The sequence below is a fragment of the Lytechinus pictus genome, chromosome 16 (assembly GCF_037042905.1).
Source record: "Lytechinus pictus isolate F3 Inbred chromosome 16, Lp3.0, whole genome shotgun sequence".
NCBI classification, from domain to species: Eukaryota; Metazoa; Echinodermata; class Echinoidea; order Temnopleuroida; family Toxopneustidae; genus Lytechinus; species Lytechinus pictus.
In genome coordinates, this window is record NC_087260.1 from 29,140,811 (window position 1) to 29,284,989 (window position 144,179).

The 144,179-nt window shown below is 36.4% G+C and overlaps 2 protein-coding genes across 4 annotated transcripts; one reads left to right on the forward strand and one right to left on the reverse strand.

Moving 5' to 3' along the window:
• The first annotated feature begins 8,027 nt into the window (after positions 1-8,027).
• On the forward strand, positions 8,028-65,553 carry LOC129279323 (ubiquitin-associated domain-containing protein 2-like). Of its 2 annotated transcripts, none has more exons than XM_064111362.1 (9): positions 8,028-8,453; positions 46,354-46,481; positions 49,654-49,773; positions 53,824-53,930; positions 55,793-55,916; positions 56,446-56,760; positions 59,025-59,103; positions 59,587-59,723; positions 63,279-65,553. In XM_064111362.1, the coding sequence occupies exons 1-9, from the start codon at positions 8,423-8,425 to the stop codon at positions 63,384-63,386; spliced, it is 1,149 nt and encodes a 382-aa protein (XP_063967432.1). In that variant the 5' UTR covers positions 8,028-8,422; the 3' UTR covers positions 63,387-65,553. The 2 variants fall into 2 exon arrangements, with proteins under 2 accessions (XP_063967432.1, XP_054771387.2); XM_054915412.2 differs by having other exon boundaries at positions 8,334-8,459; positions 63,279-64,910.
• Positions 65,554-69,258: 3,705 nt separating this feature from the next.
• On the reverse strand, positions 69,259-104,389 carry LOC129279619 (phosphatidylinositol transfer protein beta isoform-like). Of its 2 annotated transcripts, XM_054915719.2 has the most exons (10): positions 104,127-104,389; positions 94,824-94,857; positions 90,789-90,958; positions 81,103-81,202; positions 80,548-80,631; positions 74,331-74,423; positions 73,034-73,111; positions 72,777-72,872; positions 71,006-71,128; positions 69,259-70,549 (listed from the first exon to the last, which is right to left on the reverse strand). In XM_054915719.2, the coding sequence occupies exons 1-10, from the start codon at positions 104,159-104,161 to the stop codon at positions 70,508-70,510; spliced, it is 855 nt and encodes a 284-aa protein (XP_054771694.2). In that variant the 5' UTR covers positions 104,162-104,389; the 3' UTR covers positions 69,259-70,507. The 2 variants fall into 2 exon arrangements, with proteins under 2 accessions (XP_054771694.2, XP_063967433.1); XM_064111363.1 differs by lacking the exon at positions 72,777-72,872 and having other exon boundaries at positions 104,127-104,364.
• Between the last annotated feature and the right edge of the window lie 39,790 nt (positions 104,390-144,179).

A 144,179-nucleotide genomic window follows, 5' to 3' on the forward strand; every position in this document is an offset into this window, starting at 1 on the left:
GCGGCGAATGTAATTCAAATTCAAATTCATTTATTTTACTTCCATCAAACAAAAACAAATTGTATACCATATATAAAACATAAATATTTGTATCCGTTGCAAACAAAATTAATTATACATATGTAGTGAAAAAAAAAAAACACTTAGACGATTTGGGCAACACATTGTAGGTTTTAAATATATATACTATTTTTCAATAGAAATTAAATTAAGATGGAAATGGAGGGACCCACTAAAAAGCAATGCTTGTACAATGTGGGCCCCTCATGTATTACCAGACCAAAGAGGATTTGTTGGAATACACGTATATAATACATAATTATATAACACGCGCTCTATTTTCGTCCATGCACCCCCTACCTTTCGGGGCATCGTAGACCCCGTCCCCCTTTTCTGTGCACCAATGTTCACCCCTAAATCGATGAAGTGATTAATAAAGATCAATTTGGTTGATTTTCAAGACATAAAATGGTGATTTCGATTAGCGGCGAATGTATTACCAGACCAAAGTGGAATTGTTGGAATACACGTATATAATACATAATTATATAACACGCGCTATATTTTCGTCCATGCACCCCCTACCTTTCGGGGCATCGTAGACCCCGTCCCCCTTTTCTGTGCACCAATGTTCACCCCTAAATCGATGAAGTGATTAATAAAGATCAATTTGGTTGATTTTCAAGACATAAAATGGTGATTTCGATTAGCGGCGAATGTATTACCAGACCAAAGTGGAATTGTTGGAATACACGTATATAATACATAATTATATAACACGCGCTATATTTTCGTCCATGCACCCCCTACCTTTCGGGGCATCGTAGACCCCGTCCCCCTTTTCTGTGCACCAATGTTCACCCCTAAATCGATGAAGTGATTAATAAAGATCAATTTGGTTGATTTTCAAGACATAAAATGGTGATTTCGATTAGCGGCGAATGTATTACCAGACCAAAGTGGAATTGTTGGAATACACGTATATAATACATAATTATATAACACGCGCTATATTTTCGTCCATGCACCCCCTACCTTTCGGGGCATCGTAGACCCCGTCCCCCTTTTCTGTGCACCAATGTTCACCCCTAAATCGATGAAGTGATTAATAAAGATCAATTTGGTTGATTTTCAAGACATAAAATGGTGATTTCGATTAGCGGCGAATGTATTACCAGACCAAAGTGGAATTGTTGGAATACAACTATCAAATTCGTCAATTGAAACAGTAAAATAGCCCTAATTCTTCCGCCACAGTAAAAAAAAATAATTCCAAAGTCATTGATATATCTTCCCAATTCGGGCAAAGGAAGTTCAGTAGTTACCATTATTAGAATCAGTGTTATATTTTTAATCATATTCATGCACTTTTGTTAACCATCAATATATATTATAGAAAAATCGAATGGGTTGGGTCGAACGAATATCTTTTGCATTCTTGCTGTAATTAGTCTAATGGCATCCGTAGTGCGCTTAACACACTGAACTAGAAATACGTATTTCTAGTTCAGTGGCTTAACATCGTTTCGATGTATGAATCGCTATATAAATTGCATTATTGAATTTTAATAATTGTTACTATTATTATCATTTTTATAGATTTCCCTCCAATTTCGTCAATATATCAACCGACTAAATGATGTAATAATACACTTCAACTAATTTAAGTGACCTATGAGATTAGCATTTCAATAGCCAAATTCAATTCAATTTTCTTGTGGTTATCTCATTTAAACATGTATAAAGAATTAATGATCAAATTGAAATAGCTGAAGAATTTTTTTCAAATTAGCACCTGTACCCTCCTTGCACACGTGTATGAATTTAAAAAAAATAACTTATAAGATATGGACAATGTTTCGTGTTTTTTTTTGTTACTTCTTTTGAATAGTTATGGAAATGGGTTTCACTTTGATATTGATCAATGTGTACAATTTTATTGATCAATTGATCATCCATCAATATTGATATACTGATCAATTGATCATCCATCTGACAAACCTTTATCGGACAAACTCCGTTTTGTTCAAATTTCATAACTATAGAATCGACTGTGGTCAATACCATGTTTCTTATAATGACAATTATGAAAAAAAGAAAGAAAAAGAAGAAGATGTTGATAAATAATGCGTTGCATCGACATAATATTGCACGTGCTATGTTATATGTATTCCAAGTATTTTACTTTGGTGGGGGCTCGTAATAAATTCGCCGCTAAATCGAAGTCAACTTTTTATGTCTTGAAAATCAAGCAAATTGATCTTTATTAATTTCTTCATCGATCTAGGGGTGAACATTGATTCATCGGTGCATCGACGTATAAAGCACGTGCTCTATGTATATAAATGCCATGAAACTATTTTACTTTGGTGGGGGCTGGTAATAAATTCGCCGCCAATAGAAATCAACTTTTACGTCTTAAAGTAAATTGATCTTCATTTATCTCTTTATCGATCTAGGGATGAACATTGGTGCACACTGCACAGGAAAGGGGGGACAGGGTCTATAAGATGCCCCCAAAAGTAGGGATTGCATCTAACTACATAGCACGTGCTATGTATATGTCAGTGGCGCACCGTGGGTCACGGCACTAGGGGGGGGCACCCGTAAAAATTTCGAGTCACATAGTGAGCGCGCAAAGCGCGCTCAGTTGCCACATATACTGACCTAATCCGGATATATATCTCACTGATCAAATAATCCAAGCGCGAAGCGCGAGCTGATTTTTTTTTATATTCAGACCTAAAAAGGGACATAATAAGCCAATTTTTGGAATCATGATACGTACCTGTCTCGCTAAACAAATCAATGCGAGCTGAAAGTTTTGTATATATTAACCCCAAACAGAGATATTTCAAAAACTACATTTTAGTAATTCATTAAGGGTATGCATGTCTTACCATAGTCATCTAATGCGAGTGCCAAGTGCTTGCTGATTTTGTTAAAATTACATCCAAACACAGAAGCACTTGTAGTCATTGTAATCATGACAAACGCATTTCACTAATCAAATATTGCGAGCGCGAAGCACGACCTGAAAATTTAGGAAATTCAGACCTGCAGAGGAGCATTTAAGGCTTGTTTGCAGGAATTCACGAAGATCATACGTATTTCACTAACCAAAGAATGAGAGCACGAAGCGCGAGCTAAAAATGTTTGATATTCAGATCAGAAAAAGGGACATTTTAAGGACTGATTCGCGGAATTCATGAAGAGCAGACATATTTCACTAATCCACTAATGCGAACGTAAGCACGGACAGGAAATGTTTTATATGAAGAACTTATAATGAGACAATCACCTCGAAGTGCGAGGAAATATATTTGGTGTATATTGCAGAGGACTTGAACACGGGAGGTTTAAGTGCAACAAGATTATATATCTCGTTAAACAGACGATGGGAGCACCAGGAACAATAAAGACATAAAGTTATGAAAAAATGTTTCTTATGTAATATACCATAATTATGACATAATTAAACTTATAATGAACAAGAATTTCTTATTTCCAACTGAGTTCCTCTTCATTTTTTCCTCTTTTTTTTTGGGGGGGGGGGCAGCCGATGGGGGGCACATGCAAACCCCGCCCCCTTCCCATAGTTACGGCACTGATTCCAACTATTTTACTTTGGTGGCGGCCGCTGGTAATAAATTCGCCGCTAATCGAAATCACCTTTTCATGTCTTGAAAATCATTTGATTTGATCTTCATTAATCTTTTCATCGATCTAGGGGTGAACATCGGTGCACAGAAAAGGGGGACGGGGTCTAAGAAGCCCCCAAAGCTAGGGCGGTGCATCTACCTACAAAGCACGTGCTATGTACATATATTCCAACTATTTCACTTTGGTGGGGGCTGGTAATAAATTTGCTGCTAATCGAAATAAACATTTCATGTCATGAAAATCAACCAGATTGATCTTCATTAATCACTTCATCGATTTAGGGGTGAACATTGGTGCACAGAAAAGAGGGACGGGGTCTAAAATGCTCCGAAACATAGGGGGTGCATCGACGAATATGTATCGCGTGCTATGTGTTATGTACGTGTATTCCAACAATTCCACTTTGGTCTGGTAATAAATTCGCCGCTAATCGAAATCACCTTTTTATGTCATGAAGATCAACCAAATTGATCTTTATTAATTATTTAATCGATCTAGGGGTGAACTTTGGTGGACAGAAAAGGAGAACGGGGTCTAAGATGCCCCGAAACATTGGGCGTGCATCGACATACGTTATAATCCGATTAGTTAACTTCGTATGGGCTCGTAATAAATTCGCCAAAAATCAAAATCAGCCCATATCTCTTGTGACTCCATAATTTATGATATATCTTTATCCATTCATTTGGCGATTTAAGGTTGAAAAATAATGCACCAAAAAGGGAGACGGTGTGTAGGAAGCCCGTAAACTGAAGGCAGTGTATATTGACATATCCGATTAGTTTAATTTCTGTAGGCCTGGAATCGTATTCAATTCGCCAAAAATCGAAATAAACTTTATATCTCTTTTAAACTCAACAAACTTGAACTTTATTAATCTCTGCATCTTATATAGGGGTGAACAGTGATTTATAGAAAAGAGGGATGGGTTTAAAGGTCAAGTCCACCTCAATAAAATGTTGATTTGAATCAAAAGAGAAAAATCAGACAAGCATAATGCTGAAAATTTTCATCTAAACCGGATGTAAAATGAGAAAGTTATGACATTTTAAATTTTCGCTTATTTTATACAAAATAGTACAAATTAGTCACATGCTAATGAGAGAATCGATGATGTCCCTCACTCACTATTTCTTTTGTTTTTTGTTTTTGTTTGAATTATGCAATATTTCAATTTTTACAGATTTGACAATAATAAGGACCAACTCGACTGAAACATATAATGTTAAACAGTGGTAATTCCACATGTTCAGTGAGAAATGAAACTTTGTTTCACAGGACAATGAGGAGAAAATTAGATTATTTCATATTTCTTATAATTAAATACAAAAGAAAAAGTGAGTGATGTCATCAGTTCTCTCAATTGCACACCGACCGGGATGTGCATATAACTATTATGTGAAAATAAGCAAAACTTTAAAATTTCATAGCTTTCTTCTTTTACATCCGATTTTGATCAAAATTTCAGTGTTATATGTTCAATAGGATTTTCCTGTTTTCAAATCAACTTTTTATTGGGGTGGACTAATTGTCCTTTAAGATACCCCGAAAGTGAGGTCAAATAAGTGGGGCGTACTTTGCTTCGCCGGATTTTATTTTCAAGTTTTTAGACACATTCAACTCTTTTTTAAGATGCTTTATTCTTGGCGATAAAACTGGTGATTTGCAGTTTATATTTCAACATTGCTTCAAGTGGCCATGTGGCAGATCCAGGATTTTGTCACATCTTCCTGAAAATTCAACAGCGAAAAAACAGGTCCTTACCATTTAAACATTATATACTCTGTCTTTTAAGGTGAGTGCACAAGTTTTCATTATACTTCTCAAAAATGGAACCGGCCGGATGTTCTCGATCCCCCTTTTAAGATCCATCAGTGATATCAACAAACATGGAGACACAGACAATATTTACGTAATCATGAATAATTGTATAGACTTACATGTAGAAATGCACACAAAATACAACGTTCGGATTAATTCGAATTATATTCAGGTTTTTGTAAAAAAAAATACTTAAATAAGATGTAAAATCAACCAAGAAAACTTAATATGTTTGAATATATATGATTGGAAGAGTTATGGCAAGATAAAAGATGCAGGATGCATGATGAAGTAAAATATAATCTATTTTAGACATTTGAGAGAGAGAAGGAAAGCGAGGAACAAAAGATAAAAAGGGGAGAGAGGGAAGAGATAGAGAATGAGGATAGAAGATATCCACTATCATATAGCATTTATTTCCAAGCGAGACATATGAAATTGGTATAACATGAATGAAAATAACTGTACATGTATATTATATAAAAGTACGGTAAAGATAGATAGATGAACGGTATTTACCATGATAACGTTCAATTCGCAGCCAATTAAAGCTGAATAAGATAGATTTGCACATGCGGAGTAAAATGGCAGTATAAAAACAAATAGTAAAACAATATCAACAAAAACAACGTATATCAATGCATAATATAAGGAAAGGGATGCAAAGATAAATGCATACAAAGGAAGAAAGAATTAAGGGAATTAGAGATCAAGCACTGACTGTGAAGAATTACATTTTATACGGAAAGTTTCCTTCGTTTCACTCCTAATTATTTGTTATTTCGTGTTAAGAAAGGTACCATTTCATACAATCCGCTCTTAACATAGTGAAAAATAACACGGATATGTTATTCTTTCAGTATTGCCCAAAATCATATATAATCATGTTAAAAATATTACTTGTGTTAAAATGCTTTAACTTGAGGCTACTCATATTCCAACAATTCCACTTTGGTTAAATTCGCCGCTAATCGAAATCACCTTTTTATGTCTTGAAAATCAACCAAATTGATCTTAATTAATCATTTCATCGATTTAAGGGGAACAGTGGTGCATAGAAAAGGGGGACGGGGTCTACGATGGCCCGAAAGGTGGGGGTGCATTAATATTGACGAAAATACGGCGCCTGCTATTATGGCGTGCTATATGTCCGTGTATATTCCAACAATTCCACTTTGGTCTGGTAATAAATTCGCCGCTAATCGAAATCACCATTTTATGTCTTAAAAATCACCCAAATTGATCTTTATTAATCACTTCATCGATTTAGGGGTGAACATTGGTGCACAGAAAAGAGAGACGGGGTCTACGATTCCCCGAAAGGTAGGGGGTGCATGGACGAAAATATAGCGCGTGCTATGTATTATATCCGTGTATCCCAACAATTCCACTTTAGTCTGGTAATAAATTCGCCGCTAATCGAAATCACCTTTTTATGTCTTGATAATCAACCAAATTGATTTTTATTAATCACATCATCGATCTAGGGGTGAACATTGGTGCACAGAAAAGGGGGACGGTGTCTACGATGCCCCGAAAGGAGGGGGTGCATTGACGAAAATACGGCGTCTGCTATTATGGCGTGCTATATTATGTACGTGTATTCCAACAATTCCACTTTGGTCTGGTAATAAATTCGCCGCTAATCAAAATCACCTTTTTATGTCTTGATTTGACGAAGTACGCCCTCTAGCGTTATTAGTATACATCTCTATGGCTGGCTTGCTTCAATCAACGAATTGTTAATTAACTAGGGCCCATTTCTCAACACATGGACAAGTTAGTCATATCTTTATCCACCAACCACGGAGTTAGTTCCAATCTTACTAAACATGTTTCTCGAAAGGTTTCCTAACTAGAATACCTTGATATCGATACTATCGGTAGAACGAGCAGACGAGACGTAGCCTTAGTCACAAAATAGCATAATATTAAAAAAGAAAAATTATTACAAAATTGCAAATATTGTGATAAATTGGGAAATAAATCTTTTCAAAATAATAGCACAGGTGAATTATGCATCATACATACTTAGACCATGAAGACTTGAGCATTCAATTGCAGAGAAAATTAAATTATGAATAATTCATTTCATGACTAAAAAATCACTTGTGGACGTTGAGATTGGGTACCCCCGGGATATCCAATTTTAATAGTTTACGAAAGTAAACCATAACGGTTTTCTTTGTAAAATGATGATAATTATGCGGTCTTTTACGATTCCGAACGTCATCAAAATATAGTTTAACGAAACATTTTTAACCATTGATACCGAAACATACGATATTTGACAAATTATATGCATAAATTAGAGATTAGAATTTATCCAACTGTTAATAGGGGTCTGAAAACAACAAATACGAGTTCAGTTATGGATGGCCTGACGTGGTAGAATATTTATCGATTAAATCATTTTACTATTTCAAAATGAATGGTTTTGTGGCGTTTTACCAATAGTTTTTATAGTTTCTTTGTATTACAATTATCATTGAATGCATTAACCCACTTGTTTTGTGATGTAATTTCAACCTCTATGATTGATTACGTAAGATTATAATTTTAAAATTTATATGCGCTTTTGCATGTCATAGTCTACCCACGTGATGCCACTACGTCATTAAGAAAGAAGTTATGACAGGTTCGGAGGTGTCATAAATATTTAGTGAGGTTGTTGTACCCGATCTTGGTAAAGAGGGCTTCGTGAAACGGTTAGCGGACAAGTAGCTCACTATCTCCGATTTAGTCAAGAAGTTAGACTTATGACGGTGTTGAGAAACGGGCCCCAGTGTCTGTACTGTAGCTGTGCGCAGCTGGGTTTGTGCGCTGGCGCTGGCTTCAGCTAGCCTGGCATGCGTGAAACACGGATCTTGAAGTTCGGATTGTAAATCAACCCAGGAATCCAACTGAGATTTTTTAGCTTGTCTAAATCGATTTAAAGATGTCACAGCCATACAGTTCATCAGGGTTTTGTGAGTGTAAATCTTCTTCTTGAAATATTTATATTTTGAATGTTCACGACTATTTCCCGCAAAATAAGCGCAATTATGTCACCGTTGCTTTTCATGAAAATGAAAAATCACAGTCCCATACATTGAATACCTTGTATTATGATTTATGTTAGACCAAAAGCTTCGGTCTCTGTTATTGTTAATATGTTGGTTGTTCAGCTGAACTCCGTTGGCTTCACTCACCAAATACAGAGACCGAAGTTCTAGCGCGATCTGTACAGGGGACTCAATGGCCATATGTTTATGTACTTAAGATTGGATAAAACGGGGAAGTGAATTTACGCGACAGCTGAGGTAAGTCTGTTTTTGTTCCTTTTAACTTGATTTTTCTCAGTTTTTTGGCAATTAATGCCAAGAGGGAATATTAATTTGCATTTTGGTCGCGTTAATTTTCAAAAACTTTATTCATATTTAAAGACAAGAATTGAAGAGCCCAGACGGGGGGATTTTGCATTGCAAGTCCCCTAATGGTGGCTGCACGCTAGCTAACCTAGCCAGGCGGCTTCTAGAGAGTAAAAATCATTTACTAACGTAAGGTCACTCTCATGAAGCCAGGGCTTCCGTCATATACTTTTGTGTGTACCACCAAAAAACCTGAAACTTTCGCCCCCGAGATTTCTACTTTCTTTCTAAAAGATCTAGCCCTAAATCATGTACATGGGATAAAACTTCATTTCCGACATTTCTACGCTCTCGTTTTTATTTTTGAACAAGAATTCATCAAAAAAATGAGAGAAATATTGTGTAAAGACGGAAGAGACTTGCCCAATGTTTACGCCGCCATCTTGTTTCCTATTGTTCTTCGCCAACGTTACAGACGCGTGACACAATATTTCTCTCATTTTTTTGATGAATTCTTGTTCAAAAATAACAACGAGAGCGTAGAAATGTCGGAAATGAAGTTTTATCCCATGTACATGATTTAGGGCTAGATCTTTTAGAAATAAAAGTAGAAATCTCGGGGGCGAAAGTTTCAGGTTTTTTGGTGGTACACACAAAAGTATATGACGGAAGCCCTGGCTTCATGAGAGTGACCTTACGTTAGTAAATGATTTTTACTCTCTAGAAGCCGCCTGGCTAAGCTAACCCAGAGAGCTCCCGCCCGCGCAGCGGGCGGGAGCCCAGAAGCTTACCGTGTATTTTACCATTGTCACCGGACTAGGGTGATTTACGGTCTAAATATTTCTCCAAATGAATTGTGAAAACAGAAAGTATACAATTACCACGATTATATGGATGAAGGTCTAACGAGTGGCAGATTCCTGACATCTGGGCACAGTCTGGAACCTAAAAAAAACGAAAAGTTCTCTCCTTCTACCCCGTCTCGATCGGCCATTTTTGTTAAAAATCGTAACAAAATGGCCGAGTTTTTTGGTGGTACACACAAAAGTATATGACGGAAGCCCTGGCTTCATGAGAGTGACCTTACGTTAGTAAATGATTTTTACTCTCTAGAAGCCGCCTGGCTAAGCTAACCCAGAGAGCCGGTAAGCTTCTAAGCTTCTGAGCCGGTAAGCTTCTGAGCCGGTAAGCTTCTAGGCCGGTAAGCTTCTGGGCTCCCGCCCGCTGCGCGGGCGGGAGCTCTCTGGGTTACACGCTAGCGAGCCGTCTGTGTATGAGGAGAAATAAAAAAAATAAAAAAATGTTAAAAAACTCCTCGAAACAGACGGCTGCCAGCTGTCTAGATTTATGTAGGCCCTAGTCATGCTAGTACGGTAAATTCCTCACACCCACTCTAGACTAGGCACCATGCCTATCAATTCCTGTGTTAAAATAGTGAGTGCACGCGAATCAGAAGTTGGACTTAAATTACTAGATATTACCATGGAGCTCTATGACGAAATCTATTTTTAAATTAGACCCTAGATACTACTTATGGAAAATAATGTATAAATAGTACTCGCCTGGTCTTTTCTTCACTCTAAGCACCAAGGCTATTAATTCCTGTGTTAAAAAAATGAGTGCACGCGAATTAAATGTTGGACTTAAATTACTAGATCTTACCATGGAGCTCCATGACGAAATCTATTCTTAAATTAGACTCTAGATATTACTAAATTGAAAAAAATGTATAAATAGTACTCGCCTGGTCTTTTCTTGGGGTATTGAAGCCTTTTTGTCCAGAACTTGCTCAACTTTTGCGGCAAATTTTGTCGCCATAGGGTTGTGCACATTCTGGTTTAATACTGGTTGTCACGTGACACGGCAATGTCGTTAGGCTGTTTGGCCTGTATTCAAGGCGTTCTATCCGTTATGATTTTATATTGAATGAAGCAATTTCCATCAGGTATAGGCCCCTATCAAGTCAAAATAAATTAAGAGGCTTTTATAGGAGGAAATTATAATTTGTTAACAAATTTTCGGCATTACTCCTATTTCAAGGCTCCACATTAACTTTTTTTGGTGGTGGCCCGTTCGGGCCACCAAAACCATCAAATAATTTTTTTTGGTGGCCCGATATTAAAGTTTGGTGGCCCGAAAAATATAAAGAAAAACATTAAAAATGAATAAAACAAACTTCTGAAATATTAATTCTGCAGCCACTACCACTAAGTTACTTTCACTTTATACATCTTGTATGTAAACCTTGCTTGCTGTTATTTTACTTTGCTAGTTGATAATTGTTTCTATCGTTGTAAAAATGAAATGATTGAAAGTGAATAAATGAATTGTATTGTTCGCAGGTTGTGTGGACTTTTTTTAAATCTCTGTGTAGAGATAATGGTAAAGTAAATAAATAGTGCATAGCAAACTCAGATAGCTGTACAAAACAATGGTTTTTCCTTTCTTCCTCTTTGAATCCTAAAACCTAGATTATGCATGCCCCAAATCCAGTTTATTTCTGTTTTCTCTTTTGCAATTTGCAGCATATTATAGAAGGCGAAAATCACAGAAAAATATGCTGCAAAATTAGAATAATGCATGAAAGGGGGAAACAAACGAAAATAATTTTCAAAAAGTATATAACAAAAAGAAAACAAAAATAATAAAAGAAATTAGTAAAATAAAACAAAAGAAAGAAAATGAAGAAAGAAAAAAACAAAGAACAGGGAAAAAAAGAAAAAAAGAAAAGAAAAAAATCAGAGAGAAAAAAGAAAAGAAAATGAAAGAAAAATTAATAAAACAAAGTTAATATAAAAATGGGGAAAAGGGGAAAATTAAGAAGCCATTACATATATTTTTTAACAGCTGTGGCAACAGTCTATTCTGACTGGAATATAATTAAAAGCCAAGCAAATAATTTTCACTTGCCTTTTGGGAATGGCACATTTCTATTTTTATATCCTTTAGTTTGTATTATTTTATTTTCAGTAGAAAAATATTTTTTAATCAGGCATATTCAATAGGAAGGGGTATAAATGGTTTAACCACTGTCAAAAAAAAAAGGAAAAAAAAAAAAAGAAAACGGCAAAAACTATATCTGGAAAAAAAGTGTGAGAAAAGTCCTTCCCTATATTTGCCAAAATGTTGGGAAAAAAAATCACATTTCATATCAATGAAATGCCTTCCCAAAGTATTTACTTTTTCAAGAGTGGTTTTAGAAGTCATTTATAAACAAGAAAGAGAGAAACTGTCTGTTTGTTTAAGGCTAGAAAATACACAGCTTCGAAAGAAACCAAGTATCAACATACATACAAATGCACACGTGGGACTGTGATGTACTTGCCTATGTGTTTTTATGTGTATTAATTCATGTGGAAATCGGTCTTTTTGAGTCAAAAGAGAGGTCATAATTCCTCTTCTTAATACTTGCAAATAATCAGGGTACACCAGATTTTCGTAATATAGACTGTAGAATTGCATTTCATTGGTGTAAAAGGTGACTTTGACTTAGATTTTCAAAGTTCTGTGGAAGATTTCTCAGCAGCAACATTTTTTATCGCAGCTCCGGTCCCTGAGTCTAAATAGGCCGAGCTAGATCTAGAGCACAGCTGTATGCAGTGGCTTCATGCAAAGCTCACGCCAGCCGGCCGGCGCGGCTGGCTGGATAATAGCTACTGTATGCTATAGCTGTAGGCCTAATATGCAAACTTTGTGTGTGTGTATTTGTGTGTAGATCAACAAAAAGGGCGCATGACGAACTGGCTTGCAATTTGAGCTGTAGAAAGTTGATAAATGCGTGCAAAATTGGAAGAAAAATTGCGCTACTTTGAAAATTATTGGTTGCCCGATTCGGGCCACCAAAACTTAACATTTTATCAATAATGGTTGCCCGAGGTGATTTTTTGGTGGCCCCGGGCCACCGGGCCACCGCTAATGTCGAGCCTTGCCTATTTGTTTAAGTCAGACTGACTTATGATCATATGATTTTCATTACAGATCGAAGTCAGACTGACTTATGATCATATGATTTTCATTACAGATCGAGCATACTGATCTTATGATTTTCATTTACAGATCGAGCATACTGATCTTAAACAAATAGGAGTAATGCCGAAAATTTGTTAACAAATTATAATTTCCTCCTATAAAAGCCTCTTAATTTACTATCTATTGTCCACGGCGGACGGTATTTGAATATTAATGAGTCAGAAAGAAGAGGATCGAGGGTATTTGAATTCCAGTTCATCGTGGCTTAGCCGTGAACCAGAATAGCCTGGTGGTTGAGTCTTAGATTTTGACATAACATTCGGAATTATTCTCGCATGCATTTTTCTTTCCTTTTGCTTTTTTATGGCCTTTTATTTCTCTTCCCTTTCTCTTTCTTTCTTTCTTTCTTTCTTTCTTTCTTTCTTTCTTTCTTTCTTTCTTTCTTTCTTTCTTTCTTTCTTTCTTTCTTTCTTTCTTTCTTTCTTTCTTTCTTTCTTTCTTTCTTTCTTTCTTTCTTTCTTTCTTTCTTTCTTTCTTTCTTTCTTTCTTTCTTTCTTTCTTTCTTTTCCTTCCTTCATTCCTTTTCTCTTATCCCGTTTTTTTTTGGGTGAAATCCACTGGACCGGGGATCAAGGGCCAGCCTGCATGCCCCCGGCGGTTTACGCCTCTGCCGTGGATGTAAGCTATATATACGCATGATCTTAATCTTCATTATGATTCAAACTATATAGAGGCGCATCCAAGATTTTCCAAATTAAGTAGGGGGGGGGGGGCGGGGTGAATTTTCTCAAGTAAAATTTGACAACTCCCAAAAAAGGTTCTTACTAAAAAAAAAAAACGGTCATTATATTGTCTCGCGTAAAGTTTGACAAGTTAAAAAAAAATGGTCACTCAAAATGAAAGTCATTTTGTCCGCGTAATATTCGGCAAGCCCCCCCCCCCACAAAAATAAGAAAAGGGAAAGTCATTTTGTCCACGTGATATTTGGCAACCCCCCCCCCCCAAAAAAAAAAAACTATAGCAATGATCGAAGGTCATTTTGTCTCGCGTAAAATTTGACAATTTTTTTATAAAGTTGTCACTAAAAAGAAGGTCATTTTTTCCACCATTGATTATATTTGGCAAGCCCCCAACCCCCACCCCCATAAAAAAGTTTGTCCCTAAAAGTGATGTATAGAAAGTCATATTGTTAATTTGTTTCCAGTAAAATTTTGAATTTGGCAATAAAAAAAAAAGGCCAAAAAGAGAAAAGAATATGAACGAAATATCCCCATTACAAATTATGCTGTACGTGATTCTCATGAGGGGGGGGGGGGCACATAACTAGTATTAACAACATATTTAATTCCAAAATTTTTACTATAAATCTCAAAAGGGGGAACGGGCAGAAATGCTCACCCCAACCCCCCCCCCTCCCCCCCCCCCCGCCACTGATTCCAATCAATAATGACTTCTCTCTGCAATACTAATGCTTCGAAATCAAGATACTGAAGATTGATACGCTTAACATAAATTATGAACGTCTGACAAAAAGATAACCAACCGATCACCTGACCGATCAGCTGACCAGTACGCGTATCACTTCGGAGTTGATCACTCGTCGCAGGTGTGTGGAACGCTCACCGAAAATCAACAAAAAGGGCCTGAAATGTAAGTTTAACAATAATCCATTTTAATTTCAACTATATTTAGAACTTACTCAATTAAATGCGACCAAATAAAAGTTATATCTTAACACTGCAACTTGTATTAATGCGTACATTTACCAAAGTCTTGGGTTTGAAATCAGAACAGCATTGTCCAACCCATAATTTGGGTAATGTCGCCTATGAGGTCCATACGAGGTCCATACATGTTAATGTTTGGACCTCATTGGTACTAGGAGTGCTTTTCTTGGGGGTACTGAAGCCTTTTTGTCCAGAACTTGCTCAACTTTTGCGGCTAACCTTGTCGCCATAGGGTTGTGTACATTCTCGTTTAATACTAGTTGTCACGTGACACAGCAATGTCGTTAGGCTGTTTGGCCTGTATTCAAGGCGTTCTTTCCGTTATGATTTTATATTGAAGCATATTAAATCAGGTATAGGCCCCTATCAAGTCAAAATCGAAAGCAGGGATCGAGAGGGGGGGGGGGGGGGTGGAGCCAAAAATTTCCCAGTCACATGGTATGAAAATTATATCTTTTATGATTGTCCACGATCATTAGGGCAAACCCCTGTGTGGCAGTATAGTGTGATGAGTAAAAGAAAGAAAGAGGGCCAATGTAGGCCTACATGGCGGGTGGGAATAAAGTTGCTTTATATGTTCCAAGCGAGTGAAGCAAGCGAGAAAAAACCTTTTCGTGCAAATCTTACCTTACACTTTTCCTTTTCTTTTCATTAATTCCCTTAATTCCCTTAATTTCTCTTTTATCTTGATTGGATAACATTCGGGGGCCATCACTGGGCCTAACCATTCCATCGTGTACCCCCAGTGCAATATCAGCAGGTGGATCTCGATACCTCTGGATATTTAGCAATTAGACCTAATTATAGAAAAACATTTTGTTCAGGTTAATTGTTTTGACCCCCCCCCCAAAAAAAAAAGAAAAAAGGAAAAGCACATCATAGTTATACACCCCCCTTTTCTCATTTCACTTTTTCTTTTATCTTTTCCCTCCTTCTTTTTTTGGGGGGGATGGACCTTTTCGGGGGGCACCGCCCCTAGCTACGCGCCTACCAGATAAAGAGGCGAGCGAGCAAAGCTTTTGTCACTTTTATTACAAATATCAATTTTGCGATCATAGATTTTAACATAAAATTCTTGCATGCATTTTTCTTTCCTTTTGCTTTTTTATGACCTTTTATTTCTCTTCCCTTTCCCTTTTTCTCTCTATTTCTTTCTTTCTGTCTTTCTTTCTGTTTATCTTTCTTTCTTTTCCTTCCTTCATTCCTTTACTCTTATACCGTTTTTTTTTCCGGTGAAATCCACTGGGGATCAAGGGCCAGCCTGCATGCCCCCGGCGGCTTACGCCTCTTCCGTGGATGTAGGCCTAAGCTATACGCATGATCTTAATCTTCATTATGATTCAAACTAGAGGCGCATCCAAGATTTTCCAAAGTGGGGGGGGGGGGGGGGGGGGGAGGGGTGAATTTTCTCAAGTAAAATTTGACAATTCTAAAAAAAGGTTCTTACCAAAAAACCCCGGTCATTTTGTCTCGCGTAAAGTTTGACAAGTTAAAAAAAAAATGGTCACTCAAAATGAAAGTCATTTTGTCCGCGTAATATTCGACCCCCCACAAAAAAATAGAATAAGAAAAGGGAAAGTCATTTTGTCCACGTGATATTTGGCACCCCCCGCCCCCCCCCCCAAAAAAGGTTTTAACTATAGTACCGGGCTAAAGTAATGATCGAAGGTAATTTTGTCTCGTGTAGAATTTGACAAATGAAAAAAAGGTTGTCACTAAAAAAATGAATTTCATTTTGTCCCGCGTAAAATTTGGCAAGCCCCCCCCCAAAAAAAGTTTCTAACTATTATAAGGCTCGCAGGTCATTTTGTCTAGCATAAAATTTGGCAAATAAAAAAAGGTTGTCACTGAAAAATAATAATAATAATAACAAATAGAGGTATATTTATTACCCAGAGTAACCACTTCAGTTCCGAAAACTGTTCTCCCAGCGGGCCCTGCTATTATTACCCGAGCTTTAGCTGGGCTAAAAATGAAGGTCATTTTGTCCCATGTAAAATTTGGCAAGCCCCCCCCCAAAAAAAAACAAAAAAAAAAAAAAGAAAAGGAAAATGGTTTTTAACTAATAGTGATCGAAGGTCATTTTGTCTCGCGTAAAATTTGACAATTTTTTTTTAAAGTTGTCACTAAAAAAGAAGGTCACTTTTTCCACCGTTATATTTGGCAAGCCCCCACTCCCATAAAAAGTTTGTCCCTAAAAGTGATGTATAGAAAGTCATATTGTTAATTTGTTCCCAGTAAAATTTGACAAGCAAAAAAAAGGCAAAAAAGAGAAAAGAATATGAACGAAATATCCCCATTACAAATAATGCTGTGATTCTCATAAGGGAGGGGGGGGGGGGGCACATAACTAGTATTAACAAAATGTTTAATTCCAAAATGTTTACTATAAATCTCAAAAGGGGAACGGGCAGAAATGCTCACCCCCAACCCCTCCCCCCCCCCCCCGATCCGCCACTGATTCCAATCAATAATGACTTTTCTCTGCAATACTGATTTTTTGAAATCAAGATACTGAAGATTGATACGCTTAACATAAATTATGAACGTCTGACAAAAAGATAACCAACCGATTACCTGACCGATCAGCTGACCAGTACGCGTATCACTTCGGAGTTGATCACTCGTCGCAGCTGTGTGGAACGCTCACCGAAAATCAACAAAAAGGGCCTGAAATGTAAGTTTAACAATAATCAAGTTTAATTTCAACTATTTTTACAACTAAATAAATGTTTACCGACCGAATGAAAGGTATATCGGATAACTCTAACTTGTATTAAGGTGTACATTTACCAAAGTCTTGGGTTGGAAATCAGAACAGCATTGTCCAACCCATAATTTGGGTAATGTCGCCTATGAGGTCCATACATGTTAATGTTTGGACCTCATTGGTACTAGGAGTGCTCACACCCACTCCGTAGTACCAATGAGGTCCAAACATTACATGTATGGACCTCATAGGCGACATCAGTAGTATTTTGTGTTAGAAATCTTTGAGAACAGGATATTTCTATATTTATATCACAAGTAGAAGCTATAATTTATTGAAATTTAAATTTTAGTGTGTAAATGCATTGTTACAATGTTAGTAACAACAAAAAATGAAAGAAATTAAGGGAAACTTACATTTTGTCTTTTGACGACCTTTTCTTGATTTTCTTGGCAGTTGCTCTTCACTTCTGACTCGCGATCGGAGCTGATATGCAGATCACGTGATACGCGTTCTCGTCAGGTGATCGGTTGGTTATTCTTTTCGCCAGACGTTGATAGTTATATATTTCATAATGCTAGCATTCATCGTAAATTTGGGTGAAAGAGATTGAAGTTAAACAGCGCAAGCTTTAATTTTTTTAAAAAATAACGTTTAATTGATTGCACAAGTTTCGCCTTGGACATGTAGGATCATTTGGTCCAATATTGGCGTAACGCATAACTACGGGGGGGGGGGGGGGTGTCCCTACCACTACCGTCCACAAGCCAGCAATTATCTTTTTTTAAACCAAAATACTCCCCCCAGAAAAAAAGGAACCAGGGTTAAAGAGAAAGAGAATAATGATGGAATAAAAAATAATTCATTTTTTCAGCTTTTACTGTTTTATTCGACTTATAATCAAATATTAAATGGGGCTTAGAACAGCCTTTTTAAAAGTCAATTAATAAAAAATATTCCTCCTCGGGATTCGAGCTTTCATGAAATATCAATCTTTTTCATAACTACGAAAATATTTTAAATGTCCAAACTTTGTATTGGTATATAAAGCTTTAGCTCATGCGTTGCGCCCGTCTTATTTTAATGTTGTGATACAATTTTATGTTTCTAATGAATTCCTAAAAACACTAAATTCTCAGATCCTTTCGCAATCGAATGATTCGATTAAGCTAATGAATGATTATTATGTTTCATGAATTGTTTAAAAGGTGTCTCTCTATCAGTTTTGAATATTAAAAAAATGCTAGCTCGTGCGTTTTGCTCGCAACATTTTGATTAGTAAGAAGTTCTTGTAAATGCGAGTTTGATAGATAAATAACTAGAGAGAGGGTGGGGGGGGGGGTCCCTCAGCGTCTTGTCCTTGCTTATTCCAAATTTTTTTATTATGCTCGTGTTGTGAGTGTTTCAAAGTCTTTTCTTATTTTTTTACCCTTTTTTATTGTCTCGGAGCTTCCCTCTATTTCTTTTAACTATGATGTAGCCCTTTTACTTGTTTCAATTCTTTTATGTTCTCATTTCATTGAAAAAATAATTATTAAACTGACGTAGAAGACTTTATTACGAAATTTTGATATTGTTTTTTCTTGTTTGTTTGGCTTTCTGTTTTTCTTCTCCTCATCCTTCTTTTTCTTCTTACTTTTTTCCAATTCCTTATTTTCTCTGTTATTTTCAATTCATGAGGCATCCGCCAACTTATATACAACATCAAACACATTTAGAGGCGGATATCCAGTGAGGGGTTGTGGTGGTGTGCCCCTCTAAAAAAAGGAGGAAAATATGAAGGGAAAAAAAGAACTGGAAGGGGAAAAAATAAGAAAAAAAGAAAGACGATGATGGCAAAGATTATGATGATGAAAATTATCTTGGTAGAGATGATGGTGGTGGTGATGGTGGCGATGATGATGGTGGTAGTGGTGATGAAGATGAGAATGAAGTTGGTGATGATGATGATGACTAGATGTACTTTGTCTTTGAAAAAATTAAGTAGTGCAAAGGTGAATTCACTTAAAGTTTATTATGAAAATAGCAGAAAAAAATAATTTGAAAAATTGGTATGCGTTCGAGGAAAATCCATCCCCCACCCCAAAAAAAAAATTAAAGGTGAGATTTAAAAAAAAAATTATTTGTGACGGCGTAGGCCTATGCGAGCAGCTTTAGGATATAATTATGGTAAAAAAAGTAAATGAAATGTCAAGAAATACATGATAATGACTTTTATTGTACATTCAGTATTTCAATAGATAACTTTATACCCCTACTCGTTCCAAAAAGAAAAAAGTGGGTCATTACGGACCATTAAAAATGGGAAATTTTGGCATTTTATATTACATAGAATATAGAGCAACTGCTTGTTTATGGCGTCACAAATCAAGCATTCGAAATTCTATTAACTCCAATTAAAAAAAAAATAATAACACCTTCACGGATATTTTGAAATTATTTTTCTTATTATCACAATATTTTTATCAAGGTGAAATTCCCCTTTAATTTACAAAACAGTATCAGCATGATCAGTGTGAAGCGGTAAAGCATTCACCTGATAAGTATAGACCTGTCTATAATTCATGCGGCGCGCAGCGCGTGCGGCAATGTTTAATAATATATTGCTGTGAATAGAATGAATGTCATTAAAAACATAATCTCACAGATCAAATAATGCCAGCTCGACGCTCGAGCTGAAAAAATATATTTTGTGCCCTGATAATTTTTAACCCTAACCTAACCCAATTTCTAAGTATTTTTTTATCATAAACGGGATAACTATAGACAATTGATTGAAAACTTTATATTCTTTTGCGAAAATGAATATGAAGGACAACTTTTAAGAACACAGCCCGGAACACAGTTTTAGAGCGTTAGAGCGCGATTTATACGGATTTATACCTACAACCGCTAAATCCTCATGAAGCAGCTAGTTGGAACATTTCCTGATTCAATCAGCTTAATAATTTTTGCAACAGGCGCCAGTCCAACAAACAGACAAACATTTGCCCAAACGGACAACATCTCAACCTCTGCTCATTTCTTTTTGCACGGGCACATAAAATCTCTTTTCTCACTATTTTCTCCTGCCTTTTATTTTCCATTAATTTATCTTTCGTTCACTTTATTTCTGTCCTCTTTTCCCTTCTATTTTTTTCTCGTCTCACCGCTTTTCCTCATCCCCCAGCCCCCGACGCCCACGCAGATTCGCAAACAATATCAAGTGTACTGTTAGGCAAGGGCGGAAATCTCTCCCCAAAGGTAGCCGGGACCAGGGGCTGGAAAATTTGACAAGCAAAAAACAAACAAACAAAAACAAAAAAGAAGGTTTATCACCCCAAAAAGAAGGTCATCTTGACCAAAAGAAATTTGATAAGCAAACAAGCAAAAAAAAGGGCACCCCAAAAGTAAGATCGTCTCTTCCAAAATACATATTTCATTTCGATTTTGAATGAAAAGACCAAAAATAGTAGGGGGATGACATTTCATAATGTGCCCCCCCTACTATTTTAGGTGAGGGGGACATGTCCTAGAGTGCCTAGAGTGCTCACACCCACTCTAGGCGACACCGCAATACTTACCCGTGTTAATAAACTGGGACTCCACTCACGCGCATTTGGGCCGCCCTAGCTTAGAACTAAAGTTTATTATCTAGAAATTGTTAAACTATACTGATAAAATATGTTTCATTAAATAGCTTGATACTGTTTAATCGGTACTCACCGGTTCTTTTGTCATTTTCAGCCCGATTCTCACAATTCTTGGGAAATATTCGCGACAAATCTTGTCGCCATAGACAGCTACATGTCCATCTTTATTTATAAATGGAGAGCCCTTTACGATAGTTGTTAATGCCGCGGAGAAATCGTTAGGCATTTTGGCCTGTGTTCAAGGCGTAGCTGTTCTATTTTTTTTTTATAGGTATGAGATCGAAATCACAGCGAGTATTTACACTATTCCATAATGATTCCGAAAGGGAGGCGCAACACCCCCCACCCACATGGGCGCAAATTCCAGGGGGACATGTCCCCCTCACCTAAAATAGTAGGGGGGGCACATTATGAAATGTCATCCCCCTACTATTTTTGGTCTTTTCATTCAAAATCGAAATAAAATATGTATTTTGGAAGAGACGATCTTACTTTTGGGGTGCCCTTTTTTTTGCTTGTTTGCTTATCAAATTTCTTTTGGTCAAGATGACCTTCTTTTTGGGGTGATAAACCTTCTTTTTTGTTTTTGTTTGTTTGTTTTTTGCTTGTCAAATTTTCCAGCCCCTGGTCCCGGCTACCTTTGGGGAGAGATTTCCGCCCTTGCCTAACAGTACACTTGATATTGTTTGCGAATCTGCGTGGGCGTCGGGGGCTGGGGGATGAGGAAAAGCGGTGAGACGAGAAAAAAAAATAGAAGGAAAAAGAGGACAGAAAAAAAGTGAACGAAAGAAAAATTAATGGAAAATAAAAGGGAGGAGAAAATAGTGAGAAAAGTGATGGGTAGGTCGAGATTTTAGGTGTCCGTGCAAAAAGAAATGAGCAGAGGTTGAGATGTTGTCCGTTTGGGCAAATGTCTGTCTGTTTGTTGGACTGTCGCCTGTTGCAAAAATTATTAAGCTGATGGAATCAGAAAGTTCCAACTGCTTCATGTCATACCGACAGTGACAGGATTAAGCGGTTGTAGGTATAAATCACGCTCTAAAACTGTGTTCTTTATTAAAAAGTTGTCCTTCATATTCATTTTCGCAAAAGAATATCAAGTTTTCAATTAATTGTCTATAGTAACCCTGTTTATGATAAAAATACTTAGAAATTGGGTTAGGTTAGGGTTATCAAATTATCGGGGCAGAAAATATATTTTTTCAGTTCGCGCGTCGAGCTGGCATTAGTGATCAGTGAGATTATGTTTTTAATGACATTCATTCTATTCACAGCAATATATTATTAAACATAGCCGCATGAATTATAGACAGGTCTATAGTTATCAGGTGAATAATTTACCGCTACACACTGATCATGCGGATACTGTTTTGTAAAGGGGAATTTCACCTTGATAAAAAGATTGTGAAAATATAGGCCAAAGAAAAATAATTTCAAAATATCGGTGAAGGTGTTATTTAAAAAAAATGGAGTTAGTAGAATTTCGAATGCTTGATTTGTGACGTCATAAACGAGCAGTTGCTCTATATTCTATGTAATATAAAATGCCAAAATTTCCCAAATATTAATGGTCCGTAATGACCCACTTTTTTCTTTTTGGAGAGAGTATGAAGTTATCTATTGATATACTGAATGTACAATAAAAGTCATTATCACGTATTTCTTGACATTTCATTTACTTTTTACCATAATTATATCCGATATAGCTGCTCACAAAGGCCTACGCCGTCACAAATAATTATTAAAAAAATCTCACCTTTAATTTTTTTTTGGTGGAGGATGGATTTTTCCTGAACGCATACCAATTTTTCAAATTATTTTTTCTGCTATTTTCATAATTAACTTTAAATAAATTCACCTATAAACTTAATTTTTTCAAAGACAAAATAACAAAATTACATCTAGTCATCATCATCACCATCATCACCAACTTCATTCTCATCATCATCATCACCACTACCACCATCATTATCATCATCATCATCATCACCAAGATAATTTTCATCATCATCATCTTTCTTTTTTTTCTTATTTTTTCCCCTTCCCTTCTTCTTTTTTCCTTCCTATTTTCCTCCCGTTTTAGAGAGGCACATCACCAAATAAATATGTTTGTTGTTGTATATGCGGATGCCTCATGAAATGAAATGAAAGAGAAAATAAGGAAAGGGAAAAAGTAAGAAGAAGGATAAGAAGAAAAAAAGAAAGCCAAACAAACAAGACAAAATGATATCAAAATTTTGTAATAAAGTCAGTCAGTTTAATAATTATGTTTTCAATGAAATGAGACATAAAAGAATTGAAACAAGTAAAAAGGGCTACATCATACATGTAGTTACAAGAAATAGAGGGAAGCTCCGAGACAATAAAAAGTGTAAAAAAATTCAGAAAAGACTTTGAAACACTCTGAACACGAGTATAATATTAAAAAAAAATTGGGAATAAGCGAGGACAAGTAGCTGAGGGACCCCCCCCCTCTCTCTAGTTATTTACTCAAACTCGCATGTACAAGAGAAGAAATTCTTACTAATCAAAATATTGCGAGCAAAAAGCATGAGCTGACATTTTTTTAAAAATTCAAAACTGATAGAGAGACACATTTTGAACAATTCATGAAACATAATAATCATTCATTATAGCTACCAATCGGATTGCGACAAGATCTGAGAATTAGAAATTCATTAAAAGCATAAAATTGTATAACATTAAAATAAGACGGGCGCAACGCATGAGCTAAAGCTTTATATACCAATTAAACGATAATTGCTGGCTAGTGGGTGTAGTGGTAGGGACACCCCGCCCCCACCCCCCGTAGTTACGCAAACATGGGACCAAATGATCCTACTTGTTCCAAGGCGAAACTTGTGCAATCAATTAAATGTTATTTTTGAGAAAATTAAAGCTTGCGCTGTTTAAATTCAATCTCTTTCACCTAAATTTGCGATGATTGCTAGCATTATGAAATATATAATTATCAACGTCTGGCGAAAAGAATAACCAACCGATCAGCTGACGAGAACGCGTATCACGTGATCTGCATATCAGCTTCGATCGCGAGTCAGAAGTGAAGAGCAACTGGCAATAAAATCTGGAAAAACTCGTCAAAATGTAAGTTCCCCTTAATTTCTTTCAATTTTTTTGTATTGCTAACAATGCTTTAACTTTCTTAAACAAAAAATTAATGAATAGACAGTACGATAGCTCGTACTTGTCTTATAATACACAAATAATCATCTTCACAAAGATTTCTAACACAAAATACTACTGATGTCGCCTATGAGGTCCATACATGTAATGTTTGGACCTCATTGGTACTAGGAGTGAGCAGTAGCACCTAACTAGTCCTAGACAGCCGGCAGCTGGCAGCCGTCTGTTTCGAGGAGTTTAAAAAAAAAGATTTTATAATTTTTTTAATTTCTCCTCGTACACATATGGCTCGCGATGTGCAGCCGCTATTAAAAGTATACTATGAATATGATAAGGTGGTTAACAATGCAAAATCCCCCTGACGGGGCTCATCGATTTTTGTCTCTCCCATTCCCAGGCAAGACCCAAACGCTGCTGTAGTGTAACCACATTCAATGAACAAGGTTATGATATAACCCACCCATGGGTTCATATCGTCTCGCGTGCGAAGGAATATCAGTCATAATATATTCACACGACACACACGACACACTGAAAATAGATTGGGCTTTTGCCCACATAAAATATCACGCATAATCTGGTATTTCACATTCTGCTATGACACTTACCGAATCATTTAGATCCTTCCGTGACTTCTCCTTGAATTTTCTTTAAAAAAATATGTATATTTTCTTGATCTTTAGTGAAGATTTCACGGAGATAAAAATTGGTTGGCGTGGATATCAATTTTCTCCTATAGAGGGCGCGCGATTTATATTCATATCAAAGACACGACAAGGGAAAGACTAGGCACCTACACTATTTTACACGCAAATCCACGCAAGGCATTACGCGAAGTCCGTGAAGTGTCCAATCTTTTCATTGTATAGACTTTGGTATACCGTATTATTGATGTTCGTTAAAGCTTGTACTGCTGGTTTCGTTCCAGGCATGTGTATTTTTTTCAATTTTATTTTATTAGTCATCGTTTTAAATTAATTGCAAAAAAGTGTTATCATTGCCAATAGTAATCTTGAATTATATTTTTTAAGGTATTTCATTTATTGGTGCCCATAATTAGTAAATTAATCATAAGAATTGCACATTCAAAGAATTTAGACACAGTTATAAAATTATCGAGGAGCTGAATCAAGGTTGTGAAATTTATTAGCGCCACCAACGGGCTTCCTTGTATTTCCGTAGAAGAGACAAACGAAGTCACTTGCTAGGCCGAGGTAAGCGAAATTTGCTCTTTTTATCATGAAATCATTTCAAAATCATATGTATATTTTTTATGTATTGCTACTTACCGGAAAGAGCCCCGATGCGTAGCGAGAAGGAGTTTCGGCAAATATTACTTCAGCAATGAAGCAATGTTTGCCGACTACTTCAAATCCAGGGTCAAACACGGTCCCTTGTACGAGGTTAGTATACCGTATATATACTAACCTCGTATTAGTGTGAGTGGATATAACCTAACCCAGGGGCCGGCGCCCAGGAGCTCACCGTGTATTTACCCATACTCACAGGACAAGGGTAGATTATGGTCAAAATATCTAGCAGGGGCCAGTAGGCAGTAGCAAGATAAATTGTGAAAACAGAAATTATGCACTTACCACAATTATATGGATGAAGGTCTATCGAGTGGTAGAATCCTGACATCGAGGCACAGACTGGAACCTCAAAAAACCGAAAAGTTCTCTCCTACCCCAGTCTCGATCGGCCATTTTGTTATGATTCATAACAAAAATGGCCGATCGAGACTGGGGTAGAAGGAGAGAAATTTTTGTTTTTTGAGGTTCCAGTCTGTGCCTCGATGTCCGGATTCTACCACTCGATAGACCTTCATCCATATAATTGTGGTAAGTGCATAATTTCTGTTTTCACAATTTATCTTGCTAGATATTTTGACCATAATCTGCCCTTGTCCCGTGAGTATGGGTAAATACACGGTGAGCTCCTGAGCTGGGCGCCGGCCCGCTTCGCGGGTCGGCGCTCCCTGGGTTAGATATAACCTTGTTCTCAGTTACATCTCCCATGTGTGGCAAAATAAGGATGGCAATGTTTGGCTTATTTTCTCTTTTTCTTTTTGACAAATGCTTGATTTTTTTACACTGACAGTTTCCATCACACATATTCGTCATACAACTTGGCCCTTAAGTAAATTTGATTCCTTAAAATTATTTTTTTCTAAATTAAAAATAGAGATAAAAAAATGAAAATTTTCTTGCCATATTATTTTCCACCAATAGAGGGCGTACACAAAAATATGCCCCAAATTCAAGTATTTGAGCGCTCTAGTGAATACAAAACTTATTCCCAAGTTACTTATGAAAAATAAATTGCAACTGTATGGAAATTAGTAATTTTGGTCACAAAATTTATATTTTAATGATTTTTTAAAGTGTGTGCTCTGTACAGCATTGGCATGCCAAAGTCCTACCTGTAGATTCCCCACAGGCAGGGTGGTTGCAGTGAACAAGTGGCTATAACCACTCCTAGTACCAATGAGACTATATAGCTCATTAGCTGGCTTCCGGGGAGCAACCATTCAGCAAATTTTGCCTCCCCTTCCCCTTAAGATAATAATAATAATAATAATAGATGCAATTTATAAGGCGCCAAATCCATTAAAAATATAATGCTCAAGGCGCACAGGTGAAAAAGTGAAAAGAGTGAGAAAAAATAGCATATATAGAGGTGAAAAATAATATTGATTAATCATGTGTATGCAGCATTGTACAAGTATGTTTTCATTTTAAAAAAAAATAATTCTACAGACTTGGTGTCACGGATAACAAGAGGGAGAGAGTTCCAGAGTGAAGGACCCGCATGTATGAAAGCCCTATCCCCCCATTTTGATGTACATTTGGGAACAAACAGAAATCCTGAGTTTTGGGACCGTAAAGATCGAGAAGGGGTATATCTATTAATGAGAGTGATATTGTACTGTGGAGCGGTGCCGTGAACACAGTGATAAACAAGCAAAAGAATTTTGAATATTACACGATCACTAATTTGCAACCAGTGCAGATCTTTAAGTACAGGGGTGATGTGGCTTGATTTGGTACTCAATGATATTATACGAGCAGCAGCATTCTGAAGTTTCTGTAAACATGTTAATTGAGATTTGGGAAGGTTGAACAGTAGGGCATTGCCAAAATCAAGTCTAGATGATATTAAAGCATGTACAATCTTCTCTGTGGCACTACGGGTCAGGTATTTACGTATGAAACCAAAGTTACGTAACTGGTAACGGACAGATTTGCAAACATGTTGAATATGAGAAGACATAGTCATGCTTCCAAGCATCCTCGTGTAAAAGCAGCATGGAGTAGTGACGGTCGAGTGATCGCCAAAGTCAAAACCAACAATGGCAAGACCATAAACAGAGTGATTCATAGTGATTCCGACTTGTCATCCCTCTGAACAAAACATGCGACATATCCTTCGCGTTTGTGCCTGTATTTTATTGTACTACTTCAGACTTTTTTAGACTTTTTGTCCCATATTAGATACCCCCGTCCTTTTTAGTCCTCCCCCCTTATATCACCCTATAGCATGCCAGTAAGATACCCTTGCTGTACCTGTAGTAAGTCAGTGAGAAAAAATCAAAATGCAATGAAATGTACGGGATGTAACATGTGGGCGCATTTGAAATGTACTGATGCTACTTTAGACTTTTTTAGATCCTCAAGGGAATGGTTGTGCAATAAATGTATATTGGAGAAATTACCTTTCGTTGACTCTTTTGATCTACACATAGAAGAAAATGTGCCTGATTCTATAACAAACGATGATGTTATACATGATAGCGTGATTACAAATTCAACTGAAATAATGAAAACCAATCTGAAAAACACAAAAGGTTTGAAAGTAGCTCATCTGAACTGTATATCACTTTTGAAATATTTTGATGAGATAAAACAGTTTGTTATTGATGCAGATCTAGATGTAATGACACTCAGTGAGACTCACTTATGTTCTTATGTGGATGATAGTGAAATCGCTATCGCAGATTACTCCCTCGTAAGACGTGATAGAGATCGCTTTGGAGGAGGAATAGCAACCTACGTGAAAAATAGTATTCAATTTATGATAAGGGACGATCTAATCATGAGTGATAAACTGGAAATGTCAATACTAGAGATTAGACAAAAGAAACAAAAATCTTTCCTCATTGTAAACTGGTATCGTCCACCAAAATCTCGTGTTGATGTATTTATTGACTATGAACTCGTCATGAATAGAATAGATAATCTTTGTATTGATTACTTCATACTAGGTGATTTTAACTGTGACGTTTTGAGTCAGAGTAGATCATGGCAAACTGTGAAGTTATTGGATATCATGGATTCATTCAATTCTAAACAGTTAATAAGTGAATATACACGTGTAACTCCAACTTCGTCTACAGCAGTCGACCTTATTTTTACCAACAATATAGATAAATGCACTCAAAGTGGAGTTATTTATATTTCACTTTCAGATCACTATATGATTTTCTGTGTAATTGGAAAAAATTTTCATGACCCTCAAGAAACACACAGATATAAAGTAAATCGTAATTTTAAGGATTTTTCAGAAGAACTGTTTACTCGTGATATGAGCCGGATATGCTGGGATCCTGTCTATCAGAGTGAATGCCCACAAGAATCCTACGATAAATTTAGCTCTTTGTTACTAAGAGTCATTGATCAGCATGCCCCCATACGCAAAAAGAGAATCAAACAAAAAGAATCCCCCTGGATGAATAAAGAAATTATCAATCGGAGACGTAGTAGAGATCGCTTAAAGGCCAAAGCCAGAAAAACGGGCGCTGAAGCAGATTGGATCTCGTACAAACGAGAGCGTAATGAGGTCACATCACTTATCCGATTAGCAAAGCGTAATTTTCTTACTAAAAACATTGATCAAAATAATTCTAAGGGAATTTGGAACTCTCTAAAATACTTGACTCCCAACAAGAAAAATAGATCTCCTATTTCAGGCATATCGATAAATGAAGAAAGACTTGAAAAAGAATCACTGGCAAATGCCTTCAATGACTTTTTTAGTGATAGGTATCAAAATTCAGAGTGAAATCACTAATCCTAATGCATGTACTCTCTCGGATTTTAGGAAAGCCGAGTCACGGTTTTGTTTTGAAACTGTTACTGTGTCAAGTGTTATGAAGATCATCAAGTCGATGTCAGGTGATAAAGCGACTGGCCCTGACACAATACCAGTAAAATGTATTTCATGTATTGCTCAAGATATTGCAGCTCCTTTAACATATATTTTGAACATTTCACTTAATACAGGTAAAATTCCAAGCCAGTGGAAGCTTGCCAGGGTAACACCCATTTTTAAAGGTGGGGACAAAAATAATTTGAACAACTATAGACCGATTTCGGTTCTTTCTGTATTGGCTAAGATAATGGAAAAGATGGTATATGACCAGGTATACAAATATTTGGAGCAATACAACTTACTTTCATCCTGTCAATCAGGTTTTAGACCAAAATACTCTACTCAAGGAGCACTGCTTAATGTAACTGACAAATGGATGTCAGCAATCGATCAGGGCAATCTAATTGGTGTTGTAATGATTGACCTCAAGAAAGCTTTCGATAGTGTAGATCATTCTATATTACTGAAGAAACTAGATTTATACGGTTTTGATAAGAAAGCAATTAAGTGGTTTCAGAATTATTTATGTGTTGATAGACAGCAGTATACTCAAGTAAATGGTATAACCTCTGGTATTAGGAATGTCCTTTGCGGAATTCCGCAAGGCTCATTGTTAGGCCCAATTCTGTTTTCAATATATTCAAATGACCTACCCAATAAAATAAAAAATAGTCATTTGGCTCTTTATGCTGATGACACCTGCCTTTTTTATATAGACACAAATCCACTGAATATCTATGATAAGCTGAATGAAGATTTAGCCATTATTTCTGAATGGTTGAAGCAGAACAAACTAGCTCTTAACATAAAAAAGTCAGAAGCAATGGTAATTGGTAGTAAACAAAGGCTGACAAAGTGGAGTGATATTACTAAAAAATTAAATATGTCAATTGATGGAGTTGTCATCAACAGAGTAAACGTTTGTAAATATCTCGGGATTTACATTGATGAAAACCTTAATTGGAACAAACAAACAGACCATGTTAAATCAAAAGTTGTGAAAAGTCTTTATTTACTAAAAAGAATAAGACCCATTATCAGTAAATCAACTGCTATGATTTTCTACAAATCTGTTATACAGTCACAATTTGATTACTGTTCCACTGTATGGGGAAAAACTTCTCAAACCAATTATAAGAAATTGCAAACATTACAAAATAGAGCATTGAAAACTGTATTACAGGTTGACCATCTATATCCATCGAAACTCCTTTATTCTTCGCTTAATATGGATAATCTAAAAATTCGTTGGGCCAAACACTTGGCCGTTGTCATGTTTAAATCCGTACATTGTCTTGGCCCACCATACCTTAGCGATATATTTATTTCCCGTAAATCTGTATACAAAACACGGTCTGGAAATGACCAACTGGCCTTGAACTGCCCCAAAACTGAATATGGCATAAGACGTTTCTTATTTCAAGGCGGAAAGCTATGGAACAAATTAGTATCGTACATCCCTCCTGAAACTTCTCTTACTACATTCAAGATGAAACTTCGGACCACATTAGCTCAACACTTATTATAATTTCCTCCTTACTGCATGCTACCCCCCCCCCCCCCACCATCCCCCATGCTTTTTTTTTTTTTTTTTATAAGTTGTGTTTTGTAGTCGTAAGTTGTTTTGTATAGCATTGATTTATGTTTTCTTTATATAATTATGTATTTATTTGTATATTGTATGTTTGTATTTTTTAAACGTGTGTACTGGACCCCTCAGAAGAACAGCCTGTGGCTGAAGAGGGTCATCCAGCCCACGAGTGGAAAATAAATAAATAAATAAAATAAAAATGCTTGAATCGAGGAACAGGCCAAGATTACGACAAGCTTGAGATACGGCAATATTATGACCTGCAATGTTAATAGATGCTGTAAGAGGGACACACACGCACCACCTGGCACCCGCACACTGCACCTAGCACACTGTATATAGTGCACCAAGAATACCACCACAGGATCACCACATCAACTGAAGCACTGGCAGAACCTATACTAACCTCGCATGCTTGTGTGAGTGTGGCAGCACCTGACAGCACAACCCTCTCCAGGACAGCATGTACGCTTTTTGGGAGAGTACTTCTTCAAGGTTCAAGGCAGAGCTACCAAGTCTCACGCATTGTGCGTGAGACTCACGCATTCAGGGTCCGTCTCACGATCTCACGCAAGGCACCCTTTTCTCTCACGCATCGGGACCCGACCGAAAAAAAAAAAGTAGCATTATTTGCTAGATTATACGCACTGGCTGACCGCCTTTGCACCCCGTTGCGTCTACCCTGGCACGCGAGACAAATCAAGAGTGCAGTCAGCGCACAGCTAGTACGTGATACGATGAATCGCGTGCGCGCAGCGCATGGTTTTGTAGTATGGATCGATATCATGATGAAGCCTACCTCGAGCGAAGTTCGTGCAGGCTCCACTCCACTTTACTACCGCTACACTACACTCCACCTACCCGAACTTCGGGACGGTGAACTCGATCGGATATTCCGAGTGACAAAGGTGGGATGGAAATGTTATTTATTGTAAAAATTATAGAAAAAAAATATAACGAGAAAGAAAAATAGTTTAATTTCTTACTCTTCACCCGTTTTTCACTCCATGTCCATCCTCCGGTTATCCTCAAAATTGGTGATTTTGGGCCAGTATCTTTTTCCTCACTCATATTATTCACGGCTGATTTCAAAACTTCGCAGGCGATCGCGATCGGTCGCAGGTCGAAACGTACAAGTGTAAGTACTAGCTGCGCGCGCGCAGAGACGCCGAGTCATGAAAATCTCACGCATAACATTTTTTTGAACTTGGCATCTCTGTCAAGGTCTTTATTTCATACAAACTTCGAACTGGACCATGAAAGCATAATAAACGAAAGATTATTCCGTTTTGGCCTGAAATGCACCAAAATGGGAAAAATAAACTTAGGAGAGATCAACAATGAGAAACAAGATGGCGGCGTAAACATTCAGGCAAGTCTCCCCCGTCTTTTCATAATATTTTTCTCATTTTTTAATGAAATTTGTTTAAAAATGAAATCAATAGCGTAAAAATGTTGGAAATGAAGTTGTATCCCATTTACATGATTTAAGGCTAAATCTTTTAGAAGATAAGTAGAAATCTCGGGTGCGAAATTTTGAGGGTTTTTTGCGATACATGCATATGAATGCAATGGAATCCCTGGCTTCGTAGAGAGTATTAATGCAAACGTTAGTAAATGATTTTTACTCTCTAGAGAAGCCTCCTGGCTAATAAAAACGGGAATAATGTTAGCCGAAACTCATTCCGCTACCAGCGATCTCGCCAGGATTTTTCTTACGCGTGTCGGAAACCCGCCGATTCGGTGGTGGCTAAGTTTTCACGTGATGTTTTGATTTTCACATGCGCTTTGATCCAAAGTCAAGTTTCACTGCCAATCCGCGAAGTTCAATGTAATGCTGTTTTAATCGGTGGCGCACACCAATACCTATGATATCGATCGGCAAAAATATTGGAATGTTTCGTTGTTGTTTATCTCAAAATTTAGGGGTCTTTTGTTTGTCTGGATATGTTTTAAAGTGTTTTGAGATGTTAATGAGTTAAAATATATTTCATATACCTTTCGTTATGGACTCCCGTGAGTCCCGTTCTCTGGGAATAAATATAAATCACGCATTATATTGACAACGGCGGAAAAGAAAATAAAACAGAATAGAAGTCACAAACATCTCAGATTAATGAACGATCGTTTGGGAATGTTTTAAAATTGTTTTGAGGTCCTAACGAGTTAAAATATATTTTATATACTTATAGGCCTACCTTTCGCTATGAACTCTCTAAGAAATATAAATGATGCACTATTCTGACAATGGCGGAAAGGAATATACAGTGCGTCCCAAAAAAAACTATGCACTTTTGAAATGGCTGCCAAATAAAAAAATGTAGCACTTTGGGGAAAAAGACTTAAACTCTTAACATGCCTTAGGGAAAGCATCCATATTGTATTGGCAGCGTGCACCCCGCGAGCACACCCCCACTGCGGTAATTAGTGAACAGGATGTATCTCCCCGCTAGACGCAGCTAGCGGCGGCGCGCTGCTCAGATTAAAGCAGATTAACTGGAATCATTAATCCTAGATTTTATCCTTGCAGCTTCTCGCCGCTTCTCGCAGCTTGCTCGCGGCCAACTTGCAAGCGAATACTCGTACTCAAATGATGTGCTTCTTTCTATTTCCGTTGGTGAAATGTGCGCGACCGATGCGGCGATTTTTCTTGTCCGCCCGACACGAAATCGAGGTATTAAACTATGAAATATTGAGCTAATGAGAGTCTTAGATTTTTAGCAAAATACTTCTTGTACGAGGTGGAAAGATTCATATTGATATGAGTTTTATATTATTTCCCTTGCGTAATAATTATCTATTTCTTCCAAAAAAGTACGATCATCACTTGTTCTTAATCCGACCCGACATGAAATAGGGCATAGTATCTTCTAGCAATGTAAAATTATCGCTTGCGTGTTTGTTTGGGTCCTTTTTGTCACGAAATGAAAGTATAAAAGAATGAAATATTGAGCTAACAAGTGTCTTAAAAACTTTTAAAATATTTCTGGTACGTTTCAATGTGGAAAGATTCGTATTCATGTAATTAAAGGAGAATGAAACTCTTGGAGCAAGTTAGCTTTTGTGAAAGCAGAAAAATCAAAGAATAAGATCAACAAAACTTTGAGTAAAATAGGACTAGCAATAAAAGAGTTATGAGCATTTGAATGTCGAGATCACTAATGCTATGGAGATCCTCCCATTGGCAATGCGACCAAGATCTGTGATGTCACACACGTACAACTGTCCCATTCGGACAATGAAAATATACCCCAAAACATCTCTTTTTGCTCATTCTAATCATATGACAAACGATTCATCAATGATATAATGTTGTGAAACCTCTGTACTTGTCATCTCATAAAGAAAACACCTAACCTTGTGATAGACTCTATAAAAGTGAGAATATAAGTGAAATAAGTACTAAAGTAATGAGGGAGTTGTACGTGTGTGATATCACAGATCTTGGTCGCATTGCCGATGGGAGGATCTACATGGCACTAGTGATCTCAATATTCAAATGCTCATAACTTTCTTATTATTCATTTAATCTTCCTCAAACTTTCAACAATATGTTTTTTTGATTTTTATCTTTGATATGGATTCAGCTTGTTTCAAGGGTTTCATTCTCCTTTAAACTTGCGAAATAATTATGTATTTCTTCGAACAATGTACGATAATCACTTGTTCTTGAATTCGACCAGACATTTAATAAAACAAAATACATGGAATGTTAATATATTACACGGGTCGTAGATTATTCTAAATATACTTTTAACTAGTTTTAAGGCGGAAAGACTCTAATGACCTTTTGTAATAATCTATGGTATTTTCCAACAATGTACGATTATTGTTTGTGTGTTTGTTTCCGCTCTGGCACGAAATGAAGGTATAAAAGAATGAAATATTGAGCTAAAAGGTGTCTTAAATGGTTTTGAAAATATTTCTGGTAGGTTTCGAGGTGGAAAGATCCGTATTCATAAAGTTAAACTTGCGAAATAATTGTGCATGTCTTTGAACGATGTCCAATGATCGCTTGTTCTTGAATTCGACCAGACATTTAATATAAAAAAATATGGAACATTGATAGACAACACGGGTCCTAGATTATTCTGAATATACTTTTAAATAGTTTTAAGGCGGGAAGAATCTAATTACCTTTCGTAATAATTTATGGTATTTTCCAACAATGTACGATTATCGCCTGTGTGTTTGTTTCCGCTCGGGCACGAAATAAAGGTACATGTATAAAAGAATGAAATGTTGAGCTAAAAGTGTCTTTAAATGGTTTATAAATATTTCTGGTACGTTTGTAGGTGGAAAGATTCGTATTCATATAATTAAACTTGCGAAATAATTACGTATTTCTTTGAACGATGTACGATAATCGCTTGCTCTTGAATTCGACCAGACATTTAATAAAACAAAATATATTGGAATATTGACAGATAACACGGTTCCTAGATTATTTAACGCGGAAATAAAATAATTATTCTATTCTTCGAACAATGTACGATGATAGCTTGTTCTTGAATCCGACCGACATGAAATGAAGCAAAATGTTTGGAATGTTAATAGATAAAACGGGTAGTAGATTTCTAAATAGTTATGAGGCGCAAAGCATCTGACTGCCTTTTGCAATAATATACGGTATTTTCCAACAATGTACGATTATAGCTTGTTTGTTTATTTCTGCTCCGACACGAAATGAAGGTGTAAATGTGCGAAATAAACTGTCTTATAAATGATCTAAAAAAATACTTCTAGTACGTTTCAAGGTGGAAGGATTCCTATATATCTAATTAACCCTGCTTAAAAATTAATTATTTCTTCCACCAATGTACGATAATCGCTTGTTCCTGTTTTAGAGTGATTTAATTCACCTTGCCATTAATTTGATGGTTCAAATTACAAAATTTGTGATTTTATGCCATAATATTTTATGCAAAAGTATTCAAGTAGTTTCATTTCATGTTTACATAATCATTGGATTATTTGGTCGCAGCAGGTTAGTAAAATAGTGCTTCTTCGCAATTCATTATGACTGTTTTCATGCTCGTACATGTATACAAAGTTAATCAATTTAATGAAAAACGCTCAAGCGCAATGAAAAGAGCAGGATCTTTCGCAGAATACTTATGTCCGCTACGCCCATGACCCTTCAATGATAATTAATCAATATAATCTAAGTCGGATACTTTCTTTGAAAAGAACTCGCCGCGCATTATATGGTGAAAGCAAAATGACGCTTTGATCTTTAATGACTTAAACAGCACCTTTGTTAGGTATTTCTTAATCAGTTAATCTTAAAAAGGGATAAGAAGGAACATCCTGTGGAGTCTCTACTTTTTGCCCTCTTATAATATTTTAATGCTTTTAAAAGTCATCCAACACTAGAATCTTTTGAAAAATTGGTCGGCGATTTCATGTAAACGGGGGGGGGGGGGGGTCGAAACTTATTAGACCTATAAAATCCTGGGCACGTTGAAATCAACAAAGTATATATAGCTCTATGGTATAATTATGTACATATATATATTTTTAGGGCGGTAATGTCAATAGGCATCCAAACAGAATACCTTGTTAGAAGGCGGGATTATTAGAACTTTGATTCTAACTTACCTTTTGTATCGGCGTGGGGATACAAAATCTATGTAAATTGTTAACATAATTAATGGATAGATAAACTTAAAAATCGGGGGGGGGGGTATAAAACCAAGTCCATACTCATGTGGGCACTTATGGGTGTAACTCCTAGATTTACCCGGGACCACAATGCCTTGCCGCCTTTTCAGCTACTTTAAGAGATATGCCTCATTATATTGCTATATAACTAAGATCAAATTTCATTTGGCCTTTGTAAATGGCGCAAGCACGAGAACACGACACGAAGTGCGCTTGAATTTTCTATAAGGCAGATCCTTAACAATTTTGATAGTTTTGACAAGTAGAGAACGTTCGTAAATAATCAAATGTAATAAAGCTTCCATTTGTTGGGGGGATAGGGTGGGGGTGAGCAGGGAGGTAGATGTATGGCAATTTTGTGTCCTCTAGGCTTAACTGACTTTTGGAAGGACGTGTCCCCCCCCCCCCACCACATGTTTGATGTCCAACTACCCAAAACATATAATGTCGGCTTGGTCGCTATTTTTAAAACCCCGTTTTTAAATCTTCATGTTCTATTTTTCACATTTGTTTTTTTTTACATCCTTTAACTCATTGCATTTGCTTTCTTTTGTCCGTTTTCACACTTTCTTTTGCTTTCGCGATTTTTCAAATTACATTGAAAAATTATAATTACCCGAAACACTTTTGAAATATAATGTTCGTCTGTTTATTGCGTGCTCATTGTTCATAGTTTCATGTTGGGGTTTATTGGAATAACGTCAACCTGGTCAGGCTTCCTGCTCTCACACCTGTTCAAAGAAATCTTGTAATAGTTATTTTTGCCAAGAAATGCACAAAGATCGTCCAGACAAAAAAAAACCGAGATGCCAACTGTTTTCAATGAAGCTCGGGCTCAATGAATTCGATCATGGACACTAATCACTCCTTTGTGAAATGACGAAGTGCCAGTTGCTCGAACTTGTCACAATAGCTCTAATTCTATAGGGAATTAAATCTATTGTTTCTTCGCATTTTATCGTTGAGAGGATAAAAGCATTGCAGCTCTAACTTTGTTGACAAATTAGACACAGGAGAAAAGTGACGCTTTTTGGACAAAATTGTTAGAGATGTAAAATAATCATCAACAATTGCATATGCATCAATTAACTAGAAATGGCACGAACATGGCAATGATTCTGCTTGGAGTGGAAATAGAACATATCGTCCCTTTTTCAGTCCACGTTCATTTACCGCCATGTGATGTGCATCTAGAGCAATATAAAATTCTGAACGCAAATTGTATGAATATATGCGGATCATTATTTATGTACATTACTATATTTTTAAATCCCCTTGCCCGGCATCCGGGGTAGGAGGATGGGCGGCAGCAGGGTAATTTTGATTAGGGGGAGGAGTAAATTTTTTAATACTTTATTTCATATCGGAACAAGAACAAGCAATAGTTGCATCTTGTTAAAAGATGTACATATTATAGCGTAGGGAGAATTAGATTCTCTCCGTTCCAAAACTCTTCAGAAGTATATTTTTGATAATTTAAGATCTTTATGAACTCGATATTTGTCAATTTTATACCGCCATTTTATGTCGGGTCGGATCTCTTTCTGATTCGAAACCTTTTAGAAGTATCATCTAGATCAAAACTCTGTATAGATATATCTACGATTTTCTTGAAGTCGACCATCATTTTATAACGGGTCGGATCAAGAACAACAATCGTATATTGTTGGAAGATATAGATATTTATAATCCAACAAAAATCAATTATTTCCACATCGAAAGTCTTAAAATATATTTTTATTGACAGAGGATATCTTTTAACTCGATATTCCATACTGAAATACTTTCATTTTATGTTGGATTGGATCAAGAATAAGAAATTTTGCGACTTTTATTCCATAAAAAAATGCCTTTTCGACTTAATTTGTCGGGAAAATTAGTCATTTAATTTTTTTTCGGACAGAACATGGGTTCGTCCCAATAGGGAAATATCAGTTATTTAAATCGTTTTCACTCAAATTAAATTTCAAATCATGCGCGGTCGATCGTGCATTAATTTGAGATGTTTGTAACTCCATTTCATTTGCCTTTCCGATATTGTCGGGGAAAGTGTCATTTATGTTCTCAAAGAACATGAATTCAGTCCTAAAGATATGTGAAATTTATCTTGAATTGTTTGCACCTCAAAACAATCGATCTTACATCAATTGGAAATGATGGCGAAAATCAAAGAACGACAGAGATATTTCATGCATCCAACAATCTAATGAAATCGGTTCGCAAAATACGTAGTAGCACCCATTCATCATGTTTATAATAAAATATAGAGGGTGAAGAGTTTCCTCATTTGAATAACCACATGCGGCACTAAAAAAAAGGATCGTCACACCTATCAGTTCCCATTATTTGTATAAAGGCCCTAGCCTATTTATTCACAAAATGTTGCTAAACTTAAAAAAAATAGACCTAAAATGATTCTGGGTTTATCAAATATTGCAGTATGGAAGTTACAATGAGTATCATACAGTTTCACTTTTTTTTCATAAGTAAGATGTTTTGTATGGGGATTACTTCTGTGGATCCCAAGCGTATTCTTTTTATTCATTCAATGTTTCTTAATAAGAAAAAAAATGGACTGCTCGAAATGATACAGAGCGATCAAAAGACGGCGTTTGTCTAGCTTTGAAAGTTAATGATAATGGGCGATAATTTGCATTTGAACCTTAACGCCCCCGCAATCCCTCCCCCACTCTGCGTGTGGTCTTTAGCGTGATCACTAGGGAATTGTTAGCGCACTATAGGAAACTGGTGGATGAAAGGCTGATCGGATTTAATCCCGTGCCTAGAAAGACAGTATTGAATATCCTTGATACTGAAAAGCACTGATTTTTATGCCGAGACTTAAACCTCGGTTACATTTGATCTACGGCAGTCGTAGAGCGACTCAAAAACAGCCGTTTATTCTTTTTTTAAATACAAACCACCTATTTGCAGCTGGTTTCTATCGATGGTGTTAATTTTCAGTTCAGTTAGTTGACAACGGAAACTATCGAGAACCATCGCGACTTATCGAGATCGAGAATTTTTGTCATATTCACATCGTGCGCACATGGATGTTTATCTGTACTCGGTCGCCATCATGCGACACGATGCGGCCGAGCATATACTAGCTAGCTGTAGTCGTTTCCAATATAGAGCGTGCTTGCATGCATGTTTTGCTACGGACATAAAAGAGGAACGCCTTTCATTATCATGCTTTTAGAAATAATAAATTGAAGTTAAACATCACGACAAGTGGAACTAGCTAGTACAGGCACCACGACGTATATGTTAACTCTTCATTCTGGGTCTACATTCCAGAGCGAGCCGCCAAATTGAAGGCTAGCCGTGGCCGGCGCGGGGTACGTGAGATTGATAGAAATGGGGAGCAGCGGCAGCGCTTGAGATATCTACAGCGCAGCTAGCGGCAGCTAGCTGCCGCTAGATGCAGCGAGCTGGGGATTAAATCTCTAATCAAATGGATTATAAAGTATGGCAGCGAGCGGCAGCAAGCACAGGGGGAGCTGCGAGAGCGGATGTGAGTTCTATTGTGCTTTAACCCTAACTCTCCCGGGGTATTTTGATTCTTGTCCTTCCCGGGGGGGGGGCCATTACGGCCCCCCCTTAAGATCTCGGCCGCCGATCGCGCGAGCGATGCAAAAATTTGCACGCTGGTAGTGTGCGATGTAATCTACAAGGCTGTATGGTAAAATTTTCCAAAATAATGAGATTTTATTTTATATGAATTAATTATGCTAATTTATGCATAAATCATACTTTTTGCTCTAATTCACTAAATAAAGCTCCTAGAGTGCTAATTTTTGGTAAAAATATTCTTTGCTAGCGGGGTGCACGCTGCCAATACAATATGGATGCTTTCCCTTACACACTACTAACCCAACGCCACAGTGCTAATCCGATGCTAATCCCCTGTGCCAGCCACAAAACCTCCCTGTGCCACATTGATTTGGGATCGCAAGTCGTATTCACTCCTTTCAATAGTCATGATTACAATTGCTTGTATAAACTCTCTAACGATTAGTTTATCCACAAAACATTGTGTAGTAAAGTTGTAGGAAATTTCATACCCCTTATAATGGTGTCCTCATTATATGGATTGGTTATTATCTTTACCGCTAAAATATGAGTTGTATAAAGTATTTCCATTTTGTGGAGTGTTTTGTATGGATAAAAAAACCTAGGTCTCTTCCCTCTCGAAGGCGGAGCCATATCTTGTAAAAAATGTAAAAATACTCAAAAAAGTCGAATGTAAACCGCGTGAGTAAGTTGATCTGTCAGAAAGCAGAGTTCGCACTGCACACAATAGTGCTAATTACGGCGTGCATGCGATGCGCAATACAATGCAAAACGGCGTAACAATGATTGTAATTCCGAATGTGCGCAGTCATGCACGAAGCAGGCAAGGGTAGGAAACAATGCAAGCACAAAGCTATCAATAGTAGGCGTGCGAGCACGAGTGTGGCATGTTATAGTAGGATACGTAGTGTGCACGAAGCACTCAATGAGTTAATACGTATATGGAAAGCCAATAAAGTCAACTTTCAAATGACACCAAAAAGTTGGAAAACTATTCATGCTTGAGCAAGCACTGCCCACTGAAACAAAGGGTATGAAAATTAGGGTGGGCTGGAATTAGCCTTCCAATTTATGTCAGTTTTTGAGAGGCAAATCCTTTCGAACTTGCAAAGTTAAGGGCGTTGTGATAAATTAATGATCAACCGTGACCAGTTTTGGTTGCTTAAGCAAATTTTATAAATTATTAAATTGAACTCTAATGCATGAGTGAACACAAATTACACTTTTTGGGCAGCATTTTAACTTTATCATTTGGATCTCTTTTTGGGCAGCATTTCAACTTTATCATGTGGATCTCAGCAATGTGTTCATGGGAGTCGGGAGAATAGGGGGTGAGATAGGACTTAAGTGGGAGAAGTAGGTTGATGGAATAAGGGTCAACAAAACATTCAGCCCCCGCCCCCTCCCTCTTTCCCGCCCTCCCCTCCTGTTGAGAGACTGATGGCTATTGTCAAGTACGCGTGAAGTCCAGAGTAGAATGTTGATTTAATGATTAATTCTGAATTGGGGGGGGGGGGGGGGCTGGGAAATGGAGGTGGAGAGGGTACATATGACTTTTAATAAGCAAGTTCATGGTTAGCTCATGATCAACTTTTCTCAAATGACCTTTGTGATTTTTCATTAGGATAAGCACTATCGTTTCCAAATGTAGATGTTGCGTAAGCTTTACCGGTAGAGTATTCAAATTCTAAGAACAAAAGGCATTGTATAGACCAGGTGACTAGAATAGTACATCAGGGATAAAGTTTGGAAATCTGTTTTATTGTCAGCCTTTGGCACATTTGACTATTGTTTAGGCTACTGTCAAATACCAGTGATTATGAAGGCTCTATTTATTACTCTTCAGCTTGGATGTGATAAATGAATATTTTGAAAGGAATACATGAATAATCATCAAATCACAAATGCCTATGTCAGTGAATTTGAAAGCCACCTTCATGGTTTATCTCAAATGACCTTTTTCTGCTCGTGCGCAGTTTACAAGTCTTAGCATATCTCGCCCTCTTGCATGTAACAGATACCATCACATTACTCTGACTCTCACGAACACACTTCTGAGGTCCACAATATGAATATGCTACACTAAAATTACAATTCCTGTTCACTCATGCATTACATTTCAATTTAGTAACTCATGAAATTTGCCTATTAAGAAACCATAACTTATCTCACTCATAAATAGCATAACACCCTTAGCTTTGTAAGTTCCAAAGGACTAACCTCTCAAAAAACTGTAAGGCTAATTCCTGCCCAGCCTAGCCAAGCTTAGTCTCTCAGGAGGAGAGAAGTGGGGGGAGAGGGTAGAGATGGAGGGAGGGGTTGCCAAATGTTCTGTTGACCTTTATCCCATCAACATACTTCACCTACCTAAGTCATATTACCCCCTCTTCTCCTGACTGTCATGAACACATTATTGAGATCCACATGATAAAGACATAATGCTGCACTAAAAATTGCAATTCATGATCACTCATGCATTAAATTTCAATTTAATAACGCATTAGATTTTCACAAAAAAAACCCCACATCTGATCTTTAATTCACCAAATAACCCTCAACTTTGCAAGTACCAAACAAAAAAACTTGAAAGAAATTGGAAGGCTAATACCAGCCCACCCTAATTTTCATACCCTTTGTTTCAGTGGGCAGTGCTCGCTCAAGCATGAATAGTTTTTCAACTTTTTGGTGTCATTTGAAAGTTGACTTTATTGGCTTTCCATATTTATAAGTCTTTTCCCCCAAAGTGCTACATTTTTTATTTGGCAGCCATTTCAAAAGTGTATAGTTTTTTGGGGACGCACTGTATAACAGAATAGAAATCTCAAACTTCTCAGAATGAACGATCTATCAGGACATGTTTTAACATTGTTTGGAGGTGTTAATGAGTTCAAATATATTTGATATACCTTTCGTTACGGAATCTCGTTCTCCGAGAAGAAATATAAATCGCGCATTATTTTGACAACGGCGGAAAAGAAAATAAAAGAAAATAGAAGTCACAAACATATCAGACTAAATCTCCTACTAATTGTCAATTCTTGTTTTTTATTTGTTATTCATATTTGCAGGTTTTTTTTTAAGGCCTGAGTCAAAATGTTAAAACCACCATTATACATGAAAAACATTTAAATTTGGTAAAATAAAACTGTTTGGGGAAAAACTTTGTGTGTGTGTGGGGGGGGGGGGGGGGGAGTCAAAAGCACTGTTTTTGTCTCGCCTGCATAGCAGAGCGAGACTATAGGCGCCGGCGGCGGCGGCGTCAACATCAAATCTTAACCTAAGGTTAAGTTTTTGAAATGACATCATAACTTAGAAACTATAAGGACCTAGTTTATGAAACTTAGACATAAGGTTAATCAAGTATTACTGAACATCCTGCCTGAGTTTCAGGTCACATAACCAAGGTCAAAGGTCATTTAGGGTTAATGAACTTTGACCATGTTGGGAGAATTATTTTCAAAATCTAAACCGAAGGTTAAGTTTTTGAAATGACATCATAACTTAGAAAGTATATGGACCTAGTTCATGAAACTTGGGCATAAGGTTAATCAAGTATTAGTGAACATCCTGCTCGAGTTTCAGGTCACGTGACCAAGGTCAAAGGTCATTTAGGGTCAATGAACTTTGGTCAAGTTGGGGGTATTTGTTGAATTACTATCATAACTTTGAAAATGTATGGATCTAGTTCATGAAACTTGGACATAACGTTAATCAAGTATTAGTGAACATCCTGCCTGAGTTTCAGGTCACATGACCAAGGTCAAAGGTCATTTAAGGTCAATGAACTTCGGCCAAGTTGGGGGTATTTGTTGAATTACCATCATAACTTTGAAAATTTATGGATCTAGTTCATGAAACTTGGACATTAGGTTAATCAGGTACCACTGAATATCCTGTGCGAGTTTCAGGTCACATGACCATGGTCAATGGTCATTTAAGGTCAATGAACTTTGGCCGTGTTGGGGGTATTTGTTAAATTACCATCCTAACTCTGAAAGTTTATGGATCTAGTTCATAAAACTTGGACATAAGAGTAATCAAGTATCACTGAACATCCTGTATGAGTTTCAGGTCACATGACCATGGGCAAAGGTCATTAAAGGTCAATGAACTTTGGCCGTGTTGGGGGTATTTGTTGAATTACCATCCTTACTCTGAAAGTTTATGGATCTAGTTCATGAAACTTGGACATAACGTTAATCAAGTATTAGTGAACATCCTGCCTGAGTTTCAGGTCACATGACCATGGTCAAAGGTCATTTAGGGTCAATGAACTTTGGTCAAGTTGGGGGTATTTGTTGAATTACTATCATAACTTTGAAAATTTATGGATCTAGTTCATGAAACTTGGACATTAGGTTAATCAGGTACCACTGAATATCCTGTACGAGTTTCAGGTCACATGACCATGGTCAATGGTCATTTAAGGTCAATGAACTTTGGCCGTGTTGGGGGTATTTGTTAAATTACCATCCTAACTCTGAAAGTTTATGGATCTAGTTCATAAAACTTGGACATAAGAGTAATCAAGTATCACTGAACATCCTGTATGAGTTTCAGGTCACATGACCATGGTCAAAGGTCATTAAAGGTCAATGAACTTTGGCCGTGTTGGGGGTATTTGTTGAATTACATGTACTATCCTTACTCTGAAGGTTTATGGATCTAGTTCATAAAACTTGGGATATAAGAGTAATCAAGTATCACTGAACATCCCCTGTGAGTTTCAGGTCACAAAACCAAGGTCAAAGGTCAGTTAAGGTCAATAAACTTAGGCCATGTTGGGGTAATTGTTGAATTGCCATCATAACTTTGAAAGTTTATAGATAGAGTGAATGAAATGTGGACATGGGTCAGGGTGTAGTTGACAAGTCTTAAGTCACCGTTCAAATGTCATTTATGGTCAATGAACGTGGTATTATGTCATTATATGAATGGTGTTTTTGATTATTTTATAGTAGTTTTCAAAGTTAGGACTACTGCTATATTAAATCGCGTAATGCAGGCGAGACTGCCAGAGGAGTTCCACTTGTTTAATTTTTTTTATTGAAAGTTTTATGAAAACTCAACTGATGCCACTTTCATGAATTGATGGATGCAGCTCATGCAAGATGTAACACATCGATTTATTGATCATTAACTGCATTAGTGTTTCTTACCTTGCTTGGGACTCGAACTTACCTCATTGTAACTGCAGTCAAGACCTCTTCTCGCTATGCTAGTGAGAAGCGCTGATACCGGAAGAGATTTTTTAGCAATTATAATTATGAGTACAGGTAGTTCTGATTAGTCTAGACTCACAGACACTTTACTGACTACATGTACATGTAATTAAACCGATTCTATGGACAATACATGCACTCGATCCTGCTCAAAAATCTGATGGAATAAAGCCATATTTTGGTATGTATTTTCACTCTCCCAACATAAATGTTCTATATTCAGGCCAGATATATTATTTTGAACTTTTTACATATTTTTGTTTTCAATTTTAGTGGAGGGGGGATATGGAAATCTTCCCGCATATTCATGCAACGCTCCAAATGCTTGATTGACTTTGTACATGGTGAGATCGATAATAAAAACACTAAACAAGAACGAAACCGACACTATTTTGTATGTTTTGACAGGAAAGCAAGAGGTATTGAATTATACTTGCCTGTGCAAGTGTCCAGTGTCAGTAATAAAATGGAGTACATGTACATGTATATGGACATTGCATGATAGATCAGTAACGTCACAGTCAATTACACACAAACACACTTCAGTAACTCGGGGAGCTCCAACCGACTGCAGCAGCACATTTGAAGATTCCAACAAGAACCATCTCACTTTGTACATGAGTTATTGATTTTAAAAATGAATGTAGAAATTCTGTGAACAATGTGAGGATTATGTTATCATAATCCAAGCTTCCATTTCTTAAATTCATTCATGAAAATAGGTTTCAACTCATGGCAAAAATAAGTGAAATAGAAGCCAGTTCAGAATATAGCCTATATATCTGCCTTTGACTTCACAGGAAAGGGGATATGATAAAGAGAAAAATTATAATATGATGAAAAGATGAAGAAAATGAAAATCCTCATTTTATTGTTGAAATAGACATGAAATGAAATACTCCGAAAATTTGCTTTGCCCAATTGATTGTGGGCCCGGCAGCTGCTGTGCAGCGCCAGATCGACGAGGCTCTCCCTTTAATTGTTGAACGCCAAACAGGGTACATGTAGCTGCAACTCCCATCTTCTAATGTCTTTTGATTTGACGTGGCTGGCGTTTGAACTCCCGGTTGTGAGACGGATGCTCTAATATGAAAGTTTAATGGGTTTATATTATTATTTTTTTTTGGGTACAGATATGACACCAGTCAGCAAAGCTCTCCTGATTCTTGGAAGTGCAATATCCTGCTGTTTAGTTTTACTTGGTCCAAAATACCAGAACTACTTTGTCTATTCCAATGACTTTCTGTTAGCCGGTAGAGAGGTATGTTTACTTGTGATATTATGATAATATTAATATTAATGTGCTATCCACCTTACAGTATGACCTTGCTCACATTGAATACATTCAAACTTAATTCTAAAATGAGTTAACTCCACAAAAAATGAAGTAAAATTTTTATTATTTTTTTTAAATTGAAGTAATTGAAGTTTTTAAAAATATGATTGAATGAATCCAAGGCAATAGCCATATAATATATATATATAAATATATATATATATATATATATATATATATATATATATATATGAATAGATAAATAGCAGGGGAAAGTGAGAAAGGTATATTTAACAACTTTAATTAGTATATTTACTGTTAAGAACAAATAGATTTAGTGTTATTTAGCGATTTTAGTTCATTCATAGAAAATACATGTACATTAAGTAAAAAAAAAGACACCTGCAATTAGACTTTTGAGAGAAGAAATATTGTTGTGTTTTTTATCCTATCACAAGCCTGTGGTTTAAAGAGTTAAGAACCATTTGTTGCCTTTGGTTTACTTGGTGTGCTCAATAGAGTACCGAAGTGATGACGTCAGTTGCCATGAGAGCGAAGTTGGCTCAGTCGGTAAAGCGTCTGCCCGTCGAACCAAAGATCATGGGTTCGAGCCCACCCCGGGCGGATGACTGAAGCCAGTGCGTTGTGTGTAAACGTCTCTCCCCTGTTTCATAGATGCAGGCTATGTTACAGTGGAAAACACTCTGTCCCTCGGATAGGACGTTAAATGGAGGCCCCGTGTAGAGGAGAATCACCACCTTTGCACGTTAAGAACCCACTGCACTATTCGAATAAGAGCAGGGGGAAACCCGGGTGTAGTGGTCCACCTGCAATCCCCCAACCAGTTATGGTTATCGGGAGGAGAGACCTGCGGGTCACAGTTCTGTGTGCGCGCCCTTCTAGGCGACCCAGATTGGCTGGCTCCAATGCGCCTTTGAATGTCTTTGACAGATATATGGCGCAATACAAATGCTGTGCATCATCATCATCATCATGGCGGCCTAGTTCTTAGCAAATGAACCGAGAGCGTGTTTCTCATAGGAGATAATGGTTGCTAACGGAAATTCATCGCTTGCAACCTCAGAATGATGGTCATTTTTGCAAATACAAATGTGTATAGACAATCTTCAGCTGCGACTCTGCTTAGAACCGGCCGGTTTGTTGTCATGACAGTGACGTCACACTACGGTACTCTATACCTAGGGCGGTATTCTGATATCAAGCTAAATTAGCATTTTTCAATTCAATTCAATTCACTTTATTCACATCCATTAAAAAATAAACAACATACAATATTATATGAACAATAAGAAACAATCAATACATAAACAAATCAATATAATTACAAATAGAAAGAGTAGCACCAACATGCAGTGGATGTAGGGGATTGGCAAAGGCCAAAGACCTAACGAGGCCAATCCCCCTTGGTTCCGCGCATTGGTTAAAATAAAACAAATTAATGGTGATTAAACAGTTATAACATCAACATAAACAAAAGAAAAAAAAAAAAAAAAAAAAAACACAAGGCTCCATTTTACTTAAAAACTGATGGTGAATTGTAAAGATATGATTTATATTTACGTTTAAAAGTAATTAGTGAGGGGCAAGTTTTAATTTCAGATGGCAAATCATTCCAGATGACAGGTCCTTCGTATCCAATAACAGTTCTAGAAAAATTATATGTATATTTTGGCAGATAAAAGTTATTGATATTTCTTGTTAAATACATATTTATACTACTATTAAGGGTGAAAAAATCATTGAAAATATCAGGTATAGCCATTTTAGAATAAGAATACATAAAACAAGCAACAAAATAGCGATGGAAATCATATATATTCAAAATTGTAAGCTTCCGAAACAATGGGTCTGTATGGGCAAGAAATGTTGAATTGGTGATTTTTCTTATTGCATGTTTTTGTATTAAAAATAATTTTTGTAATAAATAAGATGTGGTGCTTCCCCATATTATATTGCAATAGGTTATATAAGGCAAGATCATTGTATTATATAAATTAGTGAGAATAAAAGGTGGCAATGTGAACTTTAGTCTACTCATAACACCAACAGCACATGACATTTTATATGACATTTCATTAATATGATCTTTCCACGTAAGGTTATTATCAATCTTAACACCAAGAAATTTTAATGAAGTTACCTTATTTATTTCTTTGTTATTGATATGCAATTTAATCAAGTCTTCGTTAATTTTTTTTTTTTTTTTTTAAATTATATAATTAGTTTTTTCAAGATTTATCAATAATTCATTGGCAAGAAACCAGGAATGCACTTTACTTAGTTCAGAGTTGATTAAAAATCATTTTGATACCCCTTTCCTTTTTTGGCAAGGATGTGTTTCGCATACGCAAAGACTCAATTGAGTAGAACAAGACTTGGTATTCTGAAGTGTCTCATAGCGCTCAATTTGTGCACATTCCAATGGGAAAGATAATGGTGCTAAAGGTCCATATTTTATAAATATTACTTTGACTAAAAGGAGGTGGAAGGAAAATAGAGGAGAAATGGGGAAAAAAAGACTAAGAATAAAATAGGAAAGAATTAATAATACAGTTAAAAAAAAGAACAATACAGATTTCAAACAGGTGGATTTGAACACATTCACAATTGAAAAAAAAAGGAAAAACAACAAAGATGTAAAAAAATGACAGAGAGAAGGGGACAATACAACAAAACTTGAAGAATATAACAAGCCTCTCTGATGCCAAATTAGCATAATTTTCACCAAATTTTGTTTGTATCAAGCTTGCCTCGCAGTGCAGCTGCATCTGAGCGTTGTTCTGCAAGCCATGCAAATTCATGGACATGGACAATGCAATTTAGTAGAAAATTCTACATTGCAAGAGTGCATTTGATTGGCCAATTTGGTTCATTAGGAGATTATCCTAAATTGAATTATTAAATTACTAGTATGCCAAAAATCAATAATGACTTGTTATTCAATGGAAGAGCTAATAAATGTGCACATGTAGATAATTTTGTTAATTGTCAACTTTATACATTTGGTGGACTAGAGATGAGTAAGACCAAATCCCCTGATACAAGGGGTTTACACTTTATGCTGGAGACTTGTCATATCAAGATGATAAAACATGTATACTACCATGATTCTTGATCCTTGTCTCTTATGCTGTAGCTATGGCGGCTGCTGACCTGCAAGTTGGCTTTTCTTGAGATTCATTCGCTGCTCCTTGGAGCCTCGCTAATGTATCATTTCAGAGTATTGGAAAGGAGATATGGATCAGCGAAATTCATAGTAAGTAGTTGAGCTTCTCTGTTTGATTCTTTTCTTTCACTCTCAGTGTAATAAATCTTGCATTCCATGCATCATAAGGGCAATGGTATGAGGTGGGGTGCATTGCAAGGGCAATGGTATGGGGTGGGGTGTATTGCAAGGGCAGTGGTATGAGGTGGGGTGCATTGCAAGGGCAGTGTTATGAGGTGGGGTGCATTGCAAGGGCAATGGTATGAGGTGGGGTGCATTGCAAGGGCAATGGTATGAGGTGGGGTGCATTGCAAGGGCAATGGTATGGGGTGGGGGTGTATTGCAAGGGCAGTGGTATGAGGTGGGGTGCATTGCAAGGGCAGTGTTATGAGGTGGGGTGCATTGCAAGGGCAATGGTATGAGGTGGGGTGCATTGCAAGGGCAATGGTATGAGGTGGGGTGCATTGCAAGGGCAATGGTATGAGGTGGGGTGCATTGCAAGGGCAATGGTATGAGGTGGGGTGCATCCCAAGGGCAATGGTATGAGGTGGGGTGCATCCCAAGGGCAGTGGTATGAGGTGGGGTGCATTTCAAGGGCAATGGTATGAGGTGGGGTGCATCCCAAGGGGAGTGGTATGAGGTGCATCCCAAGTGCAGTGGTATGAGGTGGGGTGCATCCCAAGGGCAGTGGTATGAGGTGGGGTGCATCCCAAGGGCAGTGGTATGAGGTGGGGTGCATCCCAAGGGCAGTGGTATGAGGTGGGATGCATCCCAAGGGCAGTGGTATGAGGTGGGGTGCATCCCAAGGGCAGTGGTATGAGGTGGGGTGCATTTCAAGGGCAATGGTATGAGGTGGGGTGCATCCCAAGGGGAGTGGTATGAGGTGCATCCCAAGTGCAATGGTATGAGGTGGGGTGCATCCCAAGGGCGATGGTATGAGGTGGGGTGCATCCCAAGGGCAGTGGTATGAGGTGGGGTGCATCCCAAGGGGAGTGGTATGAGGTGCATCCCAAGTGCAATGGTATGAGGTGGGGTGCATCCCAAGGGCAGTGGTATGATGTGGGGTGCATCCCAAGGGCAGTGGTATGAGGTGGGATGCATCCCAAGGGCAGTGGTATGAGGTGGGATGCATCCCAAGGGCAATGGTATGAGGTGGGGTGCATCCCAAGGGCGGTGGTATGAGGTATGGGCAGGGGAGTGCTTGCCCCTATGATTCCTCGAGAACTGGAAAAAGATGAAAAATTGAGGGGAAAAAAATGAAAAAGACAGAAAGAATGTAACTACCTATTACCCCATTATGCAGTCTCATTTCCTCTATAGTGTATGTAAAGCATTTTATGTTCATTTCTCATCATCCATGTGACAGTTCAGAACCCGCTGCATAAAAGTTAACTTTATGGTAACTTTGCCATGCAATGGTAACTTTCATACATGTAGAAGCCTTGATTTTGATTGGCAGTTGGTCAGCGTTACCATTGGATGGCAAAGTTACCATACATGTATTATTAACTTTTATGTGACGGGGCCCGTATGCTATTGTATGTATGTAATACCCATTATCTCGTATGCTTGCATTATATCACTTGCAATCATTCTGGATGTGTGGGTTGAAAGTAAAGGTCATAGGTTAACCATGATCCCTGGGACTTGGTTTGAAAGGTTAATGACCTATTTGATAACCATGCTTCCAAAATGGATTGCCCACATGCAGTATTATTTCATTGAATGCAAAGACAATGCAAAATATTGGAAATACACTGTAATAGAGTATGTCATGTCGCGTGTTGATAACAAATAATGGTTATGATAAGAAGGTTTCAATGACATTTGCTCATGTGACAAGTGCTCTTTTGGAAAAATCCGCAAAATATAAAGCCTATAGACCTCAATCTAACCCTAATCCTAATCATTGCATCTTTCTAAACCATACTCCCTATTTAGTCAAGTAGAACCACAACATGACCGTCAAGTTTGGGTATATATGCAATTTTTTTGATGAAAGTTGTAGTATAGGGTGTCTACTCCAAGAATTAATTAGCAGAAAAAAAAAGGGAAAGACTTCCACTCTGAACTTGCTTTATCCTCTTTCAGACTGATTTGCCCCTCTTCAATCTCGATTGCATGTTAAGTTATATTACTTGTGTTTTGAATGGCACAATACGCTACACCAAAGTGACAAACGCTAGCCCTAGAATATCCATGGTGGCCCCGATATTAATCCACATGGTACAAGTTCTGACAATTCCATGACGGGAGTATCCACTGTGCTATGAACAGGTACAGGAATGCCCTCCAAACTTATACTTCCCATCCATACATGAAAGGTTAGTTGCAGGGGAGTCTTTCGGATTAGATTTTCTCCGGATAAAGATCCTGGAGAAGAGCACATTTGACACGCACTTTTGCTAACTTTTCAGTTTGGGTAGGCTCTTAATCTTTACATTTATTATTGTTAGTTAAGAAAGAGATAAAGTTTGAATACTACTGGACAGCTTCAATTGATTCTGATTCCTGTCCACTTCTTCTACATATAGAGTAAGCAGTAAGTTCAGAGTGAAAGTATTTCCCTTGCCAAATCAACACAACCTAATGAAAGGAATTATCTGTGCACAGCCAGCTTTTTTCTCCTAGTTTCAATACCATACATATCGATTACTTTTTCATCAGTATGCAGAAGACTTGTAAACCCAAAAAGGAGAACAGTCTGGTAGAACAGAAATATCAGTGTCGTCAGAGAGAAAGTATATATGCTTCTACTCCCATGACATCTTCAGAAGATAACTGATAGTACGTGGAACAGGACATTAGGCCTACCCGTACTTGTTTATGACACAGTGTGTTTTGTTTTGTATAAATATACATTCAATTTTCCATAAAACTTTAATTTGATACCAAACATGATATGTTTATTCCATACACTAGATCATAGATAAGTCATAATTAAGAGGTTACCCTATGTGAAAAGGAAGGTGTGGTTTATGACGTCAGAAAATGACATTGCCCCAAGGGTACCAAAGTAGCCCCTATCAGAGTCTTAAAATCCCCAACATAACCTAAAGCCCAAAATACATACATGTATGATACCCAACTTGTTTGTATTCCATTCATGAGATTATATGTTGCAATGCTTAAATTTGTGACCTAATTTGACCTTTCATGACCTTTAATTGCCCTGAATGCGTTCTAAATGCCTTGTGATTCACATATGTGGATTTGATTTTGCATTTGTACTAATTTGATATCACACATGATATGTTTATTCCGCTCAATAGAAAAGTAGTAATTCAGAGGAATGTAAGAAAGTTTGTGTGGTTTATGACGTCAGAAAAGAAAAAATTCCTCAAGATGCCAAGGTCGCACCCATCGGATTCTATGTGCACCCTCAACTTAATAACTTTCAGCACTAAATGCAAATAACTCCGAACTTATTTGTATTTAAAACATGATATTTTTTCGCGTTATATGTATTACTTACATTTGTACTGCAATTTGATCTTTTATGACCTTAAATGACCTTTAGCTGACATACATGTAATTTAAATGCCCAGTGATCCATATACTTGCATTTTATTTTTCATTAGCTTTAATTTGATACCAAACATGACATGTTTTTTCTTAAAATATGAAAGTCATATTTGAGAGGTATGTAAAAAAGTGGGCGTGGCCTATGACAACAATTTAAAAAAATGCCCCAGGGTGCCCAAGTGGCACCTGTCGGATTCTTGAAGTAGACACCCTACACTACAACTTTCATCAAAAAAATTGCATATATACCCAACTTGATGGTCATGCAATAATTTTGATCATATCTACCCAACTAATTACAACCCTAACCGTAATCACATGTAGCACATGAACACATGTGTGTGTTTAATACAGCCTGGGGCCAATTTCAGAGACAAGTATCGTAATGTTACCAATATGGTAACTTTTATTGTACATGTACATAACAGGTCAGCAGGTAATCAAAATCAAATTTTTCACACCTTGTAGTCCCATTATGGAAAGTTACAATAATTTTGATATGGGCTCCAAGCCTTTTAAAAATGGTTAAATGATTAATATATTTTTAACATGTTGAATTATTCTATTTCTTTCCAGTCGTTTCTTTTAGCCAATAGTGTATTCTCTGTCGGGGTGGAAGCGGCTACTATATTCGCCCTTGAGGCACTGGAGTATCGGGTGTTGCCTCAGACTTTGTGTGGACCGTAAGTTATGTGATCATGATATGAAGCCGGTGGGCGTTTCATTAAGCTGTGTAAGAGCAACTTTAAGAGCGACTGGTGAACCTTTATTGCATGCTAAATAATCACCAATGAACATTTAATGGTGAATATCATTTACCACAAGAAAGGATCACCAGTCGTTCTTAAAGTCGCTCTTAACTTACGAACAGCTTTATGAAACGGCCCCCTGGAATATGGGCTTTGTACAATGTATATATACCACATACATGTACATGTATATTAAGCGATAGGAAACTGTCTTTTAAAAGTCAAACTTTTGGGAACCACAAAAACATGTATGACTTTTGATAAATTTGACCTTAAAGAGGAAAATAAACACATATTTTGCATATTTTTTAACATCAAATAATTATACAACTAATTGTTCAATTGATATGTAAGTCTATAGCAAACCATGGATTAAAAGTTAAAACAGTTATAATATTAACTCATTGAGTGCTTCGTGCACGCTACGTATCCTACTATAACATGCCACACTCGTGCTCGCACGCTTACTATTGATTGCTTTGTGCTTGCATTGTTTCCTACCCTCGCCTGCTTCGTGCATGACTGCGCACATTCGGAATTACAATCATTGTTACGCCGTTTTGCATTGTATTGCGCATCGCATGCACGCCGTAATTAGCACTATTGTGTACAGTGCGAACTTTGCTTTCTGACAGATCAACTTACTCACGCAGTTTACATTAGACTTTTACGAGTATTTCTACATTTTTTACAAGATATGGCTCCGCCTCCGAGAGGGAAGAGACCTAGGTTTTTTGATCCATACAAAACACTCCACAAATGGAACTACTTGATACAACTCATATTTCAGCAGTAAAGATAATAACCCATCCATATAATAAGGACACCATTATAAGGGGTATGAAATTTCCTACAACTTTACTACACAATATTTTGTGGATAAACTAATCGTTAGAGAGTTACAAGCAATTGTAATCATGACTATTGAAAGGAGTGAATACGACTCGCGATCCCAAAATCAATGTGGCACAGGGGGGTTTTGTGGCTGGCACAGGGGATTAGCATCGGATTAGCACTGTGGCGTTTGGTTAGTAGTGTGTATGGCATGTTAAGAGTTAAAGCTAAATGCCTGTTGTGATTACGATCTCAAAATGAGTTTGAACAGAATCCAATAAAATTACCACCCAAGTGTTTGTATGTAAAGATAAAAAATATGTGCTAAGTGGCTCTGGAAAAAAATGTGTAATTGCTGAGAAATGAGTAAAATACATGTAACCACAGTATTCCATAAAATGTTGGGTATTTTTCCAAGCAATATTAATACACTGTCCCACATTTGTCTTTCTGTGTTATCAGATTATCAGTTTTCAGCTAAGATTTCATAATTTCACAAAGATGAGTTGATTTCAATGTACCAGATCTAGATCTATAATATGGTTGTAATTAACCTTGATTTTAAAGGCTTTCTCATGAAATAATTTTGTGCTGCAATTACTTTATTTTAGTACCTTTAAACACATCTTTTATGTTATGCCCCCCCCTCCCTTCAATAATTCAAATTACAATAGTCTAGCTCATGCAGACTGCTGTAGCAGGTTCTACATGACTTGAGAGTAATTTCACCTATAAGTAGTCCTGAATCATTTTTTGAACAACTCCAGGAATTGTTCTTTGGTAAATATTCTTCCAGCATCCTTTTCATTTTGTATAATAAAAACTATATGGCTTAATCCCACTTTATCTAACTACAGACTAGCAAGATTGACAATTCATGTGAATCTTATGAAGTACCCTTTTTTAGGCATATTTTAATGATGTGTTGTTTTTAATTCTTTCTTTGTAATTTTTTATTTTAGACAAAGCATTGTATTGTCAATGTTTGTTCCATTCTTCATGGACATTCCTAATGTTTCTACACAAACTCACTTCCTGGCTGATGTGATGGCAGGAAAGTGGATATCCTACATTCTGGGTGTATATGTAAGTCGTCTTTGACTTTTACACAGTTATGTGTTTTATGTGTATAGGAAGGAATATGAAATTAACTATTCAATTTGCAAGTAACTATTCTATTGTAAAGTAATGGTCTTGTTTATTGTACATGTAGATAATTATCATCATGTACTGTAGTACACACACACTGTCACTATGCCAACACATTGCATAGATATTCCAGTTTAACTTTTTAACACAAGCTGCCATGTCATCTTTTACCTGCCATCAAATTAATGACTTAATAAAAAAGAAGAATATTTAGCAAATTGTTGCTCCAAAAATAAAAATGCCACTATTAATAACTTTTGTAAAATGGAGAACCCATTTATTTGTATTTGTTTTGGTAATGGACAGTTTGATTAATGATCAGTGATCATTTGGTGTTAGAATAGGGGATAGCCAATGTGATTTAAAGACACTATATACTTCTTAAGCTTCGATTATGTTTCCTTTCTTCTTGGTACATAAAGAATTTTAGAACTTTAATATTTTATATATCTTTTTATACATTAAGCTGACAACTCTGACACATACCACACCTGTTGCTATTGCCTATGGAATCATGGCAGGAATTCTTTATCGTCTAAACTTCCTGTACGTCAAGAATTGGGTGATGATTCCCAAGGCGATGGCTTCATTCTCTCAAGGTTTGTTTGGTTGGCTGCTTTCCTCACGACCACCAAGCGAGGGGGCTTTACCCATGGGTGCAACGCTGGAGATTCAGAGACAGCAGAGGATGGAGTTGTTGGAGCAGAGGATGCTACTTGCTCAGGCTCAGAGGTTTAGGAGTATCCATAGACAGAATGCTATTAGGAGACCTATAAGACAGGTAAATCCCTTGGATAGGATGTTAAATAGATACAATGCTATTAGGAGACCTATAAGACAGGTAAATCCCTTGGATAGGATGTTAAATAGAAACAATGATATTAGGAGACCTATAAGACAGGTAAATCCCTTGGATAGGATGTTAAATAGACACAATGCTATTAGGAGGCCTATAAGACAGGTAAACCCCTTGGATAGGATGTTAAATAGATGTTATTAGGAGACCAATAAGACAGGTAAATCCCTTGGATAGGATGTTAAATAGACACAATGCTATTAGGAGGCCTATAAGACAGGTAAACCCCTTGGATAGGATGTTAAATAGATGTTATTAGGAGACCAATAAGACAGGTAAATCCCTTGGATAGGATGTTAAATAGACACAATGCTATTAGGAGACCTATAAGACAGGTAAACCCCTCAGATAGGATGTTAAATAGATGCTATTAGGAGACCAATAAGACAGGTAAACCCAGTGGATAGGATGTTAAATAGACAATGCTATTAGAAGACCTATAAGACAGGTAACCCCTTGGATAGGATGTTAAATAGACAATGCTATTAGAAGATCTACAAGACAGGTTAACCCCTTGGATAGGATGTTAAATAGACAATGCTATTAGAAGATCTATAAGACATGTAAACCCCTTGGATAGGATGTTAAATATACAATGCTATCACAAGGCCTATAAGACAGGTAAACCCCTTGGATAGGATGTTAAATAGACAATTATGCTATTAGGAGACCTCTAAGGCAGGTTAATCCTCGGATAGGATGTTAAATAGACAGAATGCTATTCGGAGACCAATAAGAGAGGTAAACCCCTCGGATAGGATGTTTGATAGACAATTATGCTATTGGGAGACTTACAAGACAGGTAAGGACACAATGCTATTAGAAGAACTATAAGACAGGTAAAACCCCTGGATAGGATGTTAAATAGACACAATGCTATTAGGAGACCAATAAGACAGGTAAACCCAGTGGATAGGATGTTAAATAGACAATGCTATTAGGAGGCCTATAAGACAGGTAAACCCCTTGGATAGGATGTTAAATAGACAATGCTATTAGAAGATCTATTAGACAGGTAAACCCCTTGGATAGGATGTTAAATAGACAATGCTATTAGAAGATCTATAAAGACAGGTAAACCCCTTGGATAGGATGTTAAATAGACAATGCTATCAGGAGGCCTATACAACAGGTAAACCACTCTGACAGGATGTTAAATACGGAGTCATAAAATTATGATATTGAACTAAACAAATGATTGGCTGAATTCTACTACATGAACAGTCATTTATTTCAGCTAACAGGAAACAGTGATAAAGTGTGACGTTATCTGTTTTATTGGCATTTCTGATATAAACACCTCCACTCACTGTATGAATTGGTTTGTTGTGGTCTAAGGATGCCTAATCAGCCCATTCAAATGGTTGGAAATTGGCCTGGTTTTAATATTCATGATTCCCAAATCCACCCGGGTTGCCGAGGCCAGCCCTCGTGCACGTGCTCGCGAACATCCTGCGCTGTCATTTATTGGCTGTATCCAGCCCAATGAATAACCAATCATTGCCGTCAAGTTCGTCAACGAATGAAACTTTGATGGTGCGCAAAACAGCCTCATGGCAACAACATTGCTAACAGCTCGAGCAATTAGACCATTATTACTGGCTTGAGCTGGGGTTCCACATGGATATGTGCGAATGTAGAGGAACTTTACTGTTCTACATAAAAGCGGGAATTATCGACAACGAGAGAAAGGTTATCGATAATCTCTAAGTGGCAAAAACATGCCATTATCAACAGGACTAGCGATAAAGAGGTTATCGATAATAGCACTACTTGATAGAATACTAAGTGATGATGTCACAGAATCCTTTTCCAGTATAGTGATGATTCAAAACAAAGAAGTCCTTACACAAGACAAGCATCTGTTGGTTAGAGCTTAGGGACTTGTTAATTATCATTCCACCTCAAATACTTTGAATATTTTAATGCAATAAGGTTGAATTGCTTTGCTGATTAATGGCTGTGACATCACATAATGGCTGTGACATCACATTTCTACACACAACAACTGTTGCAGAGGATATGGGGAGGGGTGTTGATATACTTTACATGATGATAAAATTGAAGTTTGCATTATTATCATCATGAAATGGTTTATTTTATTCAAATCACGCTTTACTCTCAGAGTGAAAGGTTCATGCAATAATCTGAATATTTAATTATCTCTCTTTCTACCATTTAATCGGCAGACATTTCCATTGAGGAGGAATGAACATAGCAGCAGCCCTCATCAACAGAATAGCATGAGGAATGGTGAACATAATGGTGGTAAGATTTATCTTCAATTGTACTGGAGGGAAAGGGAGAGGGGGGAAGAAAAAAAAGGAGGGGAGAGAAACAGAGAGAGAGGGATATGAAGATTTGTTGTTTTAAAAATGAGAAAAAAATGATATCGACATTGGCTATAGGTGAAAACAAACAAAATTAGCAAATATATTGAAGTCCCCAGTTTTCTGCAATGTGGAAAATTGAATAATTTCATTGGATTCAAAACCTGTTTACCTTTTTTCAAAATATCTTTTTAAAACAGATTTTGCTATTTCAAATTGTTACTAGTTAGTCCATATAATTTCATATCACCAAAGAAAACAGCTTTTTCGAAAACATGAATTTGGGGGGCTTAAGAAAAGATGTAGGTGATAAGATATATGTATAGAGTGGTAATTCAAGGAAAACAAGTGATGAAAATTAAGAGAACAGTGAATCTTCATAACAGTATGAATGTTTAATTTATTTACATTTGTTTGACAGGTGTGAACTTCCCACCACCAAATGGGTCAACACCCCCCTCTACTAATCCACCTTCTCCATCACCCGTACCTATCTCACCCTCTACCAGTAGATCTCATGGTAGCTCTTTACACGGATCAGATGCAGAAGAAGATAAGGTATTGTGACCAATTACAACCATGATTTATAGAGATGTGATTGATATTTAAAATTGATTGATTGTAATATGGTTTGCCATTAACTTTCACGAGGGATAAAATGTTCATGATGATGATAAATCATAGTGTATTTTTATATGTTACTCATGTCTGTCATTTATGACAATCCTGTCACTTGTGTGATGATGATCATCATCAATATATCATCAACACCATTATTAACAATATCATCTTTATCATCATGATCATCATGATAAATGCATTGTTATTATCATCATTCTCCATAATGATCTCCATCAGCATTGTCATCTACATCATCATCATAATGATAATAATAGATGCATTTATAGCACCTAATATTTAATGTTTCTTAGCACTTTACATTAAGAGTTATTACATGTATTACCCCGCTCATTGGATCCTGTCATACCCGCACACAATGTATACATTTTTTTCCACTTCCTGGGGACTGTTCCAACAAGAGTTCCAAGACTCAATTGCTAGACATACTACATAGGCTTTCCTACCTGGTACCCATTTAACACCTGGATGGAGAGTGGCAAAATGACCTTGTACGAGGGTGAACATCCCTTTTAGTATCAGAAGAGGGTTATGGCTGAAATCCATGGCCTGTGATGGCTGCTTCCTGGCTTGGTCTGCAGCAACTTATTTCACCATCATCATCATCATCATCACCATTCTCATCATCATCATCACCATTCTCATCATCATTAACATCACCATCATCATCATCACCATTCTCACCATCATTAACATCATCATCATCACCATTCTCATCATCATCATTAACATCACCATCATCATCATCGTCATCATCGTCATCATCGTCATCATCGTCATCATTGTCATCATCATCATCATTCATCATCATCATCATCATCTAGGGAGTGAGTTCGCTCAGTTGGTACACCATCTATCTACCTTTCAAACCAAAGGTCATGGGTTCCCCGGGCAGATGACTGAAGCATCCGTTATGTGTAAACGTGTCCCTCCCCTCTTCCATATTCCATAGATGCACACTCTGTTACAGTGGAAAATACTTTGCCCCTTGGATATGATGTTGGGTGATTCCATACGTGTTGTACGGGACATTTAGAGAACATTTGACAGTTTTTTGACCCCCCAAAAAAAATATTCCAGTAACTAAAGGTGATCATCAAGAACTACCAGAGTGTTAGGAAAACCAAGACTTAACATGACTTGAATTCACATCCTGTATAATACAGATTTAAAATAGTAATGTGTCGTACCGACGCAGAAAAAGTGGCTTTTTTAGAAACCTCAAGTTTGTAGTCTAAAGTCTGTGAGTTGGACCGATAATTTTCATAGAAACTGAACTCAAATTGATATTTAATTACCCAAGAACAAACACATCTATGAAAGAAATCAAAATAAACATTCATGAATGAATAAAGCAAATTAAAATTTTCAAGAACATTGTGGCGTACGGGACACTCAAAATGTGTCGTATGGGACATCTCTAAATTGAAGCCAAACTTTCTTACTTTATGTCTCTTTGACTTCTTCAATCACTTTATTTGGCTGATGATAATGAAAATCCTATCAAACTAAAGACATTCATTATGTTAGAAACCGCTTTTGGCTGAATATTTCTGTCAATATATCATAAACAAAATAATGTGTCGTACTGGACACTTGCGTGTCGTACGGGACACTTGTGTGTCGTACGGGACACTTGTGTGTTGAACAGGCACTTGCGTGTTGTACTGGACAGCCTGAATAAAACAATGAACTTTTTATCAATCAGAAGGGGAGCATTGCCCCTAAATTCTTCCTTTTTAATGAAAAGCCTTTTAATAAGTAGTCATTCAGGACAATATAATTAAGTAACCTCAATATATACAATCGGGAGCAATATATATATTTTTTTTCACGATGGGAAATGTACTCTGAATCACAGCATTTTTACGAGCTAAAAAACTTGAGGTTTGGTGAGAAGTTATGTATTAGTGAATTAATTGATGATTTCCAATACACTATTTAAACAATGAATGAATGAAACTGTTTGTGTAAATTATGGGGCTAAAATAGAATGTATATATACATGATATATGTCACAACTGTCACTTGAAATTCCTCAAAATATTTTTTTTTTCTAAAATAATGCGATTCTACTTTTTCAAACCTTTCTGCATTTCATGAAACCATATGGTTTGTCTTTTTTTTCCAGATTTTTTTTTTCAACTTGAAAAAAGTAAGGAGTTTCAATACTGTATATAAACAAATTATTGATCATCATGGGAAGTCCAAATAGATGATTGATATGTAAATATTTTTTTTTACATCTTATAATAATTTCACATTAGCATGCAAGAGGAAGTCATCTTCAAGGCTAGGGTGAATCAATTGTAAAGGTTTTCTGTTCATGCTCAATGACAAAGAAATTAACCTGCTCTGACCAGTGAAAATCACCAGTTTAGCTGAAGGAATTCACAAAAGAATACGCCTACATTAAGTCAATTAAAATGGTTAGAATCACCTATTTCATGTTCTATGGAGATAAAAAGGATACGTTTTCAGTTAACTTTATGTCAAATCAATTACTTAAATTAAAATAGGCCTAATATTTATCGTTTCTGAATCCAAATACTGCAATTAAATGCAGTATATATTGTGTGTCGTACGGGACATGTCCCGTACGACAAACTGTGTGTCGTATGGGACAACTTTTAATAGGACAATTATTGAAAAATGAAGGGCAGTAATTAGATCCTTCTGGGATAAATCGATCACCCATGGGTCAAAGAAAGAGAAACTGATATTGTGAAATTGCATCATCAAAAATAAAATTGTAGGAAAAACTTTTGCATTTTCATGTGTCGTACGGGACATTGTCAAAAACAGGTTCGGAAAAATCAGGGCTGCCCCTATTATGAATCATGAAAATTGGTGTAGATATTATTTGGAACCATCAATAATACATTATTCCATTGACCCGCAATATTTTCAATCTTCTCGTGCTTTGCCAGTAATCGTTTCAGGCAGTGTTTGGACTTGACTATTTATTTAGCAAAATTATTGAAAATTCCATTGTTTCTCCCAAAAAAAACTATATCTGACTTCACTTTTGGTTAAAACTCACAATTTTCCTAAAATTCAGGTATCATAGTAAAATATTACACTACTTATGAATTATTGAAAGCATGTTGAAATTTATGATATTTTTGAAGTTCTAGTGTGGAATCGCCCTGTTAAGTTGAGGACCCATGTATAGGAGAGTCACAACCTTTGCACGCAAGAACCTACCCCGGTGTAGTGGTCCACCTGCACCCCCAATCAGTTCTTTTGGGAAGAGAGACCTGTGGGTCACTGATTCATTTCGCATTTCACCTCCCAGGCATAAGTGACTCTAATAAACCACCACCACTACCATTTTATCATCATCAGCATTAACTTCTTATCATCATTAACATCTCCAATCCTTCAAAAAAAATTTCATCTGAATCATCATTGTTGTTATCAATAATTGAATTATTATTGTTACCCTTATTATTGTTATTATTCCATCGTCAGATACAGCAACTTGTTGATATGGGATTCAACCGCGGCGCTGTGATGCAAGCTCTGAGTATGTCTAACAATGATGTCACTATGGCAACAACAGTACTTCTTCAGGAATGAGCCAATCAGAAGCTTGGTTGCATTGATGTGCAATATTACAGATAGACTTGGTACTGAATCTCAAACTTTATATGGCCTATTGGTTCATTTCTGCTATGTTGGTTCAACTGAATTGTACAGTCATCAATATGGATCCCAAGTCGTTGGAAACAAGTGATGTAGGGCCTATAATTAAAAAAGTTGCCAATTTTATCATTTGAAAATATCGCAATCATCCATGAAATTTGATTACTGCTGCTAATGTTGCAATTACTGATCTAATAGATTAAAAGTAGAATAAATCTAATAGCATTGTTCAGTTTTGTGAAATATGAAGTGCAGCCTTTTTAGAATGAACCTTCAAAATTCTTTGAAGATCTCTAAAGCCCTGGTAACAACCAATTGAGCATCCCTGCAGGTGTGACCTATGGTGAATGTTGTAGTAAATCCTTGCAGTGCTTACTCAGATCTGTACTTGATCACCAAGTACACAGGAGCATGCAGAATACATAAGGTGGCAGTGGAATATGCCCATTTAATACTGTATGTGGATTTAAACGTGATACACACAGTCATTATACCTTCTGCCCACACCTCTTATGTCTGAAATATAGGCGATGTTGGACACCTGAACTTAAAATGGTTCTTTGACATGTACCCAGTTTAATTTCAGCCCTCTACTTTCTCTTGAAGATTTCTAAAATGGTCAATTCAAATAGTCTATGGTAACTAGCAGCCCAAGACAAGACAAAGATATGTGTGACTGGATGAAACAACATGAAATTTAACAATCACATAAATTTGTACAGAGTTGATTGCAGCTGCCGTACATATGTATACAAAGCCATTTATAACGGGCTGCAACCAGTGCTTTAGACGTTTAACCAGATTAAACGGATGTTATATTTTATTCAACATTATGAACCATTCAAAAGACCAGTCTTGCTCTCCAAAATGTTAATTTTTTGGTATGAATAATTTGCTATGCATTGCCTCTCTATTTTTTCTAATAATTTATTTCTGTCTGTAGAGCAATTGGTTTTATAAAATATATTTTTATAATGAATTGTATATGTTTTCTATGACTACATGTAATGCACTTTCACAATGTTTAAGGATATCTATTGAATTTAGAGAGCCAAGTAATCCGTTACATGTATCCATTTAGCTGCATGTTGTTTTGCAAGTGCTGAAGAAACTAACATCACATAAAAAGGACTCTTTAGCTTTTCAGCTTTTTATATACATCTCGGCAGAGCATGGTGAAGAATATCCATAACTAATATTTGGTGGTAATATCTCCCGAGGGGCCCATGATGTAGCCATATGAATGCATAATTAACCCTATAGGAATAGCAAACAAAGTTATGACATTTTAAAGATTTGCATTATTTCGGTGTTCAGCAGTTTTATGCATGTCTTCATGAATATTTAATTAGCAAACTGATTATTCTTTTGTATTTTATTACATTAGATTATTTTTATTCAAACTTTGTCCTCTGAGAATGAAAATAAATGGATAGACAACAAAATACTAAAAAACAACACAGTATAACATTTTCATTATTTTAAATGTGTAATTGTTATTTCCCTTTTGCTCTATAATCATAAAGTCTGCAATAATCTTAAGTAAATATTAATACGTACATGAATATATATTACTGATTAATCATTGCAGTTGTACCAACCGTAACACCCTACACAAAATAATATACATCATCACATCTTAGTTTTGATAAAGTGTAACTATAACTTTTTACAGTGAAATTCTATATAAATGTAATTAGAATAACACTAAGAAATATCATAATCAAATTGATAACCGATCATCATGCTCATATATGTATCTAAACACGATACACATTGAGCATATGTGAAAAAAATACAAAAATCTTTAGTTCCATATTTCCCATGGTAATTCAATTCATTCTTTATTTCACAAATAAGATAAACATACCAAGTTGTAATCAGTTAATACACAATCGCATGGCTTTCCATGAAGGTTATAATAAACAGTAAGGCTGGATGGCCTCGCTCGATAGTCCATAGTGAAACAACATTAATAATACTAAAACACAAAATCTTTTGCATGGGTGGAAATCTGTCCCGAAAGGTAGGGGGGACCAGGGGCTGGGAAATTTGACAAGCAAAAAAAAAAGTTTTCACCCTAAATGTAAGGTCATTTATTTTTCTCCATCATAACACCAAAAATAGTAGGGGGGACATTTGATATTGTGTCCCCCTACTATTTTTGTAGGGGGGATGCGTCCCCCCTGGGATTTCCACCCATGATCTTTTGAATGAGTATAAAAAATATTTGTTTAAATACACGATTGGGTGTGATAGGGAATACGTCTGTGAGCGGCAGATACACTTTCATGAAATTACAACTGTACTTGGGAAGGGAGGGGTGGGTGATCTATACTCCCGTGTGAGTATAATAAAAACTTGACACCTCACAAATCCCCAAGTTAGGGAAAAATATGCTGTTAACGCATAATCATGGGCGGAAATCTCTCCTTAAAGGTAGGGGGGACACACACACACACACACACACATATATATATATATATATATATGTGTGTGTGTATATACATACATATATATATATGTATGTATGTATGTATATATATATATATATATATATATATATACAGTACATATTTCGAAGAGGGGAGGTATTCCGAACTAAAGATGAAAGGCCTCAATAAATAATGCGAGCCCGAAGCGCTAGCCCAAGTATGTTGATATTTCAGAAATTGTGACCGGGAAATTGAACATTCTGAAAAAATTTTGAGATCATGAACTAGACTCGAACCTACCTAAACCATTAATGCGAAGCGCGAGCTGAAAGTTTTTGATTTTCCAACCAAAAAACTAGACATTCGTGACACTTTTTCAAATCATGAACAGGATAGGAATTACCTAAAGACTGGGACATTCGTAATACTTTTTCGAATCATGAACAGAATATGAATTCAACTAAATAATAGCTGACAGCTCTAGGTAAAATATGGCCAGTCTTAAACCCCTATGCAATGAATTGTCAAAAAGCCCCCGCATGTACACAGATTAAATTAGAAGAGCATGTCACGGTTAGACATTTCATCATATCATTATGTCTTCATCGGCCTAACAATGCTATTTACGAATTCGTTGGAGGTGTACCGTGAACGCTTTTTAAAAAGAAATCAAACGACAGATATCTTTTCATTCAATTTATCAGGAGCAAAATGAAACTGCACTATTCTCATTCATCATTTTATAACATTCCTTTTTGTCTGGCTGGTTTTTTTATTTCTAAAGTTTTGCCAGGTTTACCGACGCAAAAAGGAGGAAGAGTAGACATAAGAGAGGTGGAGAGACAGAGAGGGTTAGGGGGCGGGGGAAAACAGAGAACATAGCGGGGAAAGCTTAGACGTTGAAATTGTCACGAAAGATTGTGGTTAAATATTATGTCCTTATTCGTAATGTCGTCTGTACTATTCTTTTTGAATATTTGAATGACAATATTAAGCATGCGTTCCCAGGCTTGGAACTGGATATGTAACTGATTATGAAAATCAATAATAATCTTGTTTTGACTGGTAAACCAATTTGGGGTCGATCGAGGGGGACTGTCTGGTTCAGATTCTTTGCATAAATGAAGACCCTGAACCTTTACCACTGCATCCAATATGATATAAACGGCTTGATGGTCATAACCCTTGGAAGCGGAAGTGCTGTTGGGTATTTTGTACTCCATAAGCAGCACCCTCTTGGTAATTAGCTTGGTATGCTAAAATGTACAGATTTGATACAAATCTCTGTTATTTTTCAAACAGAAGAAAAAAAAATTGTTTATTATCTAATTGTTATTATTTTTGTTGTAATTCTTTTTCGGACCTAAAAGAACTTCATTTAGTTGAAATAATTTTTTGTGTCATTTTCCCCCTTAACCAAATCCCCTTTCATTTTGGAGTAAAAACTTTTTTTCTCGGCTTTTTAACAAACCAGCACCCCATATCTCTTTCATTTTTGCCTCTGCCATCTTTACCTTCGCCATTTTTTACACTGTTAGAAATGTTATACTTAAAAAAAAAATTCCTGCAACAGAGTCTGGAGAACACCTGTAATCTTACTGCACTGTGTAATCTTACATGCATTTGTGTAAAATTACAGAAAATTTGTATTTTGTGCGCGTACCCTTACAAATTTATTGTGATAAAACTGTTTTCCCCTTTTTAAAACATCTGTTCTGTAAAATTGTAGAAAAATTGTGGAAAATTATTGGGTTTTTATGTAAAACCTGTTTTTTTATTTTTCTGTAGAATCTACTGTTTTTTCTAATAGTGTACCTCGGCCACTTTTACCCCTGCCATTATCACATCTTCAATTTTTACCTCTTGTCATTTATGCCTCTGCTCTTTTTACCTCTGCCGTTTTTACCTCTGCCATTTTTACCTCTGCCATTATTACCTCTGCCATTTTTACCTCTGCAATTTTTTTCCTCTGCCATTATTACCTCTGCAATTTTTACTTCTGCCATTTTTACCTCTCCCATTTTTACCTCTGCCATTATTACCTCTGCCATTTTTACCTCTGCAATTTTTTTCCTCTGCCATTTTTACCTCTCCCATTTTTACCTCTGCCATTATTACCTCTGCCATTTTTACCTGGCACCTAAAAAACGAACAGGATAGGAATCTAAACAATTAATGAGGGCGCGAAGCGCGAGCTGAAAGTTTGTATTTCCAACCTAAAAACTGGACAATCGTAACACTTTTTCAAATCATGAACAGGATAGAAATTTTACTAAACAATATTAGATTCGAACGTGAAGTGGGTGCTGAAGATATGTCATTTCCGGCCTAAAAATGTGTATTATTAGCATATTTTTAAATCAAGGTTAGGGTAGCTATCTCACTAAATTTTGATTAATGTGAGCGCAAAGTGTATCCTGATTCTTTTTTATTTTCCGACCAAAAAAGTCATCTTCTTTTCACCTTATAGCAATAAACAGAATAGTATCTAGCTCAACCATAATTAGGCCTACTGATGCGAGCGTAAAGCGCGAAATGATTATTCAGATCCGAAAACTGGATCTTTCAAGCACTTGAAATAAAGAACAAAGAGTTTATTTCAATAAGCAATGCGAGCGCAAAGCGCGAGCTATTCTTTTTTTTTTCAAGATTTAAACCTACAAATAAGGAAAAAGATGGATATCTTCCTAAATGAATGATTTGATTTTATATATTTCTATCTAAAAAGTGAAAAAAATAAGCACGTTTTGAAATAAAGAGATGGCTGTGTATTAATGCAAAGCGCGAGCGATTTTTTTATTTTTATATCATGACCTGAAAGTTTTTTTTCCAATTATTACCCTCCCCTTCCATCATTTAATTTTCTTCCTCGTCCTATCTTTTTTCTTATTTTTCTCCTCACCTTCATATTTTGTGCCGCCAATAGGGGGCGGGCCACCGCTTCGCCCCCGGCCCCTTGATCTACCTATGATCCGGGGCGGATCCATGATTTTCCAAAAGGGGGGGGGGGGCAAATTTTTCGGAGGAAATTTTTGACAATCCCCAAAAATCACAAATTAAGGACATTTCATACACGAAAAAATTTGACAAGCAAAAAAAAAAGGTCTTCTGTTTTAAAGGCATTTTTACATTACAAATTTTGCTTCTCAAAGGGGGGGGGGGCACGTGCCTCCAGTGCCCCCCCCCCCCCGCATCCACGCCTGCCTATGATGACCCATCCCACTGCAGGAATTTCGTGTATAAATGGAATATAAAAGTCTCGTTAATAGAGTATTTAAAAACAAATTTGGGGGATTAAATATAGTTCAAACTCATAGCGAAGGATTCATCATTACTCATGAAAACTATTCTTTTTACTGAGTACGCGAACAATGAAAATATTCTTATATTCCAAGTAAATGTGGAATAAAGGGAAAATGAATTGGATTAACAAAGGTATATTCTTCTCGTCTGCTATCTATGCACTAAATTTACTTATAAGTATCCAGAGGTGATTTTCTTTTTTCGTCATTTTTATTAGTTATGAAATTGACAATGGCCATCAATGTCATCACTCTTTGGCTGGCATATAGGGCTAGATGCGAGTTCGAGAATAGTCGGGCCGGTATGCCTTTTTTTCCTGTCCAAGTTCTTAACAAAAGCTATCTGTTTATATATATTTCGAAATATGGTTTGCTTTAAAGTAAAACTCCCATCATTTGTTGTTTAAGAGATAATCATACACACAATGAAAAGTGTGTAAAATTGTGCCTTGTAATGTCAGTTACCGTGAAAATGCCCATGTGTATAATTTCGATTTTGAATTATGTATTTTTTCCATAATAAAAGACCACAAATAGTAGGGGGGACATTTGATATTATGTCACCCCTTTCCAAAATGGTAGGGGGGACACGTCCCCCCTGTCCCCCTGGGATTTCCGCCCATGCGCATAATCATTATATATGGCTGGAAAGAGTATCTTCTCCCAAATAATTTGATAGCATATTTATGTGGTATGTGTTAACGCTTGGATAATCAGTAGGTATTCTGTGTAGTGATGAAAATTTTGATTTGCACCAAAGTAAAGCATGACTGCAATGAATGAAACCATACGCCAATGATGTCATAATCCTACATGAGTTAGTAAACATATTTGCAAATCCCTTTTTAATGGCATTAACTTGATAATTGATACTAAAAAGTGTTTATTAAACAATTATAATGTTAATTATTGAAAAGATGGTTTGAAATGGATTTTAATGTAACCCTATAGGATTATGACACCATTGACATCTGGATTCATTCATTGCAGTCATGCTTTACTTTGGCGCAAATCAAAATTTACATCACTGCAATGAATACCTACTGATCATCCATGCGTTAGCACATAAATATGCTATCATATTTTTTGAGAAAACGAGGCTACTCTTTCAGGCCATATATAAACATGTATTAATCACGTATTTTTTCCGTAAATCGGGGATTTGTGAGGTGTCATTTTCTTTTTACTAGATATAGCAGTAGCAAAATAAATAAAATCAGATTGGAGGAAACATGATGTATGGAAGGATTTTTGAAACAGCTCCATCTTGAAGCAACTATAGTCAGTGATGGGGATCGGAATCACAACGATCATGGATTTATTTTTCTACCATACCACGAACTTCACCAGACTTAAGCATCTGTATGGTAAAAAGAAAAAGGAACTTCATATTAATTGGATTTTCCTACATACACTTATCAATTCATAGTCATACCAAGTAGATTAATAAAGGGGCAGAACGGTTTGGAAAGTAGGGTAGGGGGGTTTAATTATAGAAAACCACAGTGAGATTTATTTTTTTATTGTTCACATTTATGAAAAATGTGGGTGTGTGTGTAGGGGGGTTCAGCGGCCTGTGGTGAGCTCTGGTATTGATATAGTTGACTAACCCTACAATTAGACCTAACTGCATTTCAGTTCAACATTGAATGGTACAAGTACCACACACTTCTGCTATGCCTTGTAGAATAAAATCAATTGTAATATGTTTTATTTTTAGCCCTGCAGGTCAGTGATTGATGATCAAAAGTAGAAGACACAGATAATAGAAGGAATCCCTAATACCTACAACACCACAAATTAAAGAAAAACAAACCTTTTTCAGCTCTTCTTTTGTTTTGTCTTCAAGTTCCCTGATCTGCTCGATAGTCATGTCATACCACTCATCCAGATTGCAAAACATTTTACGATAGAAGTTTAGATAAATGCGATGATTAGCCTGCATGAGAATTAATACAATATGCTAGGAACATTTATGTGCATACAATCATGATGAGAGAGAACATGAGTATGTAAAATTGATCGAGCTCTCTATAAATTTTGTGACTCATATCTTTAAAAAGCAAGTCCACCCTAACAAAAACTTCATGTGAATAAAAATAAATTTCACTCGCATAACACTGAAAATTTCATCAAAATGTGATGTGAAATGAGAAAGTTATGACATTTAACATTTCACTAAATTTTACAAAACAGTTATGCACATCCTGGTCGGTATGTAAATGAGGGAACTGATGACGTCATCCACTCACTATTTCTTTTGTAATTCATTATATGAAATATTTTCATTTTCTCATTTTCTTGTGAAACAAAGTTTTATTCCTCCCTGAACATGTGGAATTACCATCGTTTTTACATTTTGTGGTTCAGTCAAGTGGGTCATTATGGTCAAATCTGTAAAAAGTAAATATCGTAAAATAAAATTAAAAAACACAAAATAAATCATGATTGAGGGGCATCATTAACTCTCCCATTTGCATATGATAATCCACATCATTTGTATTGCGCCATATTTCTGTTCAAAAACATTAATAGGCGCAGGCTCATCCAATTAAGCCAATTACTACACATCCGCTGATATAAGTTAGTTTTGAGAGACGATTTGAAGAGTTCAATGTTGTCAATTTCACGGAGTGAAGAAGGGAGGGAGTTCCAGAGGCGTGGAGCAATAGATGAAAACGCACGATCTCCATATTCCTTTATCACTAAGTTGTGAAATATAAGCAAAAGGCCCTTCTAAAAATAAAAACCTCAATTGTATTGTTCAATAAGTTCGATGACATATCGCAGTAACGAACCCAAGAACAAGGTGATTGATTGATTAACTTCTTTTGATCACGTTATTAACTATTGTCCAATCATGTGTGTTGGTAGTGTTTGCCATGGCATGTTGTAACTGACCTGAGTTGACCAATGTTTGTAATCCCTTAATGGAGGCCTCTATGAAGATCTAACCCAATTTAGGCACTTGCATAGTAAAATAAAAATGTATGAAATTGTTCATATTTATACAGTCACGTTTTTTTTTCTTTAACAGTTTAAAGAATTGTTAAAACGATATGAGAAACTAAACATTGCTTTTTGAAATTCAAAACTTTTGTATAAAATTTGAATTGTACCGGGTCATTTCATAGTAAAAACATGGTTGTACAATGTGTTTACCTCTGAAGGACCTTTCGATGAAAGTACGAATCATAAAATGTAGACTCTTCAAATTGACCTTTTCAAATCTAACTTAATTCATGCAGATATCTCGGATATTTACTTTTAAAACTGACCCCAAATATATATATATATATATTTGCATTATCACTTTTTCCTAAATATGCGCGAAATATGATTTGAATACTTACCTTCTTGATAAACACTCTGAACCTTAGTTTGTAACCCCATCATTTGAACTCAACTAACCCTCTTGATAACACTGATCCTTAGTTTGTAACCCCATCATTTGAACTCAACTAACCCTCTTGATAACACTGATCCTTAGTTTGTAACCCCATCATTTGAACTCAACTAACCCTCTTGATAACACTCTGATTCTCTGAACCTTAGTTTGTAACCCCCACCATTTGAACTCAACTTACCTTAATCATAACACTCTGAACCTTAGTTTGCAACCCCCACCATTTGAACTCAATCTCCTCAAATAAGTACACAGTCATAAACTTGGTTTCCTTCTCCTGGAGAGAGAGAGAGAGAGAGAGAGAATAAAAGTGTATAAAGGTATTGATGTTGGGAAAAATGTAGAACTACTTCTTAGAGACTGAGTGTGTGTGTGTGAGAGAGAGAGAGAGGGAGAGAAATGGGGGGGGGGGGGGTAGAAGAAGGAAATGATTCTTACCTTCCAGTCAGTTGTCAGAGGTCCACAGTTAATTTTTTCTAGCCGAACCTTAGTTGGGTCACTTTCTTCACTATAGTCCTGCAATGATAATGATGATTATGACGATGATAATAATGATACTACTAATATTAATGCTGATAATTATGATACAAAAAAATAATGATAATATCAACATTATTAATGAACATGATAATCTTGCATCTTAACACATCATGTAAATCAGTTTTGTGATCAGGAAACGGCTTCGATATTAGCATGAACGTCATAATCGTGCTTTGTTAATCTATGCACAATCAAATATAGTCCTCCAAGCTAGTCCTACTTATTTTTAAACGGTGCCTGTACCTCTGAGATGAAATGTTATACACCTTACTAATATACTGTTGATATTGGAGGACAGCATGCAGAAGACGATGAAGCAAAAGTACCTTGATAACATCATATTTTTCTTAAAAATCTCGGTTTTATTTCACAACCGTTCAGTTGGCGATGTTACATTAATTGTCCTACCTTCAATATGTATACGTTATACACGAACATACCTTATAAATCATGTATGGATACATCTTTACTTGATATGAAAATTATACAATATAAATCTGCCAGCAACGGCCGTTCGAGAGAAATATATCAAATCCTTTCATACTTGAAATAGATATAAATGAATTGAATTAAAAAAACACAAAACAATGTGTTTCATTCGACACTAATTTGCCAATTTTACATAAAAAAATCTATTCAATATAGGGAGCCCTATTTTAATAGAATATCTGCATAGTTTTGTCCTGTTATAAAACAACTTCTCAAGCGTTGAATGAGCTGATAATTTATGGATGTTATCTTTGTCACTATAGCTTTCTAGTATCTACGATACTAAATATGTAAAGTAAGTGCTCAAATGTGTATTTTAGATGAAAATAAAAACACTATCAAAAGAAGTGAGCGGGATTTAAATGCAAATCCTGACGGCCAGAAAAATGAGATATTCTATTCGGGAAAAACATTCATTGACTGCTATGTTTGAGTGATATTGTAATGTTCGATGATACTCGAGTGAAGTTCACAATACTGAACGTGTACCAAAGTTTTAGACAGGTTTTGAGGTCATTTCAATAGTAACACAGAAACTATTTAGCTAACTTTCGTCACCCAAAGATATACTGGGTAAGACGAAAAAAATAGTAAATGAAAAAACACGTGCCAAATGCTCACTTAAAATGTACAAACCCTCTCACTTTTGTGAAGTGGTATAAGATATTACAATACGCCTGAATAAATATGAATATTATTTCTTTACCGTTGGTGGAACAGGATCATTGACAATGTCTATATCAACTATTCTTGCTTGCTTAATTTTATCCTCACCGATGGCACTGATGTTATCGAACACCTGTAAAATGATAAATAAAGAGCTTAGTTTCTAAGATGATAATATAAACAAAGAATCTTCTTGACAGTTCTCATCAGTAGCGTCTCGTGGGCCACGGTATGGAGGGGGGGGGGTGGGGCACCAGCAAAAAAAAAATTGAGTCACTTGAAGCGTGCTCAATTGCCAGGTAAACTGACCCAATAGAGAAATTTTAAGGACTGTGCCATTAAACCGATATGTATCTCACTGATCAAAATGCGAGCGCGAAGTGCGGCCTGATTTTTCTTATATTTAGTCCCCCAAACGGTAATCATAGGCAAATTCAGTTTGTAATCATGATACGTACCTGTCTCACTAAACAAACAATGCGAGCGCGAAGCGTGAGCTGATTTAAAAAAAAATATTATACTGACCCAAACAGGGACATTTTAAGGACTGTTTTTTTAGGAATTCACGAAGAGCTTACTTATCTCACCATGGTCATGATTTTGTGAGCATTACACCTAAAACACATTAAGCACTTTTTGGAGTAATTGTAACGATGAACATGAGTATTTCACTCTGATTCATATCTGAAGAGGGGCATTCTAAGGCATGTTGTAGGAATTCACTAAGACCATATAGTCCGGTCTGTTAGCGTCAAAAACACCCTACTTGTGGACACGGTGGACAAAAGCATGATTTTTTCTCCAGACCTTTGTTTATGTATAAGAATTAAAAATTGGGTATGCTCCAAAAAATCTGGCTGCAGGAACAGAGAAAAAATGGGTGAAAGAGTCAGAATTTATGAGTTTAGATTGGTCTGATATATAGACTAGCGCTAGTGCAAAACTCAATAGCAGTGCATTATTTTGCATTGGTTTAGTTCTTGAATTCAGACCCTTTTTTAACATATATGTTCTGTTTGTCCTCACATCTCAATGCACCAAATATCTGAATGCAGATGCTAAACAAGCCGAAGGGTGGCAGTGGAGGGGGTTGGATGTTGGTATGTATGTACATATTTTGGTCTTGGGGTAAAGATGTGCAAAACACATTTTTTGAATGTGTTGGAAATGGTGTTGCCATGGTAACAGTGTATTATGGCAAAAATAAGGTAAAAATCTTACAGTTAGAACTACTTCCTCTGTTTTTAACCGATTCTCAAGAAATTTGGCACACACATTGGTCTTGAGGTGAAGATGTCTAAGACACATGTTTGTGTGTCTTTCAGAAATCTCGTTGCCATGGTAACAACATATTATATGGTGAAAATTGGGAAAAAAACTTACAATTCAAACTGCTTCATCAGTTTTCAATCAATTCACATGAAATTCGGCACACACATTGGTATTTAAGTAAAGATGTACAAGGCACTTTGTGTGTGTTTCAGAAATTGTGTTGCCATGGTAACAACATATTGTATGGCAAGATTTAGGTAAAAACCTTGCAATTTGAACTACTTCATCAGTTTTGAAACAATTCTCATGAAATACAGCTCACACATTGCCCTTGGGGTAAAGATGTGCAAGAACCTTTTTTTTTTGCATTTGTCAGAGAGTGCATTGCCAGGGTAACCACATATGATAGCTAGAAATGCAGGAAAACTCATCGTGGATCAATCTACTTCTCAGTTTTCAGCCTGTACTCATAAATTTGACACACATATTCATTTTGGGTAAAGATTCATATTCAGTGTGAAAGGGGAATCCAGCCTTGGTGTAACATGTTGTGTGGAAAAGGAGAAAAATAAGAATGGTGAAAGTTTGAAAGAAATCGGACAAGCAAAATTTATGGCTGCTTTAAAATTAAGATCCCTAAGACTACTAGTATGTAGATTTCAAATTGGCAACTGGGTAAGTAAATTATGACAAGGGGCGAGGCCGCAAGGACAACTTTCCCATAGGGCTTGTACTTAATTATCAGGATTTTTGGTTTTCTCCTAAATCCCTATTCCATTGGGGCCGTAATATAAACCCGGTAGTATATTGTTTTATGTCCTCATGAAAGAAAGATATAATTTGAAGTAAAACTTTTGAAAAAGACATTTAAGCCAATTAATTATTCCAGTACATGGAAGAGTGGTCCTTGCCTTACATCACTATGACATCACATATGCGGCCAATTTGAAGTCTTCATGGGTAGAGTGATTACCAATGTTTACAACTTTTATATATTCACAAATTTCTTATGGTTTGTCCGATATAGTTCAAACTTTGACCTACAAACTTGTCTGATTTTTCCTTTTCCTCAATAATATTTATAGGTTTTTTTTTTTTTTTTGGGGGGGGGGGCGGAGGAGGTCCTTAAAAACTGACAACATAAAAATATAGAAGATTAAAGGCCATGACCATTAGGAACTTAAACACTCTTTTAAAAAAGCACCCCTTCCATTTTTTTTGGGGGGGGGGGCTTTAGAAAATTGCCACATAAAGAGTAAAAGGAAATTATTACTAGGAACTTAACCCCCCCCAAAAAAAAAAAAAAGGGGGAGAAAAATCCTTTACACTTCAGCGTATTAATTTAAAGCCTAAAACATTCTGCTTTGATAAAAGATCGTTTTCGGTGCCCAATTAATCAATGTTTTATTCATCTTCTTCAGCTCAGTCTTTGTTCATTTCAGTTCCTACTCTGACATTCTTACATCACTTTTTGTACTTTTGATCTTTACCATACGTTCTTGTTTTGTTCCCTCTCTCCCCCTCTTTGTCTCCCTCTCTAAGTACATTTTTCTTAGCTATTTTAATTCATTATCATCTAGCAACAATTATTCCATTTTGAATACTTACACCTACACCGAAATATAATAACATGACATTCATTTTTTTTTCATAATCTTTTAAACTCCATTTTGGCTACACTCTGTCCTGAATAATACTATTAGCAATATTTAATGTCTAGTTTAAAGAATTGAAGAAATGACTGTCATATTATATTTTGGTAAAGGTGCATCAAATTCATATTAACAAGGTTGCAGCATTCAGAATGGAATAACTGTTGCTTGACAAAAATGGATTTAGTTATTTTCCAAAAATCCTCTGTGAAAATTTTAGTTTTATCACTGAGTTTTCCAATTCTTGCAGTTACCACCATCTGAAAGGGATATGACTAGAATATAAGTATATGTAGAGAAATGAAAGTCATCATTTGCTCAATGAACAGTGAATAAGTTTGTCTTTACTCCAATGGAAAATTATTTGCATTTTTTTTATGACAGTCAGAGTTTGCATCCAACAATTTTGCTACTGAAACATAATATTTATTTTTTTGACAATGGGAGATGTAGGATAAAGCAGGGGCTGTCACAGAAATATACTGAAAAAATTAAATGAAAGAAAATAGAAGGCTAAAATCTATTGTGCGCATATGGATATTTTTGATATGGTATGTTATTGAGTCATGGATTTGCAAGTGAATTTCTAAACCAAGTGCAGAGATTTTTGTATGTATTTGTATTTCTATAATTAGTTGCATGATAAAAGGTACACTTTAAAATATGTCAGAAAAAATATACTTGGAGAGAGAGTAAAACAAAAAGGAGAGAGGAAACAGAAGGAGATGGTATGGTGAAGCTCAAAATCAAGAGTGATGTGATAAAGTTAAAAAGAAAGAGTAGGAACGGAATATGAATAAAAGACTGAGTATGAGAATATAAATAAACAATGATTAATTGGGTACCGCAAACAATTTTGTATCAAATCAGAATGCATTAAATTTCAAATGAATGGTCTGAAGTGCAAAGGACTCTTCTTACCTTTTAAGGGGGGGGGGGCATGTTTCTGCTCAAAAATATATCAGCCCCCTATTTTTTCGGGGGGGGGGGTTAAGTTCCTAGTCATAATTCTTTTACTTTTACTTTTTTAGGTCATTTTCTAAAGACCCCCCCCCAAAAAAAAAAAAATAGGAGGCTGATATATTTTTAATGTCTTGCTTTAAAAATGCAAACACCCCTGAGGGGCAAAGGCGTAGACTGGTTTAAGCATGGGGAGGTAGAACTAAAAGTGGTATGGGGAGGGGTACACATCTTGGGGAGGTGGAACTAAGGTTTGGAAAATCAGCTGTTGAAAGTAGAAGGGGTACACATTTCGTTTTGCTTGCCAGTGTTGGAACTCCTCTGCCTCAGCGAAATGTTTCACATTCACCCAGTGTACCCCCAGCCTATGCCCTTGAGGGGATGCTTATTTTAAGAGTGTTTATCATTTGTATGTTCCTAATGGCCACTGCCTTTAACCTTCTTTATTTTGATGTCAGATTTTACGGACCAATCCCGCCCCTCCCCCCAAAACCTAGAAATATTAATGAAGGTGATTTATACCCCCACACTCTGGCGTGAACATTTTAATGCAGAGAAGACATTTAGAATTTAATATGAATCTTTACCCCAAGATGAATATTTCTTCCAACTTTTATGAGCACTGACTAAAAACAGGGGAAGTAGTTTGATCCACAATGAGTTTTCATGCATTTCTGGCTATCATATGTGGTTACCATGGCAATGCACTCTCTGACAAATGCACAGAAAAAAGGTTCTTGCACATCTTTACCCCAAGGCAAATGTGTGAGCCAAATTTCATGAGAATTGGTTCAAAACTGATGAAGTAGTTCAAATTGCAACATTTTTACCTAAACTTTTCCATATAACATGATGTTACCATGGCAACACAATTTCTGAAACACACACAAAAATCGCCTTATACATCTTTACTTTAATACCAATGTGTGTGCCGAATTTCATGAGCAATGATTGAAAACTGATGAAGCAGTTTGAATTGTAAGTTTTTTTCCCAATTTTCACCGTATAATACATTGTTACCATGGCAACAAGATTTCTGAAAGACACAAAAAAATGTGTCTTAGACATCTTCACCTCAAGACCAATGTGTGTGCCAAATTTCATGAGAATCGGTTAAAAACAGAGGAAGTAGTTCTAACTGTAAGATTTTTACCTTATTTTTGCCATAATACACTGTTACCATGGCAACACCATTTCCAACACATTCAAAAAATGTGTTTTGCACATCTTTACCCCAAGACCAAAATATGTACATACACACCAACATTCAACCCCCTCCACCGCCACCCTTCGGCTTGTTTAGCATCTGCATTCAGATATTTGGTGCATTGAGATGTGAGGACAAACAGAACATATGTTAAAAAAGGGTCTGAATTCAAGAACTAAACCAACGCAAAATAATGCACTGCTATTGAGTTTTGCACTAGCGCTAGTCTATATATCAGACCAATCTAAACTCATAAATTCTGACATTTTCACCCATTTTTTCACTGTTCCTGCAGCCAGATTTTTTGGAGCATACCCCATTTTTAATTCTTATACATAAACAAAGGTCTGGAGAAAAAATTATGCTTTTGTCCACCGTGTCCACATAATTCCGCTAACAGACCAGACTAATACGTATTTCACTAACCAAATGATGCGAGCGCAAAGCGCGAGCTGATTTTTTTTTTTAATCCCAGCTCATTTTGTATTATTTAGAAACAGATATTCGATTGGTTGTTTAAAATTGGGGACCTTTTACTATTCTGTGCTTTTATCATATCCCATCAATCATACGAATTATTGAAGCTTACGAAAGAAATCGAGCACTGAATCTTATATATGCCTAATTTTTAAATTTGCCTCAACTAAGTAGTGTAGAGAAAATATCCGAAGGGGCCACGGGATGAAAAAAAAAAGAAAGACTGGAAAAAAGGGGGTCTTCACTCCCGAATTATGATGATTTAGGGATTTATGTCACGGAAATGGGGAAGGGGCACGGGCCGGATATGCACCCAGATGGATATATCTGTGGGTAACGACATTACTTTACCACTCGGCTATATTGATTAAAACCAACATCCCCATATTCATTATGGAAGAAATTAATCAAACAAACACTCTAAATAATGAAATTTCAAATCAACATAAATTTTGAAAGGTTCGAGTGACAACCTTTACTAAATGTTATATCTAACCTTGCATAAAAGCTAAATCTAACATTTTAAATATTTGGTCGAACCATTTGAAGTGGTAAATGCAACATTTAGCCAAGTTTGTCACTCGTCCAACCTTCCAAATGTTGATTTTACATTTCCCCTTTTTAGAGTGAACAAACAAATTAACAGAAAAAAAAGATAATAAACGAAGAATAAGCAATAACAGACTTACGCTGTCCGCCATACTGGCTTTGTCATTGTCCTGGAATATTGTGTGACGAATAAATGTGAAGCCATTCTTCATATAGTCAGGATTCTGCAGAATTAATACAATTGATAAAATCAATTAAAAGAACGATATCAATTCATACCATATATGAGTAAATTCTGTTTTTTTTTTCTTTATGGAGGAGGGGGATGGTAGTTTAATACGTAGATGAATGCCGGAACCCCATGGGGGATCTAGCCAGAAATAACCAAAACAAATTTCTAACAAATTTCTGACATGATGGCTATCACCATTTTGGAGACTCTCTGTCTCAAATTTTTTTTTGGCAAAGCAGAAAAATATCAAAGTAATACCTCGTCCTTCATGTCCTGTATGATAATGACGGAAGATTTTGTATTAAAAAAAAAGGGGGGGGGGGGCAGCACTTGTGGATCTACATCTCTTCTGCTCTTTTAAAGAATGAAAATATGTGGGATTTTTTGTGGTGGGTTGGGGTTGTTTTCCACGAATTAATTTGTCACCATGAGATCAGGATAAGAAGAATGATAAAGTATTTACACTACATTCGGATCTTAGTACAGGAAATGTGTCCCAAGTCTTTTGGTGTATCTCCAATGATCCTTTCGGTGCGAGAAGTCTTATTAACGCCGGCACTTTTCTGAAATTAAATCAAATAAGAAGAAAAATGAAAAGATACATGATAAACATTACATTTAAGTGGAGCATCAATTAACATTGAAATAATTCAACTCAAATATGAACAAAATTAAAAAGTGCATAAAATTAGACTTGCAAATACATAATTATCACAGATCTCGTATTGAATTATGAATACCGATAAAGGTGACGTAATATTGAAACCAATGTATAATTATTCATAATTGATTAATAAAAAACGGAGAGCTTTATTTCAAGAGTGCCATTATAATACTATCAACTCTCTCTCTTAAACAAGATTAATATGTAACTTGAGAGATGAGGTTAGTAGGTCCATGGCAAAACACAAACCGTGAAACGGAAGTTCACTCGAATGTAAAATTTGTTAAATAAACAAATGAGTAAAAGTAAATAATTATGAAGGTTATGGCCCCCATCAAAGTTTTGATTTGAGAGGTCGAGCAGCTCCTCATTCAACGTGTTTAGGGATAGTATATATTAATGACATTCTTTTCTAAAGATCTACAAATAATTATAGACATTATTCATGCTTCTATGAGAGAGAGTGAGAAGAAAAAAATGATCGCGAACCATTAAATAGGAATTTAATAAATTTGCACCATATACAGTCCGACCTCTCTTATCCGGACACGTTGGGACCAGCACCAATCCGGATAAGGGATTTATCCGGATCTGGGAGACCCAATATTAAATGCACACAGCTGCTGCCTCGATCCCTGAAACGGCGGTAGCTACACGTTATCTATTGTATTTGTAGTGGGCGTACAGACAGTATTCACTGCAGTGTCAGTGCAAATTATAGGCGGTATTTTTACAGAAATGAAATCGAACGATGGCCAAAACTGTTGGATAATTTGGCTTACCTTTAGAATCCAATGTCATGAATCGATTACAAAAATCTCTAGATTTTAAAACGAGAAAACAACGGATACGACGTACCGGTACTTGTTAACTTTTTTAGAAATAACGTTTTTGAGATAAAAGCGGATACATGGATACTAAGATACGTGGATACACATGGATACGAGGATACGTGGATACTGGGATACGTGGATACTACAACCGTACTGATAAATGGATACATGGATACGAAGATACGTGGATACGCGGATACGTGGATACTACTACCGTACTGATAACTGGATACATGGATACGAGGATACGTGGATACGCGGATACGTGGATACTACTACCGTACTGATAACTGGATACATGGATACGAAGATACGCGGATACGTGGATACGAGGATACGGGCAGCTGGGATAATGTTTGTGGATACGGGGGAGGGGGTACAGGGGAGTATCCAGCTTTCGCCAAAGGGGGGGGGGGGGGGGGTGGAAGGAGGGAGAGTCGTGAGGGTATGTTATACAGGGGAGGATCCATGCACCTTTCGCGAAAAGGGGGAAAAGAAGGGAGAATCAGAAAATATTTTCATCCACATTTCAGTCGGTCGATCTGTCGTTCACTAAAAGTAGAATTTTGTTGGTTTATATTCTTTTCTTGGTTTAACATGGCCCAGTGCAGTACGTTTCTCAGTCATCTTATTAAAAAAAAATCATTTTCAAGACAATACAGGCATATAGCTCATTTTTTTGTCCCTGTTTAAACACTTTTCCTTTTCCTTTACGTTGTTTTTCTCCTTTCTTTTCTTCTTTTTTTTTAAATATATTTTTCTTTTCTCTTTTATATTCTTCTTTTCTTGTCCATTCTATTTTTGTTTCTTTTTTAATTAAAAATAAAATTGTACAGGCCTACCTATTTTTTTTTAAATCAAATTCTTGTGATTTTCACAGTAAATTATAAGACAGAAAACTGGACTTTTGGTTCGTATAATTAAAATAATATATACATGTATATACCCTTCTTTTTAGAATTGTAGAGCAATATTTTTGCTGTTTTTTCTCTATAAATCTAGAGATTATGATGAATATGACATGGATTCTGAATGTTTAGGAGGATAAATATGAAGCGATTCGTATAATATAGGCATAGCTCATTTTCTGTCCTTGTTTGAACCCCGCGGGGGGGGGGGGGGGCACTTACATTGACGAGTGGATACCATGCGCGACCAAAAAAAAAACACGTAAAAAGGATGTCTTTCTCACGATAGGGCACGTTATGTACGTAACGTGATAAGGGTGTCAAAAACACAAAAATAATGAAAAAAGGGTATCTATTTCGCTAGGAAAATTACGTGTTTAGGGTCGAATTCGCGGGGATGATAAAACAAAATTAAAATGTTTTATAAAGGATGTCCTTTTTGCCCCAACACTTCGTATTTAGAGTCACGATTTGCGCGAGGTGTAGAAGGTGGGGTCGTACTAAACCAAATAAGGTAAAGCCGACGACCGAAGGACCCGTAACAATAAAACATTCCTGTACTTGTTTTCCTTTACGTTGTTTTTCTCCTTTCTTTTCTTCTTTTTTTTTTTAATATATTTTTCTTTTCTCTTTTATATTCTTGCTTTCTTGTCCATTCTATTTTTGTTTCTTTTTTAATTAAAAATAAAATTGTACAGGCCTACCTATTTTTTTTTAAATCAAATTCTTGTGATTTTCACAGTAAATTATAAGACAGAAAACTGGACTTTTGGTTCGTATAATTAAAATAATATATACATGTATATACCCTTCTTTTTAGAATTGTAGAGCAATATTTTTGCTGTTTTTTCTCTATAAATCTAGAGATTATGATGAATATGACATGGATTCTGAATGTTTAGGAGGATAAATATGAAGCGATTCGTATAATATAGGCAAAGCTCATTTTCTGTCCTTGTTTGAACCCCGAGGGGGGGGGGGGCACTTACATTGACGAGTGGATACCATGCGCGACAAAAAAAACACGTAAAAAGGATGTCTTTTTCACGATAGGGCACGTTATGTACGTAACGTGATAAGGGTGTCAAAAACACAAAAATAATGAAAAAAGGGTATCTATTTCGCTAGGAAAATTACGTGTTTAGGGTCGAATTCGCGGGGATGATAAAACAAAATTAAAATGTTTTATAAAGGATGTCCTTTTTGCCCCAACACTTCATATTTAGAGTCACAATTTGCGCGAGGTGTAGAAGGTGGGGTCGTACTAAACGAAATAAGGTAAAGCCGACGACCGAAGGACCCGTAACAATAAAACATTCCTGTACTTGTTTAGGGGTTCATTTCAGGGAACATTTACCAAGAGTATCGTTTTGTTACCAATTCTTGTTAAGGGTAGGGTTTCACGCGCCAATACTTGTTAAGGGGCGCATTTTCAGAATATGGAAATTACGTGTTTAGGGTGCTTTTCGAGACCCCATGGTCGCGCATGGTATCCACTCGTGAATGGAAGTGGCTCGCGCTTCGCGCTCGCATTGCCTTTGTAATGATTCCCATTCCAGAGAATTAAATGACATTTCATATATCCAGTTCTGAAATCAATTTGCACACAATGTTTTAGCTCGCACCTCAAGCTTTCATTATTTTGTTTGATTTACACAAATTGTTATATAAAAGTTTCCAGCTCGCGCTGCGCACTCGCATTGTTTGATTTGTGAGATACCTATCCTCTTTGGAAATTATTTCCAAAATTTGTCAAAATGCTCCTTTATCATGTCAATATACAAAAAATTAAGCTCGTGCTTCGCGCTCACATTTAATTGTTCGAGACACACAGCTTGTTTTTTTAAGGCGGTTTTCCACTAGGGCGCGGACAAGAAGGGTTGCGGAAGCTACTTTTGTCATTTCGGCATGCTGTCCGCAACCAAATTCCGTAAAAGATTATGCAAATGATCTTGTCCTAGGACACGACCAGGACTGTCTGCGTATTGTCGTAGGACATTCCTGGAACTGTCCTGGGACAAGATTATCGAAATCAATTTGTCAGCGTTCGGCGCGGACAGCATGCAGATCGTATTAGGACAGAACCGGAGACATTTAGGACAACGTCACGAGTGGTAAATTTAAGGACGAGGACAATAAGAATAATTTTCGGACAAATTGCGAATACTCCAAGAAAATTATCGTTCATATTTTTTTAAAAAATGAATTTAGGGGTGTTATTTGGGGTTTGGGGTGCGGTTTTTTTTAAAGAAACATTGATTTTCTTATTAAATCCGATTTAGGAGCAGGCGAGAATGAAGTAATTCGTCATGAAAGTACGCTATAAAAAAAAATCGACTACAAAGACGATGTAGGGTTTTCTTTTATTTCAAATCAAATTGCATACATTGGTGGAAATCCCTGGGGGACAGGGAGACGCTTCCCCTCACTTTTTGGAATTTGATATCAAATGCCCCCCCCCCCCACTTTTTGGAACGAGCAAACAAGAAAAAATGGAAAGAGAGGAAAAGGAAGAGAAAAGAGAATAGAAAATGAAGAGGGAAAATAAAAGGAGTAAGACGAGTGAATAAAATAAGATGAGGGGGGGGGGATTTCATGTCACTATTTTAAATTTTCGCTCGCTTTGTGCTCACATTGCCTAATCTATGATATACATAACTTGCTCAATAGGCTTATATTGAGCTTAAAATATCAAGTTTTGAAGTAAATATATGAAATATTTCTCGGACACTGAGTTTTCAATTTGTTTGATTTACAAATATATTTTATAGTTTTCTGTAAAATGACTATATTTTATGGTCTAAATATCGACATTTTCCGCTCGCGCTGCGCACTAGCATTATTTAATTCGTCAAGTAACTATTCTCTTCGTGTATTCCATATTTTTTTGAAAAAATATCCCTTTTTACCCGGTTGGATGCGAAAGTTATTGTATGCTTGAATTTGCAAGCGCCATTTCGAGGCTGCGATGAATGCAAGGAATGCTTCCCAAGATGTGGAAATTGTGCACTTTTCATGCGGGATTGAAATGAATCATGGGACAATAATATGCTGTAAATCGTTTTGAGCCGTTCTGAGAAAAGCGATATTTATAAACATGCTATCATTTATTATTATTTCTTATTAATAAAATATCATTCACGATCAAACAAAGTGCTTAAAATGCATTAGGAATATAAACTTGAATTTCTGTTTTTTCTTACATTCCTTTTTCACATTTTTTTCTCTTTTTTTATTTCATCTTTCTTTGCTCGTCTCATGCCGGTCTCACGTTCATGCCGGTCATTAACTTCAATAGATTACGTAATCACTATTAAATCTTAATCCCTCCTTTCAAGAATTTGGGGTATTAATCTTACACGGTATCCCTATAGTCTCAAAGGCATTCACAGGTGGTTCTTTATCAATGAACTGAAGGAATTCTGAAGTGACATTTTTTAACATAATTAAATCGAATTACATGTGTTGTGCATGCACGTCATATTTCAAAATTTCCAATTGTTGAAAATAAGCGTATCTTTAAATGTCATAACTTTCTTATTTTATATTCGATTTTGATAAATTTTCAGTATACTGCATTCGAGCAAGACAGTATCTAATTACCAGTTTATTAATAAGGTGATGTTGTAACTGTAGGTATGTCGTGTATGCATTTTTCGTTACAGCATAATCGTAGATGATAATAAATATTGGCAATTAAACACATTATTTAACGTAAATTACTAAAGAATTTTTAATGCATACAACAAGACCCCCCCCAAAAAAAAAGCAAGGAATGTCCGTTTTTAGGTCTAAATTTATGTACAAAACGTACTTAAAATATGAAGTTTCCGATCGCAATAGGCCCTATAACATATTTTAAATCGCGCTTCGCACTCGAATCAGTAATATTGTTTAGTCAGATATAACATTCCTGTTCACCATTTCAAAAAACGCTAAGAAAGTCATGTCTTTTCATAAACCGGTCAACTTATTCAATTTTTAACTAGGTCTAAATTCATAAAATATTTATTTTAAAAAAATCATTTTTGATAAAAATTAAGATATAGAACGAATCATATAGGACTAATACTTATCCGTATTTATAATCAGAACGAGACATTCACATTACAACCCACCAATTAAAGTTTAATGCAATTTATGCTTAAAACGAGATATTATATCATAAGCGTCATTGCATGCCGATGTTCTCTTACAATTGCAGTTCTCCATGCTCTCTTGATAGTCTTCTGGATGTATAAGTAGGAAGATAATTTTTGAAAAGAAGTAAATTATATGCCAATAATGCAATATATCATTCACAAAACTTTGTATTGCACTCCCTTACTTCATATTCCTATTTTTCTTCATTCTCCTCCTCCGTCTTCTCCTTTTATCCTATTTTCCCCCTTCTGTAATTCCTCTTCTATTTCTCTTCATCAAGTTCACTCTTTCTATAATTTTTGAAAAGAAGTAAATTATATGCCAATAATTATAAATAGAACGAGTCATATGAGATAATTTATAATCAGAACGAGACATTCACATAACAAGACATAGGAATGAAATTAATTTGTTTAAAAAAAGGATTGTGATATTGGCCCTATGATGTGTCTCGTTGCAATTACCAACAGGAGTGAGTGAAATTAATTGTCGAATTGTAACCAATGTTTTGAAATTGATTGGTCATTTTAATATAACCAAAACGTATATCGTTCTTATTATCCCCTTACTTAACTATTTTGTTGTTCTCTGTTGCTCGTGTCTTATTACTTATCACTGAGTTGTACATGATTGTAATTGTTTTGCGAAATATAAACGAAAAACTTCCAAATGTCATAACTTTCTTATTTTACATACGTTTTTTGATGAAATTGGCTTGTTTCTTATTTCTCTATTGATTCAAATCAATAACTTTTTGGGTAGACTTGACCTTTAAGCTGCATATTCGTACATGTTATTATATTAGCCTTCTTTTATGTTGACTGAAAAATCTATAATAATCCAAATAGTTTATTTATATTTTGTTTACTGAAATCAACTTAATTAAATAAAATCAATCCTAAAAAGGATTAAGATTAATTGGTCAAATTGTAATCATATGGGCTTAGGGAATTGATATATGTCTCGTTATAATTATAAAGAGAGCAGCCAATTTTTAACGATTCACTGATGAAAGTAGCCTTTTCTATCTTTTCTCTCAAGAAAAATACAGATTAAAAGTGACGATGTCAATTATCTGAAAATAAGGTAATTAGGGTCTGTGATGCTTCGTTCTAAAAGTACACTTAGTATCATGCACTTCTTCATGTGTTTTCCATGTTCCAGAGTATCAAAAACTCCTTGATGTTCTTATCCAAGTATCTATGTATCTAAGTTTTCATGTAGGCATGTGCCCGTAGCCGCGTATCCAAGTATCCATGTAACCAAAGGTATCTAAGATCCCCGTATCCACGTATCCGCGTATCCACGTATCCAAGTATCCAAGTCTCCAATAGTATCCAAGTATCCACGTATCCACGTATCCGCGTATCCACGTATCCACGTATCCACGTATCCACGTATCCAAGTATCCAATAGTATCAAAGTATCCACGTATCCACGTATCCGCGTATCCACGTATCCACGTATCCAAGTATCCAAGTATCCAATAGTATAGTATCCAAGTATCCACGTATCCACGTATCCGCGTATCCACGTATCCAAGTATCCGCGTATCCAACAGTATCCAAGTATCCACGTATCCACGTATCCGCGTATCCACGTATCCACGTATCCACGTATCCAAGTATCCAAGTATCCAAGTCTCCAATAGTATCAAAGTATCCACGTATCCACGTATCCGCGTATCCACGTATCCACGTATCCAAGTATCCAAGTATCCAAGTATCCAATAGTATAGTATCCAAGTATCCACGTATCCACGTATCCGCGTATCCACGTATCCAAGTATCCGCGTATCCAACAGTATCCAAGTATCCACGTATCCACGTATCCGCGTATCCACGTATCCACGTATCCACGTATCCAAGTATCCAATAGTATCCAAGTATCCACGTATCCACGTATCCGCGTATCCACGTATCCAAGTAGTATCCAACAGTATCCAAGTATCCACGTATCCAAGTATCCAAGTATCCAAGTATCCAATAGTATCCAAGTATCCACGTATCGATCCATGTATTCATATCCATACATGTTTTAATATAATAGTATCCAAGTATTCTGTATCCATATATAGATATCAACGTATATCATTCCTTAAACAACATCATCAACATAATTATATACCATTGCACGTGTCCTCGATCACGCGCCCCCTCTTTGATCCCTTCATATATATCATCCCTTTTTATGTCCTCTGATTATTATATCACCTGCCATTACTTCACTCTCTCCTACTACATCCACCACATTGGACAAGTCGTGTACTCCCTCTACGGGGCCATCCCCCCTCCCCCATCTGCCCCCTCCCCCCATCCTTTATCCATCTCCCGATCCGATTCCTGCTGCGCGCGCGCCGCGCCGGGGACTCTTAATTCACTCACGAACGTAGAGGGCGACAAAACTGATATCGCACCACACCGGCAGCAGCAATTAGTAGGTAATTGCTCTTTTGTAATCGATTCATGACATTGGATTCTAAAGGTACTCCGATAATTTACCTGATAAAATGATTGAGGTATAAATCGAGCATAACTCGAAAGAAAGAGAGTGAATGACTCGATGAAACTAAGTTTTACAATTAGATCATTGCGGCGGGTATCGCAGCTTCGCAATGTCAGCCATTGTTATACTGACTGTGGGCTCAAACATGATAGATGGCGCTGTTCGTATTGAGGCCTAGCGTTAGCTAGTGAGACATGTGTTGTTTTTCCCGGGAAACAAAAAGAGAACGTGATGAAATGTTTGCAATGCGCCCTGATTTACTGGAAAATTATACTACCTAAGTTCTTTCGGTGATTTGGGTGAGATATTTTCATGAAAAATAATGTTGTTTTAGGTAGACTATATTGAAAAATATATGTAATCAAAGTGAGTTTGCATATAGGATTGAGTTTAGATTGCAATCTCATTTCCTCACGTACTAGATTGGATTGAATTGAAAAAAAAAAATAAAAATCTCGGCAAGTGTGCGTCCGGATAATAGAGAGATCCGGATAAGGGGAGGCCGGATAAGAGAGGTCGGACTGTAACACAATTGTGGGACAATCGCTTAGATATGAAAGGCATTACAAAAATGAATATATATATACAAATTAATAACTTTCTTATTTTTGATGGTTTTTCATCAAACCGTCGTCTGTATATTGTTTCATGTTTCTCATTTTTTTAAACAGCTGCCAGTGTGAACTTGCCCTTTAATCAATGAAAGGAACAGTAGCACGAACATCATTGCCATGTGAACATGGGTATAAGCACCCCTCAAGATTTATAAGTCAGGTTGGTATCATAATGCTAAAAAGTAAAAATTTTGACAAATTCTCCTTAATTTTTGCTTGTCCATTTTTTCTTCGAAACAAGCACTACTAAAAAATCGTTTCCAGTCTTTTTCTTTGTTGCTTTCCAATGTTATTATAATTGTCAAGTGTAACCCTTTTCAAAATACACCCATAAGGCAACTTGGCTTTTATTTAAACAAAAGCTTTTTGTTCGAAAACATTTGCTCTTACATTTTTTTTTGGGAGGATTGATATTCTTGTTTCTAAGAATCACAATATATCTGACAATAATTAGAAAATCTGTACAAGAAAATTCAACTTACGATGCTAGGTGGAGGATTTTGTGGTAATAATATAGTTGTTGTCCTGGCTTGACCCTTTCAGGGAATCTGGAACTATCAGCAATACTATTCTCTATCACCTCTACACCTTCCCCTCCACCTGTCTCCTCACAATAACTCTTACACAAATTGTATAACAACCCGATATGAGCCTTAAAAAAAAAGAAAATATTACAGAAATTAACATACTGAATCCATGCTATATACATCACGAAGTAATGTTGAATGCGAACATTGCATCAATGACAAACTTTTAAAACTAGAAAGAGAATTATGAAGCATTATATGCCTACTTATTTAGCAACTTACCTGAACTCATTTGTATATAATCAATTTCGATAATTCGGTTATATTCCCTTTCAGTACGACTCGAAATGGGAAACGATAAATATGAGATCTTTAATCTGTTATTTTGTGTACTATTAGTCTTACTATGCATCATAGCAGTGTGACACACTCTCTCTCGCTTTTCTTTAGTGAAGGCGACGAAAGCGGGGGGGGGGGGGGGGGAGTAACGCCCCAATATTTCTTTTAAGGAGACAACTTGTTTTGGCCCTCAAATATGCCCCTTAAGAAGTAAAAATAACATTTACAATCAAAATAAACAATAAAAGCACGTTTTTTTTTTCTAAATGAGATATCTCGTGTATCCAAAGCTGAAAAATTGAACAATCTAAGCATTTTTTTTAATAATCATGATCAAGATGCGTATATTTAAAGATCAATAGATGAGCTGAAATTGTCGATATGTTGACCTAGGTAGGAATCCGTTCAGGACTGCATTCATTGGCTCATAAGGAAGATACATATCTCACCAATCAAAATAATGCGAGCGCGAAGCGCGAGCTTAAAATCCGAGATATTCCGATCTGAAACCTTACCATTGTAAGCATCTTTTGTAACCATGAACATGAAAGGTATCTAACTAAACAATCGCTAGAGAAAGCTCAAAAAGATGATATTGTGACCTGAAAACTAGACAGTTTATAAACCTTTTATACTAATTAATAAAGTAAACGAGCGCAAAGCGCGAGCTGAATTCCTTTTTTTTGCGATATTTGTCCTAAAATTGAACGTTTTAAGCACTTTTTTGTAATCTTGGACAGGATGGATCTAATTAAATAATTATTGATGCAACCGCAGAGGGAAACGATTTATACAAAAAAAAATTTGAACATTATGAGCATCTTTTAATCATGAACACCAGGGGCGTAACTAGGTTACAGGGGTCGGGGGCCGGGGGACAAGAGCCAAACATTTTCCAGTCATGTCATGGTATGAACTGGATTTTTTTATGATTGTACCCCGAGCATTGCCATTAGGGCGAATCTCAATGCATGACAAGTACAACAAAAAGAGGGGAGGGGGGCACAGTATGGCGCGCGCAGCAAAAAAAGCTTAATATAAGTCCCGAGCGAGTGAAGGGAGCGAGAAAAAAATTACCTTTTCATGATAATCTAACTTTGAGATTGATTTTGACATGGCATTGAGAAAAAAACATATCTTACATCTTCTTTCCTTTTTTCTATTTTGTTCTCGGTTGTATAACTTTTAGGGCCAGTGCTATGCGGATCGGGTCAGGGGCAATGGCGGCACCAGGATTTATAACCCAGGGGAAGGCAGAAGAACATTGATTGAGGGGGGCTAAACACAAGTGGTTTGCCTATTTCTCAAATTCGAACGAGAAGCGCGAGCTATTTTTTTTAATGTAGACCCTACTGACTTAAAAAGGGACCTGTTAAGGAATAACTGTTTGCATTGGGCCATGAAGATGATATCTCACCAAATAAATAATGCGAGCGCAAAGCGCGAGTTGATTTTTTTTCATTTATGAAAATTACGAACATGATGAATACGTAAGATATGTATCTCGCTAAAACTAATAATGAAAACTCTATCGCGAGAAGCATATTGACTTGAACATTGGATATTTATGCCCCATGCGAACATATAATCTATCCTTCTCAGTCAACAGTTGAGTTACTGCGAGTGCGAGCGACATTTTGAATTTTATATAATGACCTGAAAGGTTTATGTTAGTGACAACAATATTCTTAGGAGCTAACAGTGAATGGATGAGAAAATTTTCATAATTTAAAAAACGAAAAAGCTGTTTTGGAGCACTTTGCAGCTTTAGTAGGATGCTTATGACAACATTTACTATGCATTTGTTTCATTTATTCTAAATTTCGGGGGGGGGGGCAACTCACTGGGGGCAAATGCCCCCGTGCCCCCCCCCCCCCTTGGTGCCGCCACTGGTCTGGGGCGGAGCCCCTGGAACCTCAGTGATATTTCTAAACATTGCAGATGGCCACTTTTTTATCAATTCGCGGGTACATACAAAGCACATATTAACTTCAACGCAGTTGCGAATAGGCCTAATAAACACAAATATTTTGAGGCAGAACAACAGTTTTGATTATAAAATTAAATTCTAATAAATGTGATAGTAGCTTTGGAAATTTTGCCAAAGTAAACATAGAGACTTTTTACAGTAAATCTAGCCAGCGTAAAGCTTTACTTAATAGAACATAATATATAGGGATATATAGCCCTTGGCTAACCTTTGACTAAGGATATTTTTTGGTCCTGATTGCGACCATTGTTGCATAAAATTTAGCAAGCTTATAATAGACGCCATCCACCTTTCTTCCAGTTCTTTATATTTTTCAATCCTCGCAGCCCGGTCGTGTTCAAAATTCCTCTTTTTTTTCTTTTCCCTTTTCTTCATATTTTTATTTTCCAATTTAGCTTTTGGCTCTTCCTTAATTTCCCCGTTTCTTGTTGCCTCTTTCCCCCCATTTTCCCGCCATTCTTGCCCATGCCATTGAGTCATATCTTTTGATTTTATATTCCTCTCTTGCTAATCATGCTAATGTAGTAGTATTTCACGATATTTTGTACTTCTTCACTTGTTTTTCATTCCTTCCATTTTCTCTATTTATGTTCTATCTTTCTTTCCCTTTTCCCCTTTCCTCCTTTTCTTTTTTCTTTCTTTCTTTCTTTTTATTTCTTTCCCTTTCCCTTTCTCTCTTTCTCCTTTTTTTTTTCTTTTTCCCTTAAAAAAAAAAATTCCCGGTGAAATCCGGCAGGGGGCAGCTTGCCCCCACCTTGTCAAGATGCTGGACCTTCGAGATTTTGTTTTCCTCCACACACTGCGCTCTAACCACGGTTCGCTTTTCCCATGGGTTAGTGCAGTGTGTAGGAAAAGCGAACAGTGGTTAGAGCGCAGTGTGTGGAGGAAAACAAAATCTCGAAGATCCAGCATCTTGACTAGCCCCCACCCCCTGCCACCCCGCCTGTTACGCCACTGATGAACTTAATGCGTATCTACCTAAACAATGATTGCAAATGCAAAGTGATGAACATATTTGATAGGAGGCTATACTAGCTTCAAAATGGACATTTGAAGGACGGTTTGTGGGAATTCGTGAAGATTATATTGTCTCGGTAATCAAATAACGCGAGATCGTAGCGCGAGCTGAAAATTTATGATATTCCGCACTTTTTTTTCATTATGAACAGAATGCGTGCGTATCTCGCTAAAACAAACTAATGAAAACTCGAATCGCGAAAAGAATCATGTGTGCATATTGAATTGTAACGAGGTATTTCAGGTGTCTTGTTTTAACATCATATTTGACAAGCAGGAAGCGTGAGCGAATTGTATGAAATGACCTGATTTCTTTTCATTTTCCAATTATTCCCTTCCTTGTTTCATTCACTTTTCTTCACCCTTTTAATCTTCTTTTCCTCTTTCTTCTCTCTTTCCCTTTTTCTTTCTTCCTTCCCACTTTCCCATCTGCTTATGCCGTAGAAGGGCCTCCAACCCAGGTTCGGTTTCGTCGCTCTCTCGCCGAGTATCTCACAAACATGACAAATGTAGCCCCAAGATTTTAGCTCCCCCTTGAATAAAATAAAATAAGTCCCTGCGCGCCTGGTATCAATTGATATCGTACAAAACAAGAAGGGTGCTTTTAATTTATCTAAACATGAACTTGAATACATTATACTAACCTTCTCAGCAGATAGATTGGGAAGAACGATACGGCTGTGAATGAATGAAATTAAAAAAAAGTTTGTTATAGGAGTTAGTACATACAAAGTGCAATTGCCCATTGTGATTTCTATTAGGATAGTTTTTAAAGGGATAGTCCGGGCTGAAAATATTTATATCTAAATAAATAGAGTAAAATTCAAGAAGCAAAATGCTGCAAAATTTCATCAAAATCAGATAACAAATAACGAAGTTATTGAATTTTTAAGTTTATCAATATTTTGTGAAAACAGTTATATGCACATCGTCATGAATATTCATTAGGTGGACTGATGATGTCACATCCCCACTTTTCTTACTCTTATATTATCACATGAAATCATAAATATTTCATTATTTCATACATGTGTAAATGACGTGTCTCGATTATGATGAAATAAGTTGCGGCCATAAATAACTAAGGCACTTATTTTCCATCCAATTGTTTTAGTTCTTTGTAGAAAGATTTTGAATAAACTTAATGACATATGATAAAATACAAAAGAACAAGTGGGAATATGACATCATCAGTCCACCTAATGAATATTCATAAAGACATGCCTAGAACTGATTCACCGGAATAAATAAATTAAGATTCAATAACTTCGTTATTTGTTATCCGATTCTGATCAAATTTTCAGCATTTTGCTTTGTGAATTTTACTCTATTTATTGAAATATATATATTTTCAGCCTAGACCATCCCTTTAAGCAGCTTTAAAGAAAAATCGTAATTCTACACAACATTTACATAATACATCAACGATAATTTAGTTCATCATTCAAATGCAATGAAATATTTTTCCGTAGCGTCATTTTTTTTTTAATTGGGATACAACAGAATTATGAACTGTAGTGCATGACAGCTTCACATAAACTATGAATGCAGCTAGAAATAATGCTTATTACATGTATAAATCGTGAGGTGTTTTGGCTCAGTGGATAAGTCTTCGGACTTTGAACCACAAGGTCTAAGGTTAAAATCCGACCGCAACACTTGCTTCACTTTGGCATGGCACTCATCTACATTTGGCATCTACATTCTCCATCCAGATGTAGTTACTATAGGTACTCGATAGGAAGAAATTCCTTGAATCAAAGAAGCCGTATTAATACCTGGTAATACTTATGCTCAAAGAGACTGGGTATATTATGTTTAAAAACATCATATTAACCGCTATATAAATGTTGCATATCATTTTCTTCATTCGAAAGCCAAAATGAGTACTTTTTAATTGCTCATCTTGATTAATAACTCCGATATGTATACAGGTGTAAATCATCAGGTATTATATTTGGCTTATTTTGAGGTAGAATTTCAGCGCACTAATGTATTGACCGTTACGAGGCCTAATATCCCAAGTATATCATCCATCTATGTAGAGATATCAACATTTCATACACATGGTGGCTCTGTGATAGAGCACCCGCCTCATAAACGTGAGGTCGTGGGTTCGATCCCCGGCTGAATACCAGGGATGTATTAGGAATGATAGGAAGTACCAACCTGCTTTAACCCCATGTGACCAACCGACGACAAGATAATGATTTAAACAGGCGTTTCAACGATGCCTTTCAACATGCAGTTATTTTCATTTGGCTACAATTTCTCGGAGCAATAAGATAAAGTCAGATTCTAACTTGGCCTGTCCAGTTCTTAATGATGCATTAGTACGTTTGTGGGGGATAACTGGCATCAGCGAGCAGAAATATCAATAATTCGAGTAATATCAAGAGTTCATTTCAGATTCACACAAGAACACGAATACGTTATCCACAATATTTTCAGAATTATGCATATTTCATAAGTGAGCAATAAAATACCGCAGATTATCGGAAAATGCTGAAATTAGTTTTGTACGTAGTTTACGTTAAAGGAGAATGAAACTCTTGAAGCAAGTTAGCTTTTGTGAAAGCAGAAAAATCAAAGAATAAGATCAACAAAAGTTTGAGTAAAATAGGACTAGCAATAGAAGAGTTATGAGCATTTGAACGTCGAGATCACTAGTGCTATGGAGATCCTCCCATCGGCAATGCGACCAAGATCTATGATGTCACAGATGAACAACTCTCCCCTTTTGGACACTGAAAATATACCCCAAAACATCTCTTTTTGCTCATTCTAATCATATGACAAACGATTCATCAATGATATAATGTTGTGAAACCTCTGTACTTGTCCTCTCATAAAGAGAACACCTCACCTTGTGATAGACTCTATAAAAGTGAGAATATAAGTGAAATAAGTACTAAAGTAATGAGGGAGTTGTACGTGTGTGACATCACAGATTTTGGTCGCATTGCCAATGGGAGGATCTACATGGCATTAGTGATCTCAATATTCAAATGCTCATAACTTTCTTATTATTCATTCAATCTTCCTCAAACTTTCAACAATATGTTTCTTTGATTTTTCTCTTTGATATGGATTCAGCTGGTTTCAAGGGTTTCATTCTCCTTTAATGTAGTATGTCTTTTTCACGATTTTTTAAATAGTATGTTGCCCTGAAAATATCCCTTTTGTTGTCCAGGGCCTGTTGCAGAAAGAGTTACGTTCATGAAACGCAAGTCAAAATATCAAACGCAAGTCCCGAATACGGGTGCTTCATTGGCTGAAAATCAAGTTGCGCTAGATTTTTTGAGTTGCGTTTGATCGCAACTCTTTCTGCAACGGGCGCCAGCACTATCAAATTTGAAATTCTAGAGACAAAAAAGTAAATATAAACATTTCGGTTTTATTTGCAGATTCCAGACGAGTCTGAAGGGTTCACATCGGACGCCACATGGAATAACAAATCCTAGTGGAATGCATTGTCATTGATTGAAATGCTTTTGTATTCCTATAGATTTCAGAATGTTCTTTTGTGCTTGAGTTTCCTATTCTTTCCAACAAATTCTTTCCAAGACATCCCTGGTCATATACCAAAGATAATTAAAATGGGACATTTTACATTCGTGCCGATTTATTCGTGACGTGTTATAATGCAAAAATGGGGAAAAATTATACATTATATGCAGGCCTGTTGGAACAAATACCAATAGCTGAAGTGACTACTACCAGTGACTACCTTAAATTGGATTGACAGGACTATATATCCTGACAATGGGCAGATAATGATTATAATTTACTACTCATTCAGGTTTTGTTCGAGCGTTGGAAGAAAGACAAAGGGAGATCGCCCCAATCAAAATAAATGTGGGCGTGGCGAACATTTTCTCCCTAAAAATGTGATAACTTGAAAATGTATGACATGCAATGTAAATATATGTTTAAAACAATTGGAAAGCCCTTAACTGGCATTAAAATACTTACACTACAAAATTACGCCTCTGGGAAGGGGTGAGTCAGATAGAGATTTAGAGAGAGAGAGGGGGGGGGGGAGAGGGAGAGAGAGAGAGAGGGGGGGGGGAGAGGGGGAGAGAGAGAGGGGGGGGGGATACAGAAGGTGGATTTCAAGTTCCCCGGTGGGTCTAGAATGCGCTAATTACACGATTCTCCTTTCTTTGAAATATAAGCACGGTAACTTTCTAAGGTCATGCAAAATCTTGTACCGTTATTGCCAGCGTAAGAATGTGATGAAATTAGTTACAGGAAAATCGATTTGAATATTTCGTTGCATTCAGTTGTGTTTCATTTTCTCTACTGAAGAATCGTTCCACTCTGATAAATCACACAGGTCGGAATTACACACGCCAGCGCTTCTTAAAAAAACATGTAGTAGTAGACGTTTACTTTGCTCACTGCAAGCTCGGCTCTGATTAAAGCTCCAATGGCCCTGGCCTGGGAAGCAGGGGTGCTGATCGAAGCATCCCCAAATTTCCCTGGTTGTGCTACGTGTATTATTCTCCACATGCATCACCTCCTGGTGTTATGGTAGGTGTGACAAAATGGAAAATGTAACCGAAATGACCTACATTCTGTTTAGAAACCCCCTTTTTTGCTTGTCAAATTTCTCGGGACCAAAATTACCTTCAATTTGTGGTGCCCCCTTTTTGTTTTTGAAATTTCTCGGGACTAAAATGACCTTCAGTTTTTAGTAAAACCTTGACATCAGCACCCCCTGTAAAAAAATCGTTTCCATGGCTCTGCAGTTGATACTGATATCATATCCTGTTTACTGCTATTGATATCAATGGTAGAATCCATTATGATGGACACTAAAATCAAGTCTCGGGACGCGATAATTCCTTCAATGAAAATATACCATTTAATCAAGCCCTACGTTATTCACCAAATGTTGCCCATTATGTGATTAACAAAATCATACTTTAATGAAATATACAACTGAATTAATGCACAATTACATATCGTACAATTATTTGTAAAATATTGGAGTAAATTAACTCCAATATTCCCCCAATTTTCTTTGTTATCAGTATGGGGCCAATTTATACAACCATTTGCGCTTTCTCTTAATGTCAATGATGTGTGTGTGTATGTGTGTGTATATATATGTATATATATATATATGTATGTATATATATATATATACATATATATATATATATATACATTCTTTCCTAAAGAACGAGATAGGATACGGTCATACTTAACTATCACAATAGTCTGTAATTACAGACGCTTCTGACGAAGTCTCAATTAAAAGACGAAAGCTAAAGCAAATAATGGTGTCCTGCGTCATCTGTTGAGTTGGCCTCGCCTCATCTCATTATGTTTAATATTCACAACTCAACAGCGATTGGTAGAAGTAAACTTATCATCACACTATATATATATACCCAACTTATGGAATGTTACCATATATATATATATATGGTAACATTCCATAAGTTGGGTATGCAAAAAGGGTGGCGGATGAACAATTTTCCACACGGTGCCATGAATAAATTGTTGCTACATCACAGCATCTTGTCCAAATTTATTGAGAAAGATCTCATTTTGAAGCTAGAACTATACGCTTAATATATTACTATACATTAGATCAATACAATATCAGGAACAAAAACTATAGCACATTAAAATTTGAAGTAACAGGGATGGCGGAGCCGGTGGATGCGGTGAATGATAAAATGTTAATTAAACTTCATTAACAACTTAATATAATATATGATATGACTGTCAGCCTCAAATTTCTAGGCAGTTTAAAAGCAGGGAACAACTAAACGTTATAAAAAATTGACAATTTTGTGAAAATATGCAGGAATGAAATACATGTGCATGTCAGCTCTGATCTGCAACGTAATCAATTATAAAACTGGAGAATTTGGTTAATTATCTAATTTGTAAACTTAATTTTAGTACAAAAGTTGTGTATCATTGCAATAAACATTTCTATTCATGTTGTAGTCATTTTGCCAAGCATATAAAAAGTGCCAGGCATTTTGGGGGCCAAAATGTGAAATAAAATATTGTTAATTAAATAGTGCAATTAACGAACAAGTCCACCCCAATTATGAGTTGATTTGAATAAAACGATAAAAATCCAACAAGCAAAACACAGAAAATTTCATCAAAATCGGATGTAAAATAAGAAAGTTATGACATTTTAAAGTTTCGCGTAATTTCACAAAATAGTTATATGCACATCCTTGTCGATATGCAAATGAGGAGACTGATGACGTCATCCACTCACTATTTGTTTTGTATTTTATGATATGAAATACGAAATATTCTAATTTTCTCCTCATTGTCAGGTGAAACATCGATTAATTCCTCCCACAACATGTGGAATTAGCATTGTTTAATACTATATGGTTCAGTCAAGTTGGTCCTCATTGTCAAATTTGTAAAACCAAAATTAAATAATGTATAATTCAAACAATAAAAAGAAAAGAAATATTGAGTGAGGAACATCATCAACTGTCTCATTTGCATATCACCGAGTTGTACATATAACTGTTTTGTGAAAAATAAGTAAAATTTTGAAATGTTATAACTTTCTTATTTCACATCCAATTTTGATGAAATTTTCAGCGTTATGCTAGTTTGATTATTCTCTATTTATTCAAATCAACATTATAGGGTGGACTCGACCTTTAATATGCATACGATAACATATATTATTCGATTTTGTTTAATTATTGATTTTACAAGATTAAAACTGGAAAATACTAGGGTGATCCAATGTTGCATTACTATTTTTTGACACCATTTTATGTGCAGCAGGTCCAGTTTAAGAAAAACATGTCAAAATTCATATTCACATTGACGTCTACGTAATAATTAGCTGTTAATTAGTAAATTTAAGGAAAATAAAGGTATTTGAGACTTAAAACTTTTTCATTATTAACAGAATGGTTAATACGTATAACATTAAAAGAATATTTTTTTGACCATTTTTACCGTTCACGGAATTGGACCACCTTAAGACATGCGACCATACACACACACACACACACACACTTTTTTTTTTAATACTGTTTTTATTCTGATTTCATGAACAAATAGTTACATAACGTTTCAATTTAACATTTCAAATATCATATAATACTTTACATTTCATATTTTCACTTTTTTCACTAACTTAATATAATCATGAATCATATATATCTAAAAAGAAAACAATGAAATCAGTTATTATAATAAATCAGTTATTATATTATTACACACACCATCACACACACACACACCCTCACACACGCACGCACACACACACACACGCACACCCTCACACACACACACACACACACACACACACATATATATATATATGTCTTTAATTGTTGAAATTTTTTTTGAATTGAATCGAATTGGCGAATCGTTTTAACTGAAGGCAGGGGGCGGTTTACATGGGACAGGAGCGACCAACTAGTGACAAATATAAAAAAATAGAGGTAAAATGGAGATAGATTAAGAGGAAAATAAAATTGAGAGTCAATGGTCCTGTAACTCTACATTACTTCTACATATGGACATCTTGCCCCCCCCCCCATCATACTAACCCGGAACTTCGGAACTAACCCATGGGAGCAACCTTGACACATGAACGCACTCAGATACTTTTAACTAGAAGCGTTGAATCGTATAATGCAATTATGAAAGGCGTATTATACAGAGTATATTTTCACGTTTTATGGGAAAATATTCTACATTGGAAGGTCCCCAAAACTGGAAATACTAACGATAACATTTGCATCAAACTGGGATAAACCATTGATTTTGTGGTCTAGTGATAAGATGTCCTGTTGTTACATTCGCCATCATGACTATTACCAACCATAATACAATCCTGATAAAATAAATCTAATGGCTAAATTAGATTATTGAATATTAAAAGCAAAATATAATTTACGCCGGGAAAATGAAATTCAACAACTCGTCATCTTGGTTTCTTTATAAAGTTGTGCTAATCACCAATGAATCACCACTAATTACCATTTATCACCTATTGAAGAAAAGGGTGCAGGATATGCACTTTTTAATGTCAGGTTGAAGAATATACTAACTGGTCAGCCAGTAAGGAATTATAACATTTTCAGCCAAGCCTTCATTATAGCCGTTATTCGAAAGGGTAGATACTTATGTTTGAATATGTTGTATAAAATTTGATCGCCGTCTCTTCCACTTTATCATTAGACACTTTAGACAGTGATAAGGAATTCGGCTATGTGCTTTTATTTAGGCGTGATCAGTGCTTCACTGATTCCTTGATAGCGACCATTGAACGTAATCCTTTTTCATTCAAGGGCACACCACACCCACTTTCATTCTCTTGAAATTCCCTCTAAATATTCGTTTCAATGGCGCTGGCGCGGTCCACTGGCGGTTCGCGTGTATTGAGTTTATATCAGTGACTGCTTAGGCGAGCCATATCAGTTAAAACTTGGATCTCTTGGAGCTCTTTACACCCTGTCGGCATTGGCGGCGGAAGCCCAAAAATTTAGGGGTGGGGGTCCACCTGAAATTTTGGGATGGACAAAGATAAACAATTTGACAAGCAAAAAAAAAAAAAATTATCAACCAAAATTTTAGGGGGGAACCACACAATTTTTTTTAACAAGCAAAAAAAAAAAGGAAAAAAAGGGGGACAGGTCCCCCCCGTCTCCCCGCTTCCACCGCCTATGCCTGTCGGGTAGGGTATAGTTTTAAATTCACACATCGCATTTTGCGTCATTTAAATGACCATTGCAGTGACGCGTATGTCACTCAAAAATTAATGATCATTCGAATGGCGCAGTTTGAGTGTGTGAAAGCAAAATAGCTTAATTTCATATCGCAATTCAAATGATGGTATCAAGATGCTTTTTAGTAACGAACTAACGTTATTCGAGCATTATAGAGTGAAACAGCATTGTAAATGCTGTATTCTTGGGGCAGAGCTGAAGGTGACCTTACCCCCCCCCCCCCGGGGGGGAGGGGGGGGACAGTCAAATGTATTGCTGTACACATGCGTGACCAAATTATTTTCAAACACCCCCTAAACGAGTCTTTCTCTGTGTGCAAAATAACCCCCTAAACAAGTTTTTCGCCGGACCTTCCAACCATGGAGCTATTACAATTATAGCTCCATGTTCCAACCACTTCTGCAGAAAAACGCGCTGTTTTATGCCCTGTTTGTCTATGCACGAGTGATTGATGAGGTACCCAAAAGAATAAGTCACGCCTCCAAAACCGCGAAGTCTCCTACCCCAGCCGTGTTTTCAGCATTCAAAATGAAGCAAACTGCGAGCGTGTTGTCGTTTGTGGTTGTGTAAGCCCAATATAGCCGTTTTCATCACTGACTTCTTGATGTATAAATAATCGATTTCCTACTTCCATTCTTGATAACAATAAATGGAATGAAATAATGAAACGGCTTGCCATAAATGTACAGATGTTACAGCCCCCTCACCCTAGCATTAATTGTCAAAACTTGGAAAAATAAATAATCAATTGCATTCAACATCAATTAACTGTCATGCGAAGTATCGGAGGTATAATCACTTTATAACAAAATATATACAAAGTTTGATAAATGATAGTTTAATATTCAAATGTATCATGTTTTATAAACGTTTCTTCAATGGGAACCGAGTAACTCAATAATTTAATTCAGTAAGTTATGAAAACTAAAATTACTTCTGTTGAGCCTGCTACACTGACATGGGCTGGCAATAACAATACTTGAAACAAAATTGGACTCTGATTCTAAAGAATAATCATACTGGAATTGATTTTGATTTGTCCAATAAATCTAAACTTGGAAGAAAAAACAAACATTTGGACTCCCATTCAAAAAGCGAACTCATATCCTAATACAAAGAAAAAAACCCATCTAAACAAAGTGCATACAATCAAACAAGTTGGAGTGAAATGGATCAGAATATATAATTATTGATACGTACTATATTCTATAAACTGGACCGGTTGCTCCTTCCATCGTATTTAGATCAGTCCACTCTACTTTGTCGTGAATCTCTTCTAAATGTTCCGACGAATAAAATGACTCCCTGAGCAAGAAAGACCTATTTTTTCAGTTCGCTCACATGAGTTCCTGGTGTAATGCACTCTTTTCATAAACTACCGTTCATGAAAAGCCAGTGGTGCGTCTTATGGTGCAGTGAGTCTTACGGGGTCGAGGGTGCGGGGTCTATGCATTACAAAAGGGATCGGAGATTTTGTATTGATATAAAAAAAAATCTTGAAGATACCAAATGGGCCTAAATCTACAAGGGCGAAGGTAATACTTACTGTCGTACCGGCTGTCGTATGTAACAGCAGTTATAAAGAAAAGGGATATTTTATCAATCTTAAAAAAGAGTAAATTAACAGGTTATAAAGATAGACCAGTTTTGAGTTACCTCATGGGCCTATGGTCGAACGGCCATTAATTTCTTTCATTATGATAGGCGAATTTCACACAAGATATTATGTTAACATGCCTTTCATAGCAGGATACAGAAATAACATAGTCCAGGTGACTAGAATAGCACTCCAATGAACACTCTATGAAGGTATTTGTTGCATTTCTACTTTGAATGCATTAACATGTTGTACTGACTGGGAAAAATCAGTCACTAGTGGACGCATTGGTGTTTATTTGGTGGATAATGAAAAACACAATTCAAAAGAATATACGAATAATCAAAACATCAAAGTTGTTGGTTATCTCATTGAACGTTAATCCACCATGGATCTATGAGAGATGGACATTGATGTGACTGCTATTGTCATCTGAATAACATTCTCATAAAATTTAGCTATTGTGATCCTACCATTGTCGCCGTCATTCAAGGCTATGAGTTAACAGAAGCTTTCAGTGACAAAACATTGCTATTGCACAAACTGTATGCGCAGAAAAAAACAAATCACTGAAATCCTGGAAAATCGATGTGCATTTGGTTTGCATCTGCTAATCTTAATTTCATCAGTTTCATTTGAAAAAAAATGTATGCAAATTTCAAGATAGAGGCCGATTTGTGATTTTTGGAGGTTAATTTCCTCATAATATTCCACATAGCTTGTAGAGTACGTGTCTCTCTCGGCCATTATGTGTGCGCAGAAATGGGCAAATCGATAATAATACATTTTATATCACTGATTTTTAATTTTGCTGCTCCAAATCTGAAGCACATTGTTTAAAAGGTATATTAGTCCAGGATAGGCCCCATAGAAACTTGACCAAACCTTGTTTTTTTATATATACAATAATTTTTTATGGTTTCTTGTCAATTCGAGGGTGCTGATTACGAATCTGGATGATGCCACTCGTGTAACCTTGAGCATTTTCCGCAAATTGGCAAAATCCATTATGGCCGCCAAAATATGCAAATTACCCATGAAAATCCTAAAATTGTCCGCACATTGGCTATGAAATGCCTGAAATCGTGTGGCAGGAGTGAAATACTCTCTGAAAAAATAATTGTTGACAAAATATTTATTTTCCTGATATTCAAAATGGCCGCCATAGGCCCTTGTATACTCTATTATGTACAATATGAATAGGGAAAACTAATTTTCACAAAAATGAGCACTAAACCGCAAAAAATTCGCGATGCATGGATGAAGTAAGATATGTAAATCATCATTACTAACGAGATATATCATTTATTATGTCATTTATTGGAACATTGCTGTATTTTGATATCTAAATAGCCGCCACTGGCCCCAAAGAGTATTATGTACAGTGGCAATGGCCGGGGCTAAAAAAATGACAAGACTGATCACTAAAATGCATATTAAAGATAAACGAGTGGAATACTGACTAAAACATCATTGTTGATATGCCATTTATGTGATAAATGCTGAAATTCAAAATGGCCGCCATAGACCCTATATTTATCATGTACAATGCGAATGGAGAAACTAATTTTCACACGAGTAAGAAACATAAAATGCATGTAATTGTAATCTACGAGTAAAGTATTGTCTGACAACATGTTTTATAGCAAGACATATCTTTTTTTGTCATGCATGAGATAATTAATGCTGTATTATGAAATTCAAAATGGTCCCTATAGGTCCTAACTGTATTATCTACAATGTGAATGGGGACACATAATTTTGTAAGAATTTGGATTTGCTTGACTATGACATCCATATAATCCTGTTGTATGAGTAAAATGTTATTTGAAAGCATTTTTTTTATTAAAGCATGTCTTCTGCCATATAGGTGATAAATACTGTATTTTGACATTCAAAATAACCTCTACAAGCCCTAACTAAATTATGTAACATGCAAATAGGGAAACGGATTTTCACAAGAGTGAGAATCATAAAATGCAAATAACTGTGATGTACTAGTAAAACTATTGTTTTAAACATTATTTCTAACTAAACACATCACATATTGGTCGTGGATGTAATAAATGCTGTACTTTGAAATCCAAAGTGGCTGCCGTAAGTCCTAAAAGTATTGTGTACATTTTAACATGGTGCATATAATTTTGACAGAATTTGGCTTTGCTTGACTCTAAATATTGCATATAATTGTGAATTGTGATGTAAGGGTGAAATATTGTCTAAAACCGTGGTTTCTAACGAGGTATATCATAATGTTGTGTAATTAAGGTGATAAATCATGCATTTTTAAATTGAAATGGCCACCATAGGCCCTTATCGTATAATATACAATTTGAGTGGAGACAAATAATGTTCACAAAAAGGGCATATGGCAGCCATTTTGAATGTTGAAATACAGTATTTATCACCTAAATTACATAAGATTTGATATATTTTGTTATAAATGATGTTTTCAGACAATATTTCACTCATACATCACCATTTGGCCAAGCAAAGCCATATTCTGTTGAAATAATTTGTTCCCATTCACATTGTGCATGATACCATAAGGGCCTGTAGCGGCCATTTTGACTTTCTAATAACAGTATTTATCACCTAACTGGTAGAATAAATGATATATCTTAATAGAAATTATGCTTTCAGACAATATTTTACTCATAGATCACTATTACGTGCATTTATGGTGGTCACTCCCTTGAATATTGGTTTCCCACTTTGTATTGTACATAATACTGTTAATGTCTATGGCGGCCATTTTGAAAGTCAAAATACAGTATTCAATGCAAACTTGAAGCCTGAATGATATATTTCGTTAGAAAATACGTTTATAGACAGTATCCCATTAATTTATCACATTTATATGCATTTTAGTGCTCACTCTTGTGATTTCTTTGCTCCTCTTTCTCATTGTGCATAATACTTTTATGGCCTTTGGCAGCCATTTTGAATATCAAAATACAACATTCATCACATACATGGCATATTAATATTTCGTTAACAATTATGCTTTTAGTCAGAATTCCACTCGTTTAATCTTAATAATATGCATTTTAGTGATCACTCTTGTGAATTTTTGGGCCCCCATTGCCATTGTACGCAATGTTAGTTTGGGCCAGTGGCGGCTATTTTAGATATCAAAATACAGCAATGTTCCCATAAATGACATAATAAATGATATATCTCGTTATTAATGATGATTTTGCCACACGATTTCATGCATTTCATATCCAATGTGCGGACAATTTTAGGATTTTCATGGGTAATTTGCATATTTTGGCGGCCATATTGGATTTTGCCAATTTGCGGAAAATGCTCAAGGTTACACGAGTGGCATCATCCAGATTCGTAATCAGCACCCTCGAATTGACAAGAAACCATAAAAAAATATTGTATATATAAAAAAACAAGGTTAAGACTCTCCTATCCTGGACTATATTCTGATACACGACATGAGCATACATGGCCAACAAACGCAAAAGAGGAAAACATTTCTTTGCCTATCAGATATACGCCTTGGTAATCGGTAGTCGAAGGCTCGCGTTAATCGTCCATTTCTTATAGGTCCATGGTACAATTAAATGACCTTCTTCTTGTCATGCGCAGAATCTTCTGATCATGCGCAGAATATAAATGACGGAGGCATATTCACTGAGCTGGCGTTACTCACTGCTTAAAAGCTTAAAATCTTTAAAAGCTTAAAAACTTAAAAGCCTTGTCTATCTGTAAAATAAATAAAATTTAAACTCCCTATATTTTCTCCTTGTGCTTTGGGAAAACGCCTTTAGGGAAATGAAATGTTATATTCAACAAATATGGTAGATAATGATTTGTAAAAGATACCATATCTAAGAAAACGAATCTCTTTTATCTAAATATTTTGTGAAATAAATGGATAAAGAGAACAATGATTTAAGCTACGCCTACCATTGTTCTCCATATCCATCCCTTTTACAATATATATACACATGGTAGACGGTATCACTATAAATATGAAGGATACATGAGCAGGATGTCACTTTATTATGATTTATATTATTTTTGATGCGTTAGTTATTGATTTCTTCACATGTATTACACTAGGAAATAGGATACGATCCGTCGTTACGTTTTTGTTGTTATTGAGAAAGAGATGAGCATTTAAAAAGTGGTGAAAAATTCGAAATATTAAATATTGTTGATTTTAAACTGTAAAACAATGTTCAGCATCATTCTACAATTGCATATAGTTGATCCCGTTTCATGATTTGAAGAGAAAACGCCCTCAGCGATGAAATAGATATCAGGCATTACGGCGCCACAATGTAACATTAACTCTCTCGCTCTCATTTGACTTTACAAGGCAATCATTTATGCAATTTTATGACAGGTCTTTAAAAAAAATTATATCGTAACTATAATGTTTCGTTTTACAAGTAATAACTTCTCATAATGATGAACATTTAATCGTTTTCATTCGATTGTAAATTTTGAATGTCATTCTAGCTTCTGGAATATAATTTATTCTGGATTATTATTATTGTTCTTCTTCTTCTTATTATTATTATCATTATCATCATCATTATTATTATCATCATCATTCCTTTCGAGCGACCGCAATAATCTTGCATGTGTATGCCACATCTATCACTGTGGTTCTGAGTGTTGTATGATAAAGCTTTGGTCAGTGACCTACTAGCAGTGTAAATGCCTGGTAATCAATACAACTAATCGAGATAAAATAGGGCTTTTATGTTTATGAAATTGCCTAAAGAGTCAACTGTATAGGCATTTGAAGGCAAATTCATTTGCTGAACATTATCTATTCAAGAAGTCAAGAAATCCATTTGTATAATTTCTCTTACATGTACATGAGGGTTTTTTGACACTGCCGACAACCCGTTATTCACCGACTCAAATCAGCAAAATGACGGGATGCACAAGCTTTCCTCATAATTCTCACCTTAAGCGAAAAGTCCTCATTTAAACGACGATCGTTTTATTCTTTTCTAAAGTGAAATTACCCTTTATGCTACGAATCGCCATCTTTTAAACGAATATTGTATATTTTTCAACAACAAAGTGATAGATTTGAGAAATGAACGTGAAATATAGATTAACACGAACTCCATTGTCATTATTTTCGTCTACATTGTTTGTCATATTTATCTCTAGTTTTGAGCGGGAGTATTGAGATTCAATTTTAAAGAGCCCATCGCTAATTAATAATATGCATTTTTAGTCACCTGCACCTACATAATGTATGGTCTTGTTACTAATCAATAGTACTCTTCGATTGCCTACTTACACCAAGTCTGTTATCACACTGATGAACCAAAAACACAACAATGTGGCATAATTAGGCAACCACCAGAAGACCTATGTGTGTGGGTGTGTGAGAGAGATAGAGACGGAGAGAGGATGATGAGAGTGTGTATGTGGTGCAAGTATGCGTGTGTTTGTTTATTTGGTTGTATTTTGTATGACAGCGTAAAATTGGGGGCTGGTACCGTGGCCGAGTGGTCTAAGGCGGTCGACTACACCATGAAATTCCGGGGTTCGATTCCCCGGACGGCTTTGAAGAAAGCATTTTATATACACTGCCCTTTCATCTTGCATCAAATTAATGAAATACTGTCACAAAATGTGCACTTTTATTGAAGGATATGAGTGTCGAATATTAGGGAATTCGGTGAAATTTTAGGCTTTCATGAACTCCTTCGTATGACATGAATGATTTACGTTAAGCAAAAATAAAATTGCATGAGATTATAATGAAAAATTTAAGAACAATATACATGTATATACACGATATAGCTTATAGTAAGAATTTTTCAGCATATCTCATTTTGTTTGTTTGTTTTATTTCCGTCATAAAAAATACATAACAATATATATACATGTAAATAAATACAAGGAGTAACATATACATATTGATAAATTCTAAACATTGATTAAAAAAAAAAGAAAATTAATGATTGATCTGTATATTTGTCATTTGCTGTAATTATCATGACTATTTTCTTATGGGTTGAACGAGAAAAAGAAAAACAATAAAACAAGATGGAACTTTGGAAATAAAAATAAACCAGTGTAGCATATTGCTATCGATTAACCTTATACTTTGACTGACCTATATTAGACCAGGGTTTTACGGAGGATGTGTGTGTGTGGGGGGGGGGGTCAATTTGATCCCCTTCAGAGCTCGGTCGCCGATCGAGCGATGTGAACTACAAGTCTTAAAGGTCAAGTCTACCACAGAAACTTGATTTGAATCGATAGAGAAAAATCAAACAAGCATAACGCTGAAAATTACATCAAAATCGGATGTAAAATAAGAAAGTTACGACATTTTAAAGTTTGGCTCATTTTTCACAAAAGAGTTACACAACTCAGTAATATGCAGATGAGAATGGGAATGATCATGACCAAACAATGCATTGCTCGAGGGGGAGGGGTGGGGATACATGTACTATCATACTGTGCATTGTGACATGAAAGGGAGGAGGGGGGGGGGAGAGAGAAGGGGAGGGGTGGAGAAAAATGTACTATACTGTGCATTGTGACATGAAAGGGAGGGAGGGGGGAGAACCGGGGGGGGGGGAGAGGAGGGGAGGGGTGGAGATACATGTACTATCATACTGTGCATTGTGACACGAAAGGGAGGAGAGGGGGAAGAGGAGGGGTGGAGATGCATGTACTAGCATACTGGGCATTGTGACACGAAAGGGAAGAGGAGGGGTGGAGATGCATGTACTAGCATACTGTGCATTGTGACACGAAAGGGAGGAGAGGGGGAAGAGGAGGGGTGGAGATGCATGTACTAGCATACTGGGCATTGTGACACGAAAGGGAAGAGGAGGGGTGGAGATGCATGTACTAGCATACTGTGCATTGTGACATTAAAAGGAAGGGCGGGGGAGTAAAGAGGAGGTGTGGGGTGGAGATACATGTTCTATCATACTGTGCATTGTGACACGAAAGGGAGGAGAGGGGGAAGAGAAGGGGTGGAGATGCATGTACTAGCATACTGTGCATTGTGACACGAAAGGGAGGAGAGGGGGAAGAGGAGGGGTGGAGATACATGTACTAGCATACTGTGCATTGTGACACGAAAGGGAGGAGAGGGGGAAGAGAAGGGGTGGAGATACATGTACTAGCATACTGCGCATTGTGACATTAAAAGGAAGGGCGGGGGAGTAAAGAGGAGGGGTGGGGTGGAGATACATGTTCTATCATACTGTGCATTGTGACACGAAAGGGAGGAGAGGGGGAAGAGAAGGGGTGGAGATGCATGTACTAGCATACTGTGCATTGTGACACGAAAGGGAGGAGAGGGGGAAGAGGAGGGGTGGAGATACATGTACTAGCATACTGTGCATTGTGACACGAAAGGGAGGAGAGGGGGAAGAGGAGGGGAGGAGATGCATGTTCTATCATACTGTGCATTGTGACACGAAAGGGAGGAGAGGGGGAAGAGGAGGGGTGGAGATACATGTTCTATCATACTGTGCATTGTGACACGAAAGGGAGGAGAGGGGGAAGAGGAGGGGAGGAGATGCATGTTCTATCATACTGTGCATTGTGACACGAAAGGGAGGAGAGGGGGAAGAGGAGGGGTGGAGATACATGTTCTATCATACTGTGCATTGTGACACGAAAGGGAGGAGAGGGGGAAGAGGAGGGGAGGAGATGCATGTTCTATCATACTGTGCATTGTGACACGAAAGGGAGGAGAGGGGGAAGAGGAGGGGAGGAGATGCATGTACTAGCATACTGTGCATTGTGACACGAAAGGGAGGAGAGGGGGAAGAGGAGGGGAGGAGATGCATGTTCTATCATACTGTGCATTGTGACACGAAAGGGAGGAGAGGGGGAAGAGGAGGGGTGGAGATACATGTTCTATCATACTGTGCATTGTGACACGAAAGGGAGGAGAGGGGGAAGAGGAGGGGAGGAGATGCATGTTCTATCATACTGTGCATTGTGACACGAAAGGGAGGAGAGGGGGAAGAGGAGGGGTGGAGATACATGTTCTATCATACTGTGCATTGTGACACGAAAGGGAGGAGAGGGGGAAGAGGAGGGGAGGAGATGCATGTACTAGCATACTGTGCATTGTGACACGAAAGGGAGGAGAGGGGGAAGAGTAGGGGTGGAGATACATGTACTATCATACTGTGCATTGTGACACGAAAGGGAGGAGAGGGGGGAGAGGAGGGGTGGAGATACATGTACTATCATACTGTGCATTGTGACACGAAAGGGAGGAGAGGGGGAAGAGAAGGGGTGGAGATACATGTACTAGCATACTGCGCATTGTGACATTAAAAGGAAGGGCGGGGGAGTAAAGAGGAGGGGTGGGGTGGAGATACATGTTCTATCATACTGTGCATTGTGACACGAAAGGGAGGAGAGGGGGAAGAGGAGGGGAGGAGATGCATGTTCTATCATACTGTGCATTGTGACACGAAAGGGAGGAGAGGGGGAAGAGGAGGGGTGGAGATACATGTTCTATCATACTGTGCATTGTGACACGAAAGGGAGGAGAGGGGGAAGAGGAGGGGAGGAGATACATGTACTAGCATACTGGGCATTGTGACACGAAAGGGAGGAGAGGGGGAAGAGTAGGGGTGGAGATGCATGTACTAGCATACTGTGCATTGTGACACGAAAGGGAGGAGAGGGGGGAGAGGAGGGGTGGAGATACATGTACTATCATACTGTGCATTGTGACACGAAAGGGAGGAGAGGGGGAAGAGAAGGGGTGGAGATACATGTACTAGCATACTGCGCATTGTGACATTAAAAGGAAGGGCGGGGGAGTAAAGAGGAGGGGTGGGGTGGAGATACATGTTCTATCATACTGTGCATTGTGACACGAAAGGGAGGAGAGGGGGTAGAGGAGGGGTGGAGATACATGTACTAGCATACTGTGCATTGTGACATTAAAAGGAAGGGCGGGGGAGTAAAGAGGAGGGGTGGGGTGGAGATACATGTTCTATCATACTGTGCATTGTGACACGAAAGGGAGGAGAGGGGGAAGAGGAGGGGTGAAGATACATGTGCTATCATACTGTGCATTGTGACACGAAAGGGAGGAGAGGGGGAAGAGGAGGGGTGGAGATGCATGTACTATCATACTGTGCATTGTGACACGAAAGGGAGGAGAGGGGGGGGGGGGAGAGGAGGGGTGGAGATACATGTTCTATCATACTGTGCATTGTGACACGAAAGGGAGGAGAGGGGGAAGAGGAGGGGTGGAGATACATGTACTAGCATACTGTGCATTGTGACACGAAAGGGAGGTGAGGGGGAAGAGGAGGGGTGGAGATACATGTACTATCATACTGTGCATTGTGACACGAAAGGGAGGAGAGGGGGAAGAGGAGGGGTGGAGATACATGTACTAGCATACTGTGCATTGTGACACGAAAGGGAGGAGAGGGGGAAGAGTAGGAGTGGAGATACATGTACTAGCATACTGTGCATTGTGACACGAAAGGGAGGTGAGGGGGAAGAGGAGGGGTGGAGATACATGTACTAGCATACTGTGCATTGTGACACGAAAGGGAGGAGAGGGGGAAGAGTAGGGGTGGAGATACATGTACTAGCATACTGGGCATTGTGACACGAAAGGGAGGAGGGGGGAAGAGAAGGGGTGGAGATACATGTACTAGCATACTGTGCATTGTGACATTAAAAGGAAGGGCGGGGGAGTAAAGAGGAGGGGTGGGGTGGAGATACATGTTCTATCATACTGTGCATTGTGACACGAAAGGGAGGAGAGGGGGAAGAGTAGGGGAGGAGATGCATGTACTAGCATACTGTGCATTGTGACACGAAAGGGAGGAGAGGGGGAAGAGAAGGGGTGGAGATGCATGTACTAGCATACTGTGCATTGTGACATTAAAATGAAGGGCGGGGGAGTAAAGAGGAGGGGTGGGGTGGAGATACATGTTCTATCATACTGTGCATTGTGACACGAAAGGGAGGAGAGGGGGGAGAGGAGGGGTGGAGATACATGTACTAGCATACTGTGCATTGTGACACGAAAGGGAGGAGAGGGGGAAGAGGAGGGGAGGAGATACATGTACTAGCATACTGTGCATTGTGACACGAAAGGGAGGAGAGGGGGAAGAGAAGGGGTGGAGATACATGTACTAGCATACTGTGCATTGTAACATGGAAGACATGAAAGGGAAGGGGGGGGGGGGGGAGAAGAGGAGGGGGAGGGTGGAGATACATGTACTATCATACTGTGCATTGAGACATGAGGGGGGGGGTGGACTCAGTCATACTGTACATTGTGACATGAAAGGGAAGAAGAGTGAAAGGGTGTGCAAATGTGGCGTACATATACCATCCGCTCGATATTACACGGCGGGAGAGAGAGAGAGAGGGGGGGGGGGGGGGGAGAGACACACACGCCCTTGCACACACCAACACACACACACACACAGAGATTGAGGGGGGGGGGTAGGGAGAACGTTCCCTAATAAACAAAGTCGATACAGAATTATTACTCTCTTTCACCCTACCTCCCTTACACGAGAGAGATTGCTATGCAAATTCAAATTCAAAAGTTTATTGATATAAAATCCTGACATAGAACAGATATATTATTACCCCGGTCATCGGATCCTTACATGCCCGCATACAATGTATGCACCTTTTCCACTCCCTGGGGAGCATTCCAACAAGAGTTCCAAGACTCAATTGTTAGGCATACTACATAGGCTTTCGCATCCTACCGGGTACCCATTTAACACCTGGGTTGAGAGTGGCTAATTGTGGATTGACGCCTTGCCAAAGGACGCTATAGGCCATGGTGGGATTCGAACACACGACCCTCTGATTACAAGGCGAGAGTCAGATCCGCTACACCTCGGCGCTTCCATTGAAGGATCATCATCAAAACAAAAACATAAGAAAGAAAACATCAATATAACATAAACATAACATAATAACAACGATTAGGCAAAATCTTGGGATTGAAAAAAAAAACCCACCAATCTTGGATAGTGTTATATGCGAGGGCAGATGTATGTATACATATAATATTACATACGTACATTTACGCAGCATTCCATTATAATAATGATAACAATGATGATGATGATAATAATAATAATAATAATTAATAATAATAATAATCAATAATAATAATGATAATAATATTAATAATAATATTAATAATAGTAATATGCAACATTTATATAACGCTGAATAAAAATGTTTCTATGCGCTGCATACTATTACCCCAGCTTTAGCACGGCTACCCTGATCGGGCGCATCGAGCATTCAAGGTATTCCATCCTATACCGGGTACCCTTTTACTACACCTGGGTGAAGAGTGGCAAATGTAGATAAACGCCTTGCCAAAGGACGCGAGTGCTGCGGTGGAATTTGAACCCCGGACCTCGTGGTTCGAATTCCGGAGACTTATCCACTGAGCCACAACACATCTACAAATATTCTTATATAAATCTAAATATAGAAATATATTTTTAGACATACATAATATCAATGCATAACTATACACACACATACATAATATACCTAAACATAGTAAACACATACATATACACCCTCATACACATATAAATTTTCTTTTACTTTCAAGCTTCAAGCTTTCAGGCTATGCATGCCTGAAAATATATTATTAAGACTATACACTGAGGTACTCTCTTACTATCATACCGCGAGTCAACCGATTCTCTAACTCCAAACACGAAAAACCAATCGAGGTAGAGGGGGAGAGAGAAAGAGAGAGAGAGAGAGGGGGGGGGGGGGGGAGAGGGGGGAGGGGGGGGGGAGAGCTAAATAGCGAGGTGCAGAGATGGGTTAAGAGAAAGAGAAGTGGTAGTAGGGTGAAAGAAGCTCTCTGGTTCGCTCTGCTCTCCGACTCCTACAGTGAATCAATCGACGGCAACCACTTGCTTTCTTAAATTCTTCTCATCACCTGCCCTCGTGCTAGGCTTGAATTTCCCCGGGAATTCGCGAGGACCCAAACTGCCAAGAGACAGGGGAGAGGTATAGCGAGAGAAGAAAGAAAAGAGGAAAGTGGAAGAATTCACAGGCCAGATCACGTCATCTTTATCAACTGGTTCGCATCGAGTTAAAGCTACTGGCAGGAGAGCTTTATATCATCAAAGCCACCAGGGATCTTCAACACGAACTAGCTCCAACATTTCTACAGATAATATGTTTATTCATACACCACTTCCATGACTGGATCAATCAATTATTATTCAAGTTTTTTCTGCGGTTTATATGACTTCCCTCTCTTTCTTTGATTTTTTTGGCTGATTAATATTGGCAAATATTATTACCTTTTCCTGCTACCCAATTTCAAGCTGTTGAAAACCGAAAAAAATAGAACACCTGAAAGGTTTTCTCCACTTTACACTTGTCGGAATCGATTTCGAACAAGAATCTGCCATGTTAAGCCCGAGAAGCATACAGTATATATACAGGGAGAAATTGTTTTCTCGGTTAGCTCAGAAAGAAATTAGTGTATATTGATTGTCATCCATTTTAGTCGTCTTCCTCCAAAAAGGACGGTACATTACCTCTCTTTATGTAGCGCACATCTTTGGACTGTAATGAAGAAGACTTCACAACAAACCACTCCGTCAATATAGTTCACTCTCAAGTGCTGTAGCAGGCGTGTATTCGGTCTGATTTGAAGGAAAGGTAAGTACTAGTGCTTCTAATTAAATTTGAGTTGTTGGAATTCAAATCGCTCGTGTGAAAAAGAAACACTACACAAAACCACGGTAGAACAACAGGCTAGTGTATTTCAATGATGTCATTTACATTTTCAAGTGGCTCGGTATAAATAAGTGAACATAATACATTTGAGAAAGAGGGTAGAAACAGGGTGCTATTGCAAGATGAGTATATAGGATGGAAAGACAGACGACGTGCAGAAATACATCCATTCTATTGACTCACGCACACCCACTTCCACTCCAGCGCATGTTAGGGCAGTCATAATTGGAGCGAATTCGAGGCGATTTTTACCCCGGATCTCGTGCCAAACATGCCAAATGCATGTTATTTAACTTAAAAAGGAAGAAAATAAGAACTCAAATTAAGATTTTCTAAACCCTCTAACAGGTATAAACCGAAAATGTATTTGACTTCTTAATGTACATGCAAATATAATCAGTTACACTCTTAAAGAAATACCAACTTGTGTTATCAACATTAACAGATTAGAGGCAAGCCATGAATTTTGTCAAAATTAAATGTTGGGAGGTCCATTCAAGCACGCACCTACCTCCAATGGTAATTTAAGGGGGTTCGAGATAGGGCTAATGATATTGAGAGAGAAATTTGAGAGAGAAAACGAGAGATTGAGAGACAGGGATGGGGGTCGAAAAGATATAAAAAAAAACACATTAATACCCATATGTTCGTACATGAAGACATGGAAAAATAAACAGAGTGCAATATTGTTTGTTATTTCGACCATGAATATCTATTTAGTTTGGAATAACCCTTTTTTTGCATTAGAAACTTGTTATCGATGAAATATGTATGATTTTTCGATACGATTTAAAGAGACAAAATGTGGTTTCATACATTAAAGGTCAAGTCCACCCCAGAAAAATGATGATTTGAATCAATAGAGAAAAATCCAACAAGCATGACGCTGAACATCTCATCCAAATCGAATGTAAAATATGACGTTTTGAAGTTTTGCTTATTTTTCACAAAGTAGTAATATATGCATGAATTACTCAGTGACATGCAAATGAGATAGTCGATGATGTCCCCCACTCACTATTTCTTTTTTTATTTTATTCATACAATATTTCAATTTTACAAAATGTGACAATAATGACAAGTTTAACTGAGCCACGAATTGTTAAAACAATAGTAATTCCACATATCCAGGAAGGAATAGACTCCTTTCACAGGACAGTGAGTAAAATCAGAATATTCTTCATTTCATTTAATAAAATACAAAAGAAATAGTGAGTGGATGATGTCATCAGTCGCCTCATTGCATACCGACCAGGATGTGCATAAAACGGTAAGCAAACTTTCAAAATGTCATAACTTTCTTATTTACATCCGATTTTGATAAAAACTTTCAGTGTTATGCATGTTGGATTCTTCCCTTTTTTATTCAAATAAACCTTTTGTTGGGGTGGACTGTCCTTTAGGATATTGCCCAGAGGATAACATTTTCGAACACCCTCCTGGAAATTACTAACGACTATTAAATTTTGACTTCATATATATATATATATATATACTATATTAAAACATGGCATAAAATGCTGAATTCTCTTGCAAGTGGTATAATGATAAAATACATTCTAGGTTTCGTTCCAGAAAGAGTCTCAATCAAATGCAATTCCCCAAATCAAGCGCAAAACAAATCAAAGGTGGTCATCTTTTACGCGTGTTTGAAATAATAAATTGCGTTTATCCCCTGATAGAATGGTTAGAATTAATTTATTCATTCTCCATGATTGAAATGAGAAAATAAGCGTAAAAACAGTAGTCATCTTTCATGGTGAAAAATTCAACTGGGATGTCCTCCTTACCACTGGTCGGACTAAGATGTTTTCTCTCAAAATTTCACCCTTTGAATCCTGAAGAAACAAAGCTTGACATCTACGACCTGTATCGTGTTTGCACTGCTATGGGTTCCTATGGATAGAATATTTGGAAAATGCATTTATTTCTGTTGAAGGGAAATTATTCCGGAAACTTCAAGTTTTTATTAGTTTGGAGGTTTACATGTGAATAATGTTATGAAGGTGCTATGTGTAATTTTATTAAAACGCAACAAATAGCTTGTCAGATGATTTTGTAATGATTAGGATAGAGATTATCCTAAATTCTTTCCGTGTTGCGCAGACTGCATTTTCACACCACGATTGACCAACGATCAAAATATGCAAATAGGCATACACAGGGGCGGATTCAGATTTTGCCAAAGGGGGTACCGGAAAAAGTTCTACCCATATTTTCCCCCGATCGGCCGCTCACAGTTTATTTTTGTTTGTTTTCTTGAACGGGTAGTCCTAACAGTCACTTCTTAGTTTAATTCTTACAAAACATAAATAAATGATAATCTCATATAAGCCCTAATTTAATAGTGCGAGCGCGAAGCGCGAGCTATTTTTTATTTGAAATTTCATGTATTTTGTCCTGAAAATTGAACATTCTGAGCAATGTTTGTAGATCGTGAACAAGATGTGTAATTAAATAATTGCTGCAAGCGCGAATCGCGAGCAGAAATTTATCTGTACGTTCTGGCCTGGTCGAAAAGGCACCAGTTGAATAATGTGAGCGCGAGCTGAAAATGTTTGACATTCTGACCTAAAAATCGGACATTATAAGCAATTTTTGTCATCATGAACAGGATACGTATATAACTAAACAATTAATGCGAGCGCGAAGCGACCTAAAAACGGGACACTCTATTAATTTAACACTGTTGGCCTCATTTTAGAGTCTCAGGCGTACAGGCACTATTGAATAAATAAATGCATGTATACACCCAAAATTAATGATCGGTGCAAAGATTTCTGCTGGGATGTCTTCGGGGGAGGGGGGATGGGGGGCGGGGAGATAGGGGTCATATATATGTATATATATATATATATATATATATATATATATATATATATATATATATATATATATATATATATAAATATATATATACAAGGTAAATGGCCTCCACGAAATCCAACTAACTTCAGTGTCCGCCCGTTACCGAGGCGCGAAACCATTGGTAGACCAGAGGTGAGAAAAATTCATATACATATATAGGGGCTTATATTATACAAATATATCAGGCTTTGAAAAAGTAAAGTGGGAATTACTTATCCGAGGTAGGACTGGCATTACCTATTGGGGCGAATCCCCGAGCCGAAGGAAAAATATATAGTTAGATATTGCCAGTCCAACCGATGTTTAATAATTCCCACTATGGTTCGAAGGAAACGCCTGATATATTTGTTTTATATACCTCTATAATTTGTAGACCTAGTTCTTGATGATGTATAACCAATCTAGATAAATTCTTACGTTGCCGGACCTAGTCTTAGGCCTGTCGAGGTAATGCTTAACTGTTTCTGGGTAGGCTGCACGTGGCTTCTAAACCGACCGCAGTTAATGAGAGGTCCGCTGCGCTGGGCAGGCCGCTGCAGTTTCACTCAAGATCTATATTGTAAACGCGCAGGCAAACTTATGTCTACTTTCCGGACTCTATATAGTATCGGATCTTGACTCACCTTGCTTAGTCTCAATTTATAAACCCTGTATGAATGGCCGTCATGGAATTATATTTTCTGCATGATAATCTAGACCCAATTCCACACTGACTTTTCGGTAAGTAATTGGAGCGCGAGCTTGTATTTTGTTTTATTTATTTATTTGCGCTGATAACGGTATGGATCTGGATGCGGTCAAGTCAGGGAGCATGCGCACTTAAACGTTGAGAGAACATATCGAGCATTTATTTGGAGCTATTTGCAACGATGTGTTTTCTTATTGAAATTCTACTTTGTCATGATAATAATAATAATAATAATACAGGTATATTTACCCAGGGAAGCCGCTTCAGTTCCGAAAACTGTTCTCCCAGCGGGCCCTGCTATTATTATTACCCCGGCTTTAGCTGGGCTGCCTAGGCGCTCAAAGCATTCAAGGAATTTCTTCCTACCGGGTACCCATTCATCTCACCTGGGTTGAGTGCAGCACAGTGTGGATAAATGATCACGAATTGACCAATCGTTTATCTAGAATACTCATGAATATTCATTAGAAGGAAATAAATATATATACATATATATTATTCTATTTTTTTATGAACATATATATATATATATATATACACATATATACATAAATATATATATACAAATATATATATATAAATCAGTGGCGTACCTAGGATTTTCTAAAGGGGTGGCGAATTCGTCCGAAAAAAGGTCTTTAACCGCAAGTAAAGGACATTTCGCACCAGAAAAAAAATTGACAAGCAAAAAAAAGTCTTCCAGTTCAAAGGAGGGGCCCACTTAGCTCGTCAGGGATCAGTTTTGACTCATCAGGGGGCAGATATACGTCCCTTGCATGTGTTGTGACTTGTCAGGGGGGGGGGGGGGGCGGTCTGCCCCCCTGCCCCCCCCCTTAGGTACGCTAATGATATAAAGGTATATATATAAATATTGTAACCAAATGAAATGTTTATTTCATGTTCAGTATGGTTCCGGAACAGTGAAGAGAGTAGAATAATTTTTACGTGTAGCCGAACCGACTTTCTTTCATGAGGAGCTGGTTCGTTTTGGCTGCAACATACAACCAGTTGGCGTAAAGTCCGTCTTTGCACTTCTGACTCAGTAATTTGGATTATATCTCATGGATTTCAATATCTCCGTATTTCCGTAATTTCAGTCATTTCAGTATTCAGTATCTCCGTAATTTCAGTATTACGGTATCTCAGTAATATCAGTACTTTCAGTATCCTCACTGACATCAGTGTTGTCAGTATCTCGGTAAAATCGGTATTTTCCGTATGTCAATAGAGCCAGTTTTCTCACTCTTTCTAGTCAATCATCCGACACTTCCGCACTTCTGCTTTTCCGAACATGTATTCTTGAAGCTTTGTACATCGAAGCAACGTTAATACAATTGTATTTTTTTATTACTTTATTATAGTATAAGTCTTCTTTTATAAACAGTTAAAGTCATGAAATAATGCTTTTCAGCAACGACAATGGTAATTGTCACTTCACTCTATACCCTAACAATAAAACATGATCAAAGATACATATATATAAAATAATCATACAGTTGTAACATGATCGTTATTTCTCAACAAGTAGTGCTTAATTTTTAAAGAAAATCCTTACATAATCGATTACAAACGATTACTGAATTGAATTTCCCTATGCAACTATATACATGAATTAAAATTTATTCTACGCTCTTCACTGTTCCGGAACCATGCTGAACATTAAATAAACATTTCATTTTGTTACAATTTATATATATGAAGAGAACGATGGTAGGCGTAGCTTAAACCATGGAGCTATAAAACACAAGGTTCCCAAGAGCTATCTGCCCTTTGGAAAAATTGGTGATGCCCCAAAAATGTATCTGCTTTCCCATTTTTTTTTTCGGCATCACCAATTTTTCCAAAGGGCAGATAGCTTTGGGAAACCTAGATTTAATCTTCGCATACCATTGTTCTCTTCATCCATTTCTTTCACACAATATTTAAATAAAAGAGTTGCCAAAGCTGTAATTTGTACATGTATAATTTCTCACATTTGTATAATTTCTCCCATAAGTGTACTGTATCTAAGCAATAGCTTTGATCCAGCTGAGGCATGGCGGCTTGTCATTGTTCAAAACTCACCTACACCCGACAAAGGAAATTATAATTGGTATAGTGTCAAACATCTGTTTATCTGACGGTCACTTGGATCGGGGTCGCCCTTACCCCTAACTCCTCTCTGTGGTCTAGTGGTTAAGGTACCGGCGTTCCAAGCTGGGGGCCCGGGTTCGATTCCCGGCAGAGACATTTTTCGGCATCACCAATTTTTTTCCAAAGGGCAGATAGCTCTGGGGAACCTTGATATAAGCTTCGCCTACCATTGTTCTCTTCATCCATTTCTTTCACAATATATATGTATGTATATATATATATATATATATATATATATATATATATATATATATATATATATATATATATATATATATACAAACATATATATATATATAATACATACATACATATATTTTGGACTCACACTGATTGCTTTCACTTTTCCTTACAAAAGGAGTCCCATTTAAAATTAACCAAAGGAAAAAAAATGAAAGGAATAAAAAAAAATGGCATGAAGTAGGTTTACTTTTGTTTACAGTGGTGACGCCCCTCAATTGAGACGGTGTCGTCGGAGGACGTGATGTGCGTTGAGTGAGAGAACGATTTAGTGATGGATGTGGAGATGTAGGTATCATGTCAGCCTTGTTTTAACCAGCCACAGCGTCCGACAACCCAGATAAAGATGATTTATAATTCCTTACAACTCAATAGCTCCCTACTGTATTGTTTTCAAAGATGACATGAGAAAGGGAGATAGAAAGAGAGAGGGAGGGAGAGGGGGGGGGGGGTAGATAGAGAGAGAAAGAGACAGATAAAGTAAAGAATATTTGAGTTATGCCTATCGAAATAATGATGCTCAATACGAAATCATATAGCACATATTGACGATATGATTTATGAGTAAAATACGGCCCATCGATATACATGTATACTATTTATCATTTCCATGGCTTTATATAATTTCACATTTTGACTCTCATCTTCTCATGCTAAGAATAAACGAGGCACTGGGGAATGATTTCACAAGGAGTCACTTATAAATCAGTCGCCATTTAATTTCAGTTTTGATACAATTAGAGAAAAGGCCGCTATTGTATTTCACTTGCGATTGAAAGAATACTTGATAAACCTGTCAATGGTTCGCTTTGAAAATGAACATAGAACATATGATATGATAAATTATCAGAACGTAACAATATTTGCTCTTGGAACCATTACGAGTAACCTCGGAGAATGTATGCATATTCACTTTGATATACTTAAAATGAAAATTGAACCTTTGGAACAGGATAGCTTGTCCGAGAAAAAATCAAAGAAAGAGATCAACAAAAGTTTGAGTAAAATTGAATAAATAATAAAAAAGTTAAGAGCATTAAAAGTTTAGATCATTATTGTAAATATGGTAATGTAGATCCTCCCATTGTCAACGGGAGAAAATATGTGATGGCACATGACTTGTGAACAACTTTCCAATTACTTTTGTATACATTTCACTTAAACTGCTCCCTTTATCACATCTATCAGTAGATCATGTGTTCTTTCTATATGAGGGCATGTATACAGATTTTCAAAGATTACATTATGGATGAAGAGTTCAAGCTCAAGTTTATTTATTTAAAACTAAAGACATCACATCATAATCAAAATAGATACACATACAACTCAAATGAGTACATAAACACACATCAATTAGATTACATGTATAGCATGGACGAAGTGGTTTTAGGACCCCTTTAAAAGCAAAGCTTGTGAGTAGGGCCCTGGAATACTTATCATGATTATTAACATAAAATATAGGATATACTAATCTACTAAATACAAAAAAAGATTAAAAAAAATATATAATGAGGTTAAGATGCTAAACTAGAATGGAAAACTATTACAAACACACATATACACACATACACCCACACGCTCACCCACAACCACATCCACCCACACATGCACATACTAAACATATTAAATGAGTAGGTCAGAAACTTAAAAAAAGTACTAAAATTAGTACATTGATGTCACGTTGCTATTATTTATAATGATCCTTTGGTATTTTATACCCTTTGGTATTTATAGTTTTAGACATACTTTAATAACCGATTGTCATTGTTTCACTCGATTTTCTATATATTTCCTTTAATGCCATAATTAATTCATTGCCATCATTTCAGTGTTTTTTATCAGTGAATAAATAATGCTATTAGTAGTTTCATAATTAGTAACTGTTCCCTTTTGATAACTTAAATATTTCAGTTTTATTCATATTATCATTAACGTAAAAATATTTGTTTATTTATGTTACCAAGTATTGTTATCTTTGACTCAGATTTTGACTTTATTTTCATGTATGATATGATGATTTTTGTTGTTCTTCATGTTTTCATCAGGTCATAGATGAAAAACAGGTTTATGCGGATCTTTTGTACCTGAATAAAAGTGTTCTAATAAATAAATGAATAGTATTGAAGGAAAATAATCATAATCTGTAAAGAAAGTAAGCTTTGAATAATCTTTAAACATGAAAAGAATTGTACTTCTTTTTATATCAACGGGTAAACGGTTTCACTCTTCAATGCAGGATATATATAGGGAAGGAGGTCAGAGTGACATTTCTTCTCGCAAATGGCTGACGAATAAGATCCCTTTGACGTCTATCATAATTATGTATTTGCGAATTCTGAAGAAATGAGGCATTGATTGTAGTTTGAACACGAACAATGCATAATTGAACGACACAAGTTTACTTAGTGGTAGCATTTTCAGATGAAGAAATAACGGAGTACTTGGATGTCTATAATTATAATTCGTTATAAGTCGTATTGCCCTTTTCTGTAATATTTTCAATTTATCAAGAAAAGACCTGAAAGTGTTTCCCCAGGCAACATTACAATATGTCAAGTAAGGTAGAACAATACTATTGTATATTGTTATCAGTATCATTTTAGGTAAAACCGATCTTAACCTATAAATAACACCTACACTGCGAGACATCTTTGTGCAGACAGCATCTAGATTATTTTTTTCCAGGATAGGTACTCATCGATAGATAACCCAAGGAACACAAATATTTGCACTAGGTTCAACATCATGACCCCCTATATGAAGACAAGTTATATGCTCTGGAAGCTTTTTACCCTTAGAGCGGAAAATTATGCACTTGGTTTTTTGAATATTGAACAATAGCTTATTACAACAAAACCATGCATACAGCTTCTTAATTTCTTGATTTGCAACGAGTAAAAATATTTCTACTGACTATCAGCTAGTATCAGACTGGTATCATCGGCAAACAGGGAGTATGATAATAATGTTGATGAATGTATTATATCGTTTATAAAGATCAGAAACAACAGGGGACCAAGGACAGACCCTGGGGTACACCATACTTAATCGTAGCATGTTTGGATCTAGATCTATCTATCATAACAAATTGTGTCCTGTCACACAAATAGCTTCGGAACCATAACAATGCTACACCACGAATTCCGTAATGTTCAAGTTTCTTGAGAAGGATATCATGGTCAATGGTATGAAATGCCTTTGACAGATCCAAAAATATCCCCAGACAATATTTGCTTTCATCAATAGCCTTTATGATATTACTCAATAAGTTAAAAACACCCATTTGTGTGGAAAAGTTTCTACGAAATCCACTGCTGAGGAATCAAGATGTTCTTTTTAGATAAAAACTCAATTAAACGTTTACAAATTATTTTCTCAAAATTCTTTCAAAAACTTGGTAACAATGCTACCGGCCTATAATTTATGACATTCTTACGATCAGATTTTTATACACCGGCACAACTTTGGCTACCTTAAGTTTATCTAGAACGACCCCCTGAGATAACGACATATTAATGATCTTACATAAAGGTTCAGCAAATAGGTGAATACTCTCCTTTATAATTCGAGGCGAAATATCATCAGAACCCCTCGATTTAAAGACGATACAATATCAATTTTCCCAGCTTTTGTAGCAGGTTTTTAAAAACAGAGAAACATTATCTTTACATCGTTTCATATAATCATGATGAGATTGTGGTACTTGAAGAATTTCTGTAGATATTTTCTGGGGGCAATCCAATAAAATAAAGAGTTTGAATCACCATAAGGAAGAGCAAAATGTTACATTTTAGGGTATTTTATAGTCCATCAGTGGGAAATTTGTTCACATGTGACATCATACATCTTTGAATCATTGCCAACAGGAGGATCTCCATAGCATTAGTGATCGCAATACTTAAATGCCCATAACATTCTCATTATTTGTCTGATTTTTCTCAAATTTTCTTTGATCTTAATCTTTATTTTTTGTGTGTTTACACAAGCCCACTTGTTCAAAAGTTTAATTTCCCTTTAATTTTTCAACTTCACGCATACAAAAAAAAAATCAAACATTTGTTAGAACTCAGAGCTAGGCCTATCATTGACTTCCAGGTTTTAAGAGCTCTACATGTGGATAATTTTTTCAAAATTTTATCTCTTTGAGAAACATGTTTATGATTTATATTGTTCAATGACTACACTTAACTCTTTTTAGAAACCTTGATTGTGATTGGCTTCAGCGCCATGCTATAATTTTACCCTGCTATAAGAGCAAAGTTACAGCAATTATAAGACATTCATGAACTGATATTATGGTTTGTCCTTGGAGCCTCTGAAAGTCTCAAAGAGACAGGATGACCTTCAAAATCTTTAAATCCATGTCCGATGTTTTTAACTTCACAATATCTCTTTAATTGGAAGTATATTGGAATCTTCTGGTAGCTGCAACTGCTAAACTAAGTATAACACAGATGTCTCTTGAATCACCTCGTTCTGGTCCGCCAAATGCCAAATATGAGCGAACTGTTTTTTTTCTTCAAATTTGTCAGGTCATTTGTTTTACTTTTATACACTGCTTCCTTGTCAATCAAGTTCCCACATTCTCAATATACCCTTTTTACACACGCTAAAATTTCCTTAACCCCGTACTATAGGTGGGGCTAAATTGCCATTTAGCCCCACCTATAGTACGGGGTTAAGCTTAGCCCACTTTCTTTTTACACAGCATTTTTGCAAAGTGGGCTAACCCCACCTTTAGTACGGGATTATTTGGCCCTGCAAAAAAGCAGGGTTATCCCAGCAATTGCGGTGCTAAGAGCGATAGTACGGGGTTAAGATTGCTAGTGTAAAACGAAAGTGGGCTAAGCTTAACCCCGTACTATAGGTGGGGCTAAATGGCAATTTGGCCCCACCTATAGTACGGGGTTAAGGAAATTGTAGCGTGTGTTAAATGGTACGAGTGAATGATCGACAAAAACCACTAGTCCGGGGTTAGCGAGTTTCGTGTGTGAAAAGCAAGCATTCCTTATCCGGGGTTAGCAATAACAATTTGGCATGTGTAAAAAGGAAAAAAAATAGTACGGGGTTAAGGATAGTACGGGGTTAGCGATAGTCCGGGGTTAAGAAAATCCTGTGTAAAAAGGGCAATAGAGTACCAATTTCATAAACAAACTATGATGAGTGAATATATTGTAATTCTGAGTGCAATAATTTACCTCAAGGTTCAACGTCGAATCTCACTGGAATCTGATATCAATGTCCTCCAGAGTAATGGTCTGTGTATGTCTAGTTTATTCATTCATAATAATTCAATTAATAGATTTTGCTTCATGTTACAACGCATCCTTGGTAGCACTTTTTAGTTCTGATTATGAAAGGGCAGCTTGTCAATGCAATGAATCATTGATGGAAAAGGGCAAATTGGGTTAAATGACTAATGGTTTCCATATCCTAGGGTACATTTGACAGTATTCAAAGAATAGTACGATTTCCATATCATCGTCCGGATAAATAATCTCACCTAAAAACCAAGATTCTTTCCCTCTCCCTCTCACACTTGGTGTAGGACTATTTCGTTTCTACTTTTACTTCTAAACATTTCCGTCACAAACCAGGTTTTAGAAAGAACTATCACTCTCTAATTACTTGACTCGTCTATCTCTTCAAGGAGTTCTACATTGGACTATTATAGGAACCTATATATTTATTTGCAGGAAGCATTGAATTTGAAATAGGTTCGAATTTGATAACACTGACACATAGTCATCCAGAAGATTGTTGCGTCATCACAGTATTACGAGATTGTAAGCCTTATCTTATTAAAATATTAAAAATGTCGTATTAAAATGTCGTATTAAAAAAAATGTTTGTCATTATGTGGTGAAAGGATAAACAATGTTTGTATTAAAGAGTTAGATACACATTTTTGCGTAATTCAGCTGATGTATGAATAAAAACCCAATAAACGAATGAGGAAGAACGAACGCATACAGCAGATTCGTTTTGTGAAATATCATATAAAAATGTTACTTAAAAAATATATATCTAGATCCCCACTTAAACTGCTGGTATACATAACCAGACAACATAATCAGAAAATATGATATATAAATCGAGGTCATCGATCTTGTATTGTCCATTGAAGCCGATATGAAAATGTAATTTGTATGAAATTAATCCAGCCTCAGCAAACTGTATCTACCTTTAAATACAATACTGAGAATCCATGCCCTCATACAAAACCATCCTGATATAAAATGTAACAACAAATTTGTAGTGAATGATAATGTCATTTGATTGGCGCCGTTAGATCAGGTATATAGCATAACTACAACCCATTGAATAGTACTACTATCACCCAGAGAACACATGGAATAAATTCTATATTCCATGCCCATCACCAGGATCAAGGACGGGAGATGTTGTGTGACGAAGCAGTTTGCATTTTTCGATTCATACGCTTTGTCACATAGTCCTTGTAGGCTTATTAATCAACTCGTAAGCCCATCCATATTTCATACATCATCACCATCAGTTTATTCTATTAACGTGAAGATGTGTTCATACATCATCATCGTAAATTTATTCTATTAACGGGAAGATGTGTTCATGTATCATGACCGTCAGTGTATTCTATTACTGTGAAGAAGTGTTCAAACATCATGACCATTAGTTTATACATGTAATAACGAGAAGACACATTCACACATCATTGATGTCAGTTTATACCAATAATCGTATAAAGATGTGTTCATACATCATGAACGTCAGATTATTGTATCCACATGAAGATGTGTTCATGCATCATTGAAGTTAATTTACCTACTTTCTGGAGGCTGTGTCATGAAGCTGTATGTTAAATTATGCATTACCTTACGGAATGGCTATACTGTGGTGACCCAAGTGGTTTCTTGATTATTATAATTTGCAAGGCAATTTTTTTTTTTTTTTGGGGGGGGGGCAAAATTTCAATGAAATTAAATGAACATTATTAAAATGTCACGAACTGTTTTAGGAGTCTGTTTAGGTTTAATGAGTGCGTCATGAGACTAAGGGAAACATGGTAAGGGGTTCGAATCCCAAACCATGTAGCACTTCATATCGAACTCCACTTTGATCGGAAAGTGGAATGTACTGGTTTAAGGTTCATGTGTTGTGTGGAAAACTCGTCTAAAACAGTGATTACTATGCAAACACTTAATAGGACATCATCTTCACCCACATTGGCACGCAGGAGTTTGAATACTACAAAAAAAGGAACAAAGTAAAAGTGAGGAAACCGACGATACACGATTCTGAAAACCATGCTTTCCATCAATCACCTCGACGTTCAATGATTATCAGACACTTAACATATCAGCAATACAGTTATTGATTGGTTATTTGAAACATAAAAATGTATACATGGATTTAAATATTATCATAAACTGATGGGCATCATGGGTTAAACTGAACCAATTACAAAATGTATAAATGTTTGGTAAATATGAGCTGTAACGGAATGAAGGAAGAGATAGGAAACAAATCTTGATAAAACGATAAAAGTTGGACAGCCTGATCGGTAAATCTCCCACCAAGACGCCTAATCTCCTACGAGAGGCAAGAAAATTAATTGTTACCAATCTATCAGATCCATGCCAGGCTTTGATTGGTTCTTGATTTATGGAGAGAATGTGCAAGGACCTGATAAATAAATCTTGCTAAAATATACAGTGAAACCCAACATGTAACGGCGGCTAGAACAAGATAGTGCACAGGCATCAAGGGCTGAAGAAATTGACAGAGATAGATATTATCTCAACCACTCTCCCATGCTTATAAACACCTGTTTTTATGCTGGAAGGAAATCAATCAAATCGTAAAGGCAACCTACTTAAGTAATATTAGTAGTTATAAGACCCCAATGGTTTTAGAGCTATTCCTAAGAGATAATATCTTGATACAAACGAGAATACAGAAATTCTATTCCCTAATTCCGATGAATTAAGAAAATATATAATGTATCAAAAGCATTATCTTGGTTATCCTATAAACTCTCTTTCCATCTATGTGTCATCTTGTGTAGGTGTAGGAGTTTAAGGAAGAATGTGCTCTCAACCAGTCAGATGTACTTATTTCAGGAGCTTGTAACATAATTGGAAATAATTATCAAATTGTATCATGAAACATTCCCTTGCTTTCCTTGATATTTTGTTCTCTTCGAAATTGGAAGCTTAGAAAATCTATAAAAACCTTACACCTTAGGAATTGTGCTCAAGAATCAGGAGTAGGAAAATGTGCTTTTAAGTGTCATGTACAGAAAAAGATTAGACCAAAAACGACTCCTATGAAACACCACATCGAAAATTCCCCCGTATTCATGGAGGGAAATGTAGTTAATAATCTTTCCTGTTGGTAATATGTACCATGTCTACGCACAAAAGAAAATTGATTTTCCAATTTACCAACCCCGGAAACTAAGCATAGTTAGCTGGTCATACGCTCTCTCGTCGCAAACGAACACTCGGCCGTGTAAAAGTCAGTGAATAAAATTGGCGTGCATGAGTTAAGAGTAACAAGGAGGGAAAGAGTCTGACAGTGAAATTTCCCTGGGTATTAATTTAATTAGGCCTCAAAATGTGAGTGTGTATTATGTGTGCGGGTGAACGCAAGGCGCGTGTGTTTGTATAAAGACCACTACCTGTGTGTCAGAATACACTAGCATGATTAATTGTCTTTCGTGAAGGAAATTGAAAAGCGTTTATTATTTTGATACTGCTTTATCGTTAATATTAAACTAAAACATACATGTCTGCCAAATTTTTGGCTGTGCTATTTGTTTGGAAATTAATATACATGATTATACCAATATGAAATAGTTTAAGAAATACCTCAGAATAGTTAATGTGATTTTTATTCGTATTCCGATTAATTCTTCTTTTTCTAGATTTAACAACGTTTCTACAGAGAACCAAGAAATATGAAATGTAGAGAGTGTAATAAATACAAAAAATAAGATGTGTGTTTCAGGGAGTTATACCCCCCAAAAAAAATCAAATAGGAGAGAGAGAGAGAGAAAAAAAAAAGAGGGAAGGGAAATATAGAGGGAGGAAGCGAGAGGTATGTAAAGTCAAAAAGTGTGTATGGAGTGTTTGTAGGTCGGGATGGGTGAGGGTGTGTGTGTGTGTGTGAAAGAAAAAGCGAGAGTGTGTTGATAGAGTGAGGGAATTGAAAACAGATCAAACAGAGAGGAGGGTTAGACGAGAGAAAAGTAGCACCGAATAATAGAAGAACAAAAACAGACATAGCTAAGAAAGAATGTTGGAATGGAAGGTAAGGTTGCTATCTTAAGGAGACAGCAATTCTCTATTTTACCACGTATGATTGTCTTACTTAGCCTTAGGGTGACACTATCAAATAATCACTGCTCTTTTCCTGCTAGCCAGATACTCTATCCAGATCACCAGGGATACCTCCCAGTTGCCTTCTTACATGCCTGTCGAACACATATATTCACTATGGACATATTTATTGATTTCAGTTTTCTTGTAATATTTATGCGTTGTAAAATTTTAAGTTGTTCTAGTCTCATCTGAATTGATTTGGTACAGGTATATTTCATAGTAATTGCTCAGTTTTTATTTTTGTGATATGACCATCAAGGTTCCACTCTTATTTTCTTTTCCCATAGCACCCCTGCTTATGTAATTATGTCATGAATAATTATGATAAGTGTGCATTTTGAGCGTGTCCGTTCAGTGGTTCCCCAGCGGGAACCACTGAATGGAAATAATTCTGCGTCTTATCAAGACCATTAAACCTCGAAAATGGCTTAACGTTATTTCTGAAATGATATAATCATGATTGTCAATGGTTGGTGTCAAGGCATCGATGATCTCTTAAACAAGGGAAAGTGTTACCCCAAACACCCATGCATACACACGCACCTCTGATCAGACCCCTAGCGTTGTAAGTAAGATTATTCCCACTGCAGTAATATAAAGAACAAAAATAAACACTTTAAGTAATGGAGGGAAATTTTCAATAAAACTGTTGTTGATATTTATCTTTTGATGATTGATGGGGATTTGTCTTCTCATGCATGTATAAAAAAATATGCTCTTTGAGTTGGAATGGGAAATATTAAAAGGACACACCATTTCGTTGCTAATGACACCAAAGCAAATTGATTGAATTTAAAGAGAGAAAGTATTCAACCGAGTCACACTTCTTAGAAATCGTAGTCATGGTAGTGCGGAAAAGGGTATCTCTACATGCTCCATGTGGATGATCTGATGAATAGCTTATAAAGCGGTAGGATATAACACCAAAAACACCTGCAGGATATCAGATTATTGAGAGGTGTCACTAGTCTCTCAAATGGCGCTAATAACCCTGCTGGAATTTAGAATGCACCATGTTCACTAGTCCTGTGTAAGAGAACATTCCAACCTTTCCACACAAACGTTTCAGATCAATAAAGGTTAACAGAATTGTTGGATAAATGTAGTTTTGGATGAATAATTCTTTCCATGACGTAATCATGATGTATTCCATCTATAAACTGTTACTGTTCAAAATTTTAAGTTAATATACCATCATAAATGATAATCATGATTGCTGTCTGTTTAGGAATCATTGCACCCGAACATGAAAAATACATGTTAAATACTGTAGCCTTAATGATGTACGGGGTGACAGTTGTACCATAGTTATTTACTAATGTCCCTATTGTTGAGATAATCAACCCTATCAAATGAAATGGCTCTCTCCAAAACCACAAATGAGGAAGGCCAGCAGGGATATTGATTAATATGCATACCAGTCATTTTTGGTTTGTTCGCAGTCAAACAAAACAGTGTAATGGTATCATCCATTGACTTTTATGGTGAAAGTTCTCCAATGTGAAATTGTTACGTATTCTTTAAGCCGACCAACATGCGAAATATAGTAAAGGAATGCTCCCATTAGAATATAATATTCTTGTACAGATCTTTCCGGAAATCTTGCACGTCACCTACAATGAAATAAATGAAGCAGAAAATAAAAAGTCATGCTATCTCAATGCAAAATGATATTTCCAAAGTAATTTCTTTGTTGTGTTTGGTAGGATTCAATTTAGTCCAAGCTCCTTTATATTATTTCTAGGAATTCCTTCTAACTATCTGTCTTGATGTTTGTGCAACCGCTTGACTTCATAGGAATTGGCCTTAAGTCATCACGGATAGATAACGAAAAGTTTAGAGCCTATGAAAATGCGCTGGATGATAATACAGAGTGGTTCGCAGAAAATCACTTCATTAAGGGTATCATAGTTCTATATTTTGTATGAGGAATTATATGGAGGGGTTTTTAGTTTTATTTTAGTAGGATATGGTGACCTATATAGACTGAATGAGAGATCTACGATCCCTTGTTGATTGAGAAAGTAGTTTGGTTCATTAACCGCTAGTAACATTTGCTTCAAGGTTTAAAGTCTTTCTTCTACACTTACTATTTTGCAGCTGAATTGGGGACCCACAATTATATCGAATTATACAATTTTGGTTTTGTGCCTTGAAAAATAACAACATAGGCAAAATAATACGAAATCTTTCCATCTTATAAAACTAAGTTTGGTTAAACATTGTTAAATATTAATGGTTTTTCTAGATGAATACGCTGACAAACACTATTCAAATAACGTTGTGATAGAGACATTCATATTATTTGTCTAGAGTAATGGAATTAGTATTCTCCACTTTTTACATAGTTTCATATGTTTTTAAACAGCTACTCATTTTCATCAAAATTGATAGATCCGTGAACACCGTCTCAATTCGTTCATCTCGTTGTGAGAGTTATATTATATGTGCGTGTGCGTAGGTTAGTGTGTGTGCGTTTCCACTTTAGCCGCCAGTCAGCTAGTGGTATCTCATTTCGCCTCGATAGGCTACGATCAATACCCATCGCTTTATTTCATTTACTGTAATGCTACCTGATACTTCACGTGAGTTCCGTATTCTATCCGTATGCTGTTAAAGGTAAAGCCTAGTTTGGACATGGATGCCAGAACAAATGGTGCTCGGATGAACATTTCTGATCTTTAACATTTTGTTTATGAATTCTATCATATTTCAATGGAGAGTTACGCAATTCCACACCGATGTGTTTCCGACTATTTGGCTGATTGAACGGATATTTGATATGAACGAACAAGCATAGTCAGGAATTGACGCCAGGTACGTAATTAGCCGAAATATTTTTGGTTTAATTGATATTACTAAAAAATATTAATTCTATGAAAGTTTGTCAGATTAATTTCTCTTTTTGCTGCAATTTTCCAGAAAAAAATCTTATTTCATATATATATTATATATGTATAAACTTAATGATGATTTAAATCTTATGAATTCTTACATAATAATATAATAATACAACGCATATTCGATTATGCTAATGCAGCTTGGTAGGGTAGTCTGGGCGTGATGGATAAGAAAAAAATATGTAAGAATAAGAATGTAAGATTCATGAATGTTTTAAGCCCATGAGCACATGTAATGAACTTGAATACGCAGGATTACGCCATGTAGTAAAAATCTCAACAACTAGTATTGCATCACGTGCATGAAATGTTCTATAATGCCCATAATTTTAGTTAATTTTAGTAATTTTAATTTTGTATTACCAAACAAGAAGGTCATATATAAAAAAGCATACGTACATTTAGTTTTCAGTAATGTAGATAATATAGGGTACTTTATAATCTTAGTTGAAATAAAGTAGATAATTGTTGCTTGATAACGTTTCTACCAAAATATTTGATTAATGGATATGTCATTTTTTATACCGTGTTTTTGTACTTGTAGTTATTAAATTTTTTTGTTACAATAATGTTTTTATACTATTATCCCATTGGAAATAAGCCTTTTGGGTTTCATGGGTTATCCTGTCATGGTATTCTTTCCAATTACTGTATTTTGCATCTTGTGATATTCTTGACGAATAAAATCAATCAATCAATCAATCAATCAACCAATCAATAGATGAATGAACGAATGAATCCATCCGTCCATATATCCATCCATCCATCCATCCATCCATCCATCCATCCATCCATCTATCCATCCATCAATCAATCAATCAATCAATCAATCAATCAATCAATCAATCAATCAATCAATCAATCAATCAATCAATCCATCCATCCGTCCGTCCATCCATCCATCAATCAATCAATCAATCAATATAGATTAAAAAAATTAAAGTTTATCCTATATATTCCACTTTGCATGTTACGTTATGACTGTCGATGTTATATTCCACTATACCATGTACTAAGATGGTCATGCTGTTCATGGCTATTGATTTGTCATCTGATGATATGTTTTTGATAGTAAGCAAGACAGAGGAATAATTCGTGAAACCTCGAAGTATCTTCAAGAAAAAAAAGTGCACTAGTTATTCAGACGTTTCAGATGCGATAAGAATGCCCTCTTCACAATTCTATTGGAATTTAAAATGAATATGTATACATTAAAAAAAGAGGATGGAAATTATATTTTTACATGAGACTTTTAGGTTGGTGTTGTAATTAAAACTAAATCACATAAACAGCTGTAAAAAGAACCCCAGCATTCTGTTACACGCAAACGGGACTGATGTAAGATGATGTATATGGTAAATTGATCGAACAAATACCATAACACCGCCCAATATATTTATTTTCTGATTATTCCTCCATTAATTAATTTACGAGTTAATAAACAACTTTATTCTCCATCTTTGTCAGGACCCAACTTTCCCTTTAAATGTAAGTCCCTTTAAATGTAAGTCGATTGTGGAGAGGAAGCAAGGAAAAAAGAAATAATTGCATTAGAGTCAGTGTACAGCATCACCAATTAGAAGACCGGTCTCTGATACGTATTGTCTCTTCTTTCACTGAGCATACAGGTTGGGTTTTTCGAAAGAGATAGAGATAGAGACCGTGAACGATAGATGAGATGAATTGGATACGAGGTCGAGTTATGATTTACACCCGAGTCGGTTTGTCCACCGTCCTTGTTTTTGTTACGAGTGTATGATGTTATCAGCTCAAGAGATTGCTTTTAAAATGTAGAGTTAACGAAGAACGATAATAACAAGAAATGTTGTATTTTCGATGTTAACTTTTCTTTTCTATTTTAGAAATACTACTCATTTTTAGATGACACTATTTTCTTATTCGTTTTTCCCATATCTTACCCATCCCAATAATACCGGGATGCCTCAGGGTATTTTGATCATGGAATGGGTTAAAGATTTGATACCTTTCTCATTAATGCATGGGGTATGATATAGTTGCACTATCAAATCATCTAATTTCTCTACATTCGTTTATTGTTTACTTCTTTCCAATTCGCTTTTTATTATATGCCTTTCTCCCTCCACTTGTCCCATAAACTGAACACTCATATCACTTTGACAATCAATGCACGTAAAACGCATGGAAAGAAAATGAAGATTTCTTTGTTCACAAAATGTCTACAGCAAAGTAAATAAACAAATAAACATACAATTTAGCACTGATAAATATTATGGGAAACGAATGCAAAGGTAACATATCCGATTCGGAAAAATATAGAATTTATCATAAATTTGTATTTTAAATCCAGATGTCTCTTTACCTCAGCATTTATCTAAGCTGAATATCGTAAGTGGAATATCAAATAAAATTATTTTTCTCCTAGACGTTTATCCCCTGTGGCTTTTAACGTATCATACTATATTAAATTTATTTGTAAATTATTATATTATTAGAAGTATTTTAAGAGTTCTTATCCAAAACGAGCTAAATCCACTTTTGGTATTTTCCTGTAAATCAAGGTTTTTTAATTCACAACTTTCCCTTAGCCACTGCTGTTTTATTTTGATATATATGATAGTACTATCATCTTGGAATAGTTAAATCATGATTTTAAAAATCTAGCATTCTTTATCAATTTTTGAAAATTTTTGAAACTTTATTTTTCATGGATTTAGCTCCTTTTGGAACATAACCTTAGCAAAATGTCAAGTTTTGTCAATTTAAACATGTTTGATATTGGGAATTGAACACGAAACACATAAATATGGCTAGCAGAGTACATTTCACATCTTTTCTGATGTTTATCGATTGAAAATTACAAAAAGAAAAAAAAAAGATATTTTGTCATCTTTCCCAGGATGATGACTTTTGGCGATATCCAATTCCAAAAGGAGCTAAATCCAAAAATATTAATAACAATTGAAAAATTATGTTATTTTCAGCAAAATTTGCACTGATGGTGTAAACTTGTATCCAGAACATATACCTACAAATTGAATGCATAACTTTATGTAAAATATAAAAAAATATAAAAATTTAAATAACCGAACAGTGGATTTAGCACTTTTTGGAACAAAACTGTTTTGGTTTTAATAGCTCCTTTTGGAACAAAACTCAAATTTGCAATCAATTTTTACCATTTTTTCCAAAACCTATTTCAAATGCGATATGTTGCATTTGATTCCCATTTCTAAGATACATATATTTTTTATTAAAAAGAAAATAAATTTTGGTCAAAAGTGGATTTAGCCCCTTTTGGAATCAAGCTCTTCATTTACAGAATTTTTCATCAAACAGAAATGTACATTAATAAACATAATAAAATCAGGGATATAATTAAAAAGTAGCAGTTTAACAAGAATAAATCTGAAAATGCTAAGAACAAAAATGAAAACAAAACGGAGGAGGGTTCCCTAAAAAGCAATGCTTGTAAAGAGGCAAGCCCAAGTGACTAAGTATCAACGTAAAGAATTCTATGTACAATAATTAATGGAGAAGCGAAATAGCAAAGGGATTGAACGAATAAAGACATGATAAAGAAAGAACAAAAAAGAAACAAAAAGAAGAGTTCCAGAAGGGGAGAGGGTGAAAGTAAATGGGAGGGTGAATGTGGATAAAATCGTTAGGTAAAGAAAAAAAAACTCAATTGTTAGATTCACTAGATAAAGTAGAATATTGACCAGTTTTTTTTAGATCACGTTTAAAAATGTTAATGCTGGAAGGTTCTTTCAAGTGCGGAGGGAATTTATCACTGAAGATGAAGGTGCAATACCATTGGACGTTTGTAACTGTCTATTCGTTGAAATTGCCTTTCTCTTATAGCAAGGTTAATCGTATTCAAAGCTGAAAATAAACGACCAATCAGATTAAGATTTAGGTATTCTAATGCGTTCTTCTGCTAATACCTTAACTTAATAATATGTAAACCTTTACTTAATCCCCCATAAAGTTCAAAACTATCCAACATTTCGGTACCAATTAATTGCTGATTCTTATCCACAAGTTTTTTGCCCATAGTCAGTAAAATGACATAATCCCTTTTGAAAACGAAACTGCTTAATTCTCTCATGTCATTAAAGGCGGAGTAATACAGGTATTATAATACCGGTAGGGTCAATGTTTTCAGTAACTCAGGATTTTTGGTCTGCACCGGGCCCACACAAATAATAGTCCGCACCTCAAGCGTTCAGTAACTACATTGCAAAGTCGCGCTATATATTTTCGAGATCAACCATTCAAATACTCTTGCAGATATAAGGGATGGCGCTGGTCTGGTGCTGATAAAAGCAGCTCCTAAATAGCCAGGGCCTGCGCGCCATTCATAAATTCAAAATTTACGACTTAGCCCGGAGCTGGTCCGGACTTTCTGAACCTTCTTAACCAGCGAGTTACTGAAAGCGGCTCAGTTCCCTAACTTTAAAAACAGTTCATTGGTTTTTACCATGTATACCCTGATTTTATTAAAAAAAAATGCTTAGTAGTCATATTACAAATATACACAGTTTACATCATTCATTCAACTTTTCCATAGAATATCTAACCATGTAAATTTTGAGAGAGCCGTAGTTTTTGTATTTCTGGTAAATACTAGCACTCATCCCCTCTGTGCTATGGTAGCCTTAGTGACTCGAGAAAAAAGAAAAGAAAAGAAGAGTTCACAGCAATCTACACAAACTTTACAATGTACACAAAACTATTCAACTTGTTTAAAAGTACATCGATTTATAATGTACAGTATAATCTTTGAATGTATTTGATGTTTCCATCTGCCATCATTCTATGCCTGTATAAATATTATTACTGCAACATAATTATATATTACATAGGGTAGATTTAAACCAAATATCATCCAGGTTGTGGACGAATACAGCTCTTACAGCCTCTAAGAATACTCAACTCCTTCCCACCTACCGACAGGACCCGTGTGACATTGTTACTAATCAAAAGCTTCCTCGTAAGCTTCTTGTCTGGAACTTCCATCTGATATATAAATTTCTTTGAGCGAGCTGGAAAAATACATACATACATAGAAAATTGGGATCCTGCAAGCGGGAAGTCCTCACTGCCGGCAACCTCACTTCTCATCGCACTTCTTGGCGAGAGTTACTTATTGTAAAAGCGTGTGTTTTATTAGATTTTGCGCATCTTGTTAATATGAATCACGTATGATGGAACATTGGAGCATTGTGACAGTGGGAACATCTTGTCGATAACGACCCTAGAAAATGCGTGCCCGGTTTTTCAATTCCCAGGCCAGTGTACAATGGGTTCTCCACACTCCTGAACTGGTGGTGGGTGAACAGTATCCATCCAGTACGGATGAAGGCAACTCAGTTAACCCTCAGGCTTAGTGTCACATTGTAGCAGCGATTTAGATTCCCCTCTACATCTTCGATGATTGCCTAAATCTGATCACGCCTCAACAGCGCTAGTCTAATGCCTCACTCGTAAAACTAAGCATCGATTTTCTCAGCGAGCGCTTGCCAATCAACGACGTTCCCCTGGAGCGCGCAGCCCAGTGCCTTGAGCTCCTGTAACTCTCCTTTCAATCTCGCTACGGTAAACTTAGACGTTTTAATTGCGTCCAGTCTCCATTCCCCTCCCATGCAGTCTTCCTCGTAAATCAACTCCGACCAACATTTTAAATAGAAAGCTTAATCAAAAGTTCATAAATGTGTAGGTGACAGAAGGTTCATCTAAGTTCCTTTTCATTCAACGTTTATATCTCCTTTCTTTAATTTCTTGACAGATAAACGCAGCCGCAGTTAATAACATTTCAAATGCTGATTCTATTTTGCAGAATATTATTTGGTTTTGTTTGAGAAAAAAAATCCCTGTTAAACACATTATTGCGAACGCTTGTACCATGGAACTAGTCTTCCTTCGACAGATATTTAAAATACACGTAAGAATTTGATTTAAAGGAAATTAAAAACTGTTTGCTGAAGTTGATTTAATACGTTTCTGGTAGAAAGAAACTTTTCCAAATACTTGTGGAATCACTGCAGGTAAGGTTCATCGATACCAGTTAGATTAACAAAATACTTTAGAAAACTTTATTAGATATATAAGTGAGTCTGTGCGATTGAAGACACGATAATGAGTGTAACTGGGAATGATTGCAAACTTGTTTCCAGATCAGGCGAATATTCCAAAAAGACAGACGACGAGAAAGGAATCTTCGATTGATTAAGGTCGGCCTCAACCTTAGTTCTGTCCATCACTTACTATGTCCCATCATCCAAGATACTCTTTCTGCACAGGTTGACAACTACCTACACAGGGCATAGAACCTGATCGCCAACATGTATATTCATTGAAATCTTACATCTGTCGGGGATTGAATAAAAACAAGATTGAAGAATTTTCGATCACATTGAAACCTTTTGAAAGTGGCGCCATATCATGGTTAACAAAGAACTTAGTGCAATTGAGCACCATTAAAAATGATGGTATTGACTGGACTACGATGCAATAAAACTAGAAAACGATAGTGAGTTAAACTTCCTGGTAGCTACAGGTCTAGACCACTTCGCGTAGCAAACTCGTCTGGGATTTCTTAATATTGAACCTGGGTGCCTCTGACTTGGTATGGTATAATGCCCCTGGATGGAAAGAGGATCAGACTACGGGAAGAAAAAAAAGCGAGGGTTACCCTGTTATCCTAACTGAAGGCAAGTTACATCTGTTGAGAGAAACCCCGTCAAATCATGTTTGTAAGTTAATTAATTCGCTGGAGTGATCAAAAGAGCAGCCCTCGGAATCTGGTGCAGTATTGGTGAGATAAAAAAAAACTTGACAAGAAATTCAGTTTACCAGGCACAGGGCAGCGTAGATAGCCCAACCACAGAATGACTATGTTTACATCTACCGTAGATGGGTAGTGGTTTTAAGAATCTTAGTTATAGGCAATATTGATTGAATGCATTGAACCTATATAAATATAGGTATAGAAAAAAGGTAAACCTATACAATTCCTACCTATTTATGTGGTGTATTAGCTAACATTATAATGCAGTTGATAAAGTGTTACTCTCTTCTGATGGTATAATTTGAGCAAAAGAGCATATTTCGATAAGGCATTTCAACATATACTATACACTGATAATAAAAAAAGTCGAATGCAACACCAGTATAAAATGTATTTTAGAAAACCATCGATCAAGAATAATAAGATAATACTAGCTCCTGATCATATTGTTAAGATGTAATTGGGCAGTCAATAATACGTAGCAAATGGTACGGGAAAAATACAACATTAAAAAAAAAAGGGATTGTACGCTACTTCTTCTTTTAGAATAACACGTATATTCAGAGCCATGTAGGTAGTGTGTATAATTGTATGTACTAGTGGTGGTAGTAATAGTAGTGGTATTAGAAGCCTGATATTAGTAGTATTAGTGGTAAAATTGGTAGAAGTAGTAGAAGAAGTAAAAGTAGTAGTAGAACTAGTAAGTAATAATAGTAGTAGTAGTAGTAGTAGTAGTAATAAATGGTAGTAGTAGTAGTAGTAAATGGTTGTAGTAGTAGTAGTAGTATTAGTTGTAGTAGTAGTAGTAGTAGTAGTAGTAGTGGTGGTGGTGGTAGTAGTAGTAAGTGGTGTGTGTGTGTGTATTTGGGTTTTGACAGACGTGTATCAATTAGATATGATTATTTACGTCTGGGACCGACCTTTAACGTCACCATCCGAATGACGTGACCAGGGCTCGAACCTCGAACCTCTGCATCAATTTGTAACTTCCCCACATAGCTTTCGATTACAGGCACACGCCACAAAGCCCAGTGGTAGTAGTAGTTGTAGTAGTAGTAGTAATATAGTTATAAGTAGACCTATAGTATGGTATTGCTATCATCGTCGTCGTCGTAGTAGAAGTAGTAGTGGTACACCTTCTAAGCACATTCTACCACCACGTCTATATTCTTCTTGTGGTGAGGTACATTAATTCTAAATAAGTTTAACATTAATGTAGACTTCATCATGTTCACGTAAGACAACCATTCGTTTACTTTCATTGGTTTTTCACAAATTGAACCTGTTAGTCGGAAAAAAAACACGATAAAGTATTGGGTAGGACAGTCTCTGTCATGTCTCGTGGTGATCCTGTATGAAGTTATTTCTAAACGCTTACGTGGACAACACATTTCTACTATGTATGGATTCTCTTTAGTGATGAGTACGTGTACAATGTAATCGATATGGAAAGCTAGACATGTTCGCCCTTTTTGATGACGTAGGTCTATTTTGATAAGACCAGTAGAAGTGGTTGGTAGGTAAAGTCAGGCGTCGCATTGAAACACAAGACATCTTGGGTTTCCGAGAATTCACGAGTAGGACGGTCGGTATGGATGATGCGCTCTGCCAGCCAGTAAAAACATGTATAAATACTAGAAGATGATTGATTTTTCTATTAGATGATGATGAGAGAAAGAGCAAGGTAGATACCACGAGAGATAATGACTGTGTAGAGGGAGAGAGGTGTGGGGGGGGGGGGGGAGTTAGCTGGAGAAGGAAGTGAGAAAGGGGAAAGAGATGGACATAGAATGAGTTGAATAGATAGCATTTGGAATATCAAATTCAACGAATCCAAAAAAGATAAAAAGAAACATCCAGCTCATATCAATGCATGTTTTCCAACTAACTTCTGAATAATGCGGGATGAATATCGACAAATTTTCTACCTTGGTCAA

Bases quoted from the DNA above. Each gene is read 5' to 3' on its own strand.
- LOC129279323 (XM_054915412.2), top strand. From the start codon at position 8,423: ATGTCACAGCCATACAGTTCATCAGGGTTTTGTGAGT. The intron at 46,482-49,653 runs GTATGTTTACTT...CTTATGCTGTAG, and splicing joins TTCTGTTAGCCGGTAGAGAG to CTATGGCGGCTGCTGACCTG. The intron at 59,104-59,586 runs GTAAGATTTATC...TTTGTTTGACAG, and splicing joins GAATGGTGAACATAATGGTG to GTGTGAACTTCCCACCACCA.
- LOC129279619 (XM_054915719.2), bottom strand. From the start codon at position 104,161: ATGGAAGGAGCAACCGGTCCAGTTTATAGAATATA. The intron at 81,203-90,788 runs GTAAGTTGAATT...ATTTAATTTCAG, and splicing joins AAAATCCTCCACCTAGCATC to AAAAGTGCCGGCGTTAATAA. The intron at 72,873-73,033 runs GTAAGAATCATT...CTCTCTCTCCAG, and splicing joins CTCTGACAACTGACTGGAAG to GAGAAGGAAACCAAGTTTAT.